Below are 144,179 nucleotides of genomic sequence, written 5' to 3'. Positions count from 1 at the left end.
TCCTCCCCCCCCGCAACGACGGTCCCAAGTCCATCTTTTTCCTTTAGAGCGGGACCTCTTTTCCCACGGACACAGTAGAAGTCCTATCTTTTTGAGATAATAGGATTGAAATTGCCTCTGTACTAATGACTAAAACAGAGCAGTGCTTTGTCTGCTCAGGGGACTCTCCTGCTTTGTTCCGGCTGAAGCTTGTACAATCCTCGGGATGACTGGGACCTGGCGAGGCCACGGGTTTTGTACCTGCAGGGATTTTCTCTATAAACGTAGTGAAGGAGCAAAGCGTGTTAAATCTGCCGGCCGGCCTGTAACTCTGAGCGCCTGGTGCTGCTCCCCTTAGGGATTTCATGGCTCTGTAAAGCCTTCAGTTATCCTGCAGATAGCCTCAGTTTAGTTCCAATTCATCCCTTGCTATGAATCATCCTAACAAAGATAGAAAACAAAAGCTACAGGAGCAAAAGAGGCAAAGGAGAGCGCGCTTCTCCTCAAAAAGAAGTTCAAGACGTATCTTAAATTAATGGAGGAGTTCAAACAAGGATTGGGCATCTCATCTGATCACCCAGCCTGCACTGGTACCAGTTACGTGCCTCAGTGTAAGTCCACTTTCTGCCGGGAGAGTAATTTTATCAGTGCGGTCACTAAAACCCCTTACATGAAACAATAACTGCTTTCCTATTTCTGATGCACTTATATCTGTAGCAGAAGTCTTCACTCTACAGAAAAAATTGTAGCGTGCAACAATCATATCTTCATCTTTACCTGGTGACTGAAGTTTTCAAGTTTGGCTCCCTCACTTGCTATTTATTTCCGCGTCCTCCTGGAGGGGCTGTTTTATCTGTAAAGGGGAAAATATTCAACATGTTTCAAATAACCTCCATTACATTAGAAGCTGAGTGGGAAATGTTCCCACAAATGTTCCTTGGAATTCATAAAAGCTGGACATCAAAAATTATGAAATTTTTAAAGGTTTTATTTTCTGCAGCTAGAACAACACAAGATAAATCAGAGAAACGACATAATGTCTTCCAAGTGTCTGGATCCAAAGCTTTTGCGATTTTGTGTGCATCTGTATACCAGAGACCGTATCTATTTCCCTTTCATTCATATGCAGATTTCTCTTGCAATACGCTGGGAAACTAACACATCTGATATTTAGCGGGTAAACATTTACAGAACAAAGTATTATAGTTCCCAAAATAATTTAAAAATTGGCCTAGCTGCAAATTACATTGAACGATGATCATCTGTGGGCCCGATAGGATGCAATTAGCATACGCCAAAGTCAGCAGAGCTGCAGGCGCGGAGGCTGGGGGGGACGCCTGGCCCCGCAGAAGGGGGAAGAGGAGATTTGGCATCAGCTTCCATCTGAAAGCCCTCTTCGTCTGTCCCAGCGGCCGTCGGGCTTGGGGGGACCTCCCCCCCCGAGCCCCTTGCAAGCTTGTTGCCGGTGTGCCTGCTAATGACCACTAATTGCTTCAGTAGATCCCGCTCATCGACCGAACCAGAGGGGAATGGGCACTGCTCAGCCTCTCCCCCAGTGACTCTGGTCGGTGGTTTTCAAGCGGCTTTAAAGCCAATTTGACAAAAGGGTAATGTTTCTTCTCTCCCGTGTGTGTGCTGGAGTAGTGGTTTACCAAGGATTACCGAGTACCCCGGTCCGGTGACGTGGGGTAGCGGGTAGATTTGCCGCTCAGGTAAGGGTTGTTTGACAACCTGGACATGACAAAATAGGTAAGAAACAACGCATTTGTCAGTGGAAGGGACAATAATACGTCTGTTTACCACAAGCCGAGGTAACTAGTTTTATTCAGGGAACAATTTACCCATCTCCTGTAATGTTTATGTGCCCAGCAGCTACGCTGCATGGATGCGAGGGTCTTCTACTATTACCTTTAAATAGCAATGGTCGGCTCTTATGTGTCACAAGATACCTTTGCTCCTCCTCAAGAGTTAAAGTTTTTTAGTCGTTGATTTGCTGGAACATAGTTTAGTTATGGTCAGACCTTCCTAACATTTCCCCTGCTGAAGTGTTACTATGAAATGTATACGGTACTTTCCTGTGGTTGGATCTGTTGGTGGAGACTTCAGGGGAAAAAAAGGCAGCTCTGAATAATTTAAATCAGGGTTATGAAATCCCCCAAACTAAGGAAACCCAGTTAGAAATTCAGAAACCTCTTTTTTAAGGAAGTGTTTTATGAGGTGGCAGAATACTGATGAATATAGCTGATGCTAAGCCATTCTCCCAAGCGTTGGCAAAGGCGGATGGTGTTGGGATCAGCATCGAAAAAGGGAGCCCCGGGGCTGTGTGGACGGTTCTGTTTCAGCTATAAATCTCTCAGTGCTTGTCTTCGTGCTATCGCTCTAATAATTCACATGTACTGCTAAACTGTTAGCACATTTCTTCCTGTTAATAAGAAGTCTAAAATGGGTTTTATTTTTCATTTCTGAGAGTGGGAGATTTCAGATGATGCTAAAAAACCAGGTCATGACTTTCTTCTCAGAGGAGGACGCCAGACACTGTAATTTTATATTACAAAGATATATAAAGGAAGAGAGAGAATTAATTACAAGGAAAATAAATGTGCAAAACCCAATTCTTTTTCAGAAGATATCTGTATTTTCCGTAAGAGATCATGATTCAGGTAGACATTTAACCATCGGCCTAAAATTTAAGGTCAGGAATATTCCACTGTCACATATTCTCTTGCTTTAAGCTAAGCATGTCCTTAAAAACCTAAGTGCCTTGCTTTGGAAAATGGAGATAAAACTTATATGGCTGACTGCATAGAAAAAAAGGTCAGTTTGAAAATGTATGACCAAAGTCAAACTGCTCAGGTTGAAGACCCAGCGACCCTCAAGAGAAAACGTGCCCGTTGAAAACTTTGCTCCCCACGAAGCGTTGAGGAGGGGAAGCTCCGATGGGGTCTCGTGGGCAGAAGACCATCGGCTCACAGCAGCCGTGGCCACAGCAGGGGACGAGGGGCTGGGGCATCTCCCCAGCACCCCTGTGTTTGCTCTGTAGGCACCATTGCTGCAGAGGAGAATTAATACGGGATGTTGTAAGGGATGTGAAACTAATAATTCGACCGCAGAGGAAAGGGGCGGGGGGAAAAGGAACAATAAGAGTTCTTTGCTCATGGCAGTTTTGTTGACCGCTTATTAAATTACATCCATTGTATGATTTGAAAGAGCTCCTCCTTTTATCTCGACAGCCATCGGGATCAAAACGGTAATAAAACTCTGTTGACAAATACCACAAAGGTGACTTTGTTTTCGGAGCCCCTCTTAAATTTCTGCTGGATCAGACAGCAAATAAACCCAATGAAGTTCTCACTGGGCAATTTTAGGAAGAGGAGTGTCGTAAATGCTCGTTTTAGTTTTGGCTAACTCTACTGGAAGACAAGAGGTGCTTTAATAGAAGATTATGTGTGTGTTCTAAGCCTGCAAAAGCCAGAAGTTGAGGCGGAGAGGGTGATGTACTGATGACAGCTTCATAGAGATGACTCAGAGACTTAGTCTGTTTAACCAGCACTGCTGAAAGCCCCTGTTATTTACGCTTCTTCGGACAAACTCCTTCCCAGGGCAAGATGCGGGGCTGCGGCGGGGGTCTTCCCTGCTGACTCCTCCGCTCCGGGTGCGTAAGGGCTGTCCGAGGCTCGCAGGGGGAGATGCGGGGGCAACCAGCTCGCAGTAAAGAGAAATGGCACCGACCGATCTCTCCCTAGCGCTCTTGACGAAAGGCATTGCAGTATCACTAAAAAAATGCAATCTTCGTGCATATTTGGGGGTAAGCGTTAGCAGGATTTCAGGGGGCCGTGTATGGGGGTCCTCTTTTCCTCCCGCCTTGCTCCGCCGATCTCGGGCGACCTGCCCTCCCTGGGGAGGGAAGGGGCAATGGGCTCACCCCCAAAGCCCGGGGGGGGCTCGCCCCGCTGCAACAGCCTGCGGCGCAGGAAAACCACGGGTAGGACCCAGCAGGGATTTCTCTCCAACCCGCCGTCCTGGCATCATCGATGCCGCGTGGGCAAGAGCTGAGCTCTGCTCGGGAAGAGGCTGGGGAGAGGTGCTGCTGGTGCGTCCTTGTCCTTCCCCACCGCTGGAGGAGAGAAGCCTGCTCTTTTAGGGTTAGGGGTTAGGGTTAGGGTTGCAGGAATACAGCAAACCAAAGCAGGCGGCGTGGCACAGGTACTGCAGAGATTGGAAATGGCATCTGCTAATTTTGGGATTGCTGAGGATGGTATGCGTTCAAAATCACAATATCATCATACTGATAAACTGGTGATCGCTGCCTGTCACGGAGGTGAGTAAAGAGAGCAGAACGAGGATCACCACATCCTGACACTGTCTATATAAACACTCTCTATAGACCTGTATGCAGTCACTGGATAGTTTATCACATTTTTTGACTCAGTACAAGTCATTTTATAATGAGACTAGCAGGTGGCCCTACAAGAGCAAAGCCTCCTACCTGGCAGCACGTAATTAATACCTAAAAAATATAAAGTCAGGGTCTCTCTTTGGCAGCTTATAAGCGTTCCAGGCATTGCAATGTCATACACTTTATGACAGCTTTGAGCTTAAGGAATTAAAAAAAAAAAAAAAATCTATATTCAGGAATTTAATTCTAAGCTTTTAACCATGATAAACTCCGAGGGTGAGATTTTCTGCTGCCTTGCACCTTGTGCGGTGTCTGTGGAAAGTAGGTCTTAATCTCTGCCCGTCCGGCGCAATGGTGTTTGCTACCTGCGGAGGGAAATGCCGACCCCCAAAACGGGGCCTGATTCTGATTTCAAATGAATCAGCGTAAGTGCAAAGTAGCTTCTACAAAATTGATGGAGACGGGTCAGGGGAAGGCCAGAAGGACCCACTTCTGCGGTTTTATGCGACACGATGGGATGCCGCCGGCGGGAAGAGCCTGCCATCAGGCTCTGGGAGCCGCTCATCAGTATTCTGCTCCTGGCAATGATCTAAACACCAGCAGATTTCCTAGCTCAGTGACTTCCCGAACCGCTGCTGGAAAGCTCCCAGGAGAAGCCCTGGCGTGACCTTCTGCAATCTCTTTTTGCCAGGGAAAATGGTCTGTCAGTCGCCTGTTCTTACCGCGCATCGGTGACAGGCCAGGGATCAAGGCTCGTGCACACGGGAGTCTGTTGTGAGTCAGCAGATAAGAACAGCTTAAATTTAACTTTCATTTACGCCTTAAACATTGAACGACCGTTTTGGTTTTCTTTTTTTCTCCTTACGTTCTCAGAGCAGCGCTTCGGCGTGGAGCGGAGAGTCCCGTCTCTTCCCTGCTCTTGGCTATGTACTAGGGAGCCAGCCTCTCGCCCCTGCGGACCCTCGCTTTTGGTGGTGTGTTCTTGTGCCGGTCGTTTAGGATACGTGCACCTAAAAGTCTCTTGCACACACACAGAGGGGAGAGGGAGGCTGCGGTCAGCTCCTCGCCGCACTTCTTCCCTTTGCTACAGATCCTCCCTAGAAGTACTAGTGAAGAGTGGCTGTTTTCCCCATTTTTTTCCTGAAATGGTCACTATCCGTGGCACTGTAAGCTGTGTGGGGAGAGGAGAGTCCATGCTGCGTATTATCCAAGACTCTTCTTTGCATTGCAGCTCATATCCACAATAATCCTCTGAACTTCTTCTAGAATTTTTTTTCCAAGTACTTTGAAGCCGTATATCCATTTTATAGGCAGGAAAGCTGCGGCCCAGGAAGCACTGCTCAGCGCTGGAGGTAAGAAAGAAGACGCCAGCGTCTGCTGCCCATTTCCTCTGTATTTGCATGGGAAAGGGCAAAACCTAAATGAATGAGCCCAATGCAAAGAGTATGTTAATAGCTGCGGTTTGTTACGGCTGGATGTGATCCTCCAAATTAAACCAAGCCCAAGCTTGTGGTAAGTCGGTACTAAACTCGAGGAGATGCTCTATTCTACTAATTGGGATTGCTTGAACTGATCAGGAATTTTCAGATGCAACGCTTTAGGAGATGAGTGCATTGAACTCATGATATGTGATTCCCTGTGCAAATGTTTTGCCATAAGAGCTAGCTCTTACCCTCATAAGCACTCTGAGTTATATATTTATTTATTAACCACAAACCACCAGTGAAACAAGGCAAGATTTTGCTGCTTTATTTGTGGGTAGATAATAAGTACATAGATACATTTGTAGTCCTCAGGATATATATTAACATTCATTAACTATCCTGAAGTTCCCCAATTTAATGCCATATCATCCGGGAATAGCCTTTCGTTAAATAAGTTTCAAGATTTTACAGCCTTCCTACTCGTGGAATTTTTTTAAAGGGCATAAAAAAGATAGCTATCTTCCCTAGCATCACCCTGGAGAATTGACCTTCCTACTAAGAGAGCAATCTTGCAGCAGGAAATGTTTGGGCACATTTTTCCTGCCCTTCAAGTTGATTTTGCTGAGCACATCCACACAGTCTCAAAGCAAGAACAGATTGTTGCTATTAACCTTATGATGAAACTTGATATTAACATATGTATAAGTAATATATAAATGATTAACAGATGTTGTAAGTCTGTAGCGGCTATGCAGCCTGGAGTATATGAGTATTCTAGGTGGGTAGACGCTTTTGAATGGTGGGTAGCATGAAGTGCCAGCAACCCTCCAGTCACCTTTTTGACCTTATTTGACTCTCCAGGCTATTAGTCATTTAACACTTGTTGATTATATGCTGAATCTTTCTATACCGTACTGTATAGATAGCATAGTGGGAAAAACGCTTCTCTGTTTGTACTGGTTTTGATGGAGAAGAAATTAAAGGGAGTGAGAGCCGCAAAAGTGCGGATGCAGAGTCACCTCCTGCATTTCTAAAGGACTCGTTTCTGAGCCGTTCCTCCCTCCGTGCCCGGGATGCTTCTCCCAGCACCGGGGATTCAGTTTGGCCCTTCAGCTTGCTATAACAGACCAAACACTGCATCATGCCCGTTTTGTTATCAGCACCCAGTCCTGCTACCGGGAACGTGGCGCACTGCTGAGAGCATTTACCGGCAGGGAGAGCGGCAGGAGGTGGGAGGAAGGCGTAAGACAGAAAAAGACCATTTTGATGTACGAGATAATGACCCCTGCTGAGAATCCAGAAAGTCTGGAGACCTCCTTCAAGGGGGAAGGTTTAAAGCAGTGTGGAGATATTAAGGAAAGTTTAGTTGGGATGAAAACACCCATTGCTTTGTGTTCTGTGTGGGTGAAAACTGCAAGTCTGGCTGGACTTAGAGGAATAAATGCATTAAAGTTAGCTTATTTGCTTCTTTCATGTTTGTGCGGACTCTTTCCCAGCACTAGTTTCTCATTGTTTTGGACATGTGTTTGTACCATGGTGATTTCTGGGAAATGAATTTTCTCTGCTGGAAGTGAAGTTCCTTGTTCCTGTACTATTTCCCCGCTGAAGCAGCAATACCTCTTCCCGTGGAAAGCGCTCGAGGAGCACAAACTGTGTGTTCAGGTATCAAGGCAGTTGGCATACTGAATTAAGACCGCAGGACACTGATTTTCTTGACCTCTGGTGTGCCTTTTCCCCTCGTACTGTCCATTTCCCCGTCCGCAAAATGGAAATACGGTACTTTTGGGCTCTGCCTGTACTCAGTGGCGATGGAAGTCCTCCAGGGTCTTGGGGTTGGGTCTCCTGGCCTGGGGGTGCAGCCGGGTGGTGATGGGTGCCGCTCGCCCTTGCACACACTCCTGTGCTGTTCCCTGGGGGTTGTTTTGCCCTGAGCTTTGCAGGGGCAGCTCAAATAAGTACCTGAGTATGCTTTTATGTAGTCTCAAGGACTACGGTATTGCCAGCTGCCTTAGAAATGCCAGGTTTAAACAGATTATTATTATTACCTGATGTTCTTTCCTCTGTGTTTAGGATGGAATTGCTGCCCTGGATAGTCACGGGGACCCTGGTCCTGGTATTTATTTTGAAACTATCCTCAGTGGTTTTTTCTGAGTTTATAACTCGGCAGATATTGCCTGGCCCAGAGGAACTGGATTTATCAAGGCCTTTGCTTCATCATCCAGTACGTGCTAGTTGGTTGGTTTGCACCTGCTTGCAATTTATCAAATTCCCTTTTAAATGAAGGGGAAGGTGTGAAAGGCAGAAGCTGTTTGGCACCTTTGGGATAATCGGAGGCGTGTCAGATGCCTAACGGTAATGTATGCTTCCCATTGCTCAGTGCAATTTTCAATGCAAACTAACAGCGCGAGGACAATTTTCCAGAATGTGTTGAAAATGTATGAATTCGCTCAGTGCTTTTTTTCAGTCAGAGCAGCAAGTGCAATGGCTGGACACGAATCGGGTAGGAGGACTAAGAGCGTTGCTGCCCCACGTTCTTGTATTTCCCCAAATCCAGGTCAGTAAAGTTTCTGCTTGCCCACTCCTAGGTCTGTGCTTCCACCTGGGAGCTTCTTGCTGGAGGTGGCTGGGCCAGCGCGGTGGCTGGGAGCGTGGCCTGAAGATCACGGCCGGGCTACAGAATGCTGTACCATTTATAGTGAGAGGAAAGGGTGGAAATCCAGCAGTCTTCCATAATCGGAAATCTTGTAAAACCAGAAATGCACTTCTGAAGTTACAGAAATTTTTGGTTATTACTGTGCTAAACATTTAATTTATATATTTGTTTATTCTGCGTATATGTGCTGTACATTAAAAAAATCATGGAAGCTACCAAGTCCAACATGAGAAGTGAAGAAATTCAGCATTAAGATTGATTGAGCAAGTACAGTTTGGTTTCCTTACTTGTATATACTAGGTTGCAATTATGTAATTAAAGATTTCATTGTGCGCGTTGTGTCCTGCCTTACTCGGTGCTCAGAAGGAACAGAGACCCGTAAGCGAGTGTGAAGTTGCTAGAATTTGTGGCGTATGTACTCAAATACACGACGCTACGCCGCAGTGACTGAAGCATCACAACAGTACGTGAACTCCCTCGCAAGCGATACTTGCTGTATACACTGACTGCGTTTGTTTGACAATGACTGTTATTATTCATGACGAATTGATAAGAAATCAAGAGTCGAAATGAGTCGATCCCTTCTGAGTATCAAATAGGGATTTCATTTTTCAGAGAACTTTGCTTCATGTAGCACACAGCCCAAAACGCAGCCGCGGGTTGTGTGAGCAGGGACATCTACCCTTTTATCTGAATGAAGAATTGCAAAAGCAATGCATAGCTTTGGTAGGGGGATGACTATGGCGTTTTAGTTCAAACATCCCTCTTTCTCCACTGCAAAAGTGTTTTGGACAAATATCTTTTGTGGAAAGTTTCTGTTCCTAATGTTAAAGCCTGGCAAGATTGCAAGCAATTTTCTAAAGAGAAGTGCTGGGTAACCTCCACCATGTGTCACAGCACGGGCCCCAGCTGTAATAAAGAATATAGCGGATACTATTGCCGATCTGACAGGGTAAGGAAGGATATCCTCACAGTAATAGTAACTAAGGCGACGGGCATTTCTGTTTGGGTTATACCCACCCTGTAAAGCTGGTATTCACACTGTTGTCGGTGACATTTTGCAAAAATGTTGTATATATGAAGGATTGTAAGACCGCAGTCTTCTCATTAATAGTTTTCTACCTTGGGCGATGGAATCTGTGACCCTGTTACTTAGGCCCTGTAAAACTCATATCGGAGAAAGCTCCTGTCCCCAGAAATCCTAGGCAGACGTGCAACGAGGAGCAAAATATGAAGTGACTTGGAAATCAGTGCTGGGGCTGGTTTTCTCGTCTTCTTCACAGCACCTATTCACTAGACCAAACTACTTCTACAGGGTATCATGCTCTGCTTAACCTAATGGCCAGCGATAAATCCTTTCCAGCTTTAATTCAATGTCTTGGCTGCCTGTCGGCACTAAATTACCTTAAGAACGGCCACGAACAACATTGCTGCCGAGGGATGTGGCAGCGATATCTGTAAAAAAAAAAACCCAAGTCAGGGGTGCCTGGACCGGTGATCGCATACGTGTGCAGCCTATAGCATGAAGATCGCTCTCTTGAAAAGCGAAGCCTGAGTCTGGTATTCACTGAGGACAAACCGATGGGACAACCAATGTGGGGTGCCTGGGAAATCAAGTTTAGAAATGACTGTGAAGGAAAGCTTGAAGAAAAGCAGTTGATTTTTACCAGGGAAGGAGCAAAGGGCAGGGAGAGAGAGGAAAGCTGGAAGGGGTAACTTTACATAAAAGGCTGTAATAAAATGGGCAAAAATCAGCCGTTTTCCACGGATGCTGGAGAACAGGGAGGAGTCATGAGCTTAATTTACTGAGAAACTGGAGAGGGTGGAGTGGAGGGCTAGCAGCCACTCAATCCCCCCTCGGAGGTCCTCAGGACACGGGTGGGCGAAGTGGCAGCTGCCCCCGGGCTCCCCTGCAGCCCACCCTCCCGTCACCCCTCCGATTTCCCAGTGGGATCTTAGGGAGAACTTGCTGAAGAGGTGGGGGGGTGTAGTAAGACAGGGAAGAGGCTGCCTGGGGATGCTGCTGAACATCCTTTGCGGAGGGCTTACAAAAGCGGGGTTGGGCTGACACCTGCTAGCGAAAACCACCGCGTCGGTGGTCCCGCTGCCGTAGCCGACGGGTGCCTGGCGAGCTGCCGAGGCCCCTTTCGGTGCCGGGTTTCTGATTCCTTGGTTGCACGTGAAGAGGCTCGGTGACATTTTAAGTTTTTTCTGTTCTGCGCTGGGTATCGGTTCCACGTTAAGCTATTTGTTATATCGGTATTATTGTTTTCTTTCGCGCCGCTCTACGTGTGAGTGGCATTGTCTTTCACACCCCTGTAGCGTCGAAAACCCATGCAAGGCAATTCTGGATATGTTAATATGTAAGGGCTGGAATTAAATTGTTACTAGGAGTCCCATATAAACCCAGGAAATCAATGAATGCCGCACTCAATAAATCCAGTAAGCTCCGTTGTGCTATTTCGAACCATAAATGCCATACTGAATATGTACCGGGAGCTCTGTTGAATTATACATCGCTGGTTAGCCACGCTGCACGGAGCCCTTCTCCGGTGCGTCCCCTCGTAGGCACGGCTTTGCGCTTCTGCACAGGCTGGACCTAAATCCTGTCTCCCTCTTGTGCAACGCACTGGAAATTTTTTTTTTTTTTCCTGTATTCTTTACGGGAAAGAGTAATACAGCCTGACCTGTAATGACTTCACTGCCTTTGTTACTTCACTGGGTTTTAACGTTAAACTAGTCTATGCTTTCAGCTTCCCAGATTTGCATACTGATGATCAATCTATAGCTGCGTGGCAATGGCTTTCAGGGAGGATGGCAGAGGAGGTTTTGGAGGCTGGAGGTGGGTGAACCCTGTCGTGAAAGTCCATAAACCACCACATTTCACACCTGGAGAATACACGGAGCCTGCCCATAACAAGATTTTAGGTCATAAACTGTGCACATGGCTGCTCTCCCCTGCTCCTTTGTAATGTGTGTATATATATATATAAAGTATATAAATGCCATACTTAGTAGCTCTCTGATAGTCCCCGGGGTACTTTTTGCCCCCTCCTCTCACAGGTCAACATAGCTGAAAAGACACATGTGCTTATAACAGGGGAAAGCTAGCTGATAGCAGCACCTGAAAGCTTTTATAATCCTGGGAACGCTACCCAGGTAATTAATTCCCTGGGCTGAAAGGGGAAAGTTTGTTATCTGCACCAGAGCTGGTTGGTGGAAAGGTAAGAGCTTTTTTTTTGGGGGGGGGGGAGAGACAGATGGGACATGATGGATGGACTGACATATTTGTTTTTTGGTTTTGGGCTTTTTTTTATTTGTTTATTTATATGTATAGTATGGGGAGTGGAGTGTGTGTGTAATATATAGCTCTTATTTGAAAGAGGGCTGTTTCTGAAGGAGATGGTGGCTAGTTTAGGAAGTGCAAATCTCTTTTGGAAGTTAGGAGCCTGGATCTGCATACCCAGGGTTCTTGTGGGGAAACTGAGGCAGGTCACGCAGCAAAAGGCATAGCAGGGATTTAACAAGAATAACGTTAAGGGGCTCATTAAAGAGCGGGTAGGTTCATGTAAGTCTAGGTGCTTTACTGGTAGGAGTGAGGCTGCTGCATGTGTGAACGTGGCTCCTGGTGTGCTTGGGGGCCTTCAGAGTTACTACTGATGGCTTTCCTTTGGTATAATCTGCTGCTGGAGGAAGAAGAAACCATTAGCATCTCTAAGCAGGAATGAGAGAAGTAAAATGCATATGTGAATCTAGAACATGTGGATTAATTAATATCTGAATACTGGTTTTAGGTTAAGCTATCACTGCCAACAATTTTCCCCTCCTTTTGGTGAAGAGCTGTGCGTACCCAGAAGTTATAACAGCGCTAAGCTCTAGTCCCAGGGACGTGCCTGCTGTCTGAGGGGAGGAAGGCTTCGTGTTTGTGCCTCGGTTGCGACACCACGATGCTTGGTGAGACTGGGGGAAAATGGTTCGATTCTCTGGTGCCTCTTGCAGCTGCTTTTGCTGCTGCAAAATAAATGGGCAAGGTGGCACCGTGGAGCTTCTTACCCTGGATGCGTGATAGAGTTAGTGAGAGTGGAAGTTGTACGTGGCTTTTTAGCTCTGCTTTTCTGCCTTCCTTACTGCTACCTCGCTTACCTTACGTGAAATATAGCTAAAATACTCGGTTCATATAAAAAAAGGAGGGGGGAAGGAAATGCACTTGAACCCGAGTACATTCAGTTAGGAAAGAAGGCACAGTTCTTTGCTACTGAGAGTATTTAAGCTCTTAAAGGTGGAGACAGAAGAGTTAAGACCCTTCTGTATAAGAAGATGGCCACCTTGCTAGCAAGCTAAACTAGCTTTATAAAGATGTAAGCCCAGGAAAGGGGGGTGGAGGACAAGTCCTCTTTTGAGGGCATTTTTGCCCTTTGTATTTCCTGATAGTCGTGGGTGAATTCCTGCTGGTTTCTCATTTCTAAGGGGAAAGGGTTGTGGCCAGCCCTGTGCAAGAAGCAGCTTTAAATACCTGAGTTCATGGGGCGGTCCCTCCCTTTCTGCCCACTCCTGCGTGTCCGTGCAGCCCTGGGGTTGTCTCCCCATTTATTTTAATGGGGCTGCAGCAGGAGAGACTTCCACCCCCCCTGTTACTCCATGGCTTTTCTGACGTATTGCTTTAAAGCTGTAGCTTCTACGGTTTGCTGCAGGCATCCTCCCAAACGATGAGAGTTTAACTAACTGAATTGCCATCCTCTAGTTTTGAAAAGGAGCAAAGCTTTTCGATCGGCGTTACGTTCAGAGTTGAATCGCTTGTGCCACGTGGGTGGGTATTTATCATTAGAATAATGATATTGCTCAGTAGAAGCAATACTCGGTGATGCATGTAGCCACGTGGATTTTCTTGGACCAGTCCATGCTGCACTGGGGTTTTGGCTGTGTCTTCTGGGGCACAGGAGATGTGTGTGTCCATTTCCAAGTGTTCTGGTGTGAGCATAGTCTTATATATTTTGAAGGAGGAAAAAAAACCCAACATCCAGTGCACATCTATAGTCACAGATCAGCCAAGTACTTCAGTGCAAACCTGTCAGTATTATTTTGTGGGGAGAAGAGATTTTCCACAATTGGAGACAGACTATATCTCACGCTCCAAACAAAGCTTGCAGAAGAAAAATTTGTTCGATATTCAGTCAGCTAAAATGAGCCATAGTATTTATTCATAGAGCTCTGTCTTCCCTAAATATCAGATCGCTGTAAGTATCAAAGGTGCTTCCAACCAAAGTACCGTGCCTTCGACATCAATAAAAGACAGGCACCTACGGATAACTCTTCCAAAATGGTTTTATAGCTAGTTAATCAATATATCACAACAGACATATTGCCTTTTATTTTCTGTTTATACACCACCCAGGATCCTTGTATATAGTGTTGACGCCAGCACAAGGATACAAGAGCTTAGAGATCAATATGAAACCCTTCTTCGGGTATATTGATTACCAGCTGCTAAGAAAGGGATGACGATAAATTTTTGTGTATTACCGTTCTGTCTGTGAGCCTGTTAAAAGGAAAGAAATGCCCTGTTTTTCTTTTCTATTTCTCTCTTCTGAGACGATGAAAAAAGCTGGCAAGAGCTTGGGGATGTTGGGTCTTCTATTTTTTTTTTAGAGAGTGGGAGAATCTAATATATTTTTGTCCTCTTTTTCTGTCTTGGGAGGAGAGAAAGCTAGGATGACAGCTAAAAGGGAAAGAATGCCAAAAGAGAAAAAATCAAACCCCAGACCTGAAAAGACAACTCCTGAAATTCTTCTATTAATCTAATCAATATTTGGTTTAGTATTGAATTATTGAAAAAATGAATTGAATTACTTGTCATTACTATGGAAAGTGGGAGCTGTGTACCGCCGACTTCTGTAGCGCCAGGATCTAACCTTATTTCTCCAAACACTCGAGACCTTTATTTGGCACAATTTTTCCCACTCAAAATGCAGAGGCTCTCGAAGCGGGGGCTCGCCGGGTGTGCTCAGCATATTGCAGAATTAGGCGAGCAGGAAGGCCACCCGCTCAAGGGCACTCGTCTCTGGTTTATCTCCTGAATTACGCTGCAGAAGCTTGAATTGTTTCCATCAGCAAGCACCTCTCGAGTTTCGGAGAAGCTCTGTGATAAGTGAAGGACATAAATGAAAGAAGTGGAATATTCCGAGCTTGATATCTTTAATAGAACTTGGTTATTATAGTTAATTTTGCGGGGGGGTGGGGATAGGGTTGGCACAGAAGCGTTGCATTGCTCTATGCCAACACAGCATCCCGAAGTCTCGGTGCTGCTCCCATTTGAGTCGGGCACCAGCCGCTTCTCCTTGCTCTTGGGTGAGACGTTCGTAGGGGAAAGCAGCGATGGGAGCAGCGTGTGAGTGCGGCATCAGGTCCTTAATGTCTGCTCTTTTTCAGAGAAGGGAAAGAAAACGAGCGAGCTTACTAAAGGACATCTATAAAACAAAGCTTGTTCTTCAGATATGCCCCTTGCTTGTCAGCAAATAATTACCATATGATCTTTCACGATTCAGAGCATGCTGTAGCCTCTTTATATAAAACCAGCTACAGTTAATGTTACCTCCTTTTTCTGCTGTTCTAGTGCCTGTGCTGGAAACAGAAAATGATCCAATAATGCATATGTATACGGAGGTCATAACTTGATTATTTTGTTAATGTTTTCTCAGCTGTTTTGTTAAATAGAGCATTTTTGTTTGTTTTTCTTTTAAATAACTGCTTTGGGAGAAGAAAGGAAACCTTGACCTTGACCCTGTCTTATCCTTTGAATTACCTGTACTGCCCGGGGTGCACAAGCAGTCCGCTCCACGCATCCCCAAATTAACAAGCCAAGTTCTGAAACCAGGCGCTCTTTGGAAAAGAGGCCATCTCTCTCGGATGCCAGTTTGGTCTTTACCTGTCAAAAAGGAGTTCGTGTCTGGGGATCGTAGCTTTGCAGCAATACAAACAGTAAATCAGGTTAGAGAGGAGATGAAGCTCGGAGCAGCGAGTGACTTGCCTAGCGAGGTCTTGGGAAAAAAAGACCCAAAGCTTTGTGCACTGGTTCCTAGTTCCCCATGAAATATTGCCTGTCACTGAGAAGTTCCTAATGGAAACACGTAAGGCTGTGTGGCCGTTCACCGAGTTACATCTCCTAAAGCTTTTGCCCCTATGGAGAAAATTATGCTCAGAAAAAATAACTGTGTCTGTGACAAGTCAGTGAGCTTCATGGCATCATCCCCTGGCAACGGGAGATCTCTGACCAGCGTGTGTTTCCATCCGGAGCGAGCCGCATTCATCACCTAAGGAAGCAGCGGTACATACGATAGGTTTCAGGGGTGTTGTGGCAATGTCCTTAAATTTCACTTGAGAGTCCTGCGCTTCTGGCCGGACCTGCCACCGGTGCGCAGCCAGAGCATCCCTGCATCCCTGCCCTCGCACCTTAGCCTTGCGCTGGGCTCCACCAACACGCCGGATGCTGTGGCCGTGCTGCGTGGCGTCGGACGAGGCTTTTGGGCAAGGCAAGTCGCCTGCACCCCGGTATGGGGAAGGGGAGCTGCAGCCAGGTCTTGCCCGGCCACCGCACCTCCTGGCCACCCCATTTATAACATAATTGATATTGCTCCCGTAAGTGTTCCCTGATGGTTAGGGTTGGGTATGAAAAAAAATGAGCCTCGCCAAGCTGTGAATTCCTGCCAGGAGGGTGGCACGTGGCTGGGGGGTGCGAGTGGAAAGGCATTGGTAAAAGAAAAATCGTGTCTGCTGGGGAAAAAAAGAGGTTTCTACACTTCCATAGGTTGCAAGTAGGGGCTGCCAGCTGTGTTTTCTGTGAGCCTTTAATAACAAACCTGTCTATCACGTGCGTGGCTTTCTAATAGCTGGTGAAATCACCTCATTTTGGTTTTTACATGCGTACACTGAAAACGGTGAAGTGTTAGGAGGAATTCGGAAATCTGGGTGAATGAGTGGCTGCCAATGAAGCTGAATGAATCACTTCGTTTGACTCAGTTGAACTTTGGGATTAAAAGCAAAAGCTGGAACCAGCCAGGGGTGAGGAAGTGCACTCCATCTGTCAAAATCATCAACCTTGCGGAGTATAGTCTGCAATCAACTAAAACCTAAAAAGCCTTCCCCAAATCGGTTTTAACCTTCAAAATGGAGGTCCTGGCGAATCTGTTGTGTGGCATTTGTGAGCATGGGTATGTCTGTGGGTTACCACCAGGGTAAAACCCCTTTCAGCACGTGCTCTGTGCTGCCTGCCTGGAGATCGTGTGGTTTTCTGGTATTCGTTTTTAAAATCTGCCTTGTTCTCTCCTCTCATAAATATCCCGTGCCGTAATCTTACTTTGAGTGATGCCAGTGAGCGCCTCCGAAGCGAGCGGTTGTGTGTGCGGCGAGGGAGGCAGAGGGGATGAGGTGTCGGGGTACAGGGAGCTCAGCTGGCTCGGGGACCCCTTCTTCTGCAGATCCCGGAGAGGTCTGGTTGTGGCAAGAGGTGCGTGTTGGGGATAGGGCTTGGGAAAAATCACAGTGCTCTTTTTGGATCCTGTGGAAATTTCCGGAGAGGTTTCACGCCCCCGAGATATACCCATCCTCTGCTGGGGTCGCAAATAAGTTCTGTATAATGCTCCGTGTTCATTATAATCCCCCCCCGCTTGCTTTTTTTCACGCTTTAAATACAAAATAGAAAGGGTGGCTGCTTTTTCACACCGTAGGTGAGGTAGGATGAATCAGCACAGCCCTCCAGGCTGTTTAGCCGGGGACGGCGAGCTCTGTGCCGTGTCCCGGGCACTTGGCAATCGGCATACCCTGACTCCGCGGGCAGGCATCCAATTCATCATAGTCTAATCACACCAGCACAAGGGTCTCGCTGCTCAAATAACAGTGAGGCAATGCTGTGCTGGTGGTGTAAATTATGCAGTCCAATCTCAGGAAGGCTGTGGGAAAGACAGTCTATCAAAATGCCATTACACGGCGTGCACAGCTTGCTGCTGCTGGTGACTGGGCAGGCAGGTAGCTGCAGACTCTGTTTAATGACAAATTTAATGATAGACTCCTGAAGAATTACTGTTGATTACTCTTCTCATATTCGTTTCAACCTTTCTCCCCGCGGACACAGACGGGCACACAGCAACCCTGTTTTAAATCACCCTCCATCCCTGTATGAAACAACTCTGAGCGCCAGCTGGAAACGGTCAGGTGTGGCTTTAAAGAGGGAGGGAAAAAAAAAAAAAAGAGGAAAAGTATGTACGTTGAAGAGCCAGATCAGCTTTCAGGAGAAAGGGATGCATGTGGGGAGTGAGAGGGGGCTAGGGATGCCTGACGGGTGCAGAGGCGATCACCTCTTCGGGGTCTCGGGGGAAGAAGAGCCGGTGCTCGCCCGCCTTGCCTTGCGGCATCATCGGGAAACTCCTGCTCTCCCGGGATGACAGCCTCGGCGTGGGAGAGAGGCATCACAAAGGAGCCAAATAAGTGATTTAAGACCATTCTGCCAAAAAACCCCCCAAGAAAAACCAACAAAAGTTGGAGCTCAGACCCAAAATGTATCTGCAAATTCCTGAGTGTAGAGTTTCCTACTACTTTATGTCCCAAATTCTCCGCTTCCCAGGCAGTCCCTCGAATCTCTTTGCAGAAACAAAACTCTTGGTTGCACCACCCCTGCCTAGGACTTCACCCGAGGCAGGGGAAGTGAAGGAGGGTGGGATCACTGGCTCGGGGGACTCTGGACCACTTCATGCGGTTTTGGAAATGCACAATGGAAAAAGCAAGTATACACACGTATGCATGATAATGAAGTCCGTAGCATCATGTCTGTGAAGGAAAGGGGAATTTAAGCCATTGCAATTTAAGTGACAACACGGCTATTAAAAATTAAAGCTTTCTTTAGTCCCGTAGAATGACAAACATTTTTTCCCTCATGGGAGAATCCTCCTCGCGCATCTGAACGAAGTAACTCTCGTCTGCTTTGCATTCTGTGCGAGGGACAGCTTTTGGTGGGACAGGAACAGCAATCCAGCTTAAGCCTTAACCACCCCTACTCCCCCCCCCAAAAAGGATAAGAAATATATATAATTTCGTTAAGATGGTTTGAGCCCAACAGGTCTGCAGAGAAGCCTACTTGAAATTACATCATCTCCCATCATAGAGTCCCCTTGAAACTTTATCGTTGCCGTTCCCAGTGCAAAGTGTTGCTCTTTCACAGCCCCTTTGTATTCCCCAATCTGACTGCTTCAGCTGCTAAAAATAAATTGTTTGTGTTATCAGGGAATAAAAGCAGCTGAAGTATCCCGGGAGCTTTTTCTACCCAGAAGAACATAAAGTTAGAAACTACCTTTTTCAAGACATTCACATTTTTGTTACGATCCATTTTGGCCCACGTATTCATTAATTTCAACGCCGACCACAAATCCTAAAATCATGTGCAGGAAGCGAAGGCAGGGTAGGATGGGAGGCTCGAGGCGTGCGGGGCTGTAAGTGTTTTCGCGGGGACGTCCGACCGGGTCTGCGGGAGGGTAGAGTTGGGCCAGAAGTGGTGTGGGGGTGGGTCTGATCCCGTCTCGGGAAGACCCTACTGGCTCAAAGCAAATTTCGGATGAGGTCCGGGAGCCTGTATTTCACAAAGTCCACCAGGCCAGTCGCTCAGGGTGACTGGTAACTAGAGATGGATGCATTTAGGCAAATTTATGCTACTTTCCTTCTGGTATCTCGTACTGATACATTGAGATTATTATTATGACACAATTAGGAACATAGATTTCAAAATAATGTCATCATCGGTGCTGCCAGGGGTTGTTTTTTGGTTTGCTTTTTTTTGAGGAACAGGCTACTGCTGTAATGTTGTTTTATGGATTTTTAGCTTTTTTTTCTAAATGATTTATAAACGTCTCTGTCATCGTTTCATTCCTTCTGAAAAAGCTTTGTTTTTTGAAGAAGCTGCAGCATGTCAGATTAAAGTGCAAATACCCACTTCAAGGCTCTAACAAGTTCTGTGCCACTAAGAGCCTTTGATTTCTGCATTTAATTACGTCTCATTGGATTATAATAATCCTATTCCTCCTTGTTTCTTGAACTCAGTCTTCCATACTTGTCTTGCACTTAATTAAAAGTGCCTCCTTCGCTGCTAGGCTGGTAGTGAAATTAAGGCTGACACACAGGGGAACTTTGCATCTGGAGGGATCTTATTTTTAACCTCTAAAACTCGGCACCTATGGGGCTCCTGGTGGGTGAACTTTTAGTCTAATATTGTAAAATCTGACAAGAAAACGGTCCCATCCGCATCGCCGAAAGGTTGGATAAGGTTCCCCGGAGACCTGTCCCAGATGGCGCCCGTCTTCCAAAGTGATTCAAAGTCCACAGTGCTGCCCATAATTCGACTGGGTTTGGCTCTTTAGACTTCTAAGTGCAGGTGCACCTCAGGGCTCAGAAATTAAGGGGGAATTGACACGGACCAGGGAGACCTGGAGGCTGGCAGAGCCGGGACCACCTGGTTACCCCTGCCGAGGAAGCCGGTGGTGATATGGCAGTCTTTGTGGTCACGGTCCCCGTTGCGGGGTGGGTGGCTGAGCCCTGGCCAGACCCTGGGACGGTAGTCACCTCTGCAGGGCTCCGTGCCAGCTGGGGACTCAAGTTTTCCTCTGGCAGATCCTTTTGACATATAGCATATTGCCATTGTACTGATCTTAATCAAGTCCCGTTTCCTCGTTTTCTTTCTGTAAATGTAAATCCCATCTATTTCATGTTGCTTAGTGAGACGATATCAGAAGGTAATGCTATACAATAATATGGAGGCAATCAAAACTTCTTGCAAGTTGTCTCCTCACAACATGTCAGGAGGCATAGACGATCTTCAGTTTTCTTTTTTTTTTCTCTTTTTTTTTTTTTTTTTTTTTCCCCCTCTAGTCTTTGGTCTGCTTTAGGCATGCCTCTCTCAAATGATAATGGCTGAAATTCTCAGATTTGACTAGTAGGTTTTTAGGTACCTCAAGGGAAACCAGCTTTTCAAAAGTTTGGCATGCCTGCAACTATTGACACACACGCGCGCGCACACACACACACACACACAAAGGGCTGTCTTTGTTCTTGGCTCCCTATTTTTGTTTTCTGGGAGCAAAACTACATATATTTATCCCAGTTTCCATTCTTCCCTTGTGTAAAGAAATATTCATCACAAGTCTAAAAAAAGTCAAATCTGGAAATCTGCTGTTAAACATTTGCAAGATATTTAGAGGTGCAAAGAAAGAAAAAGTTGAATACCGTGCTAATTTCTAGCTAAATTTGGCTAAATTCTAGCTGATGTCTTGGCAAAGCTTTCCCCACCTCCCCTTTTTCTTTTAATAGTAGCTTTTTATGATTAGTGATGAGTTTGGTTTTGACCTTTTTTTTCACTGTGAAAGCAGCTTTGCTAGCAGAGATGGAAGAAGCGGCAGCACTTGACCCTTTTCTGAGAGCCGGGTGCCCGGGAGAGGAGGGCAGATCCGCTGGACTCTGCGTAAAGCATAAAAATTGGTGTGGGGATAAGAAAAAAAATCTTTGGACAAGTGAAAGAACTGCTGTGTCCAAATCAGCAGTGTATTATGGAGAAGTCTCTGTGCCGGCGTGGGAGAAACAGAAAGCGTTTGGTATTTCTGCTGAATGTGGGATGCCTCAGTGGACAAGAAAATTACAGTTTCAGAAGTACCCGGCCAAATTCGTGTATTGTGCGGCTCCATTACGGTCAGAGTTACAGCAAGGAAAAATTTTGCCTGGTGCCTAAATTCAGTGCTTTATGGAAAATATTGATTATGACCCATGCTACGTAATGCCCATGTGATGCTATAAAATCCAAGGCATTAAATGCAGACGAAGTTGGTAAAAAGTTATCCAATTTGTGTGTCTCGTAAATGCACCATTTACAGTGTTTTCTGTCCAGCCACTATTCAATGTACATGAATGTATGGGAAAAAGCCGGCAGATTTAAGTGAGAGATTTTTACTGAGTTATTTCACAAACTCATGCTAAAGTGTTTAGAATGCTGTCTTCAGAAAAATAATAGCTAATGCAGCATAATAAGTAGTTCAGGTCAAGTACTTTCGAACGATTTTTGTCAGAGCTATATGCTAGATAGTGTTCTAGTACGTTAAGTTAATTATGTGATTAAAACGTGGTTCTTGCACTACCCACCGACACAAAATGCTGCGAGGAGACAAAGCAAAGAAAATGTACTTTTGGCATTATAGATATTGTTACGTTTTGAGTCAGCAGCTGCTTCCAGGCACAATATCCGACTTTGAGGTCTGTGTTATTCGTGTCTAACGTATCTAATAACTTTCAGCTGAGGCAGTAGAGAAAACTAAAGTTTTCCAAGTACATGCAGTTATTTTCAGTTCTAATCACCTTATTTCAGTTTTATTCCGTGCAACTCTATTCAGCAGAGTGGATTTTCCTACGCGGTCTATGACTCAAGACCCTTGAGTCATCCTGGCTTCTTGGGATCAGCCACAGGATTTTAGGGCGTTACGCTTCTTATTCCTGGAGCGGTGATTTGGGATTTTTGAGATTAATGCAGCTTTTCCCTTTGATCCTTATTTTCTCCTTCCCGTGGTGCTAGAAGTGCAGATCTGGATGTGGTCCTCCTCTGCCCCAGCTGTACCCACAGCCACGCAGCTGGGTTTTCAGGAGGCTCCTCCAAGTTTTTGGGAGGCTCCTCAAAAGCATTTCCAGCCCGGTCCGACCGCTGTGCTGCAGGAATCCATCCGATCGTTGCACTGGCTGTCATCTTTGCTCTGGCGGCTAAGGGAAAGCGTTTAAACTCTGCCACTGTAATAGGATTACGCTTTTATACCCTGAATGATTCCAGCTTCAGAGAAGTATTTCTGAAATCAGATTTGGATTCCCACGGGCTTTGATTATTTTGGGAAGCTGGTGAGTGATGGTGCAATTCATCGAGCTAATTACAGCGAGGCATACATAGCGTAGGCTTCACATTGGAAGGAGTAGAGCTTGCAGGTGAAAACCAGCTTTGGCTTTCCTAGGAAGTCTACAACCAAAAAAACCCTCTTGCAAGCTGTCAGATGGGTCAGGACCTCCAGGGTTGTCACCTGCGGCTCCGTGGGTGATGCACGTGGTGGACCCCGGGAGGTCCCACAGCAATGGAAATCCCCGGTGAAACTCTGCCCAGCTGGTTTTGCTTCCAGCAGGCTGGCTCGTGTCTGAAACCAGCTCCCTCCTCCAACACTGCTAAAGCATTTAATAATATGGAGTGTTTAAACATGGCAATTGCTCCTCTGATCTAGTCCCTGTAAAAGTACCTCTTAAGGTATGACGGCTAATTTGTCTGCCACTAAATTCCCTTTGTTGAGGACTCGTACTTCATGCTGCCACCAATTTTCTCCTACTCTCGCTTGCTAAAATAATACATTGCACTTGCCTCTTAAATTAGACACAAGCTTAACCCTCTAACAAAGATCATGAAGCTTGTTTGCTGTGAGGATAGATTTGAATATGGTTTTTTTTATTTGGGAAATGCCACACGTACCAGGTCTGTCAGCTGGCTTTAACATGGCAGTTGCGGGCCTTGGTTTTCCTGCGACGGTTTGCTAGGTCTCAAGACTTTTTTCTTTACCACAGACAAAATCGTCTCTCCAAGAAGCGCTTTCTGTTTCAGTGTGTGTTAGTCATTTCCTATTCATTACGGTTTTCAAAAACGTCTTGCTGGCATTACGGTTTCCTCTTCATTAACACATCTCTAACTACGGTGACGATCATTAGCAAAGCAGCAAAGGATGTGCCTAGTCCAAACTGGAGCTCCTAGCTTTCCTACTCAGGTGTGAGAAGATATTCTCCTGCAGTGCTCAGCCTCTGCAGGTAGGACAGCGTCGTGGGAAAGATTCCTGTAATCCAGACACACGAAACTGTAGCGTTTTCCTTTGCCCCTTTATTACGCAGAAGAAGGATGGCTATCTGCCCCAGAATTCAACTTGTCTTGGAAAAACAACAAAGCTATGAAGGAATAAATTATTAAGATAATTAATCAACAGGTGGCAAATGAAAAAGGCAGCCAAAATGAAATGGAATTATCTGTGGACAAACGAGTCATTTTATATTGGCTCTGAGCTTTGTAATTGAAGGTGCAAGAGTGCAAAACTTACCACTGGAAGAAAACCAGAAAATGGATGTACTTAAGGTTGGGCATTTATGAAAGTAGTTTTATTGCACGTTACCAAATTTTATAATGTCTTTATGGTGTCACTGTTAAGTGTCCAGATTTCTTCTTGTTTAATGAGTAAAATAAAAATGTGTTTAATGTGCCAGTATTAAATAGGTCCATGGGAAAGACAAGGCTGCAAAGGATATTTCTACTTTAGTACTCAGTATTTTGTCAAATGATGTCTTATTGGAAGACATGGAAATAGAGAGCAAAGAGTGGGTCGTTGGTAAATGCTTCACTTCATTCTCCCCTGAGCTGAATTCTCTGGGGTGGTCTTTCTGGAGGAGGACAAAAATTAATTTCTCTTTTACAAAGGAGCAGCGTAATGACTGGCACAAAAATAGCACCGACAGGCCCACGTGCAGGTGTATCAGCGATTGACTGCAGAGAGACGGGTGATAAATTTCACAGCATGTAGTTTTCTGACAATTTCTAATAGCTCTAGTTTTCAGACGAGTCAGAGCTGTAAAGCCAGTGAGGTCTCTGTGTAAATTTTATAAACACAAGAGCATACACAATTATCTTCTTTGAGGATTTCCCTTTAAAATAAGCTTTTTTTTTTTTTTTCCTGATTTACAAAATCACCTTCAGAGCATTTTTCTGATTTCTCCTTCTGTTCTAAGCCCATTTATTGACTCAACCTGTGAAAATCACTAGTGACGCTGGAGCGGAGGACCAGCTACAGCATCTCTGGGCTTGGGGGGTCCTCTGTGCCAGCCCGGGGTGTGAACACGTCCGTTTTGGGGTTTAAAGAGTGTGCATGGCTTTCTCTCACCGGTTGCAGCAGGAGGGTGGGTTCAGCCCTGATCCTCTTTTTCCGGTGGGATCACTGCTTGGCTGCCATGCACATCTCTCCTGCGGGGCCGGAGTGGATGTGGTTATTAGTGTGTGATTCTGTGATTTTTGGACGCTTTCTCTTTGCACAATTCACCTTGTTGCCTGATTAGTGGTTGGCTCTGTTGCATGAACGTGCTAAGACTTCAGTAACAGTGCTTGGGGTTTACGAAAATATAGAGCTATTCTGGAAAAAAAGTCTGCAGCACTACAGAAACGGTGATTTAGGATCCGCACTAAAACCTTCAGCTGCCAAGCAGGCTCCTGTGGTCGTAAAAATGCTCCGTTATACAGATGTTTCCCACGCCAGACCAAAAACACTGTTGCAAGATGTTACCGATATAAAACACGTCTGTCAAAATTTTGCGTCTCAGCTTGTCCCACATGAGGGAAAAAAACCCCTTGCTTCTCATGAAATGGGCTTTAGAAAGACCACAACAACGTGGTCTGTGTTATAGCACTTACACTGTAGTTTCCTACAGTCATCCAGGCAAGCCTTGAAATATTTCTTCTTCAGCCAGATCTTCTAACATGGAGGGAAAGAAAAGAAGTGGCTTCCTGGCTGTGCCTCTGACCTTTGGAAAAATGAGTTTTACTGTTGCGCTAAGGTGCTTGTCCATTCTGATTGTGCCGGCTGCTTTGGATTGCCTCCCTGTATCTTCCTAAGCTGGCAATGTTTTTATCTTGAAGTATTGGATCATATCTTTTAAGAAGATTGAAGGGAATTAAGTCTCCAGGCTCAAGTCTCTCCCCTTCCGAGCAGCTGACAAATTTTATTTTGTTCTGTGTGGCAGTTACTGGAAATAGCTGAAGTCTGCAGAGGATGGACCAGGATCCATAAAATTGTTCTTCCTGCTTAAGAAGACAATTGATAATTTAACTGCAGCTCCCAACTTAATGATGGCATATTTACGCACGGTGCCATCCAACTCTGCCTTGCTTCAAAACTGAGTAGCTTCCCTGAATTGATACTGGGCATCTGAACAATCGGAAAAGCGTGGAAATAATTCAGAAAAGCTAGCCGCATCAAAGAAAACCTCAGCACGCTCCTAGGACACGTTGTCCTAATTAACTAGGATATTTAAAAGTAATTAAAGCGAGTATGGTTCAGAAAATGAAAGATGATGCTTACTTGGGAGATTTGCGTTTTTTCCTCTGTGAAAGCTAGGAGCAGAAGAAATTAGTACAGAAAGAAATTCAGCTGGTATTGAAATTTACAGGTAAAGTAATAGATCTTGATGATGAGAAGTAGCCCCAAGGAGGGTGGGTAGGTGGGAAGAAATGGAGAGGAATCGGGGTACAGTATAGCAAGGACAAAGGCCTTTTAGGAGGAGAGAAAACAACAAATATCTAAGACTGGAAACTTTCTCCTTAAATAAAAAATTCATGAGCCCTGTATAGCCACATAATAAACAAATGTAAGTGAAGACTATTTCAATACATATTTTTATTTTCCTGTGTAAAAAGCCCTTGCTTCAGTTCATATTGTTTTTTATTGCCAGGTGCAGCATAGAAATCTCATGCAATAGTAGATGTGATAACTCTCAGAGACTTGGTAGGCTCTTAATCTCCTTCCCAGCCCTGCGGAGCAGATCAGAGGTCCCCTCGCAGAAGGGGATCCACCTTCAGTCCGTGGATTTAGACATGACCATTAAGCAACCGCTCCGGTGACTTTTACATCTGGGTATTGTAAGGGGGGGGGAAATCACTCGATAACGAAGACACAGATTGCCAAATACAGCCAGGGCACTAAATGTAGGACCTCTTAAACCACATTTGTGGTGTGCCGTCTTAGATGTGCCTCGGGCTGCTGGAAGGCACGGATTCCCTGGCCAGAAATGAACCTGAGCAATAGCAAGTTTGGCTTTGGATCTCGATCTGAACGTCTCTCCAGCTACATAGTGCATGAGGAATTTCACAGCAATAAAATCACTGGGGTTATTCCAGTCCCTAGCCATGATGTGGTACCCGAAAAGTGACTTTTGCCTTTTTTTTTTTTTTTTTTTTAACCAGATCGCTTATGAAATTTTAAATGCTTCACGTTGCAGAACAATTTTTCTTTGCTTACTTGGTGTGATTACACAAAGCTCTGCAGGAAGATGTGCTGTAACTACAATGTCATTAAATAACATTTTCTGTTGGTGGGTTTATTCTCTCCTTCATGAGAATATTTAATTGTCATTGGTGCTAATGGGAATTGTGTGTCTTTTGAGGGCATGCAAATTAATACTGAGATGATTCCCTGGCCAAGGCAAATGCAGTGAAACAAAAGAGTATTAAAGAAAAAAAAATCTGTAAATAAATATCTGCCTCACAGTAAGTTCTGTGAAAACTCATCCCCTCATATATCCGGCTTTTTCTTGTAGTTCAAATCATACTATGAAGGGAAGTTAAATTACCCACCAGGGAATGTGTCTTACAGATAAGTTCTGCAAGACAGCAGAGCATACACCAGAGTTAGAAAAGTAGCAAGTACAAAGTCAGTTGAATGGCATGCAATTATCTCCCAAATTATAAAGCGCATTTTTCAACCCCCATAGATTTTATGGAATTGCAAGTTAGATTAAGGAATCCCACTCCACCCACTGCTGACCTTCCTCTGGCTGAAAATAACTTCTGGGAAAAAAAAAAAAAAAAAAAAAAGGGATGATTCTAACTACCAGCTCATAAAGCTAGTTGACCTTCTGTGATGAAAACAGGTTTGTGTATTAACATGTCACATTCCTATTCCCAAAGAAATAGGAGTGCTATAAAAGTAGCCCATGTTTGGTTAGAGTTAGCTGTATCAGGACAAATGGCTTTGTAAATCCGAAGTGGCAGATATGGGTTTATTTAGATATTTTAAATGTTTTTCTCCCCACCCAACAGCTGCAGCTGACCGAAATGCAAATATCAATCTGGTTTCCCTAGGAAGTCTTTAATTCTTCATGAATGGAAATATGAGTATAAATTACATGTAGAATTGATTTCTGTAATTCTATAAATCAATTTCTAACTGGAATTTGGATATTTACATGCATGAAAAAGCAGTCTTCCTCTCCTCTCACAAACTGAGTATAGAAAAAGCCCACTTCACAAACAGATCAGCTCAGAAGTTTATTTACTGCTTCTAGGTTTCTGGTAGTCTGGGAGGGAACAGTCTGATTCCAGAAGCAAGAAGGGAAAATGCAAACCTTAATGAACTTAATAGAAGTGGTAAATCTTTGGAAGAACTCCGCTATCCTTTTACTAAATAAGATTCAGGCAGGAAACTCGACTGAGCATGGAAAGATTTCTGTTTCAGGCAAAACCCATTCAGGTTCATTGGCGGGTTTCAGCCGCGATTTCCACATGGCTTCCTTTCCTACCCAGGGAGCATGAAGGAAATACAAGAGGTGGCCAAGAAGGGCCAGGGATCTGAGAGTGACGGGAAAAAACTGGCTGTATTGTATTTTTTTTTTTTTTTTTCCCCCCCCAGTAATCTCTTCATTTAGCTGTATAAAGGCATTTGGGACCCAAAGCAGCACACAGGCGAATGTCTGTGAGGGCTTTTAAGGGTGCCTAACTGACTCAGTTGATAACAAATAATTGTGATAGAAAGCCGATTGCTTTTTAGTTTTTAAGGGCTTACAAGTAATATTTTTTGAAAAGAGACTTAAAGTCCTAAATTATTTTGAAAATTTTACCTACCCCGTCCCCCTCGTCTGAAAGCATCAAGCGGATCCGGAAAGAAGGCAAAACCGGTATTAAGATGTCTGTAATGTCATTTCTGATTTGTTTAATGATAAAAGCTCTAGTGAGGCGTAATTTGCTACTGTGTAAGGTTTATACTAAGAATCCTTGACTCTGATACGATTTAACCTCCTTCTGACACAGATCTGTAAAACAAATGAATATTTTGAAATAAAAAGTGAAAGCAGTATGATATCTTAGGGGGAAGAAAATATTAGTATCTCGTAATTCTGAGCACAGGGTTTAAGCCACCTTCAAGGCAATTTGCATCAGCTGACATCAGGTCCTTTTAAGACTCCTCAAACAGGGCAGAGAAAAAGTCTGGTGTGATAATTAGAGAAAGAGCTTACATAGGGCTGTCCGAATATCCACACCTCTCGTTGAGTGCAGGCGGGTAATACTTTCAAAAGGCAGGCCCATAAATGCACGTTACGCAGCGTAACAAACATAGAAGCGTCAGACTTGCCTGAATTAATGTTCCCTGCCTGGGAGGCGGAGGAGGAGGAGGGAGGCAGAGGAGGAGGTCGATGGCACTTCCAGCGCCGGTGCGGCCGGCGCAGTAAATCCCACGGCGTCGCGGCCGCTGTGTCGAGGACGGGGGAAAGCCTTGAGGAGTTGCTGAAGCAGAAGAAGCTGAGTCAGTGCACGACTTGAAATATATGGCAGAGGTTATTGAAGAGCAGATTTTGGCTCAGAAAATGGGAGAGGGGATTTAAGGAAAGAAGAAAAGCGCTCTCTATAATACACCATCAGAAGTGTTTATTCTGCGGCAGTGAGAAGAACCAATAATAAGGTGTGTGCACATCAATTTTTTAAAACAATTCCAGCAAATACAGACTTTGACCTCCCTCACCACCCCCCACAACAAAAATACTTTGAGTGATCAAAATTTATTTTGATTCCTTTGTCTTCAACACCAAGTATTTGTTCAACTGGATTTGCTGTCGTCACGTAGGAAGGGAAAGAAAAAAAAAAAAAAGAGCTTGGGCAAGACAGTGAAGCTTTTCCTCAGCTCTGTCAAGAGGATGTCTTTTGTTTCGAAATACTACAGAAATGATAATAAGTCTTATAAAAGTTATCCAGTCACTGGAGCACTGAACACTTCAGAATCTGTGTCGCTTGCAAATCCTTATTTATTTTTGGTAGCTTTTCTGGATAGGATAGTGATGGAGGAATCGAATCCATAGACAGGTCCACGCCTTTGCAGTCACGCTAAAAGGATGAACTGGAAGGAAAAAAGAGAAGATAAAGACAATGTAAGAAATGTTGTCTGACAGGGAAATTCCTATCCTAAGAACATACACTTAAATAAAAAAAAGTCTCCGAAGCAGCAATTCCTGGCAGATGTAAGCAGAGATGTATGAACTAATATAACGATGGACAGACTGACTGTTAAAGCTAGATTTCGTGATCCGATATCGATGAGGATAAATATAGTGAGGTGATCACATGAGCTTTCAGCTCTTTCTCAAGGAGAGTATCTACTGGTAAGAGAGAGATGGCACTGCAATCCAAGAGCTAAAATGGCAAAGCGAAATTGCATGTGCAAAGAGAGCTCCTCCTGACACCAGTGGCAAACTTAATCTTACTTAACTACAATAAAATTAGACACTTAGTCTCTGCTGATTTATATACCTGTGTTGTACCTGTTCTACACAGCTGTCACATGCTCACACACCTATTATAAACATCGATTTTGAACCCATTATAAACATAATTTGCTACTGATGGAAACTAAATGACTAGTTTGGACTTGATGTCTAATTTTAAGGTGGCCCAGCTTAGGGGAAATGAGCACCCTGCACCCAATTTATTCTCGGCCAATCATTCCGGAGATGAATAATGTTCCCCCCATCTGACAAGCTCTGCCCGTCGCGTGCTTTTCAGATGCACTACGCTGGCTCAGAATTTAACACGAATGGGAAGGAAAAGGAGGAGGGGGAAGAAAGAGGAGAAGATATTCAGCTTCTGCTTTTGTATTCAGGGCACGTCCCCACTGCTTTATTATCACATCAGAGAGTCTGGACCCATCAGCGCTTTCATTACGCAACATTTTCCTCCCGCAAGAATTTATAATTCCGCCATCTTAATTTGTTTTGGGGACACTCAGCAGTCTGATTCCCTATCAGAGAGAAAATTTGTTTTATTAGAAAACATCTATGAGCAGTTAATCCAGCAACTTTATTTTAGACCTTGAGAGGTCAATGCATAATTTAGAAGGTTTTGGATTCCGTTCTGATTGCTTCTCGCTCGAAGACAACCTCGGTTATACAAGCTTGGTTTTCTGAGGGCCAAAGTCCTGCTTTAATCATCAAATATGCTGCCATAGACCCTGATGCCTGTGTCTGGCCCGTAGGGTTTTCGATTTCTCGTAGCCAGCGAGGCAGGAGGATGGAGCGGAGAGGGACCTGCGTGGCAGGGTGAGACCAGAAGTGCCGCAGCCCCGCGGGGTGCTGGAGGTGGGGGACAACTTGAAGCTCCAACCATGGCAGAGCACTGACCAAGAGAGGTGTGTGTGGGGGGAAATCGCCGCTCAGTGATCGAAATCAAATTAGCGATGGATTTCCAGCAGTGATAGGGCGACGTGATGCTTGAACCACACAGAGTGTGCCTTATGAAACCGGCTCTTGGGGGCCAACTGGGGTCTGCTGGAATTAATAGGAAGACTCCCACCGGTCTCCACGGGCAGTAGGTCAGGTCTTCAGTGCAGCAAGGCTCCTTCAAACCTCTGCAGGAATCCATATTTCCAGGGGAATGGGAGCAAACTGCAGCTGCAGCCCTCCAGCATGTAAAACTCCTATTGATTTACAGCCTGCACCACATGGAGGTATTGTGGAGATGATTCCTGTAGCTTATGAATAGGAAAGAAGGGCCAGCATTATCTTTCCCAGCTACAGCCCCCTTGCCATGAATAAATGTTTCATTTTTATTGCATTTGTTTTGCTGGTCTTTAAGAATCCCAACAATTACGTGGTCAGCGATATGAAAGGCATAAAAGAAATCAAGATCATTTACAGCTGGTTCACAAAGGCTCCTCTATAATACGGTGGTCCAGAGATATTCTGTGTTGATGGGTCCTATTACAAGTGGAAGGAATGAAACTTTGAAATACTGTTATTTCATCTTTATATGACACATAATGAAGTCAATTCAAATGTCAGTTTTCAATGGAACACGAGATCTCTTGCAAATGTGATGCCCATTCAAACTTAAAAAATAACAATGAAGTATAAAAATATCCAGTGTGTTTTAAGGACATGATGCTATTACAGAGCTGAGAGTTGGAAAGATTTTTTTTTTTTTTTTTTTTCCTAACTGAAAAGGTAAGAACAAGAAATACTTTTCCAGAATTTACGGTATTTGTCTCATTTCCTTGAAAACCTCCCGAAGCCAATTTCACGTTTACTTAGCTTTTAATCAAGAAGTTATGAAGTCATCTTTTAATTAATGATGAGCCAATTCTAATGTATATTAACAGCTAAAATTTTATCAAATGGTTGATTTAGGTATTCTTCTCTGACCAAGCCTTACTTATCCAAAACTCTCATCAGACTAGTCATCTTTGGTATTATTGATGTTAAAAGAGTGTGAATTTGCAACAAAGTATGTAACTGATTTCCCCCTCACGCCCTGCAAAAAAAAAAAAAAAAAGCCCAAAACCCCCACATAAAGTTCGTTTTATTTGGCATTTAGTTTGCCCTAGCTGATTTTCAAGAGTCCTCCTGGTCGAAATATGAGAACTAGAAAAATTACTTCAGGAAACCAAAACAAAATCAAAACCTTCCCTCAGCCCCTCCCAGCTCCCTCTCGTCTTCAACAGCTACAGCTGTGAGATAAAACACCATCTCCTTTTCAGCTCACCTAATTTTAGACCTATACAGCCAAGCTCTTCCTCTGAACGAGTTGTCTATTGTCCTTTAACAATCAATAGAGAGGAAGAGGCAAGATTAATCTCACTCATTTAAGAAGTCTGCTTTGTGATGAGATGAATGGTGTCCTAGAAGCGCTATTTCCCTTCATCACCTATAAAATAAAGTAGATGTCTCACTTATGTGAAATGAATCCCATTTCAATATTTAAAAGCAAACACGAGACTGGGCTTTCGGGCTTTCCCGTACGTTCGTGTACATCCTTCTGTGCGTAGGCTAGTGCAGCGCTGGTGGGGCTGGGCATGGTCGCTCTTGCGGCAACGGGCAGCCGTTGGGCAGGGGGTACCCGTCCTTGTCCTATTCCCACCCCTCCTGTGGGTCCTCCTGCGGAAGGAACGAGGTTCCGAGGTGGAGAGCAGGACCACAAGGGGCCGTGCGGGGACTTGGTGCTGGTTGCACCTCAGCCTCTCCTCTGTGCGACCCCGTGGGCTGTACGTGGCGGGACCAAGGAGGGCAGTGCCGGCTCCTCACACGGATGAGGGACCTCCACCAGGGCAGCGCTGGGACTGAGAAAAGCTGCGGAGGGAAGAAGCAGCCAGGCACGTTCAGATGGGCAGTGGTGGAGGAAAAGTGATGGAGGCCAGGTGAGAGGAAACAGTGTGGCGGGCGGGTGGTGCCGCTGCCGAGCTGGGAGCAGAACGGGTGGCACCAGGATAGCTCTGGGAAGCACTGGACTTGTCAATCCAAAATAAGCTAGTGTCATGATCTTGGCGGACAGTCTCAGGATTTAGGAGTTTGGAAATGCTAAGATAGCTATCTACATGTATCAACTGGTTTGAAGCCTAAATTAATTCGTTTAAGTGCTCTTGAATACCGTAGTCCATGATGTGCACTGATTTGTGCTCCCTCAGGCTAGCTCTCGCTAATCTGAATTCATGGTGCAACCCCAACGTCCAGTTCTGTCTCCTGAGCTAGGAGGTAAGGATCAAATTCGTGGGGAGGGGAAAGCACAAAGCCTCTGCAGCACCTGAAATAGCTTGTGCCTGGGAACTAAGACGGGGAAGTTTGAAAACTAAAACCTACTCCGTTTTGTGCTGCATAAAGAACATGTAGCAAAGCTTTTGCCAGCTTTTGTTTTCTTGAGAAAAAGCGTTACGAGGCTAAAATGCCTAAATGGTATTTGTTCCCTCAGCTTAAATTTCCCAGCGAGTTTCTGCCCAGTCTTGTCGACCTTGCCCACACAGATCTAAGAAGAAAGCACAGTTCATAACAATATCATGTTTTTGGTAAACCACCCTTTCATTTACTTATGGGCACAAAAAGCAGACATTTAAAACTAAGTGTATGTCTGATCTAGATATACAATAGATAGATATGCAGGCATAAAAACACATCCATAATATACGTATATGTGATATTTAGTGGGTATGCTTGTCCTTTCAACTTCATTAAAAGAAAGAGTTTATTCGACAGACTGTAGTTTGTTTTCAAACCTTAACAAATACCTTTGGTCATTAAAGTTTCTTTTCTGTAATAGCTTGCAGAATGACACCCTAAATGACTAACCCAATTTCTTTCTTTGAAGGCTTCAGAGCAAAAATATTGCTTTCCATATAGAAACAAAGTTGTTGATATTGGGTTATTGTCAGTAGAATGCTTGCACAGCCTGCTTAGATTTTAAAAGGCTTTGACAGTGTTTTAAGGAGTCCTATGGCATTATGACAAAATATTTGATATGATTTCACATCTCAGAGCTCTGTCACAGCTGCTGTAGGAACCCAACAGATGCGATGAAAAACCTTATCAGGGTGGCAAAGTAGCCACGTCCAAAAGACAGGTAATGGATTTCACCGGGACCTGCGAGGAGGGCCACCTCGCTGCCTTGCACCTCAACAACCCACATGATGCCAGTAAATCAGGTTATATCTTGTTGTGAAGGGAAAAAAACCCCAACCCAACAGAAGAAAGAACACAGACTGTCATCAGTTATTACGGGAACCCCAGGGAAGCAAGTTAGGCGAGAATTTAGCCCACCTCTTTCTAGGGAGAAAGCAATGATGGTGCATTAATACTACACATATCATAACCATTAGGGACCCCGACTGCAAAGTGTCGAATATCCCCCTATAAAACGATAGGAAAACTTGCAGGGTTGGGGGAAAAAACAGCGAAACCGAATGTGGAAAACCCCAGCAGATGACCAACCTCACAGTCCAGCGAGAGATGTTCCCATCCTTTGCTCGTGTCCTGACAGACTGCAATTTGTCATGTACACTGAAGTCAATCCGTCCTACACACAGTTTCTGGTACTTCCTGATGAACAGAGGAACTAGGCTATGCACGAATCCCGGTCTGGATAAAGAGTAATGCCACGTAGCTCTGTATTATTTCCTGGAAGCTGACAAAAGGGGTCGATGCTAGTAACTGTCAGCGCGTGCATACAAACAGTTGTCGGGTTTGGTGTTTTTTTATTGTTTTGTGTTTTGGGGGTTTTTTTTTTGTTGGTTTTTTTTTTTTTTTTTTTGATAGAAAGAGCGTTATTCATGAGGTCCTCTACTGATGATCACAAGTGAGTCGGAGAAGCAAGGGGTCTGACGGTGAAGGAAATCGTCCTTATTTGGGTCCTCCACCCTTGCGTGCTACCTGACCTTCTGCAGCTCCTGTCTCAGCCAGGAGGGCAGGGGCTGCCCCAGCCTGTGCAGCAGCTTGGACAACTCCACGTTGTGGTCTCTGTAGTAGCTTGACAGAAACGCTCGAGACTGAGAAGAATGAAAAAAAAAAAACAACAGTCAAAGAAGGAAACCCACCCAACAGCAGATTTCGGCAGGTGTTCCTGCCCAGGAGCTATGCACTGCTCCCAGAGAAGGGCTCTTAAGAGGGGGCAATTAATATCCTGTCATTCAAAGCTCATGAAAAGTTTCTGATTTTTAAAAATAGCAAGCCCATTAAAAAAAAAAAAAAAGGATAAATCAGTGTGTTTATTTTAGGAGTCAAACACAAGGTCAATATAAAAAAATGTTAACTTAAATCTCTGGAAAGGCCTTACCTCTTGGTCCATTGGTGGATATTTTCGACCTTTGCTTTTACCCAGGCACTTTGTTTTCCCTCCTTCCAATAACTGGCACCAGAAGCCTTTCTGAGGGTCAAACCTATAGAAGATTATATTTTTTGAAAGACCTCACTACAGAAGAATCTCCCAGCTACTAAGACATCAGTGTTAGCCAAAAATTATTGCTGCACATATCTCTCTAGATGACTGAAATACGGAGGACAGAGTGGGAAACAGCTTTCCCCTCTTGTGAAAGCTCTGGGAATTTATTTTTTCCACAAATTTGCCTTGGGAGTGGCTCAAGGCAAAAAGTTTTTCACATTTTGCTCTGCCTACACTAGCTAATTTTTATTCTACTTGTCCAGCATATAGGGTACAAATTTTAAGCATTGATCTATAGGATGCCAGTCAAGGTCCTGAGCCTCAGTCTCAAGGATTTTACACAGCCCCACTCCAGACTGTGACTCATATTTTATTGTCTGGTTTTGGTCAGAGATTTTATTCATGTCAAACTGCTCCTTGTATCCTTGTGGGATGCTAATGTTTTGATCAATTGACACTTGAACAAAGAACGTTTTGTTGAAAAAATGACTAATCAGCTCTTTTCCTGGAATTAGATGCGCTATAGTCTCAAGGACATTATCACCCGTGCGGAAGGAAAGCTCTCCATACGGCCAGCTGGAGCTGATGCTATTGTAGGTCAGCACTGTCAAGGTGAGAGGGGTTAAAAAGGGCAAGCGGATTTATTTGCTGACTTCAACAGGTATAGACTCAATCCCTAAGTCTATTTATACAGAAGAGCGTGTGAGTGTTGCAGGACTACAAAACAATGAGAAATACAATATTGAAATGTTTTATGTTCATTTTTGAGTGAAATAAGCAGCGTTCAGGTCTACCGAAAGAACTGCTGGTTGGTTGTTGATAATTTAACTGCACCTGAGAAGTTGGTTGTTCCATATCATTAGATCTAAATATCACTTTCATTCCAAAGATGGCATTATAGCATAAACACTGTCTTAGCAGTCTTATCTGAAATATGCAATTTGATTTTGATGTCTAAAATTCAAAGGTATAGGAATTTTAGATTAAGGCTTTAAAACACGTACTCACTAAGGAATGAACAACACGCAGTGTTAAGTTTTGAATTTATTGCTATGGGACTTGCAGCATGCATAAAACATCGAAAAGGTTCGCGTTTCTGCTATTCAGCAGATGTTTGAAAAGGATGAAGTATAATTGGCTGGAACACGGAGTTAATTAGTTACAGACTACCTTTTTGCCCTGGGTCTATCCGTACGACACAGGTGTACCTGCAATTTGCTGCTGTACATAAGTGAACTAATTTCTGGAGAAGGGTGAACCTTCTTCATATTTTTTTTCTTGCCCAGCCTATTATTGCAGGCCTGACCCTTGTTCCCTAAATTGTCTCAGTAGCTGTATCAATTAAAAATAAATAAATCATTGATTAAATGGATATATCGATGATGGATTCATTTCTACTTTGGCCTTTTCCATCTGCTCATTGCATGGTGAAGTACTTTAGCTGGCTTGCACTAATTTCCCAAGAGAAGCAGCAATATAGTGTGCTGGCTAAAAGGAAAACTGCAAAACTGTGCCCCAAACAATATTTCTGCCTCAGAAGGAGCATATTGAACATTATTAAGAGAATGTGCAAATTTGGGTAGGGGAAAAGAGGGTAAGACAGCTCCGGCTGAATTCAGCCCATTGTGTTCAGGTATTATGAAGCTCTCAGGACTCCTGAAAAAGTAATTGGGCACAATGGAGGTATTTATTTAAAAACAGTGGTAGCCTTAAGGCTAAAGTTAAAAGTGAGCTTTTAAAAGCACTCAGCAGAACCCTTTCCTCCACGCCCAGTTACCTTTTCCTCCCTTGCAGAGTAAGCCTGTGGGAGATGCAGGGTTGAAGCTGGACACCCGTACGCCCACCCCACCTCTCAGTGAAGTCGGTACGCGATGCTAGAGAAGAGGAAGGTGGCTGCGAGGGCAGGGCTAAGCAACACCACCGTGAGGATCTTCCTCATATTCCCTGACGGAACGTAGCAGCGCTCCAAGAGAAAAACGTTTACTTAAGCATGCTCCCCTAATCCTGTGTTTTCCTTTCCGTCCTGTTGTTCACATGAGGGAAAATGAGGGAAATCTCCCCTGCGAGGCTGGATGTGGAGCTGCCTCTGTGGGCAGAGCGTGGCGTGATGCGCCAGGCTGGAGGCAGCGGCATTTTGGCAGCCCTTTGCCAGAGCCGTGCTCCGTCCTGCCTCCCTCCTTTGCTGCCTGCGGAGAAAAACGAAGGAAAAAGGGAACCACTGGCCCATGCTACCCCGGACTGTGAGTCATCTGAGGGTGTTGGGCATGAAATACATCTTCCCAGCAGTCAGCGGAGCTTCGGTAGGGCCATGCTGTGATTAAAAGGAAAGGTCTTTTGTGACTTTAGTCCCATGTGTCTCAGGTTTCTGTTCATTAAGTTCAGATACTTAAAAAATTTAAGCCCTTGGTTACTGCCTGTGAAAACGAATGGGCGGGGGAAGATGTAGGAAACTTCTCTTCAGTGCCGTAGTGGGAACTTCATGAAGACCACTGACTAGTTTCCCTCTCCTAGCACTTTGTGCAGGGATCCCAAAGCCTTTCTGTGGATGGCATTATGTGTAAAAGCCTTGCAACATTAGTTGATTTTCCCGCTTTGTTTTCACTACTCTCATAAAAAGTGCAGGTCATAGAGTCATAGAACGGTTTGGGTCGGAAAGGACCGTTAAAGGTCACCTAGTCCAACTCCCCTGCAGTGAGCAGGGACACCTTCCACTAGATCTGGTTGCCCCCTCCAACCCGACCCTGAATGTTTCCAGGGATGGGGCAGCTACCACCTCTCTGGGCAACCTGTGCCAGTGTTTCACCACCCTCATTGTAAAAAATGGCTTCCTTATGTCTAGTCTGGATCTAGGTCGTCTTCAGCATTGTGTGTAAGAAGCAACAACCTAGTTGCCCGTCTCAGCTGCGGCTCTTACTAACCCGGCGGGATGTGCACTTCTCTCCAGATGCCCGAGCCCTGCCTCTGTCTCCCCTCTGCTCCCTTTCCATGGCTCTGATTAGTACCTTCCTTCTGCCTGGCTTGATTTTACTCTCCTATAAGACATCCACATAATTACTCAGGGTGATGAACTTGTTGCTCACTAGTGTTTGCAGGACTGGGTCCTTAGGCTGCTTTGTGACAACTTTAAAAATGTGTGGTATACAGTTATTAGGCAGTAATGACTAGGAACGATTCCATGCAATCTTTTTTACTTTGACAGTCCTACCATAAAGCAACTACATTGTTTAATGCATTTTTCTCTTCCATCCTAAATCTGTACAGAAGTGTGTGCTTCCACAGCACATTTGCATTCTTGATGCCTCTAAACAGTGATTGCATAATTTTATAGATCTGTTTACAATCCCTTTTTCCTGTCCAAACAAATATGAGAGGCCAAATTTTTTCCTGGTGTGTGACTCCACTGACTTTAATTTAGTTACAGAAAGGAAGATAGATGTGTGTGGGTGTGTGTTTTTGAAAAGCTAGCAGAAGGCGCTGCAGATGTGCGGCAGCAGTTGTTCAAACATCAGTAGTTCAGCTGTGTATTCAAACTCCTCCTCTATTCCATCCGCTTCGGAAACCGATGACTTAAAAAATTACATTCTGAAATCCAAAATTTTTCCTCTAGAAAAAGATTTTGGCAGAGGAACATTCTTAAGACCTAAAGAACAACAAGCACTCGACTCTCACTTTATGTTATATGAATAACCATAACCGTCCCAGCAGAGGAAACATTAAACAATAATCATAGGCAGAGAGAGGGCGGTGTAGGGTAGGTGGAAAGTCCATGGTCTCATTTTCCCCCAGTTTTTGTGGTACCAGCCCGCAGGGAAGTTGAGGTACAGGCTTTTCTACTTCCCACCCCACGCGCAGGCTTGTGCTCTCTGCTTGCACACTGACTCGGAAAAACCTCCACCGCAGCCCATGGCTATCCCAGGGCTCTCCCAGCCCAGCGCTTCTGGCTGGAATGAGATGATGCTCCTCATACGGAGAGGCTCAGTGCAAAAGCCTCTTACAATTTTCTGCCGGACTAAGAGGGGAGAGAGAAGTTCAGCCCACTCCCGCCCCTGCAGAGACTGCTTTCCTGTGGGGAATTGAGAAATGTCGAAGAGAGAGTGCCACACAGGCCATTAATCCCCTTTCATGGGGAAAGCCTCACCCTCCGGGTAGCGAGGATGAGAAATGTGATCCAGGCTCATCACAGCTGCCTTTGCTGGAGCCGAACCCAAGGCTGTGGGCAGTCAATCAAAGGGCTTTCCCTAAGATCAGGGGACCTTGATTTGGGCTCCCGCAGAGCACCTGCAGTTTGGGCACCAAGACGCCAGGCCGTGAACAGCCAGGCTGCTCAGTCTGAGGGTTTTGTGCTTCGTAGGCAAACACGAGCTTCTCCCCGTGCCCCAGGTGCTGCGCTTAAGCCCGGCACTTCCAGGTTAGGGATCTACTATTAGTAACTTATAGTTTTACCAAGCGTACAGACTAAATTCTGCTGTGCCATGTGCCTGGCTACCACCAGGTAAAAGGTCAGTAGAATCGGCTCAACCATATACGAAAATGGGATTAGGGAATGATATATTTGGTCCACGTTAAAAGCAAACAATCAAAGAAACCATGCAACCAGGTGAATTTTGTCATACTGAGTGCTTCTAATCCAATCTCTGTCATTAGACTCCTATCTGAATGTGATAAGAACATTTAAGCCAAACTTTTCACAGCTGACACTAAGTGGTCTTCAGCTTCTGGAGACTGTCATAAGGTTCAACAGTCTGACGCGCAAACGCGTGCTGAACTCTTACATGCACAACTCACATCAAACAAACGTACATTTTAAACCATGCAGTGATGAAAGCAAAAGTAGGTACCCCGAGAAAACAAGTCCTGGACATCTCCGATCGAACACTCAAACTTAGCAGACATTTTTTACGTGAATCTGGGCCTTTGTTCTTCATCTAATACAAGATACTGAGAAGTCACTTGTTCTGTATGTTGTGCAAAGTAGAGTTTGCATGTGGAAATGCATGCAATCATGCAGTTAAATTCTGTAATGTATTATATGTATGCAAGTTAAGGGAAAACAGGAGGGGTGTTAAACTGACTTTAAGAAAACCCCAGACTCTGCAAAATTATCATTGTTGTAATGGGGTTTTTCTTTGTTTGTAATTAATGATCAAGTGATCTTGGTAGGAGGGGATGTACACCGTGATCCCATAGGGCAAATAGATAATAAAGGAACAGACTCACGTTAGAGCTTCAGAGTAATTATAGTGAGGAGAGACTCCAAGAAACTTCTGCACTTCATCCATCACAGTAGCTGGGTCACTTCTTAGCTGCTGTCCATCAATAATAAGCAACTGTAGGGGTAAATATGCTAGCTATTTAGAAACAGGACTAAGGTTAATGAAAGGATGACATTATTTCCCTTCTGTGACAACATGGATTTAAATTAGCATGTGACTTTGTACAGTGCTAATAATCATATGGATGAACTTCTTTTTAGATTTGCCTTTTACTTTATTATGTTGAATTTGTATAGGCGGGCACCTTGTAACTCTGTGTGTGCACATTGTTCAAATGCAAGTGTTAAATCTCACAAGCCAAACCTGAGTGTCAGAGAATTCTGACAAAAAGACATAAGGAAGGAATGTAAAAATATTGTTGAGGTTTACAACGTGTCCATAGAAAATCTGGCATGGAATACGAAAAAGAACAAAAAGCTCATATATATATATCTCCTAGAATTAAATGTACAGAAACTATACAATTACATGTTCAAAAGTGATGTCGTGGCAATTTATTTGGAACTCACCACCAGCCTATCAACCATATAGGCTTGCAAAATTGTTAGCAAAGGGGTTTTTTTGTTTTGTTTTTAATTAAAGATTGATGTCATGTAAAGGTACGTTGACCTCTGGCAAATGTTAAGACAATGTATCAAAAGTCTATGGGAGTACCAAGCAGTATTACTAATAACTATTCTGGGCAGATGTGTTTTATATTTATTGTGAGGACTTATTATGAATTATTAAGTTTTTGAGTGCACAGGCCGAGTGAATGCATATTACTGAGTGCCCATTAGTAAGCACTGTGAGTGCACTCTCTGTGTGCACCTTATTAAGAATGAGTGCATTTTGTTGTGTATCTTGTAAAATTAATCACTGTAACTATGAAACATGAGTGGTTACCGGTTTTACAAGAAATATGTCAATGTGTCCCTGAATGTTTAATAAGAGGGCTGCACTTTCTCTTCGCTACGGCAGGAGGAGAGAAATATTTATGAGAGGGGGCAGCAGCCCCAGGTGAGGGCGGAGAAGGGGCACAGGTAACAGGGCACGGGATGTTCGGCACCCTTTGTGTGCTCCGAATTTGCCGGGACAGCCCCTTGTCCTTTGGAGGGATAAGTTGGGATGTGGCGGCCGATGAGGAGACGTGCCCTGTTTGCTCCTAGGACAATACTGCCTGGGGACGGCCCTTGCTGCAAGCTCAGCTGCTTTAGGCAGTACTCCTTCCCCATTTATGAAAGAGTAGAAAGGCCAGAGATGAAAGAAGAAAGTAAATGACTAACTGAGACTTTCTCCTTTCTCCTGGAAATAGGATTGACCTGCTTCTCCTCTTTGTAGTACAGCTGAGACTGTATAAAAAGAAAAACGAGGACTGCAAAAAGACAGAGCTTCTATTTCTTTTTGGTTTTTTTCCAGGTCCCTGACTAAATAGGCAACACTCACTTCTACCTCCTTTCAGCAAAATTCTGTCCCACATAGAGCAATCTCTGGAGATACTTGTTCATTATGCTTACTCATTAAATACTCTTTTACAACTTTTTGTTACCGTAGGTAGACATATGAACTGTGCTATGGACCATGTCCACAGGTGAAGAGTGCCCAGGCGTATATTTTGTAGTACTAAAATGCTTGCTTTAGGTTCATCTCTGTAAACAATTATTTTAGCAATGGGAATTTTCTTCAGGTCTATGTGTTTATGTAAATTTTTCATGGGAAAGATTATAAAAGACAATTCAGTAAAACATCTGAAGGAAGCTGGGGCAAAAGAAGGAATTTTTGCTCTAACACTGAGGAAGGCTAATTCCATATCAGGATCAAACAAATGTGAAATTTTCTATGAAAGGGAGTGAGTGGGAAGCGGAATGAAATTTCTTTTTAGAAAAAGCCCTGGCATTTTCTTAATGAATTTGTCAAACTTTCCCACAACGTCTCATGCTGCAGCTGCTTGTTTCTTGGGACCCAGAAGCCTTGACAACCTTGGCTGATCCTGGAAGGAAACCCCGAAGTCACCCATCAAGCCCATGTGGCCACAGTTCATGGCATTTTCCTGTTGCATCTTTTCCATCAGAAGACAGAAAAATCAACGCACTTCTGCCAAATATCCTGATTTTGTCAAATCTGCATTTCCTAACAGCTAAGAGTTCCAGTGGGAAATATCCCATCACCTCTAATCATGAGGCCATACTAGTTTGGGGACTTTCTGAGTCGATGAGCTCGGTGAAACAACAGGTTGGAAATTACCTGTGAAGCAGGGTAATGAGTTAACCATCTTTCAATATGGACAGCATACCATCCGGGTGTCAGGCATCTCTTCTGGAGAGTCCTTATCTCCGAGGGTGCCCAATGGCTGGATGTAATGACTTCATAAAAATTGAATTTCAGGGCAGCGGGGTCCTCATGGGATCGCTGATGCTAAAGGGAGATATTTAGACACATATCACAAGGATGCTGAAGATTAAGCTGTAAGCCTCCCGAGAGCTGTCGGGAGGGCTGTGCTGGCATGGCCAGCCCAGCTGCAGCCCACAGCAGCCCCTTGGCTCCCCACCAGTCCCACTTCTGCTGGGTAGAGTGGGGGACGGGCAAGGAAGCAGGATGGGGCCACCATACAGTCAAGGGCCCTCCCGCGACAGGTGGGAGGGGAGCTGAGGAGCCAAATTCTGCCAAAGTAGGCACAATTTTTTTTACTGCTTTGCATCTCGCATCAGCAGTTGTAAAGGTGCAAATGAGATATCAAAAAGGGTGCAAATTGCAGCCCTAGGCCATGTTTTGTTCCTTGCAGAACTCTTAATAACAGTATCAGAAATGGTGTATTTTACGCTTATTGCGACATTATAAATTTGTGTCTGTTTTAACACTGCTTTTAGTATTTCCTTTATCTGTATGACTGCACCATGTTTTACATGCATGCTTAAATGTCTTTTTAAAAATAGTTTTTTTAAACGGTGCAGACTTTGTTATGGAAAGTTGTGGGCTCAGTAAAAGGCAAGAAAGAGCATCCTAGAGTTTCCCCGGAAAAACAACAGGCTTTCTTTTGTTTCCAAGGAGAGAAAAAACCAAAAAAACCAGCTCTCCAGACACAGCTTTCTAACTCATTGGAAACTTTAGAAGACACTGCATACATTTATACACCACCGCATATTGCTCAGCTTACATGCTGGAGGATGGGATGAGGTACCAGATTCTCAGCATCAAGAGCTGTGATTTTCTAGTTAGGCCATGCTCATTTTCCCCCGTGTATCTCCCTGGGCGAGGAGCACTGCTTTTCCTCTATGCAGTGTCAGCTGTAATTGAGATTAAACTGTTTGTTTACAGCTGGTGGCAGCTCTGTGCTGAGAAGTTTCATCGTTTATGACACTGGTGTCACAGGTGCCAACTGCAAAAGCTGGCATTCGGCATCCTTCCACTTCTACACAGCGCAAAAGCTTTGCAATAAATCCCATTCTTGCTCAAGGACACAAATTCCCACTGATGTTGGCCATCATCCCCTGCCATTGAATTCACTGTCCTTTTCTCAAAGGCAAGGTCCGTACCTGGTACCAGGAATAGGCCCGATCAGATGGGTCGATGAGGATGGTGATGATCTTGGCCTTGGGGATGAGGGAAGCAGCTCGTTTAGGGGCTTCCTCGGAATGGAAATAGTTGGCACTTTTCTCAAAGAGGAGGTCGGTGGTGACATTAGAAGGAGTGGGGAAGAAATCCATGTACCTGGGAGGTGAAGAAAGTCGTTAGAATTAGCAGTTTCACAAATGGGTCATACCCCTGTGCTTCCCATTTCATGGTAGGTGAAAAGGTGAATTTTCAGACATAATTCTCAAGAAGCAAAATTGAATTTCTTGGCTCACTCTGGAACTGGAAGAGGTGGAACACATCTTGGCTCTTACGTGGCGCTGGTAATAGCTAAAGCCTCCATGAAGTCAGGTAATCAGCTTTTTCCTTTGATGGATGGGATTTTTGCTAACAAGTTCAATGTCAAAGGGATATCTTTCACTAGTTTGGAGTGAGTTCAGTTTTAGCTGCAGAAAAAAATGGGAAAAGCTTCAAAATGTCAACTATTTAATTTTAATATTGTTGAAATATTTCATTTTGGAACCAACAAATCTTTTCTTTTAGACGTTTTCAGAATGCAAGATTTGCATTTTGGCTTTGAATGGTGTTTTCCACTTAAAACTGATTGGAAGTAAAAGTAAGTAAAACAGAAGGTTCAACTGAAAGGGTGAAGAATTCAAATGAAGCAAAAGATGAAATTGTTTTGGAGGCATTTTTCGGTCCCTTTAGTTTTGCTGAGCACTCCAGGAACTTCCAGTTTTGGTGGGACTAACTTTTTCATGTCCTTTCTATAGAAAGGAAGTACGTGGGGCTTCACCGTGCACACAGAACCCTACTGACTTTTGAACCTGCAGACCAATTTTGGTGAAGCGTGGCAGATGAGGTCTCCGAGAGGGCAGCCTCTTCCTCTACATGTTGTGCAAAGGGCTGCAGAGGAGAGACACTCCCCATCTCCGCTCCTTCTTCTCCGAGTGTGTTACACCATTTACTCTATGATAGCCACAGGTGATCTCTTCCTGTATGCAGTATGGAAAAACAAATGCCAAACATTTCTTTCCCTTTATTTTTCGTGACACCTTGAACTGAGAAGCTGTTCTCGCAGCTGCGGGGACAGCCTGCTTTTATCGGTCGGCCTCGTTTGCTCCGCACGCTCTCCATGCCGTACGTGGGCAAGGGAAACCGCTCAAGATTAATCTGTTTCTGTGTAGTGTGGTGTTTGTCTTATATTTCGGTTTTCACACAAGGATGAGAACAGCTGTTCCCTGTGGAGATGAAAGCCTAACAAAAATGCCTTTCTTAAGCAAAAATAGTAAAAGCAATATTTAAAATTGTGATAGGAATACCAGCTGAAATGCTTTACGGTGGGTTTTTTTTCTCATGAAGAGAAGAATCGAATCTTACTTCATGAAAAGCCGCTTTTGAAGAAAAAGAGTGTAATTCAATATAGATACAGTTATGAAAAGACAGATGCTATTCAGCGTGAAGACAGACATCATAACTAAGTTGGCTATTGTATTCATTTGTGAAAAAAATAAGAAAATTGTTATTGTAATATCTAAAAAAAATTAAGGACTTGATTAAATGTCCCATCATTACAAATTAGTTTCTTTTTCTGTCTGATAACGCCAAGCATAACGAATTCATCGAGTAATTACGTCGATGTCATACATGCTTCTATAACTGTTCCGTTGTGATTTACCATGTATTAATAATGAATACTTCTTTTTTTATTCTTCTTACCAGTCAATTCCCTTGTGATAGTTGTTTCCATTGAAGAACTGAACTTCTTCAAAAGTTTTTGGACTAGGGAGATTGCTGATAATGGAAGGATGCATCAGAAGAAATAAATAAAGAGCTGTTGTTCCTACAACAACAAGAAGAGATGCCATTAGGAAACAGAGAAAAACCCCTTTGACTTTATTCATTAAAGAAAGTACTTTAAATCAATGCACGCTGAGATATACAGGAAAATTAGATTACCTTTTATAAGAAAGTTGCCTGTTGATGAAAGGCCTATGTAAGCACAAGGGGCTTTCAGAGGGAGGGGGGAATACGTGCAGACTTCTCTGCTCATCGAACTTTTCCCATTTCCAAACTGAATTCTGCTCTCCGATGCAAGCGTTATATTGCTGTTGATGACATTGCTTGCTTGACTGTGTATTTAACCAGTGAGGGAATTTGGCCTGAACACGTTTGTTTTCAAACTATTTATGTTGCACAAAACTTTTCAAAAGCCCTAACTGTGGGATTATGCTTTTGTTGCTCCCAGAACCGCACTTTCATCCTCTGTGTATTTTTCCTGGGGCTCTGCTATTGAGGAATAAATCATCTATTTCAATGCTAACAAATTTGTATGTCATAAGTAGGCTTTAAAATCCCAGTAAGAGTACTTTTTTGTTATTTGTTTGACAAAAACAACTGGAAATTATGTATGGTGGTAAACAAAATTTTGGAGAATGTATCTTTAAACTTGCTCTTCAATGATTTCATGCTATGCGAGCTATCATTGGACTATGAATCAAGACCTGCTGTCTCTGTCACTGTCACAGAATTTCTATATGATCTTGGATTAGTCATTTATTTCCCTGCCTCAGCATCCACTTTCTGTAATATGTCCACAACAGTAATAGCTATCTGGGGAGTGGGAATATGTGGCTTAATTAAAAAAATGCCCCGAGACCCTCAGAGGCCTGCAAGGTGGTAAATACCTTTATTGTCCATTAGGTCCTCAAACGATGTTGAAATAACTTGTCAAAGAACTTAATAACAGTCTTAACATAGGGCTGCCTGACAGCATGGGTCTTTTTATTGTGAATGAATGCAATTTTGCTATACAGACAGTTACCCCTTTCTGTTGGCAGTGAAGGAGTTACTATCCGAATCCCGTAAGGATCGGGAGTGTACCATCCCTATAGCAGGGAGTTGGCTTCAGTTTACAGGGCACAACTATGCAGATACAAAACTGGGGGGCTAGCTTTGGTTACAAATTCATTACTTCTTACCTGTTTTCTGGGGTCCTATCACAAGAAATTTGGGTAGGTGGTCACAAGTTTTGTCTCTGGACCAAATATCCCTGTGTCGCTTATCATCACACGGATTCTGAAGAAGAAAAGGTGGTTGTGTACATCACGCTGAGGCTACCCTAAATGTTTGCATGCACGCGAGTCTTTGCAGGATCTAAATGTTATGTGCTAATGCCAGAGCCTTACACTAAGTAGTAAAATCCCACATTTCCTCATAAGAGTTTACTCTTGACAGATATTGAGCACTCCGGTATGGATCCATGGAAGCATTCAGGTACACGGGGACCAAACTCCTGGGTATCCTTCAGGACCAATCCTTCCAGGGGTCCCAGTGAAGTCAGTAATGCTACACAGTTGTGCAAATCCTGGAAGGATTGGTGTCAAAATCCACACCTTGTGAGATGACTGCATTTCCTTCTCTCTGTTAGTCAGGCTCATTTAAGAAACTCAGAGTCCATAGGCACGTAGGTAGGCACGTATGTGGTCCCTCTGACTAAAATTCAATGTCTATATAATGGTTTTGCATGACTGAGGATTAAGTTCAGTCATTAGGAAAAAAAGAAAAGAAAAAGAAGAAAAAAAAGATTAAAACATTGATTTAATCAAGTTTTCATTTGAGGTTAAAATGGAAACCTCTGTTTGAATAGCTTCAAGGCATTACTTTCTTAGGCGACAAAATGGTTTCAGATGCATAGGACTTAGTGCCAATTTTAATTTACATAAGAACCCAGAAGGAAGGACAAAATAGAAATGTGGGATATTATTCATCTCCTTATCTTTCTACTACCTATGAATGCAAAATAAAAATGTGTGAACAAAAGACCCCGCAGAAAAGGTTAGGATTGACTGCTCTTTAAAGCAGTTATCATATAGATACTGCTTTTGCATAGTATTGGCTGGTAATAGAAGATACAGCTTGCTAGTGAATAAAGTTAACAAAATATAATGGAAAAAAATCATTAACTGATGTGAATCACTGCAGCTCCACTAAACTCAATGGAAATATTATAGATTTATACTTCTTTTGCATCTGGGCCAAAAATAATAGGGAAATATTTTGCTCCTTTTTGCCAGTGTAAGCCCGAAATAAGTCCACAGATCTCCGTGGTGTCACTCGGGATTTATAGCTAAAAGCACAGCGTGGCACATCATATTCTGAATAAGATATGTGTAACAATGATTAGGAAATTACAGTGTAGAGATTACAAGCGGCACTATTGTGCATTTGGAACAGAGGCAGAAAATAGTCAGTCTGTGCAGAAACCTTTTTCCATTCTTAAAAGAGCTGCCCATTCTGTATTTGCTGCGCTGACCCTTCCTGCCCTCCCTTTTCCTCGCTGTGTCATTGGAGGGGGCTCAGATGGTGGGAAATCCTCCTTGTAGCTGCAGTGATCCAACATCAGTGATTCCTCGTCAAGGGGTGCAATGAATCTGCATCGTTTGCCTTGAGATAGCTCTCGCTATCATCTGGCTGCGGGCATCTTACCGATAGTGCGACACTACTAGTTAACACAACGCGGTGCGTCAGGAGAACTACAAGGCAGGAGGGATGGGAAGGGAAGCTTTCTCTCACATAAATGGCAATTAGGTGCTTTTACCATGCCTGATTTGGGGTGAATGGAAGCTAAGCCATTTCTAGTCGAAAGCAGTGGTCTCTCAAGAAAATTTAAATCATCTAAGGCGGCATCCAGGAAGAAATAATCTAGCTGAATGTGAAGTGGGATTTTTATTTTTATTGTTTTTTACAGGAAAAGATCCTTATTTCCACAAGCGGATTGTAACTGGAGGAGGAAGAGGATGTGACGTTACCTGCCAAAGAGGGTCCGTCTGCTCCGGGAAGAGCTCAAAGTACTTCTGAGCCAGCTGAACTGGGGGCAGCGTCTGCAGTTTCAGGTTAGTCGAGCTCTTTACAAAGTTGGCCAGGTTCGCGAAGGTGTATAAGCCCAGGCGGTCGTTCCCATAATTAGACAAATGGGTCATGAAGATGCTGATCTGGGAGGCAAGAGAAACCTTTCAGTTGCAGGACAACAGGAGATGGCAACGTCTGGCTGGCAGGGCAGGCACGGGGGCTCCCGGGAGCTTTGCCGAACCCTCTGTCCCCCACCCAACCCCAAAAGACAACGATGAAAATGTTAAACTAGTTGCACCTCCTAGCCCCTCCATGAGGGTCAAATCTCCAAACTTGTCACGTATGCGCCATTTCTTTAAATTCCCCCTGCTTATCTGAAGGGATGTATCACTCACGGGCTCCCCAGGGACTGACATTCAGGAGATGCTTTCTGAGATTTGTTTTTATTCTTCTGTTTTGACTTCTTTTTACAAACAACATAAAAATTTACGCGTGCCTCCTGTTTACTTCACTGTTCCTTATCCCTGGACAGGCGTCTGGGAGGTGCTGGCATACGTGACCCCTCGGCTAGGATCCCCGGCACCTCCGAGGGAGCCAGCTCTCCGCTCCTCAGACGTGTAGGCAAAGCTTAATTTCAGGGCTGCTCTTTACGGAATTAACTTGCAAATCTGACTAATATGCTGCCTCCTCGGAATGCAGGGTTGGCTAGTTTGTTTAAAATGGCATGGCTGTAAGTAGGTGAATAAGTTCTGAAACAGAAAAAATTCAAGCTTTGCTGAATGATGATATCTCAGCTAAATATCACCATCATTGTTTTCTCCTTAAAGCCAATATAACTTCTGCCTTTTTATCACCCTTACTGCGGCTCCCCTTTACATGGCCACTGCTTTGTAGATCTCATAATTTCTTTCAGAGGGATAAAGACAATTTATAAGAATAATGTGAAGAATATATTTCCCAGTATTTTTTTTACACGAGGTGATTAAACTCAGCTCTGCGGCTGCAAAGGCCTGGTTTATCTGTAGATTGTCATTATTTAGTTTTATGAAGATTTTATCAAACTGAGTGTTGGTACTTGACTGTTTTACTCAGTACATCGGCCTAAGATAGGATGCGCAATGACCGTGGAATTTAATTACACTGTTATCAAGATATAACATACTAGTGGTAACTGAACAGCGTATATTTTTCTTCTTTTTCAGCACCATCTCCAAAGTTGACAATCGATAACACGCGGCAGGTTGCAAAAAGTACGAATTAACTAACGTGACCACAGCAATTAAAGAGGACGGCATGTCAGGCGGTGCACTTAATGATATCATGCTTCAAGGGGGCCTTGACATGAAGTAAAAAATTAGAGCCATAATGTTGGTTACAGCGAACTCCGGGATATGGTGGTGGGAAGTTTAGCAGTTTGCTGTCCTGCCATAATGCAGGAAATTTCCAGAAAAGGAAAATAAAGCGTCGGCTTTGTGAAGACCACGGGCAGCGATCCATTCACCTTCAGGTCGGGCTGGGTTCAGGAGACGGACACAGGCTCAGCGCTCTATCTCCTAGCCTTTTTGTGCCTGATTTCAGTTAGGTAGCTGGTTCGTAAAGTCTTGGGAAGGTTTGGTGCCTGAAGACTGCCATGAGCAATAGCCAGTCTGCTCAGCCACTTGTATTACCTGCGTTACCCAGCTAGGATGCAGGTCTGCAGGCAGGGGTTGGGGTATAAGCGACGCATATTTTGGGGTGTGAAGCACCTGACTCTGAAGAGAGTAGTCATCAGCAGTGAGGACACCTGAATCCCAGGTAAATTGCTTGCTTTGCAGATAGAGCTCTATGTCCAGGTGAGTCTCTTTTTGGATGATAAGGAATGGGAACTGACAGCACAGCTGGGAGCTGGGTGTGAGCTTATAAAGGCAGCAGAGAAGGGACTCCGGGAGAAGCAGCATGTGCACCTTCCTTCTTGGAGAGCTGTAGCAAGAGATCTGGGTCTCCAGCACCCTGAGTGGGTGCTCAGGTCAGTGAGCTTTTTTTTTTTTTTTTTTTTTTCCCCCCCCTCCCTGTGTCTCAAGGGAAGCTGGATGCAGTTTGAGTGATGCCTGGCACAACCCAGACGGGGGGGACAATGTTTAGGCTGCAGTCTTTCGAAGCCTGAAGTGTACGTTAGATACGCTGGAGATGTCAAGGTATACTCTGTCCTTGCCGGGGGTAGGTTATGGCTGGGAAACCAGGTAGGCTGTCCTGGCACCCTGGGCCCTGAGTTAGAGCCCTGAAAAAAATTGTGTCTCAGCTGGGTGGCGAGAAGGTTCTCCAGCAGCTAAAGTGGTGGGAAGCGCTGAGTCTCAAAACTTAGGACCTTCACGCCTCAAACAGCTGCGAAATGCCGTGGTGTCTCAGGAAGGTTGTTATCACTGATCTACATGGCTCAGTCCTGCTGACTGTGCAGATCTTTCCAAAACAAACCACTGCTACCACCTGAAGATGAAGTTTGCCCTTCAGGACGTTGCTGCTTTGTGGTCTCAGGCTTGAGCTCTAGCAGAAGAAAGTGCTGCTGACAAAAATACTGTGTCTGTAGCACACCATGCTGTCCTGACTTTCAACATAACTGCAGAATAAAAAGCCACAAGCTTTCCACTTTCACCATCTTGCTCTGCCAACGTGGTGCTTCTTTAAGCATCAGCCCACAATGTTTAAAAACATGTCCATTAGTTTGTTAAATTATTGATAAGGCTTTTAGTACTTCTATAAGGTGAAGATGGATGGAGCTTTGGAGAAAGCGTCCCTTATGGCCCATCTGCAGTGTGTTTGCACTGTGCCCACTTTATTCCACAAAAGGTAATTTATTCTTCACTTTTATTCTGTTCTGAGCCTCTGTTGAGCAAAGATTGGCAACTGTACAAGATCTTTATTCTGTCAGCTTGACTTTGGGGGTTCCAGTACCTATGTATTTTATGACTGAAAGTGTTTGATGTAACTGGAGTTAACACTAAAATTGCCCTGAACTTTGTCCATATATAGTACCCTAGAAACTTATAAGCGAGGTAATGAATCATCTTTTTTGGGTTTCCAGTCTCCTGACCTTCTCCCCGACCCCCAAATACCCCAAGACAAACATATCCTTTTTAGTTTAGAGTTCAACTCCTCAAAATGTGACAAGAGCTTCCTGCGAACTATTTTAAAATGATGAAAAGGAAAACACTTATAGGAAATATTGATAGAGAATATCATCTTGTCTCTGAAGTGTTTTTTTGATAAGTGCTAAAGGGTCTGTCAATGACATTTAATATTATTGCAGCAAATAAAGTATGCAAGTAAATCTACTTGCTTTTTTTTTGCTTTTTTTTACACTTGAATTTGAATGAGGTTTGGTTTTATGCAAAAAGGTACTTACAGGAGATGGATATTAGCTTACTTTAAGAGTTTTATTAGGCTGCAGTCCAATCCCAAAGATCCAATTGATCACTCTCTATGGAGTCAAAAGATCTTGGATGTCTCTCTTGACTTCTTTTGCTCCATTGATCTTTTTTGAAGTGGAAAAAACCCCAAATATGATGCATTGTACATGGCATAAAGCCATATCTAATTCTTTGCCATCTATCTCCAAATCAGTTGAGACAAAAGGAGATGGCTATTAACTGTTCATGTTTACGGCGTGGATGGACACAAAAGTTTGTTTTTGTGCCGATGCGTAAATCCATAGAAAACGCAATAGTCTAGAAATGTGCTGAGCTAGCATAACGCTGCTGCATGTCTTGAGGCTGGTGCTGGGATACACAACGCTGTCGCACTGCTTTGCCGTGCTGCTTTGGTGGACCCAAAAAGGCTTTAGAACCAGCCTCGAGGGCAAGAGTAAGGGAATCAGTGAAAACCAAGGAGTGTCCCCTCCTGTAGTGCTCTGAGCAAAATTGGTGAATAGAAGGAGCTTTTTTTCATACTTTCTATGACAAAAAGTAAGCTACAGCACACAGACTGAGGCTAACCAGCAGGCAGCACTTCATCAAGGTAGGGATAATGCTTTTATGAGGGAGGCGAGATGCCGCTCTGCCCAACGGTGCGGTACAAAGGCAATAAATTGTTTCAAATTCCTGAGGCTGGGGAAAGGGCTCTGGCTGCATTGCATTACTTCTAAGGTTAAACTAGCATAAGCAATGTGTGTTACACAAATGTGCGGAGAGGCACTGCGTGAAATCCCTTGCTGTCAGAATCCAAACTATAGCCAACATGCTACGGGAAACGAGGTCGGTTGTGTGTTACTTTGGCACTGGTCGTGTTCCCCCGTTGGTGCCAGAACACAGACGCTCTGCAGGACAGCAGTGTTCAAACGATGCTGTAGTTTGTATTGATGCAGTATCTTATTAGCTTTGGCAATTTATCTCTCCCTCTGCCTCCGTCACTGTGATCGCTCGTATTTTGAGAGGTGCGAAGGGGAAAGAATGCTGAAGGTGTGGGTAGGAAAACTTTCTTTTTTCTTTCTTCTCTTTCCGCCATCCACCCTCTGATCCAGATCTCAGTCGCTGCCTCCCTCTCATACCCTGTAATAAGTTTTTCTCAAAACCACTTTCCTTTTTCTGCAGTCGGGGTCCTTTTGTTACAGAAACACTATTTTTAATTATTTTTTAACCCCTGATTTTATTGTAAGAAACATCCACAGATTTTAGCTGCGGCTTTCAAAGACTTGCACAAAAAAGAGAATTCTGAGATTTACATTTTGCTGGCGACAAAACTGCGGCACAGAGGGATGGTGTGATTTGCAAAGAATTAATCTCCCGCAGGGGAGCCTGCTGCTGGTCTGGTCTGCCCTCCCTAGGGTGACCCACACAGCATTTCCAGGAGCATCTTATTTATATCTATATTAAGTGGGAATGAATGGAGAGCTGTGGCCCACAGACTGTGGAAATTCTGATTTTACTATTGTAATGGGCTTTTTTCTCCTTGTTTCTGTTGTCTGCTCTGTATTAACATTTCAGAGGTGTCCACAATGGTCTGCAATTTCTCTGCTCAAAAGAAACAGGTGGGAGAACAGTGGTCCTAAATTTCTCAGACCACCTGTGCAGTTAATATGCCATTTCGGTTGATAAATCACATTATTTCCATTAGGCTGTGTGGGCAGCGGGGAAGAAAGGGTATTTTACACTTCCTCCACCTGGCAGAATCCAACAGAAGCTATATCCTACATCTGGCTATTTACCAGCTCCTCTGCTCCTAAACCATAATATTTGGTTAGTGACATATTAAAAAACCTGAACTAGTTACGCCTATGATATGAGATTGTTTGTAAACTAGTAACGGGACCACCACACCATTTTACTATCTGGTTCTTGTTTCCAGGGCTTTTTAAAATCAGTTATGTCCAGAAATTATAGATAGACAGCATATTCTTTATATGTAAAGTTTGTATATGCATGCTTGTGTTGTATACATAAAATGAAATCTAGATTAGCTAGTAGAGGAAAAAAAAGGGCCTGTTTCAAAATTACTGGCATATAAACCATGCTAGATCTGCTTGAAGTGCCCCAAAACTGCATTCTCTACTCAGAGTTAGTGCACTTTCTCCAGATGCGCAGCCCTATTTACCTATTAATGCAGAATATAGAGGTTTATTTCCTCCTGTAAGTGCCAAACTCAGTACGGTCTCAGCTAAAAGCACTTGTTTTTGGACGAAGGTTAGCTACCTGTCTCTGGAGCGCACTAGGAGGCTAGTGTGCTCTAAGACTAGAAATCATATTTGTCTTTTTTTTGGGGAGGATCATCCCTGAGAACTGCAAACCACTGTAGATCCTGCAGTAGATCATAGCTTTAAAGAGAAGTTTGCAAAAAGTCTTGAACTATGGTAGGATGTTCAGACTGGCTGGGTGACCCGCATCATGCTAGCAGTGGCCGGGTAGCTATGAAGATCCCATTAGCCACTTAGCTATACTTTCAGAGGCTTGAATTCCTTACTGTATGTGACTGCCAGGAATGCAAATATCCTGAAGGTCAAAGGGTAAAAGTGACTTCCAAACCCAGGACATATTTGCTTTTAAAACTCTATCCTTTGTGTGTGTGCATTTGTTTACTGCAGGATTTAGTTTATTCTATACATGCAGCTTTGAGTGCAGGAGTGTTTGATGTTTCACTTCAAAGCTGTGCCTTGGATGACTGAGGGTAAGTCCTACCCTCAGCTGGTGTGAATCCCTCCAGCCTGTGTGAAATCTGCAGTTGTGTTGATTAGTACAGGAGCCGATATTAAATAAGGCTGCTTCCTCTGTGCTCCCCAGAGGCCCGTGCTCCATAGCCACCAATGTCCTTGCCGTCTATCCTAGTGAATTAGAACAATTATGAAATTAGCACAAAGCTGCTGGTTTCTCCTTGAGAATAAAATATGCCTACATGCTAGAACAGAAATTCCTGGAAAACGGACTGTAGAATGCTCCAGCTGAAGCGTAACCCCACCAATCTCACTGGTGTACCTGGCCAGTCTCGAGGATGGCTATCCAATACTGGGAATCAAATATTGGCTGATGCCTTTATGTTGATATTTCAAACTATGCCTATCCATCGATCTAGCACTTGCAATGAAAAAAACAGTTACAAAAGTTATGTATAAATGTGCTCCACCTCACCCTCTCAGCCTTTTAATAATTAAATGGGACCAATGTTGCCTTTTAGGTCCTTTCCTCCTGCTCGTCCTTTGGCCCTGCCCCGTTGCTGGAAAGCCCAGCAACAAAGATAGGTCTCAAGTGCGAATCCTGCGCCTCTAAGAGGAACTTGTTGTTCACTGTCTTTAACAGCTTTTTTCCTTGCCTCTGCACCTCTTAAATACAATTTGCAAGAAGGGAGGAATTAATGCATGCAAAAGAAACCAGAGGTATAGCTCAACCTTGTGCAGAACAAAGACATGTTGTGAAATATATGGTGCAGGCATCCTGTTCTTGTAGAAATGTGGTAGCATATTTACTGCTCTTCTCTGCTCTTCTCTTGCATGAGTGTTTCCCAGAAAAAATGAATTTTGCTATTCCATCTTTTTCCATTGTGCTCAGAAAATGCTGTACAGTTGCTCCAAGAGCAAACTCTCATAATTGGATCTAGATGGCAGTATGTTGTATTTCTGAATGTGTAAATGGGATGTCATGGCTGAGAAATGCAAAACTGTCAAGTGTCCATTTACTAATACCAAGTAGCTCTATGCTAGGCTGACCACAGAAATACCTCTTTCAGTTTCAAGTGTTTAATATATTTCACATCCTGACAGCCTCCTATTATGGATTACAGACTTTTCTTGTACCTTATGAGCCAGAGCCCCATTCACTGATAATGAATCCCAGAACACTCGGGCCCTTAATGCAGCTGTTTGTGCAGTAGCACAAAAAGGAAGCTGGGAGTGAGATTTTTGTGTTGACAAAGCACTAATTTTAATAATGACAAATTGTTTCTCTAGAATTCAGCACTATTCATATTCATGACCCTTCTGCTACTGAAGCAAAATCATTTATATGCCTGAAAATCGCTTTTTTTACTTTTACTCTATTTCCACTCTGCACATCTTTTTATATTTTAGCATTCTTGACAGGATAATCAAATATTTTCCAAACATGATATCTCTAAAGAAAGCAACAAAGGCAGTGTTTGGAAAGAAATGTTTTTGTCTTTGATTGAAGGGGAAACAAAAATGTCGAATGGCATTTTATTTCCCATGCCCATATTCATTACAGTGTCTGTATTCCACCCAAAGTGCTCCCAGCGATGGGAGGGGAAGCTGCTGTCGATCAATGGTGGTACGTGGCCTTGGGACAGCTATACAAATGCTGTAGTGTATCTATGTTGTTTTAACATGCCCTATTCGAAGAGCAAAATGGTTTCTCATTTACCCGGGAACACTTTCTACTTTTCCATTATTTAGTTGGTATGATTAAATGAATTCTTTATTATTGACAGAAAAATCCTGTGCGTTGTTCCTTTCCCTATGAGAATAAAGTTGCTATGTTTTTTTTAATTTTTATTTTCTAATATCCACCCAAGACTCACTTCTAAAATAAAGGCTAAATCATGACCACATTCCAACGCAGCAACTGTTTCCCATGTTGTATACATCTTTGGTACCCCTGACACGTGGGGTCCTAGATGAAGAAAGCTACTTAGGAGGTTCCACTCCATTAGTTTCTTGTTGTTTTTTTTTTTTTTTTTTAAAAGCCTGCAATTAAAAAAAAAAAAAAAGCGGTGGTTTTTTCTTTTTTTTAACTATTAGGGCATGCTTTCAGAGCCTGTGAAAAAATAACTGCTGCTGTTGATGACTTTATGCAATCAGTGCATAACTGCATTAGAGTGGAAAAACTAAATGGATTTTTTTATGTCTGTTCATTTGTCACACTTGTATAAGTGATCAGCAGTACATCTAATTGTGGCCAGAGTTTAATGAATTTTGTGCAAATGCAGTGCTACCGGTTACATCTGTGGGCCCCATGAAGTCTTTGCAGAAGTCTAGAGCAGTTCAATCCTCCTGTAATAAGCAAATATTTTCATTTTTAAGCCAAATTCATGATATAGGAATTTGTTTCATTGCCATCTGTGTTTTCTCATTGAAAAGATGTCTTTAGACTATAAACTTCCTCTAAAAAAAAAAAAAAAAAATCTATTCAGTTCAGACTCAAGAATAAACCCAACTTCAAATTACACAAATGAACAAGATGAAAACGGATTTGTGTACTATTGTCTTAAGCCAGATTTGTACACCAACCATTTCTGACAGAATAATAAATGTATCATCAAAGAAACAGCTCTGAGAAGTCTCAGATGGTTTTGGTCTTCAGTTTTCAAAGATGATCAAAGGAGTTTGTATACGGAGATAGCTATCAATAACCCATTTCCTTGATGATATATGTTGCATGCTCCTTGTTAACTTCTATCAAGCAACTACAAAATACTGGTCGAGGCTGTCAACCTCTTTAGTCATAATCCTCTGCAGATAAAAATCAGTTCAGCTTCAATAATTTTCTGCCAGTGAATAATGTGAGTATTCCTTGGCATCGGTTTATGATACCAAATTACATCCCGCTCTGGCTGCATCTATAGAAAATTGTGAAGCTTTCTCTGTTACTGCACTGAAATAATGATAGTCCTCCCTTAGTGTTCTTAATGTCGCAAATATTGTTCTGCCAGTACTGCCGTCGTAGCAGGAGGGCTGGCCTGAGCTGATGGGTGAATGACCACCATGGGCCAGCATTAGTCCAAGATCCTCTGCAGCACCTTTGAGCGGTACGCTGTAGGCAGCGCCGTCTTACAAGCCTTGTATTTATCACAGCATGGGAAAATGCAAAAATGATTCTAAATAATATGCTGTGCTTCCCATGTATATGTAGGTAAAGTAAAATTTTTGCTTTTGGGTCTGTGGGAGTGAAATAATGACAGCACTGATCATTTGGACCCCTTACCAGAAGAAAGACATTGAGGTGCTGGAGCGTGTCTGAAGAAGAGCAACGAAGCTGGTGAAGGGTCTAGAGCACAAGTCTTGTGAGAAGCGGCTGAGGGAAACTGGGGTTGTTTAGCCTGGAGAAAAGGAGGCTGGGGGGAGACCTTATTGCTCTCTGCAACTACCTGAAAGGGGGGTGTAGTGAGGTGGGGGTCGGTCTCTTCTCCCAAGTAAGAAGCGATAGGATGAGAGGAAACGGCCTCAAGTTGCGCCAGGGGAGGTTTAGATTGGATATTAGGAAATATTTCTTCATGGGAAGGGTTGCCAAGCATTGGACCAGGCTGCCCAGGGAAGTGGTTGAGTCACCATCCCTGGACGTATTTAGAAGATGTGCAGATGTGGCACTTAGGGACACGGTTTAGTGGTGGACTTGGCAGCGTTAGGTTTATGGTTGGACTCAATGCTTTTAAGGGTCATTTCCAACCTAAATGGTTCTATGGAAATATGTTACCCTAAAATATAGTTTCTAAGCTCCAAGAAGGAACAGATACACCAACTGGAAGAGGGGGGGATACTGGGCACTTAAAAGAAATCTTATGCTGTTTCCTCTTTAGGACCAGTACGTCCTGTGCAGCAGACTGCCTGATCCTTGGCACTGCATCATTTTGCTGAATCGCAGCTCCAGGCAAATGCTGGATCTAAAGCTCTCCATGGGGATCACGGGGCTGGTGCTAATTAGTGCTGCCCAGCAGCCGCGAGGAGGCGGGGTAAGAGCTGTGGGTCAGTGCTGTTCTTCATGCAGGAGAGTGGGCTGGCATGGGCTGGGAACAGAGGAAAGCCCCACATTTAAGAGTTGAATGTTGCAGCTTAAGAAAGCAACTACCATCAGCTTATGTACCTTCATTTGTCTTCAGCAGCCTCCGCAGACGGCTGTTTGGGCAGGAGCTGTTTTATTTCTTAGCTGACATTGCCCAGGTGAGAGGGACTGTGCACAGCCAGATATGTCCCAAACTCTGCTTTGCAACACGGAGCAGGGCTATAGATGACAAGGGGCATCCAGGTGAGAGTTGTGAGTGACGTGAAAACCCACTGGTTAAATGAAGCGCTGCGTTGGATGTGGATGAAAATATTTTGCTCCCCGTTGCACACCTGGATGGGGAGACGACAGGTGATAGCTGGGTGCTCAGGCTGGAGCCATGACCATCAACCAGCCTGCAGGCTTTGCTGCTTCTCCGTTCACTAAGTTTTCCCACTGCTTGGCCTTATTTCTAGGGAAGGGTCAGCTTTGCTCTCTTATTTGTGCACGCTACTTCATAAATGCCTGATGTCTAATTAAATAATGACGAGTTTTAGTAGCATGTAGATATTGCAGATAATCCAGGAGGGATCACTTTTTAGCATAGATTAAATATCTTTGCAGCAAAACTAATTACTTTTCCAGAATTTCCAAAATATCTTATGGGGCCTCTTACTTGTGTGAGTGGAAAACAGTCAGAAAATTTCTTCCAGTTTGACTTTTATTTTAATGGAAATTAACAGCGCTCTCATTACTTTGAAGAAATCTAAATATGATGCTTATGTTTGAAGAAATATTAAACCTTAGGTAGGTAGACCGCAGAGGATATGAGGCGATACAACTGAGAGAGTTTGCTCTACTCATGTAGTACCTGCACGCCTGCGATTCCTGGAGAAGAGGAGGAGACTCTGCCACTCAGGAATCTGTGTAAACAGCTAGACAGCATTCAACCAGGGGAGCCAGCAGTGGCCAGGCTGCCAAATAGCTAATAACAGTGGTAATGAATATTTATGAATGCTGCATTTGAGCCAAGCTGTGTGCTTGACTCGAGTTTCTCTGCGTACACGCTGCGGGTCACCTGGGAATGCTCCGTCAAATTTCTCTCACCTGCAATGACCTGGGATTAAATTTTGTCATCTCACAGCTTGGAGATGTCCCCTGGCTACTCTGGCAGGTTCTAGAGAAGGCAATATTTCTAGGCAGGATGAAACTAGTCCTGAAGTAAACGTGGACTTTAAGGTTGGCAGACTGGGCACCTTAAGAAACAAAGCATTTGCTTTAGCACTGCAGGTGCATAACATATCTCTTGGGGGCCCGTTGATGTTAATACCCATAGAGGAAGCATGATATTTCACAGATCACAGTTCAATACAGCAGCCAAAGATGCAAGCTGCCCTATTCGCTTCAATAGGACTTCAGTAAATTCAATAGTAGCCTGACCCTGTGGCAGTGCTGGTTTTGTGGTTTTTTTTTGTTTTTTTTTTTTAACTGGATCTTCAGTCATTTTTCTCTCTATTGACCCTTCCAATTAATGAGTTAAAACATAATCCTCTGAGCTGGCTGAACTTTGGGAGAAATGTGCTCACATATCTGTTAATGGCAAATAATGGTCAAAATGGTTATTAGTTTGGATGAGAGTCCATAAATGACTGTTTCTTTGACATTTCACTTTATAGATATGCTTAAATAAGATCTGGTTCTAACTGTGTTTCAAACGATGGAATGAATTATGTCTATTATCATTAATGTGGCACTTCATAGTCTCCAGGTAGAGGAAGGTAAAGTCTCTCAGAGCAATATTGACATTCCCTCTGGAAATTACTGCCCAGGACCCTGCAGAGCACAGAGTTGTAGAACAACCGTAAATCATCCTGTTTAAACTGACCCCCCCTTATAAACACTGAATAAGAGTTTTCATCAGGATACTTTCTTTCAAACTGCAAAGAAAGAAATGTCAGGCAAGTTGATATAGATTGGAGATGCAGGAAATTTATCATTTGTTTTTATAACTGTGCTACTGTCATGTTGCTATTCTAGCAGTTTTATGAAGAGCTGACTGCTCTATGTTATAGAATATTCATAAATGATGATTAATTAATCCATTTTGGTGGCCTACTCCGAGCAAACAAACCTCAGAGTTAATTTAATTCTCCACTCTTGGTTTCAGAGGAAAAAAATACAGCGTTTTCAGTTCACTAGAGGATATAATATTCTCAAATCAGCCACTTTCCAATTAATTTTGAATGGCGAACACAGCAAGGAAATTTTGTTCTTGTCCATTTACTTCTATTAAGGATTCATTTTCGAAAATCAGAGAATTCTGCGTCAGCTCGTTTTTACCTTAAAGGCTTGCTCCTGACACTTTAATAAATTATCGTATGGTGTGTGCTTGAAGGTAACGGATTCTTTTTCTCTTTACCCAATAACCCTCTTGTTGACACACAGTCATTTGTTACTGTTTCTGCCATCACCTAACTTGCTGGGAAGTAATTCTGATAAAGTACCAAAACGCATGGTGTGGAGTATCAGCTCAGTATAAGAAAGAAAGAAAGGAGATGTGTTATCCTTGAAATACTTTCTCCACGCTCTGAGTTTCAAGCTAATTATTTTCTAAATATGCTGCTGAAGGCTTGAGTTTCCATGGGATAATATTTTCCTATACCAGCTCTTTGCAGCTGGGGTAGCCATGTGGGAGGAACGAAAAAAGAATGATTTACAAAGGGGAAAAAGGATTCAGAAGCCTGAGCAAGGTTGGAGTGGATTTAATCACACACCTGGAGTTGGAAGATAAAAGCGGCTTCAACTTTTATGTTTGTGTTATAATATCATGTTATCAGTGCTTACAGGATTTCTAGTTGCAAAAGGAAATATCTTTAGGGGAAGGGGCGATTGTGCTGTAGATCCAGGCACTTTTGTAGCGTGCTATCTTTCAAAACAAACGTACGTCGGTTGTATTGAACCTTAATGTGTGCCGTGGCAGGAAGAAAACAGAAGTGTTTACGATGCCGGACGTGCGTGGGATGTAAATATTTTTCTAAATAAAGAAGAGGTACTACCATCTCCTCGGGCAAAAGCTAATGACTGTGTCCTGCAGTTACGCTGCCTGCCCAGGCAGCTCTGGCCGGGATGCCCCTGGGATGGCAACCCCATGGTCCTCCCTACAGGGACGAGTGTCCGGCCACTCGCTTGTGCTTCACTCTAACGTTCACTTAATGCAGTAAAATGGTTCTTCACGTTGTCCTGGCAGGTTAATGCGCTCCTGTACAAAGAATCACAAGGCCCAGCTCTCCCCCTTTTTTTCGTTTGATTTGGTATGGTTTTGACCATGAAGACAAATTCTGACGTACCTGGTTAATAACAGAATTCCCTTTTTAATTTGGTAGAATGATCATATCCCTCTCGTCGTGTTGGAGAAGGACACGCCTGTCCCTGTAGGCAGTAGCCTGCTAATTATGGCTCAAAGGGTATTGACATTTTTGTAGTGGGGAGGTCGCTTGCTTTCTTCTCCCCGTTCCTGAAATATGCTGAGATGCTTTGTTTCACAGGCCCCTTAGTAGAACTGCATTATGAATTATTTTTGGATTGCAGCGTATTTCTTACAATGCCCAAGGTTATTTTTTATTCTTTCTACAGCTATGCTCAGAGAAACAAAGCAAATAAAAAGAAAAATATTATTAACACTCCAGATGTTTCATAATAACACTCCCAAATCTCTTGTGGAAGGTATAAATTAACCCCTCTCTGCATTTACTTTTAATATTCTACAGCAATAACGTGTGATTCTCATCTGTTCTTGTGATGAGTGAGAGCAGGAAACAAGGACAAAATGTTCGAAGTATGGCACTTGCGGGACATGCAGAATCTAGATCTAACAGACTGGAAATGAACAATAACCCTTTAGTTACGGTGAGAATTTAAAAATGTAAATGCATTTAAGTGGCCTTCAAAATTAAAAGCATCCCATGACACTTACAAAGAATTTGCCTATTTCTGCAACGTGTGATCACGCCTTGTTCAAAGTTAGAATAATAATAATGTACCTTATTATGGACTGACTGCAGCTTCTCCTGAGTTGAGTTCAAAGTTACCTTTCAATCAGAAGTCTGATTTCACTCTTGACAACCAAATTCCCGCAAAAGAAGCTAATCTTCCTGAAATTCATATGCCACATTTCATCTCAGGTTAAAGCTGCTTAGGGATGTTTGACTGAAGTAGGAAGAGGAGTTTAAAAAAGTGTTTATCTTTTCCCTTTTTCTGCTATGTTTCTTTATTTTAACTTCAAAAATGGCTTGATCAGTCAGTTGCAAATATATCTTATTTTGTTGCCTTTGCAGACAACAAACGTTTTGTGCACAGTATGCATGTGTGTCTAGATACTATGTTGTGATGCAGGTATAAATCTAGAGTAAAGAGATTTTTAAGAAAAAAAAAAATAATGCAGGAATGGTATGTGCAAGTTCTTTATGGTGGAACTATGAAAAGAAAACAGTGGGAGACTGAATTAAAACACCCCGCAAGAAGAAGGGGAAAGGAAGAGTTAGCCCAGCCAAGTTCATGCGTGTAACAAGGAGGTAAAGGAAGAAAGAATAGGAAATGAGAAGCATCTTGTGAATTAAGACACTGGATATAAGTAACAAGCTGATCCTTGGTAGAGATCTTCAATTTAACCACCTCTCTAGGGATACCTGACCTTCTCGGTTCAGGCTACAGAAAAATCTTAACTCACTGTGTTCAGCTGTGACCAGAACAGACATGGGAATATCTTGAGATGGTGGGGGCCTCATATTAGGTTTCATTTTCTGCAAGCTTTTCCACTGTTTGAATGTGGCCAAAATGTGGGTCATAGTTCACAAGAAACTTTGCCATTGCGTGCACAGGAAGGTCTACAACTACTTTGGTTTCAGCGTTAACTTGACATTGTGTCTTGGAAGGGGTTGGTGGCTGCAGAGCTGCAATGGGGCTAGAGCAGAGCAGAAAATAGGAAGGGCACTGCAGGAAAGGGGGTGGCAGTGTTAAGGGTTATCCATTAGCTGTTCGAGGTGAGCAGATAATGAGAAAAACATGCACCGGACTGGCAAGTAAATCCAATTAACTGACTACTCAGCTGAGCAAGTGGGTCTTGCTGGTTCTTCTCAAAGCCCGATGCGCTGATTTTTGCTTTAGTGTTCGACTGAGGTGCCTTTTGTGCTGTCACTTGCTGGCTTAATAAAAAGCTCTCTGGTTTAAAGAGTTGGGGTTTTTTTGTGGGTGGTTTTTTTTTTTTTTTTTGGAGAAATTACTCTCTCGCTCTTGTTTGTAGGGGCGATAATATTTAGGGCTGTATTTATTAGCTTATCTTGGCTGTTAAACGTTTATGACTGTTCTTTATCGTCTGTGAAGCAGGGGAGTAAAGGAGACGAACTAGAAAACAGATACTGGAAGACCTTGCGGATGCTGAAGATGTGATATATAGAACAATTTGTAAAAGCATGCTTTAAATATGTCAGAGCATTTCTCAGGAGACTGAATGAAGGGCAACGGTCAGAGAACACGGACTGAACCCACTTAGTTTTGAGCCTGACATTTGGAGGTGGAAAATCCTCCTTAAATTTAAACTCCAACTGAGTTCCCGAACTTTTCCTATGAGAAACCTGCTTTTTGCTGCTGAAGAGTATATCAGTTTGGGAACTATATGTTATGAATGTGAGGTTTTTTAAATTATAAATTTTCATGGTTTACATTTTGAAGCAAAGCAAGGGATTTTCTCTTTTCATCCCATTTGCTTGCTCCACCTCATGCTCCATGTTTGCTCATGATAGCAGGTGATGTGACCGTGAGTGTGCCTTAGAAAAATACATTGGCACGTGACTGGCACGTCACAGCTTTCATACCAAAGCCCTGTTTCAAAAGAAAGAAGGTCACTTAATGCAGGTTGATTTTAATGCCAGTTAACTTGTCTTTCTCTACCGAGTATGTCAAAGACAGGAGTGCATGTGAAGTTGGTTAATGTTTGATGGGAAGGTATTAAAAAAAAAAAAAGGGACTGGGGCAAAGAAAAGGAATATGGCGCATCATTGGTGAAGTGAACAAAGAGGAAGGGGGATTTTACAGCTATGTTCTGGGAATGGATAAAGTTATTCTAAAGCACAATTAAGCTAAGTAAATAATGAGAAGTAGAATAAAAAAAATGCTGAAAATGACTGAAATGTTGAACTCCTTGAAATGCCATCGATTTTTTTTATAGTTATGTAACTCAATGAAGCAAACATTTAAAAAAAACCAAACCAACTTTGAAAGCACCTCAAAGCACTGCAAAAAGGTTGTAAAGAATTGGGGATGTTTAGGAAGAGAGAAAAGGAAATGATGCTGTTTGAAATGGTTTAAGAACTAAATAAATTAAAGAAAAGCCTTAGGTTGACTTTGTTTTTTCTGCTGAAGCAGTGGAATGCTGTTCACCTGCAGAAAACCTAAATAGTTTTTCCACAAGGGATGGGGTTGCTACAATGCTGGTCAGAACCAGAGAATTTTCTATCGCATTTATGTAGCTGGATAGTGTTATATTCAGATTAAGGACATGGTATTCTTCTTGTCTGATGCTCTCTGGTATTAAATTCCTGGCTTTGAAGATATGCCTTGAGTAGCAACGTACTTTCTTGAGTAGTAATGTACTTTCTTGTTTTAAGATCTAACTACAGTTAATAGAGACATACGTGCTGTCACAGCAGAGTGGTAAGAATCTTAGTCTTGTGAAAAGTCTTATTTTACTATCAAAATTAGATTAGGCACAAAAACAGTTTTGTAAAACTTTTTTATGTTTTTGATTGTTTGAAGTTTTAGATTTCTTTTTATTTATTTTCTCTTCCCTTGCTTTTTTCTACTGATTGTGGTGGTTTTGCTGTTTTATTTTCACCAGTGACATGGAATTGCTGATGCTATGACTTTTAGGAGTTCTGCCCTAATTGGGATTTCGTAAATAACTGTTTTTTTATCTTGTTTGTCAAACCACAAAGTAAATAACGTTGATGATGATGATAACATAACACTGCTTGAACATCTAGCTTTGGTCTGGCAAGGGAGAAAAAAATCTTTTGGTTGAATGTTTCATTGCTTTTCTTGTACCAAATAGTAAAGGAAAACTCCAAGAGCACAGTAATGTCTCATCTTCTGTCCCCAACTGTAGGTGTATTTCTTATTTGTAAATACATCTGAAGCTCCTTGTTATTGTTCTAAGTCTCCAAATGAATGAAACCCTTCAGAGAAGAGCTAGATTGATACCTTTCAAAAGAGTTGCACTATTTAGGTTTATTTCAAATCCTGTTTGCTGAGACTTTTTCAGATAACTTTAATGAGCTTTGCCTTGGAGCGTTTATGCAAAGAATAAGTACCCCAAACTCTGGACTTGAGCAGCCTTCTGCATTAGCTGGATCCTGGAAAGATCTGGCTGGGATTCTTGTAACACTCATTAAAACTCAAAAGAAAGTTGGTTTGATTTCTGTCTGTCTTGGTGGAATTTATCCCTCCTCTGCATCCTACTAAATCATCTCTGCCAGACATGACTCATCTTTAGGTTTCATAAATTAGAAAGTGAAAATATCTCTCTGAGCCACAGAGTATTCAGTAGAAGCCATTAAAAAAAAAAAAAAAATCCATTCGAAGATTCCCTTGACAATCTCTCTGCAAACTCTTTATCCTAATGCAATGTCACTTGGGCATTTTCTAATTTAACCATGTATGTTGTATTGCTTCATGGAAGTGCAAACATTTTTGGTATATGAGCTTACTATTTATTTGTAATACATTTGCTGAAATTGCTAACTCCAACCTGAGTAATGGATGGGGTTTCTGTAAACCACTTGCTTGTCAGGGCTCAGGAGGGGAAAAAAGAGAATTTGCCAGTTGCCTTCACTGGTGGCATGTGTTAAAGGTAGGAAAGGCTAGCAGATATTCAGTTCTGGCCTTTTTCAAGATTTAGTTGCAGGTTCCTTACCTCATGCAAAAACTTCATTATCTCGCACCTGCTCCCTGCTGAGGCCACTTTGTAAGCTTCTCACATGTGAAGTACATGGAATATATACTCACAGAAGAAATAGTGCTGCAGTCAATGTACTGCAATGTCAATGTTACTGCTCGCCATTATCATTGAGAATTGCAGTCTGACCCTAAATTAGTTGTAAATAAATTCTTCCTATCTGATACATTATTGCTATTTAGTAAATTTGCTTCCCCACATTTAATTATTCTTGAAATGTGCTTCAGTAATCAAGCTAATTGAAAAAAAAATTTAATCAAAACTTGATTATTTAAGTTGTGTTCCTACTTCCACTTGTTTGGGGGGATGGGATAAAAGATTATAAATGAATGTCATAACAGCCTAAGGAAACATGAACTTCTCTGTGCTATCTTTTACAACCCATCTTCACTGCTGAAATCCTGTTAAAAACACAACTACAAATCCAGTCACCGTTTTGTGCCTGGAAACCCTGGTCTACATCATCCAGGGGAGGCATTTTCCGGAACAAAGCAGAACCGTAGTGCAGATGCCGTGCCCGCGCAATGAAAAGAACCGTGATCTACTACTTGTTTTTTAACTCTGCTGGGGGCTGTTTCAGTTAGATGTGATTGATCTGTTCAATGTATGGATGCCACTGCAGAAAGAGCATTAGTCGGTGGTTATAGGGTTGAAAAGCAGGCAGTAGTCCTCCTGGAAGCTGGCATTGATGTTGACTTTGGTTCTGTTGTGCTTGGGCTGCTATTCATGCTAAAGTTTATTCATCTACTTATCGTGCATCTGTGTCTCTTCACCACTTATTCACAGACTTTCAGGTTTCTGTTTCTTTGCCCCTGACATCTTAAGCTAGAAGGCCAGAAATAGCTGACATTTAGTTTGTTTTTAGACAGCTAAAGAGCTGTAATCCACGGCAAAAGGTGGTGTTTTTGCTGATTTTAATCAAAGCACTGTGATTATTTCTGAAATTTGAAACAGTCTAAAAAAGACTGTCTTGAAGTGTGTGTGTGTGGGAAACCTGTAGTAATTCTATTTACCGGAGGGTAAAATATGGCTTTTCACTTCTGGAAGCCCTGCCTTTAACTGTGGACATGAACTGAACTATTCCTAGCTGCACTCTTGTTCTCCCTAAGTAGTGAATATATATGTTAGTGTAAAGGGGCAACTGTTGGACTAGTAAGATGAAGCAAGCAAGCTGGTAAATCCAGCAAGAAAAATCCAGCAAGAAGGCTGGTGTTGGGTAGTGAAGGGAAAGAGGGGCCAAACTGCGCAGTACATCTTTGTACTTTTTTAGCTAGTGTTGTTAGTCTACTTCTTAATAAGCAGTAGATTCACCTACATGTCTCTTCAACAAGGCAAACTAAAAGTGAGTGAAGTTGTTTGGTTTTAGTGCTCCAACAGCTTTGGTCATTTCCGTGCGGCGGTAGAAGATGCCTTACAGCAGTGATGCTTTGTGTGTAGGTGGGGGCATGAGACGTGGAGCGTGCTGCTCCTCTGTATCCGCTCATGGAGTAACCTCATGTCTGCATCGCTCCCACCACATCGCTTTTCTGCACATACGGCTCAAAAATAGAAGACTTATTTTGTACGTCTGTTTTTTAAGTGTCTGAAATAGTGCAAGAACTATGTTGTTGCTTTAGATGGATGCGTGACACCGGTAATGTGTGTTGCACACTGAAGGACATAGAGCAAAAGAGTGGGAAGATATGAGGACTGAAAGTCTGCTGGGAATGGTGTTGGAGGTTGACAGAGAGCCAAAGCCAATGCATCCTTGTCTGGACTGGTTTTTGAGACCGCTCCCTGAAGTAAACCATCCTCAAAACCCAGGTCCAGGGTTTTGATTTGGAGGAAACTAGGTGGCTGCCTCCAAAAGAGAAGCCAGGAGCAAACAGGCACTTGTGCAATGTGTGGGAGACCAGCCCTTAGCATAGCTGCTTTGGGTAGATGTCATTGAACTGCACAGCTCATTTTATTTTTGGTTGAAAAAGTATATTAGCAACTATTTATGGGTTGGTTTGTTTTTATGGGGAAAGCATCTAGATTTTCAATCATCTAAAGCTAAAATGTTGTTATAGATCACATCTAACTTGGAATTGTTGCCCAACTGTTGTTAGGCTCATCTACAGAAACATACCAATGTAAATACTGGCAAAGGGAACAAAAAAACCCCACAGAAATGAGACAGGCAACAACCACAAACTCGCTCAGAAACCCTCTCCTAACTTTTAGCCTACTTGATGATCAAGAAGGCACCTCATAAAATGATAACAAAATGATCGTCTGCTGTAGTTGTAGAAAGGGCTCTGTGAAACCAGATATTCCTTTTTTTGGTGGCGCTTTTTGTTTTGTTTTGTTTTTGCCCCTGTGCTTTTCTAACCAGGTGGGGGTAGTGAATGACATTGCGCACCACAAGGCAGATAACTAGCTGCATAAGGAGATTTCTAACCCAGTCTTGGACTCTGGAATATGATCTTTTATGGTAATAACACACATAATTTGTATGTAACTTCAGTTGTCATGGTAGCCTGGCAGGGCTGTGAGAGTGCACATGCATACGTTCTCTTTCTGCAGGCAGAAATGGTTTTATACCATCTTCACCCTCCAGAAGAGCACACTGCCCTTGCGGAGGGCTTTCCCTTTCCCCTTGCTGTATGCACATAACTCACGCTAACGCTGGTGGCAATTGCGCACACCCGCTTGAGACCAGAGCCCGGCGAGCAGACTTGTGCAACCACGTGGCAGTAGAATTTATAGGAGCTACTCTATTTCTGTGAATCTCCTCCACACCAGGGAAGAGTCTGGCCAGCGTTTTTAAAGAGTAAAAGAAAAATATTTTTAAACAATGTCAATAATGCAAAAATAAACAATGGTACAGGCAATCTCTTTCCTGCAAAACTTGAAGTAGGATAGCTGGAATGATGCGTAAAGCAGCCTACGTGCTGGGGGGGATGGTGCGTTCTGGTTAGGATTTTATTGTATGGATATGGCTTCTGTCCACGGACTACATTAGGCATCTCATTCAACATGACTCAATAACAACTACAAAATTTTAAATTATGATTTTGAAAAAGCCTTTACATTCCAAACAGTTGTTCTTTTCCATAATCCATTTGGAGAGCACACCCTGGTTTACACTGGACTGCGTGCGGTAAACCCCTGAATTGTGCTCATGGTAAAGCCCTGAACCGCACAGGTTGATATTCAAATACTAAGGAAGCTTATAAGTTAGTGGATGTGTTTGAAAATCCTCTAGGATATAAGACGGGAAGTCCCTTGTTGCTATTCCAGTTTGCACTGCTGCCAGATTGGAGAACACACATTCAAAGCTTGGTTTTTTATTCAACTGAATTTGCGATTGGCCAGTGGAATAGGCTCTCTATTGATCCCTTTCAGAAGCTACCATAGGTTTTTGGTTATTAATCTATAAACTTTTTCAAATTAACCACCAAAACACTACATCTTCTCTTACACTGAATAAAAGAAAGGTCTTCCCATTTGTTCATTTGTGTGCTGTCCAAACTTGGTATTTAAAAAAAGAAAAAGGGTGTATGAATATAGATGACTTTGTTTCCTACTCAAACCAGTTTCCTTCTGAGATAAGGCTAGATTTTGCTTTTACTGTTGTCAGTGCGTATTTCATAGGGTAGTGTACCAACCTGACTTGAATGATGGTGGGGTTTTGTGGTATATCTTACTTCAGCTCACAGATGATTAAATTATATTTCTTCCTGTCTGAATAAGCACTTACATTGGAACAGACTCATACTTAACTCGGAGTTAGGGAAGTGCGTGTCAGTATTTCACTTGTGTTGCTTAGCTCAGTAAAATATCAGTTTTGATGAGGTAAAGATAGAAAATCATAAAAGCGGGAGGGGGGAATAAAACACTAACAGTATAGAAAAGCTGTTCTTTTCAAATACCACCCAATAATATATATTGCACTCTCAAGTTAACGGAACATAGCTTGGTCAAAACAATGACTTAATGTACAGAAGAAAATCAAAGAAAATCTTCACTCCCCCCCCCTTTTTGTTGGAAGACGGTCTTCTCAGTCATGAACATGACAGATGCATGATTAAATCTGGGATGCTTTGCCTGCCGTTACATATTGCCTTCCTAGGAAAGGTCCTGTCTCTGCTGCATCACTCCTGAAACCTAAAAGACAGACGGTGGCACATTTTCTCTCAAGAATTCTTTGTGTCACGCTCAGCAAGGCACCAAGAGCACCCGTCTGTGCTGCAGGACCTGTCTAGGGAGACATTTGGCCGTTTCTTGGGGAAGCAATTGGAGCCGGCTTGGGGAAACCTCCTGCAGGGCTGGTGCAAGCAGCTGGGGGTGTTAGAACTCCCAGAAGGAAGATGCTCTGGCACCTCTGAGGTTGGTCCTGCTTGGGAGCTGCCTGGAAAGTCCAGGCTAATGAATTATGGAGAGTGTAATAAATGGTGGCATAGGCCTATCTGATTCCATTCGAAGTTCAATAATAGCCTTTAAAATAATTTTTAGACTAATTGAAGAGCTACTCTTCCCCATAGCCTCAGCCTGTCTTTGGAAAGAATGTTTGGACGCGATCGTTTAAAAGAGCCAAAGGCTGAAATTTCTAATAAGCACCTGTGAGATTGTTCCTTCTTGCTTATTTGCTGTCAGTAAGAAAGAAAAACCTGCAACTAGGGAAGAAGTGAGTTGTAGGCGAGGAAGTCAGGGTGGCCCGAGCATGCTCACAGGCTTGGACACGGTGATCGACTGAGGAATTTGTGCTATTCTAAGCATCTCTCCTGGAGTAAGAACATTGCTACAGACTGCTGCACTGCCTAAATCTGAGGAAATCTTCAGATAAGTGAAAGATGCACAGGTTATTGATCAAAGTACGATAAAGCTAAGGATAAATTCCAATAGCATCCCAAGACAGTGATGAGCCAAGTTATGCTTAAGGAAACCATGGGAAGAAAAGCCAGCCTGAGAGAACTGCAGGTAATGGAGAGACAGGGTAAAGAACAGGGATATTTTTTATTCTCAAATTAGGTGTCAGATGTATGGTACAGAAAAATTCCTAATAGAAATGTCCCATTTCTTTAAACCCACTGAATCGTTGACTCGGACACCAACTTAGCTCCCCAGCCAAAATTTTCACCTACAAGCATCTAATTATATAATACTAAAATCTATATTTAGGTCTTTAAATAATTAAAGTGACCTGGATTTGAGACTTAGCTCCACCTGAAGTTTCTTTACCTCTGCAGAGAAGTCAATGAGTACTGCAATTTAAAACCACTGGAAATTAGGCCACCTGACAAGACATGAGACATTTATCTTGTGAGTAGTATAGCTTGTTTGGGTGGAACAGGAAGAAGGGAGGACAATGGCAAAAAAATAATTGATTATTTTTCTTTTTTCTTGTCGTCCTTCCTTCTACCTCTAGGCTGCTGTCTTAAATGGCACCAGATTGTTGTTCACAGGCAAGAAAACTGTGACTTCAAAATATAGCATTTGCAGTCAGGTAGCTTTCCTCTTTGATCCTTGGTAAACCCAATCACTCCTATGCACCCACCTACATTGTCTTGTCATACGTGTGTGTGTATATGTGTATATTAGCGTAGTTCACACTGCTTTATTGGTTGAGAGACAAAATTGTGCAATAGCTCTGCAAATCCTTTAAGTCTGTGGCACTTTTGACTAAACCTTATATATATATGTGTGTTTATACATATGTAGGTTGTTTACATGTGCACACATACATACGTATATATAGTTTAAGATTCATGTAATGCTGACAGGGAAAAAGAAATGCAGCACTAAGCAAAGGAAAAACGTTCATTAGAAGGCTGTGTACTGCTTAGGGTAATTTTTAGCTGCACAAAACCTGTTTTCAAGAGCCAGTGGTGGGGGAATGACATCAGGTCTGAGCCCTGGGGTTTCCATTGAGCTATATCAGCAGTGCCTGAGGAGCCAAGCTTATGGAAAAAAGGAAAAGTGGAATAAGATCACACAGTTTTCTCTACCCTCACTGGTTTCTTTCCGTTTCAGTTAGACAAGTCAGCACACTCTTCTCTCATGAGGACCAGGCTTCAGGTTGGGAAACAGTATGGAGCTCAAATGAATGCATTTTCCAGTAACTTGTTGCATACAGTTGTAGTTAGAAATTAGCAGAAGATGTTTTGCTCCTTTCCTGTTAAACTGCTTGTTACCTCTGAGCAAGTGGTCTTGATTTTTATTTCTCAAACAAGATCGAAGAAAACTGATCTCCTTCCCTCCCTCCCTCCCTCCTCCCCATTAGTCAGAGTGTCCAAAAAATAGCAAAAGAAGGTACCTACGGGATTCAGGAGAATGGTGAGGAAGAGTTCACCTCCTCGGATACTTTTGTCCAGCTCCTGAGGGCCCCCAGGATATTCCTTGTAAAAAATAGTATGAGTGAAAAGGCCACAGGTCTGTCGAGGGAGCACCTGAGAACAAAATAACAACACTGTTGTGACATTAACTTCTTTCTGCAAACTTACCCTGGCGCAGCCACCCGAATCCCTCCAGTAACTCAAAGACACAAAACTGTAACCCTTTCTGCCTCTGCGCTCTGGTGTTTTTATTTACGGGCTCCTTTGTGCCTTCTGTAGTCTTGTGGTAAGCAAGCACGGTCCTGCAGACGTGGAGATTTCCAGATGCCAGCTCTGAAAAGCTGCTACGCACGTGCGCTGAGCTTTCGTGCAGACCGTTTTATTCGGCTCATACACTCATAGTAAGTGTTCGTTTCCTGGCATTTGGAAGAGGAAGAAAACAAAAAGCCAAACCTCTCTTCCCTTAGCAAGGTTGGTTTATTAGCAGATAAATAGTGCTTCCTGGCCGTCTCCTCTACCTCAGGCAATTAATCTTACTGTCCTTGAGACGCTGAACTGAATTTGTATTCAAGGCTGCGGACCACAAAAGACCTGTTGCTTCCTACTTTTCTCAGTCCTGAAAACCCTACCGAGCCCCTCATGCCTGTTTGTGAAATGTTTACGGACTGGTGGGATGCTCACACGAGACCAGCCTGAGGTCAGTTCCCTATCCCACCATAAATCAAGAGGCTGTATGTCAGAAACAAGCCAGCTAGCAGGTGAGGGAAAACAAACTCATCTTGGACAACTAGATAGTTTAGTTACATTATTAGCTAAGTACAATCAAAGGGCTCTGGTGAAGTGAGGACAACAGCTGTCAGGGCTTATGGGTACTGCCTAATCCATGCAGAGATATAATTCACCTGGGGAAAGCCTTTTGTTTCCCTCCAGTCGTGTTTTCACTTTTACTTAGTTAAAACAACAAATAAAACCTACATTCAGCAGAGGGTTTTAATACATGTGTCAATGCACTGTTGATTTTGAGTCTATTTCAATAGTAATTGGACTCTGTGCGGTAACTTCGTGGTTCTGATTAAGATGTTCCTTTTGTCTTGTTTAGGGGATCACAGTTTTGACTTCATACGCTTAGGCAATATTCAAGTCAGCTGGGACTTCAAAGCATCTTGGGACCTGCCCTTAAAATATTTCTAACTTCACTTATGCATATTCAATTTTGGTGTTTCACCTATTTATAGGGTTGCAGCTGGCTGGTTAGACAGGCCAAATAATTTTATATGTTATCCCTCCCTTCATGCGGTTCAAGTGTGTATGTGAGGAACCTTGTCTCTCCTCGCACAAACGCATGGTCTGGAAGAGTCGAGCACGTGTCCGGTCCTTGGCTCTGAGAGTTTCAGAAGCAAAGCTCGGAACGAAACCTTGGCCTCAGAGAAGAGTCCTCCTTGCTGGTAGAGATTACTTACACCTGCTCACCTTCCCAGGTGGTGGATTTCTAATCCTTTCATGCATAAAGATGAACCAGAGCTTGAAACAGGTCTTAGGCAGTTTAATGAATTTCAAAGTACGCATTTATAACTCGGTTGATAGTTGATGGGGCTACAAGTACGTTTAGTTTCTGAGGATTACATCTGCAGTTGCCTGAGTTTGTGTGACTTTTTTTTTTTTTTTTTTTTTAAACTGGCTGCATAACAAATGCACTATTTTGGCACCCTTACAAAGCCTCGATCACAGAGAATTTTAATGATTGCTGTAAAACTTGAAGCATTTGGTAAAAATAGCATACTTTTGAGTCACTTAAAGTACTATCGCTATGAAGCATGGAAATGCAGTGTACCATGATGCCATTGTGGATGAAGCCCCGTCTGTACCGTGCAGGCTTCAGGTGTGGGTATTCTTCTGTGCTGGTCACTCGGATGTGCCAGACCTTCTTCCAGGCCTCATACAGCTGGATGTGAACTGGGTAGACTCCGGAGTGGTGCGGAGCCACTGCGTACCCCATGCCAGTCGGTATGCCGTGCTCCTGCGACACAGCAGAGGGAGGAATATATTTAGGAACAGGAAAAGCACATGTAATTATTCAAAGCTTATTTTTCCTGCAGACAGCAGCATCGGAGAAGCTGTTGTCCTTGGACCGACTTGTATCTATTTGTATGTAGCACAAGCTAAAAATGGGGAAGAGATGAGGGGAACTGGAATTACAGTTTGATAACTGCAGAGTGATAAATAATCCTCTTGGATTATGTTGCGTTACTGTTACATGGAATAGATTTGCCTGCCTGTTCGTTACAGATTGTGTGTATTTTAATATGCATCCTACCTGTTTGGTTCTTTTTAAAGGTAATCCGGTAAGCTGATGCTGCTTATTTACTAAGCTATCAAACAGCATTAGAGCAGTAAACAGATGGAAAAAATTGTTGTAGTGACATATGTGGGATTTTTATTTCCTATTTCTGGAATAAGAGCAAGATTCCTTCCCGATTTAGGAAAAAAAAATATCCCCCATAGCTTCTGAATCTGCTTATATTTTCCATGGTATTAAGGTAGTAGCAGAAAAAGCTGGGCTTCGACGGACATCTTTTTCATTTCGTAAATATTTATTCAGCTCAGTTTCTATGAGGAAATATGTGCATTTACATAAATATAATCTATAGGTTATCTTGAAAATATCTTCTGGTGGCCCAGTGAGGTAGTTAATGTGCAGGCAGAAGGAATTAAGGAAGAAGCTTAACTGCAAGTGTGCCGGGCATGTTCCCTTCACTCCTGACGCTCTCCTGCCTTTGTTCTGCTCCTCATCCCTCCCGCTTCCAGCTGAGCACGGGCTGTCTGTAAACCCCATCTGATGACGAGGCCTGATGACCACATCCATAGAGCGGGATATATTTAAAAAAGAGCAAGTCGTACGAAGTGTAAGCTGTACGTGTGAAAATGAGGTAATCGGTTTCATTGGTCTGAGTGACCGTTCAGAAACGCATCCAGCGTTTATCATCAGCTACTGGCAGAAAGAAAAGCTGCGCTCTGCCTCTTCTCCTGCTGAGCCTCATTTCCAGCAGGTCCAGTAAAAGCCCCGTTCAGCTCTTCCATGGCATCTCCACGTTGCAAGGGTGTCCCACCGCTGTGGCTCTCGCCGGATCCCTTCCCACGCTCTGGGTGTTTACTGAATTAATTTTGCTCCCAGTACTACAGGATACATCAGCTGTTTTCTGTTCATATAAAATTGATGTTCAGAGGGAAATGGCTAAAATGAGAGACAATTTTTTTTATGCCTTTTTGTCCTTTCTCTCGCCCACATTATCCAAGAACTGTTGATTACTTTAATTCCAGGAACAGCAGGTTCTGCTGGGCATCTTCAAGTACTTTGCAAAGAAAGGTTTTTGGTTCATTGACAAAAATTAGGTTAAATCTGTAGGGAACACTTGTTCATACACCATATAATGCAACCACTTAAAATTATCCATTCGTTACCAGTAGAGATCTTAGGTTACTGGCTGATCTTGAAAAAAAGAAACCCAAACTCACTACTTTTGTAATTTACTAGAGCAAAATGTAATTTCTGCTTATTAATATTGTTAGCTGCCTGAAAGGCTTGAGTCAGTTTAAGGGTGAAATGAGGAGCAGTTCTATAATGAGAAATGTTAAATCGCTCTTTTCTCTATTTTTTTTTGCCATGAACACGTATAAAGGAAAAAGCTATGTCTAAAGGTTTGTGAAAAATCTGACCATTTATTACTCTGCCTGAGTAGTTTACGATGCTCACGCTGTCAAATACGCTGTGTTAACTTAAATATACTGTATTAACTTGAATCTACAAACCTTCACCAAACCTGTGTTAGGGAGCATACAGACACATATATGTAAGGCAAATGTGTCCTGAGCTAGATAATGAATACTGCTCCGAATGATATGTCCAAAAGTAGGTATCTGGATGAGTACATGCAAAATCCTGTTTATCTACTTACTAGTTGCTGCTGGTATTGCCATAGCAACAGAATGGTGAAATGGTAATCTGCCATTCACAAATAAAATAAGGCAGCTTTTCATGAGTTCTCAATATAAAAAGCTACTACTATATAGTTCATCACACAAATACATGTCAGTCACTCAGATACCCAATATGACTTTAAGAAACAACTAACAAATAACCAGATTTTCTTTGGTCAGTTCTATGTTCAGTTTACTTGGGCAAATTAAATATTGTATGTCCTCTTGTAGTTGCTCTGTTTCCTTTTTTCCTCTCATTTCGTTATTAAATCTTGTCTGGGATTGAGAACTAATGTCTTAAAGAAGGAGTATACATTTGAATCTAAGCTATTGGGCAAAATGGGAGATGTCTGTAGTGAAGATATTTCCTTCTACACTCAAAGGAACATTATCCTACAAGATTTTATTAGGTTATCTTTACATTCAAGACTTCAATTGATTTTTTTTTTCATTTCAAAATTTGTTCGCAAATTTTGTGCATGTGTTTGTCTAGTTTGGAAATTTTCTGGACCTTTTTGGCACTGAGAACAGCAACATTACGTGCCATTGCACGCTTAAGCTGGGACCCCAGAGCCATTAATTTGAATAGGTTAAATTTGTATTCTTATTTTACTTGTGCGGTAAGACACTTTGAATTCTAATTTAAATGACAGTGTAAGCTGAAGCTGCAGCAGTGGATGAGTTCAGTATTAAAGGAGAATCACTGTTATAACCTGTGAGATGGGGGAAGATGATTAAAACAGTCATTGCATTTTTGGCAGAAAATTCCCTGAGTTGGTGATACTTCCCATGCACTGGTTTGCATCATGGAGCGGTCTGGGAGCACGCACCCTGCCTTGTTTTAAGGGCTAGACCAGACTAAAAGATGTTCTCCAGAAGCACACCTGATGTCCTCCGGGCACCCGTGAGCAGGTTGGTATGCGGATCAGTCTACCACCAGCTCAAAATAACCCTCTCTGATGCCTGCACGCGGCCAGCACATCTGGCCAGCGGCAGCCGCTTCGTGTGGCAGAGCGCGGGGAACCTCTGTCTCCCGCTCGTGGCGATGCACCCGCGCCAAAGCGACGGGAATTGGGAACTCGTAGTCCTGCCGATGCAGCCCGGCTTGTCTGCGCACCCTCCGAGGTTACCTTGCCCAGAGCCCGTGCGTAGGACGGGTACTTCTACGGGTGATCTGAAAGGCTGAAGCAATCTGCCAAGGCTGCTTATCTCGCTCAATTATCAGCTGCGTTCAAGCAAGAGAAGATTTGCTTGGAACTCCTCACCTCTTTTGACCTTCCTATTTGTACAGAAATGAGCTGTGTTTGCCATGAGTCAGCATGTGCTGTGTGTACTTATTCTGCATTCGCAAAAAACCCCTCAGCTAAAGGAAGGGCAGGTAATGCAGAATGACCACCGCTCTCCAGAAGGAGGTATATTCTCAACAAGTAACGTGGCATTCCTATAGCAGTTTTTCTGTGAGCAGACGTTGGAAACTTGAATAAAAAACGTCGTATGGAAGATTGACTATTTATAGTAGCAGGATCTTGTCCAACAGAAAACCCCCAGTTTTTGATGCACCAAATATTACATGTCCTTGTTAAAATGCAGTAAGAAATAAAATGAAACAAAACCTAAAACTGTTATAACACAACTGGCATTCTGGTTTTTAAAGATCGCTGGTGTTTTGTTTTACAGAAACATCTAGTATTGGCTATTGTCAGAGAAAGAATAAAAAAGCAACCTTTTATTTTAATTTATTAAATCTAATGTCTACTGTAGATCTCATCACACTGTCAGTTGAACTGCAGGATTCCCTTTGGTGTAAAGACTTTTCTAGATGAAAAAGTTAACAATACAACCTCAGATAAGTTTGCTAAACCTTTTGACTTTGTCCAACAGTAGGTGATAGAGTAAACTTAGTACTTTTTAAGGTGTTACCTTCCGAAGTTAAAAGATTTATATAAGCTTTGCATATTTTTAGTACTGCGATACATTTCTAACATTGCTGCACATGGGTGAGATTTCCTGTAAGATTATAGGTTACTATGACAGTTTAAAATACTTAGGTTTCTCTTACTCGGTAAACTAATTTGCTACTTTCTTGCTTGTCTGCAGTCACAAAAATGTTGTGTTGCATTTTATCCTTTATGGACGCGTGATTTTTGTTCTCAAGGGTTATATTTCTAGATAATTTTTATTGAATAAATATTTCAGCCTTCAATTACTTTCAGTTCAATTCTAACCTTCGAAAATCTGTTTAAAAGCTCTCTAGCTAGACAAGACTGTTCAGCGAACGAGAGGTGATTGTTACTGAGAAAAAGGGCTCTGCGTGTTGGTATTTGCTCTCACCGTTGTTTTTTCATCTTTGTGGCATGCTTCCTTGCCTCATGGCTATACGTTGCGCCAAGCAGAGAGTACGAGGGGTCTTAAAGCGGGTTTTCTGGTGTCGGCATCAGATCCAGGATTGATAGGGGCATGGGAAAAGCCAGCTTTTCACCAGTCGTACATAGGAGTCTCCCAGGTATCACCATGACTCCTGTTCTAAGCATGCTTCTCACTGTAGTGGACTACCAAGAGGCGGAGATGAGGTTGGGATTTAAGATCTTAAGCTTCTGAGGATGTGAAATGAAGAAAGGCAGTCCAGCACTGAGGAAGCTATACCTGACTAGGAAATGCATAGACTCTGCACGTGTGTGGTACTAAATAAAGCTGAGAAATTAGAGGCAGTCTTAGAGATGCGCTGTCAAAGCACACTCCTGATACGGACAAAAGCGCTAATGAAGACGGACTATTTTGGAAGGACCTTAAAGTTAGGCAGAATAAATCTCATCCTGTCTGCACAAGACAATGTTATCGTATGTATGCAGACCATTGACAGAACAGTTTTAGAGGCAATGTCTAGTAGGCAACTCTCCTTCCCAACGTTAACTACAGATATTAATAATGGGACAAATTAGACTCTCTTTTCATCACATGTAGATACTTTGCCTTTGATATGTGGTCACTGGTCTTCATGTTCTTGGTATTTAATTGGTATATTAAAAGCTCATGGTTTCTTTGTGGTTTGGGCAGCTCAAAAGTTTTAGGCAGAGGAAGTGCTAATGTGCAGCTGTAGTTGGTTTATAAACAGGAGATTGAAGCTAAGGAGCGTTAGGCAGGCTCTGAATTGATTTGTTTGCTTTGTATATGTGTATCTCTGAATTGATTTGTTTGCTTTGTATATGTGTGTCTCTCACTTCTTCATATCAGATCACAGCTACCTTTTTACAGTTGATGGTAGTTTTTGCCCTATCTCTACCGTGCTTTTGGCACATGTGCTCACAAATGAGCACTGAAGATAATCACTGAGCAAACAAATCAAGGGACAAAATAGAGCTACAGGCTTTGACTTAAATATATTTTTCTTGTTTTTGTCAGATAAGGATGTACAAAAGGCGGGGGGGAGGAACGGTATCTTGTGATTAGAGGATGGCAGTGAAAACTTGGTTCGTTTTATTTTTGGAATACGTATTATCAGAGACTTCTGTTTGTGCAATTTGTTTACCTCTTTGTGTATCAATTGCATTGCCTATAAAGAAGGAGAATAATACTTGAGATATTATCAGTTTGTAAAATTTAATCCAAGGCTTAATCCATTAGGGTCTTTAATGGATTTTGGGATCCTCTGATAGAGGAAAAAAAAAAACAAACCCACAAAATATGATTAAGTCAAACCCAACTGATAATCAAAATAAATGTCATTTGCCATTTCCTTAGCCAGGCTCTGAAGCATACCATCCATATTTACGTAAATAAGACAACACTGGGGTAGCAAAGTTCTGGGTAGTCTGCAATTTATTTTACCAGAGTTAAATCTCTGGCTCTTGTTCCTCTGAGGTGGAGGATATCGGGAGTGCTTGAGAAGAGATTTGGCAGGGAGGGCTGTGGGAATGGGGCTATGGATGGAGGCAGCTGTGGGGCCCAAGGCTCAGGCACGTGTGGACAAGGATTTTGCCAGGCAAAGGTTCCCGTGCTGCCTGCCAGATCCAGAGCAGTGGGGCAATAACATTTACGAAAGATGTGAGAAATTCTCTTCCTCTCACCGACTAGGCATGCAACAGTAGAAATGATAAATATCTCAGTGACACATAAAATATAATAATTTGGAGGGCTGTTGTTAAAGGCAGTCTCCTGATTCACAAGCAATTCACATGTAAGGGAATCCTTCAAATACTGTTGATTTTACTAAGCCCCAGGTAGAGAGGTATACATATCTGCACTGAAATCAAGGCAGTTAGATACCTAATTAGCAATTAGTTGTATGTATACAAAACTGTTTACATATCCTATTTCTGCATCTATTTTGTGATACAGCCGTTTGAGGCAGGCTGCAATTGTAAGCCCCCACTTTATAGAGCATCATATGAGGTATGGATATATCAGAATAAAACAGAACGAGCTCTTATTTAGTTGCCAGCTGTAACACCTGTATTTCTTGCCTGTGTTCAGTAGACTGTATGTGTACGTGAGCTCCTGCAAACCAAAGATTATGCATACAGTGTAAGTACAAGAGCCAATAAAAATTATGCTTGTGTACATTTATGACTCCATGCAATAATATCCATGAAATACTGTTTCAGGTGCACTGCCTTGTGTTTATTAAGCTTGACTTTAATCCACAATACTCAAGAGAAGGACATCCCTTTCATGAAACCTTTTCCCTAGTGAAAACATCAATCCCAAGCCTGATAGTCACTTCATGGAGAAACAGCTGACTGGGATGGGATTTGTGTGCAGGTTTCCAGACAGTGTGATCTGATTTAGCTTTCTTCTAAAATGATAAAACCAGGAGGAGCCAACAGGTCTTAATGAACAGAATTTTTGTGGTGGTATTTGGGATCTTAAAGCAACTTTGACTGTTCTTCTCAGGCATAATGATGGGCTCTCCCATGTTGAAGACCCCATTGCCTTCCTACCCATGTTTAAAAAATGAATGAAGAAATACCACAGTAGGTGAAGAATGAATGTGATCATACTTCCAAATAATTACTGCAGCTTTCTTTACAGAAACTGACACAAAGTGTCATCTCTACTTGCAGCTTAAAATGGGAAATGCGAGAGAAAATGGCATCAGCATCAAGCTGTGTTCCCCTGAGTATAATACTAAAGACAGACATTAAAGCACAAATAAAACATGTATAACATCGAGCAGATTTTCTATGTGTTGTTCTAGATCTCTAATTTAAATTTGGATCCACACTGTGAAGTCAAAGAATAATGAAAAGGGGTTTGCTTTAACTTTGGAGGACTTATAGAAATGCAGCTGTAGAACAGGGAGATTCTTTCCAAAAATAAGACATGATGCTGAGGATGAGAAAGCAGGAGAGGATACAAAACTACTCTGAAGTCATGGCTGGGACCTCTCTGATAGCTATCAGGAAGGTTGTCATATCAGGAAGATAAATTTCTCCCACAGAGAGGATTTCACAGGAAGCCTTTTGAAAAGAAATGTTCTCATAAGTAAATTGTACAGCTCATATAGATTCAAGGTTAAGAGGTTGGTACAACCCCTGTCCAAATGTTAGCAGGAAATAAAACTGTAATAACAGCAGCCTTTCACTGACATCAGCTCTTTATTTATAGGCACCCTAAGGAGTCGCTACACTTCAGTAACGATAGGGACATGGGCTTTATCTTTCTGTAGTTGAAGTTGAAAACAGATTCTATTACAAGCCCTGTTTTCAGGCTATGCTATAGATTTTACTCCTAAAGGTTGTTTGACCTAGAGGACTTCATGTTTCCTGAAAATACTAGGAGAATTTCCCCATAGGTTTAAAGATGAACGGACCATGTATTTTTGAGATACAGATTATTTAAAAAAAATTACTCTTGCATTTAAAATCTCAATTATATTTGGGTCTCTGGGCCAGGCTACACAAAAGGCACACACAGGCCATGCCAGGAATGAAGGCTGACAGTAAAGCAGAACTGTAGAAAGGAAAAGAAGTCATTCAACATGCTTCTGTACTAACACCCTGCCAAGCTGGAGATGGGAAGGGGGGAAGTCTGGCAAGAAGAGTTAACAGTTAAGCCATTTTTAATGAATTTTCTTTAAAGGTTGTTAGGAAAATATTTTTGTAAACAAGGGAATAAATCGCTTCCAACTGCTTGTTCAGGCATCTGCCTCTGCCCATCCTCTGATGCACTTTGGCTCATGTGAGGGCTGGGAGGAAAGGGGAGCTGCTGGCTGGCCTTTCGGAGCTGTGAAGGGCTGAGATTTGCGTTCCCTGAGCAGCAGAGAAAGCCCCGCTGTGTCACTCTGCTCTTTTGAGTGGCTTTGGTTGCTGGGCATTTCTATACCTTCTCAAAGACCACACGGTGTCTTTTCCAAAGTGAAAAGAACAGATTTCAGGTTGTCTTTGTCATGCTCAATAAGCAAGTAGAATTACCCTGAAAGGACTCTAAATGGTTTCCACCTGACCTTGGAGAACAAGTACTCCGAGCTCTGGACAATGCTAGGAGGATAGCTCTTGTAAGTTAACGACAAAAATGAGCAAAAATGAAACATCATTATCTATAAATATTAGCAACAGGTCAGCTGTGTAAAAAGCATATTTTCAAGCAGGTCATCTAAAAAAAAACACAGTGAAATCCAGCAGCTTCACTTATTTGCTTCATTAACTTCAAGATTTCTCACACGCCATATACAACATTTAGGGTTCACTGCAACTTTCTCCCTCCCCTATTGAGGATGTTCGCACCAGACTTCAGGAAGCTGATAACCTGTGTATAAACCCCTTCCTAAAGCTTAAAAGGCCAGCTGATATCTGCTGAGATTTCACTGCTTCTGGTCCCTGTGGTCTCACAAGGTTGCTTGGGTGAAGGGCTACTACCTCTCCAGAAGGCCCGTGTCAGAGAAAAAGGCGAAGACAAAATTCAGCCCAAATTTGAGTCACAGAAAGGCTTTTTTGGGGCTGAGTTTCCAATCTTGCTGCTTTATTTGCATTTCTGTGTAAATATATATATGTATAAAATAGATAAACATAAAAACAGCTTGGAAAGCATAGCTATAATATGCAAAGCTATCCTAGTGAACCTTTTGGTAACTTTTACTCACTATTGCAAATTCTTTGTTGAGGATCATCTGCTCCACCAGTGACGACTCATTGTGGAAGAGGTGAGGCTGCATGTGACTCCACATATGGGGAAACCACCAAAACTCATCCACAGATCTCAACAGCAGGTCATCACCTTCATCTTCCTCTTCAGTCCCTTCGAAAGAAAGAAAGAAAGAAAAAAAAAAGGTAATAGAAAACCAACAGTAGAAAATGCCTATAATTGTTTTTTCAAACATAGAAGAGGTTGCCATAAAACCTGATGTCCTTGGCCTGGATGTCACACTGTGCTGCAGACAGGCTCTACCATATCGCAAGAAGAGTGAGGTGAATTACCATGGGTGGTAGCTATCCCTTTCTATTCCTGGCACAGTGTTAACTGACAGTAATTCAAACAAGAATTAGTTTTCATGGGCTGATTGTTGTGCTATGTAATGCACTAGGAGGATTTAGAAGTTCAGGCTCCCCATAAGGGTGGAGACTGGATGGACTTGTACCCACCAGCTTTGGTCCTGCCAGGCACTGCACTGTTGTAGGTGGTCAAAGTGGCATCACGGAGAGCTGTGTGCCAGTCCTGCCGACACCACCCCCCCATTGTAACTACCTCATTATTAGCCTCGGTAAATTGAAATCTGATAATCTCTGGTAAAGTGTGAAACAAGTTTGCAATAGTCTCGAAATATAATTAGGTGGAAAACATGAAGCTCTAATGGCTAAGGGGTTCCAAATGTTGTTTCCTATGGTTCGGTATTTAATTTCTGCCAGGTTCAATCCTGAAGTAAAAACAATAAAAACTCCTGTGTTAGTGAAGAGTATCTGCTTCAGGCAGAAGCAAGCATGTGTGGTTATAACAAAGAAAACCTTCCATTTGAGAAATGGTACAATGCTGCTTCCACCATCTGCAGACATATGTCTGCAGTGCTTTTGCAAATTGGAAAGACAAAGTTACATTTCAGTAACTTCACTTTCAAATTACTCAACAATATTCGGTTTATTAGCAGCCTTCCTTCTTGTTCCTTTACCGTTTAAGTGCTTTTTTTTAGCTTCAGTCAAAGAAATAATTGTCAAAATCAGTCTCCTGATGCAAACATAGATATCTTATCTTCTTACAAGCTTTTCAATGTTTTGCAAAACTCATTGGAAGAAAATGCTCCACGGATGTCACTGTTTACTTTTGTGGCATGACGCAGGAATGTACGGAGATGGCTGTTCAGTGCGTGCACTTCAGCTCTTTATTTTTATTTTTCACTCCTGCGGTGTTTTTTGAAGAATGCTACTACACAAGGAGAGCATTACTTTGAAACTTTTTCCTGGTGTCACTGAATCGCTTTACTCCCCTCTTTGCAGCACTCTGCAAGTTCTAAGAAAGTTGCTCCCGCTGATGGGAGTGCTGCTGGAAGAAGAAAACAACCTTGTTTTCTAGGTAATTCCTTGTTGAAAAGAAAGGACCGATGGCTGCTCCTTCGTGCAAAACTTCTGTATACTGCATCTGTTGAACGACCGCTCTCTTGTTTTTTGGGGCGTGTGGTTCACTTGCAGTCACCCAGGCACATGCAAGGGAAATGTGATTGGGAGAAGAAACTTAACATAGGCTTTCAAAACAGGACAGAATAGAAAGGGATAGGAGTTTGTGAAACCATTGAAGATCGCTTTGGTAACCCAGAGGTAGAAAACTGAAGGTGGGGATGAAAAGGAAAAAAAATGGATATTTGAAATATATAAAGAACTACAATCATTTGACATAAGATTTAGGTCAAAGTATAATTTAGTGCCTTATTAACATTTGAAGTAGAGTATGGTTCTTGAAATAATTTCATTATAAAAAACTATATTTTAAAGTTCTATTTTTTCCTACTAACAACTTTGTAAATTTAGATACAACTAATCAAACTTTGCACTTTTTTTACCCTAACAAAAATCAAACAAGATAAAGCAGTTTAAACAAAAGCAACCCCACCCTGTAATGGCAGAGCTGAAACAGAAAGGTTGGAAGTTTAACATTTGGTGGTGGTGTTGCTTTTGAGGATAATTTTCTTTACAAGCCTTTAAAAAGAGTGTTGCTTGATTTTATAAATTCTTAAGTAGCATTTTTTCCCCAAAAATCTTACGCAAAGGTTTAATGGAGTGTTTGGTGAGTGTTTATATTGTTTAAATATTTTTGCCCAATCCTTTATTCAGAGTATTGGAGGCAAAACAAGGGATTCTGAGGTTTTAATTTCTCGTACAATCAACATTCTTTATGTAACTTTCTCTCTTTAAAATTAATGTGAAATCTGAAAAATGCAGTAGACCTACAATCAAGGAGGTGAACATATATCTGTTTTGAGATGCAGTATGCACTTTACACAGGTAAGTCATAATTCAAAGTTTGTTTGTGCATAATAAATAATCCCATATTTTAAAACTACAACCATAACTTAGAGGTCTCTTGAGCTCAAAACTCAAACTAGGTTTGAAGTCGCTCTCAATAATCTTATAAATCTTAAATGCAAATCCTGAGAACATCTTAATTTCTATTGCCACAGCATGAACAAAGTGGAAGCGTTTGCTAAAACTGCATAACTAATAGGGTCTAGTAATTTTTTTTGCTAATAACGTTATGTCTACAGTGCATAGTTTACCAGTGCCACAGAAGGGAATGGTGGTGGTGGTGAGATGATGAGCAGCGAGGCTGATGTGTCAGCTATTGTACTTGTGTGCAGTCATACCAACTATAATTGGTATTCGTAGTACAGATGTCAGCAACATCTTTTGATGAAAATGTATAACTGTTTAATCTGCCAACACATTCCCACGCTCATCTCCCTCCTGTAGTTTTAAAATGATCCAAGTTTTGGAAAGGAGAGCAAAATCACACATTAAGGAAGTCAATAAGGCACAGCAGTTGCAGTGTGCTAATAAAACATGTTGAATATCTGACACTAAAAGCCTTTCTGGGTAAACAAGCCGCATTTACAGTAATTAAAGAATACCTTTCCATGTTTTATTTATAATGAGTCAGTAAAGTGTATATTGCATGGAGAATGCTTTGAGACCTTTCCACTAAGCTGATATGACAAAACGCTACCACCAACCTGTAAATGAAGTGTTCACTTAAAAACTCAGACGCATCGCTGAGTGCAGGCAGCGGCAAGTCCCTTAATGGAGGCAATGACATGCTTCAACTCATTAAGTAGTTCTGTGCTATTTTTGTAAGCCTTGAGAGCCTTAGGAGGACAGGCACACATGCGCATTCTCCTATTTTCTCTCTCTACAGCAGCAGCAAACCTGAAATTGGTCAGCATTATATCAGCTGGGCAAGAAAACCTGTGACAACAATATGGAGGCCATTGGGATGAATGATATAAAAATGTATTGGCAGGTAAGGGGTTTGATTTTTGTAGAAAGGCTGCATGTTTTGTGCCAGCCACTGTTCGGTACGTAAGAGTATTTATAATAAATTATCTCTTTCTCCACCTCCTCCCCTCCTCGAATTACCTTTCTCTGCAGTGGACACTAAAATGACTGATATCAGCTTTACTCTGTAGATGGCCACAACCAGCAGCATCCTACTTTAGAGTGGCTCAGAGCCTTGGGCTATTTTTCTTTATTTTGCTGTATTGCGTGTGTGTCCAATTAATCTCCAGAAGGAATAACTACACAGGCAGGTCAAGATGAAGTGAGGAGAATACTGAAGTTCTGTCTCCGAAGTTGCTCTCTAATCACAGGTCTGCCACTGGCTTGTTATATGACTCCAGGCAAGTAATTCCATCTCTCTCTCCCTCTCATTTTTCTCCGGCTCTCCACCCTATATCTTTAGCCTGTAAGGTTTCCTGGGCAGCAGTTGCTTAGCATTATGTGCTTGCATGAGGGGAAACCGGCCCGGACTTTGAAAGTGGCAGTGATACTAATACATAATTTTGATTTCCTTCCCTCTACTCATCCCTCAAATGCTTCCTCGTTTCCCCTTCTCCCAGGGACCCCTGTACTCTCCTAATGGGTGGTGAGATGGTCACGTAGGATCTGGGTAAGCCCATCTGTCTGGTGTTCAAATACCAGCGACGAAAAGGGGAGTACTGCTACGCCTACGCTGCGAGGGGTGACCTGCCTTACTCCACAGCTACCTCATGGCCCGTGACAGCCGGGACTGCATCGTTCCTAGCTTTTAAACTTACCCTTCCATCCTCTTGCTGCTGTAGTGCCTCCTCTGCTCCAGATAAGCTTCTCGGCTTCCCTAGCATCACTCGGTGAGTGTCACTAAATGTGCCCGAATGGGTTGACAGCTGAGGATGTTGGAGCTGGTCTTCAAAGGTGGGAAGGGTATGGGCTTTGGAAAGGAGAAGGACAGGAGGTGTCTCCTTTGAAGTGAGTTGCTGAATATGTTTTGTTTTTTTTTTTTTTTTAGCCTTAGCAGTACTAGGGAGCAGCATGGCTCAGTGGCAGCAGAGGGAAGCCTGAGTGGAGGTGCAGCAAAGCGTTAAGGAAAAGGCAAAGGAGGAGGGGGAAAAAAAAACCCAACTAAAAAAAAGGGGCATTGTGCTGTGGAGAAATGGAGCAAAAGAGAGAAAGAGTCAGGAGGAGGAGGAGGAGCAGATGTAAAAGTGCCTAATCTTCCACAGAAACACAGTGCAAGTGTGCAACTCGTTACTGCACAGAGTGTGAAAGCAGTAGGGTTTCAATACAAATTTCTTTTCATCTTGTTTTCCTTTTATCATCCCTCCTGATTTGCAGACCACTAAGATAGATTACTTTTACAGTCATAACAAAATCTTGTGCATGCCGTTCAAACACTTCTGCCACTTCAGAGGTTGTAAGCCATGATTTTTCCAATCTTTTATATTTCATCATACCTATCATACTGGAAAAACCTTACTATGTCTTCTGTGAAATTATAGATAACTTAGCAGCTACTTTGCCTCCTTTATAACCTTAAGATTTACTACCACACATCTTTCAGAAAAGCACCAAGGGCATCTACATGTTCCTGAGAAGCTCATCCGTAGCGTACCTTTGCCCCTTTGGACGCTGAATTAGACACTGGATGCTAAAATGGTGGAGCATGTATTTCCCACTGCTCCACTGAGTCAACGTGTTACTTAAAAAGGGCATGTTTAAAGCTAGGTTTAAAATCCTGTCACCTATTTAGCTGCAGCTACCTGAGAGCATGAAGTTCCTTCTTACCTGTGTGGTAAAATTTTCCTGAAAATCCAAGGTTGAAGGTAAAATTTGCAACCTGAGTGCGCAGTAAATTTTGAGTCTCTAGTAAAGCCTGAAATAAATAAGAAATTAACATGCATTTAGAAAAATGAATATTAATTTTTGGAATGCCTCATTTTAAAAGTTGTGTCCATCTGAGGAGATACAAAAAAGAAGATCCTGTTAAATATTTCACGTTTTATTTCGGGCTCACTCTTTTTTATAAGGCTATTACAGTGAACTTAATTTGTTCCATCAGATTTTGATGGTCTAGCAATGGTAGTAATAGTACCTAAGTAGGTGATGGTTCTGTAATTTGGTATACTTTGTTGGCAGTGATGTGTGTCAGGGCTCGAATCCAGCCATTCAGAGGCAGCAATATACTAAATCACTAAGTCACCCACGCTTTGGGTTATTAATGGAGCTTGATGAGATGTGCTTAAAACCCAAAGTAAAATTAGGAATACTACTTGCCATCCAGATGTGGAGGCGTTGGGATTTACTTACCTGCAGGAACATTTTTGATTGTGTCTGAATACCAAATTCAGGCTTAAGTGTGAATGAGCGAAACTCCAGTTTTGACCTATGGTAGAAGTAGTGTCCATGTCAGAAATTAAACCCCTGTTTATTTTCATTCTCTCCTCCAAGCAAAAGATAAGACCAATCTAAATGAAATGGAGGAAAAGTGTAATGCTTATAGAAGAAATAGGTGTAGTCTTGGTCACCTCTCCGTTTTTTCTTGGACGTATTTCCAGCCACTAGAGAAAGAAAAAAGATGGTTCAGCCTGCATGAGCTATCTACATCTACTGTTAGTTGTTAACTCTGCCCTGCTTCTAAAGATGGTCCTCGCTGCACAGATACCTGTCCACTTTCAATCACCAGCCCATGTAATTTGGACGTGCTACATATGTGAAATGGGTAGTGCATTTATCTCCCTATTGGTCTTGCCAATGTTGAATGGGTTACAAGCTCTATTTTCATCAATTTTCTGTGTCTCCATTATGTGGCTCTTGAGAACTTTTCCCATTATCTATTAATAACATTTCTATTGATTGAATGTTCATGTTCTTGCACAGTTCAAAGACAAAATGAATGCAGTGTTTTACATGCAGTCCAAGTCCAGCTAATGTTTCCTTTCATTTGAAAAAAATTACGTTTTTTATGGTCATTAGTAATTTCACTTAACATTACAGGAAAATAGTTTCACGTTTTTGCTCAACCCACTGGTCTCATTTAAAAAACAACAACAACAAGCAGCTCTACTTGTGACCATAAACCAAAAGTATCGCCAGTCCAGCGTAAATGACGAAACCAGGTTTTAAGCAGCTGAGATGCAGACCGATGGGCTGAGGAATCCTAGTCCAGAGCAAAGCTGAACTAAGCAGGTCAGGTTTCTGTGGTCTCGCGATGTCATATTTCCTTTGCGCTGCAATGGGTTGGGAGGTGCTGTCAGCTACTGTCAGCATTTGCTGTAGGACATTAACTTCTTAAAGTTACTGACTCCATCCTAATTACGCCGATGTTTGGGCACCGTGCACGTTGGAGCGCAAGCCTCTTTGGAAGCATCGTTTGCTAACAGCCGTCTTCTAAAGAGGCATCATTCGGATGCCAGGCAGCTCGGGAGTGTAATACAGAAGATTGTCAGACAGTGTGCATCTGCCTTCATTTTTGAAATAGAAACATTTATTGGGTGTTAAGGAAGATGTAAAACAAAGATAGTGGTTATCGGCTACAACAGTTACCAAGCAAATTCCTTTCCTCGCTAAAGGAAATAAAGCAGTCTAATGACAGTAAATCTTGTGCTTTAGCATTAAATATTAAGATAGCAGTATGGTTTCCAGCCTACCTTGCCAGACATTTAATAAGTTGGTTATTTCGATCCTGTGACAATTTCACATGTGGAACTATATTTACATAATATATAACAACTAAACGTTCCCTAAAATGTAAAACCTTAGAGATCAACACCAGTGTTAGCTAAGACATTGAGGAAAATCCCCAGTTGGTAAAAACTGACACTAAATTGACACCATTAAAGTCACAAGCATAGAATCTGAGTCATTATATTTTAGAACATAATTTTCCAAGCTATCTAGAGCATTTTATATATGTTGAGAAAGACTGATGGGCTGAGCAAAATCAATTCAATTTTCCTTTGAGGAAAGAACATCTTGAGAAATGATTATCACTTAACATATAGCGTAAGAAGGTACAGGAAACAAACATCATTATATCACTTCAGTTTTTCCCTCTGATTTCCCCTCACACTCATGTCTCAATAAGATGACAGCACTGCAGGATAGGCAGAAGCCTTCCAGCCCAGTGAGGTCTCATTAAAAACACAGAGCGAGGATTAAGATGTAAATCCTGTAACCTGCAGTGTGTCAAGCATTTTTCTCTGTCTAAAGGGCAAATCTGTCACTCAAACTGGATTTGGCTTGGTCCTAAAGACTTTTTAAAAGTGCAATTTCCATATATGCATATTAATTTACATAATATGCAGCTAAACTTCATTTTCGTGACCCCGCCTAATTTTAACACTAAGAAGATATTGTCGGCGAAGTCTGTCCCAACTTATTTTGTCGCTACTTGCCTGTTTGTAGAGGTGGGGTTAACGTTTTCCACATCATTAATATTGGGTGATTAGGGCCTGCCTGCCTTATTTTTAATAAATATATATTCAAACAAAATTGCCGGTGACTCGTACTGCCTTCACTCGTAATTTTGCGCGGTAAATAAAGAGAACTTTTGTCTCCTGCAGGCAGCATAGAGCAGCGCCGTGGCAGAAGGGCAGACAACTTTCTTCCGTCACCCTTCTGGCGCTCTCCTGGGTGGGTGAACCCCCGCGTGTTCGCCCGTTTGCGAGGATAGCTGCAAACACTGCTGCTCGGCGAGGATAGCTGCAAACACTGCTGCTCGCGCAGTCCTCCGGCTCTCCAGCTCCCGCACGGTGCAGGGTGGAGGAGCTGCGCATCCCTGGCATCCAGTGCCAGAAAGATTTCTGGGACTTGCGCAGCCTTCGCGCGAGGCGGGAGGTATCTGCTTTGTTCCGAAGGGTTTTGCAGGATGGAGAAGGGCTATTGGATTTTAACAGCTGGAAATCCTACCCGAGACCAGGTGCAAACGCAGCTATTCACGCTCTGCCTGGTTCTGCCGTGGTGTCCCCAGCTTCTCTTGGCATCCCTTCTTCCCTGCGGGCTTACCCGTCCCTGTCCCATCCCCGTCCCCGTTGCGTGCCGACCTCGGGACTTTGCTGCCTTCGCTGAGGGAGGAACGGTAGGCACTGCCCACGGCTTCGGCAGAAGGCAAATTCATATAGAGGAATGTGGATTAAAAAAAAAAAAAAAAAGCGTGACAAATCTTGTTTTGTAGAGAAGATTTTTCTCCTGGGTATTTCATCTGACCACAGTATTTAAGTTCTATCTGCCAGCGTGTGTCTTTTCCTCAGAGTCAGTGGGATTACCTTTTTTTTTTTCCTCTGAGTACTGGGGCTTAAAAGAGCTGTAAGTGGAGGAAATCTACTTGCATGTGAAAATACAATTAGCATTCCCCATTGAACTCATAGGGGTGTGGTAAAGCAACAGCTGCAACTCAGTGTTGTTTTATTTTTGGACAGTTAAATAGATGATGCTAAATAACTATCGTTCTCCAAGGAAAGAACCACGGAGCACACCTGCACATGGACAAACAGGCACGCCTCATTGCCAGGCTAAGCAAGTGTGCTGGTTTTTTGTTTGTTTGTTTGTTTATTTTAAGGTAATCCAAGCTGGTCTTTCAAATACAAATTTCAAATTTCAAATATTTGCCTGGAATCTCTCAAAACTCCCAGGTTTCATTTTATTGATTCTTTGCTTTGTCGGTGAGGCTTCTCTCTGTGACATCCACAAGATACAGTTTCTTCTTTACATTGCATTTACATTCAGCAGTCTTTTACATTAATCCATATAATTACCTTTTGTAGATTTGAAGCTGCTGTGTCTTTATTCTTCGTAATTGGTGCATCTATTAAGGAGAAGCGATATTTTCCTGCTATGTCCTTGTTAATTATAACTCTATCCTCCATTTACATAATAAACTTTTTGGGGCAATTTCTGCAGTAACATTTCATGCCTAATAGGAAGTAATTTGCTTTCCTTTATTAAGTACATTAAAACTTCATGCCCCAGACATCATTGACTGTAAACATTTGATTCTGCTCAAATTTAATGCACCAAGGCATTTTGCTCTGCCATATTAGGTTTATTTATGTGCTATGTTCTGGATTGTTAGCTGCTAATGAGACTTCGGCTCTTACTGCTCTAAGGCCTGAACACTAACCTCATTTTAATGAGTTCATTATTTGCTGCCTTCTGAATGGAAGACAACAAATTTTCCTTTTAATTAAAGGTCAAAACACCTCTGGCTAAGGAAAGTGTAGAGGTTATCAAATCCTTAGAGAAGGTAAAAGAATGACTTTTTCTGATTTTGATGCCAAGCATGGGCAGGCCAGGCTGAGGTAGAAGGTGTTTCTCTGGGGACCGAAACTCCAAATCTAAGCTAAGTGATAACAACGTTAAAACGTGGTACTAGTCTTCCCAAGACATTGGAAAAAAAAAACCCCAAACCTGAAAGTCAGCCAAAGTAATTAAAGAGGCTTTACTCCTAACCCAAAGGTCTGTGTGGATCAATAAAACTGCTAAAGCATGAGCCCTTCTTTGCATGTGCAATGATTTATAGGGTGCAGAGGACAGATGCCAGATTAATTGAGCCAACAAAAACTAATATTTCTTATCGGGGAAAGTGAGGCAAATGTGATCAAGCTGTTTGTAGTGAGACAGAGGTACATGCAACCGTGTGTTTGTGTCTGTGCAAATGCACGTAAAGGGAATTGGTGATACCTTTCTTTGAAAATACAGAGCGGAAACGTTAGTCAAACTAAAAAAGGATTAATTACAGGAATTAATACACAGATCCTTGTCCTTCATCTAGCATTTTATACCTGGTCACCATCTTAAAGGCAGGCTAACAAACAGTGGTTCGTGTGCCTCTTTCGAGAAGCTGCTCACATCGCAGGTAATAGTGTTAAAGACAGGAGGGGTATTTGGGAAAGAAGAGACCGGTGTCTATGAGAACAGCTGGTGAAAACTTAAACTCTGGTTTTGGAGGAAAATCCTAACAGTTTGTGAAACATAGACATTGTTTAGCATGAAAACAAATTGTCAGAATGTCCTTGTAACGGCTCTAAACATTATTTCTGCAAAACTGAACCAAATTCCTGACTTTTGCAGGTGTTTCAGGGACCTTCCCAGAAGTCACTGAACATGTCTGAGAGCATCAGGAGAAGCCTAGGAGGGACCCAAGATTTGCAGGACTCAACATCACGCCGACGTGGGACAGGAAGCCCAACGTTTTATTTGGGCTCCTGGTCATACGTGAGGCCTTCCAGAGGCAATATTGCAAATGTGAATTTTGGGAACCATCAAAAACTCAAGATCTTGGAGGTTCCTGTCTCTGTGGCAGGGATCTCTGTGGTCACGGTGCCCAGGGTCCCTAGCCTCCACTCCTCCTCCTCCTCCTCCTCCTCCTCCACTAGGTAGAGCTGCCCAAGGAAACACAATCCCAAGTTACTACGTAGCCTGTCCATGAGGACTGCACAATGTGGAGGGCGGATGAGAAAGGATATAGTTCTTCACGCAGTTTGGAAGGAGATCAAGGGAAGAAGGCAAAGTTAGATATTTCTCCTTTTCCGTGTATCTATAATTTGCTGTTACCATGAATTATTTTATTTCCACAGACTCATTTTAGGAAGCGCTTCTGGTGCGGGAGGATGTGCCAGTGTCTGGCATCCCAGGGTTACATGGCCAAGGTTACGTTGCCCCATCACCATCTGAGGGATATGACTGAGAATCTTGTCAAAAATGGGCTAACTTGCCATTACTCAAAGTCATACATTTGGGAGTGGATCCTAGTGCTGGGTAGTGATTCCACTGCTGCAGGTGGGTTTTTTTCTTTCGTGTGTGTGTGTGCATAAAATATATATATGCTCACTATATGCATATTACTATTTTTTATATGTACTGTAGATCTAAAATCTGTGCAAATATATAAATGTAGACATTCTTTACATCAAAGCTTTCTATACATGATTTTTATATACACTGCCTAGTAAACAGGATTTTTGCGTGGGACAGGTTGCCCAGAGAGGCTGGGGAATCTCTGCCTTTTGAGATATGGTCTGATCTAACTTTGAAGTTACCTTTGCTTTGAGCAGGGGCTTAGACTTAGATCACCTCCAGAAATTCTTTCCAACCAAAATTATTTTAAGATTTGATGAAAATTTCCCCTGTATTTTCCAATTCAAGACGGTTTTCTCAGGCTTCTATGGTACATACTTATTATTAATAGCAAGAAGTCTTTTAATGCATTTATTCATTTTTGTCCCTAACATCTGTCCTTAATGCTTTTGCAGTTATATAGCCCTGAGGTTCATTCCCAAGCTGTTCTGTACAGCAATTTCCTGGTGGTCTGTGGAAAGTTGGAGGACTACAAAGTATTAGTTTTGCTCTTGGTTTCCAGCTGAAAATTTGTAGAGAAAAAAAGCAAAGAATACTTTCTGCAATGTTTCTTTCCACTGCAAGCAGCTGCTGTCAGGATGTGATTTTTGATTGCCTCTTCCCACTCTTGCTCCTTCCCTGAAATCTATGCTAGGAAAAAAATCTGACAATGCCTGATGTGGTCTTGGCAATCTTCAAAGCCAATGCAATCTTCATAGGACTACCATGAAATCGTAATAATCACAGTAACCATCATAAGGACGGTGTGAAATGGCTAGTCACTGTTTTTCTGATAGGAAAACTGAATTTAAAAAAAAGCGATGCCTAGCCTGACATCACTGACAGGGTCACTGCAAGACCAGGACTCCACGTTCCTTCGTTTCAGCTTTTGGTTTGGAGCACAGATTTCTGCTGTAAGGGGGACAATCAAACCGGCTGTAGCTGCCCTTCTTGAAACACAGTTCAGCGAAAAATTTATAAATCCAGTGAAGCTGAGTCATTGATTTCTGTGTGGTGAGGATTTTGGCCCACTTCACATGCTTATAACAGAACTTTAACAGAAAATTCTTTGATACTATAGTGTAGGAATTATAAAGAATTCACATTATTGACTTACTGGCTAGATTTTGAAAGGAGTTTAGCCGCTAAAGTTAGTCAAATCCTTAATGGGATTTTGAAATCACTCATACTATTTACCCTATGCCAAAACTGATTTGAATAGCTGTTAACCAGGTCCCGGATCAATGGGCAACTGTCAACCCTCGCGGATTTACATTCCCTCTTAAGCCACTTTTCAGCCAGTGCGTTGTACAAACGGAGTAATACCCAGTGCTGGCTGCAGACCGCTCGCCACACCCAGCGAGGCAAGCAGGGCTTTGGCCATTGCCCTGCCTTCCTGAGATATGGGACTTCACTTCTTTTTGTATTTATTTCGGTGAAGTACTATGCTAATCTACAGTGCCATATAAATAATTAATAGGAAGGTCTCTGATGGTGCTGAACACAGCCAGCTCTGTCTGCAGATCTATTTTTTATTATAGAGCTATTACTTGAGTCTGTTCAGCATTTCCCTTGAGTAGCTGTCTTAGTGTGAGGTCTGAGAGGATATGTGGGTTTATTTGAAGCGAGAAAAAAGTCATGTTTTGCACTCATATGTAATATGTTTATTGCAAACAGAAGAATTTTTTTTTCCTTTATGAGTGGAATACCCAATTTATCAGATCTACTTCTGCTGCTATTTTGTAACTCTGTCCTAAAGTCAGAAAACTGTCAGGAGTCTAACTGCATTTAATTCAGCACAGAGGAATGCATCTGTTCCAGTAAAAGTTCAGCCAGATTTAGCTGAATGAGATGAATGGGGGGATATTGCACCAAATTTACTAGCTACTCATGACTAACTGGCTAATACTATCACTTGAGAACTCAGAGGGTGGTTTTTGGTTAAGTATTGTAGGGGAGATGATGCTACGATAGTGACACAGATATCCCGGCAGCGAGAGAGCACCTTGGCCAACTGCACATGTGCGGGTTCAGGCAAATAAATAGCCGTGGCAATTGTTCAGTCTCATTTCTTGGAAGAAGGAATCGTAGCTATCCATCTGGTCCTTGTTAGAAGATCTAGCAACAAAAAGCTCAAATGAAGAGCAAGGGGACAGTCTATCAGGGCAAAAAGTATAAATAAAAAATAAAGAGCATTAATCAAAAGCAGGGTCTATTTTAACCAGGACCACATAGGTAAGTAAATGCAATTGCTTCCGATTCTCCAGCATTACCTGGCTGGGGAAGGTCGAAGGCGTTAGGCAGGGCAGTGAGCAGCCACAGAACCTGCTCCCGGTACCGTTGGAGCAGGGTATCGCTGCAGCGGTTACCCGCTAGCCGTGATCGCTCTTCCGTGTCGGTGTTAACCGCTGAAAAGATTTACAGCCTGTTTGGGAAATCACTGAGGGTCTTCAATATAAATCACTACTGATTCTGAAGGGTTTTTTAGGAATACTAACCAAATCTGCTGACAAATCCTGGAAAGGGAAAAAAACCAGCACATGTCCAAGGTGAGAACGGGCGGTGATTCCCTGTGGCAGCGGGAATCTAGCCCTGCTGCTGGCCAAGCTCCCTCCCTGCAGGTTGCATGCAGCAGGGACAGAAGCCGGTGGCTCTTTCAGCAGGGCGGTGAAAGGGCTTAGAGCTTATTTCTTATCAACTCTGATTTTTCAAAAGCTTAAGCATTTTCAGCAAAAGAAGTCTCTCGAAGAAAGGCTGTTCAGGCTTCGGAATCGGGAGGAGGTAATCTGCCAGCTGTAGGTGAAGGATTTTTGGTCCAGTTTTTAAAACAAACAACATGATCAGGAATGCTTAGTCTAATTTATATAGCTCTCGCATCTTCTCCCAGGACACCTGCCCACTCAACGGAAAACTGTGGTAAGTATTTTGCTCTCCGAATGAGATGACAAGTCAGGTACGGTGTCCTTGCAAGGGCACGGCCCCTTCTTCCTTGTTCGTAATGTGACAGCAATATCAGCATTTGAGCCAGAATTTAGCAGCTATAGTAATAGCTCAGCTTTCTGGGAAGGAACTGAAGAATCTACGTAATGTCCATCAACCTTTCCCCCTCCTGTTGTTGCAGACCACGCTGGAAAATATGCTGAAATGTGAGATTTTCCCCTCTATCTTTCTCTTCTAATCTGTTCAGCTGCAATGGTTTTGTTGCCTCCAAGCAGAGTCAGTAAAGGCGGCCCCTCATTAAGAGATGCTCGTCTGAGAAACAGGTTGAGTCTGCAACTTTCTCTGCTGGTTCCTTCCCCGCCTTGGACATAATGGTTTATTTGTCTTTTGTCTGGATCTGCCTTTGAACTGGGGTCCCATACTTTCCCACCTCAGGCTTTTGAGTTCATGGCAGATCTCAGCTGCAGGATGCTGCCCCATTGCTAAGCTGGTTTCTCCTGGTTTCTCACCCATTGCAGGCTTGGAATGACAGTTTGGAGAAGGAGCTGGTCCCTGTTTCTCCCAGCACGGAGGCAGCCAGCCTCACTGCGTGGCGTGCCGTGAGAGCCTTTCCCCTGCCAAGGCAAATGCCCCAACCCTTCACGGAGATGAAGGCTTTTCTCTTTGCAGTCTGATAATTTTGCTGGCTGCTGCCTGGGGAGCACCAAGTACAGCCTTACGCTGTTTTCTGCTGTTTTCTACTCCTGTCAGAGGCTGTGTGGTCTCTAAAGAGCAAAAAGCCCCAGCTCCTTTGCTCCCTACGGCTGCAGTTCTGCTTGGCCAGAACAAGGAAAGAAGAGATGCTTTTTGCATCTTGCCCTGTATCCACATCTATGTGAAGCAGGTGGGGTTTGTCTGTCTGTAATTCTGTTGGAATGCTCGTATGAGAGAGGCCAGAAAGGCAGAGGCAGAACCATCATCCAGCTCTGTTCAATCACCAAAAAACCCCTAAAATGAGTAATGAACGGGAAAAGCATCTCGAGGCTTTAAAGGGACAACGTCAAGATTTAAAATAGTAAGTTAATGAAAAATTCATGTTTAGCGATCGTGATCCTGTTGCAGCAAACTGTATTGGTGTCAGTCATTGTGCTGCATATCACTAATAGTAAAATACAGAGACTGGTATTTAAAATTCCTCTCGAGTAATGTTTGGGCCATGCCAAAAAAAGATCAAAGTCTCCCCTTCTTTGGTACAATACAAATATATAGTAAAGGACAAGTGACATTAACAACTGCATTTTCTTTTAGTTGTATATGCTATCTTTCTTCCTTTTGTTTCTTGTTTGTTCAGAATTGCTTCTTTAAGCAAAAAAATCCCCAACTACACAACCCCCCCAACCTGTTATAGGTGGGCACTCGGTTGTTATAAATTATTTAACGGCTGGACTAATGGAGGCTACCTTCTTTATCTTCTTTAATTTATGGATTTGGATGTACTAAGGTTTAATCAGAGTGGTTTTCTGCTCCTTTACTGCCCTTGGAAATCATTTACTTGGGTAACCTTGTCATAAAAATAAAAATTCCTTAAAATTCTCATCATGGACATTTATCTCAAAATTCTGAACTCCTACCAGCAATCTCAAATTTCTACTTCAAATTTATTGCTTAAAAACTAACTGATGTATACGTTTTGTGGTGCAATTAAGCTTTTTTTTAAACACACATTCAATCATAAAGGAGAGATTGGAACAGAGGTGATATATTAAAAATTCAGGTCTGTCCTTCGGTTTTCAGAATGGGCGTGTTTGCGTGATGATGGATATAACTAGTGGCTTTAAGAGGGTACCTCCATATGTTTAAATGAAGAGCTTCTAAAGCTTTTGGCCTGGGAGGGGGAACAAGGAAACCACAGCAGTTACTAATTCCTCTGTTCCTGCTGTCAGTGGTAAAAAATGGGAAGGTCCAAAATATCCAAATGCAGGAGGACAGAGCAGAAGCATGGCTCTCCTCAGCATTTTCTTGTCTGTAAACAGATATTTTTAAACTCATATACTCAGTGTGCAGACTTTTCCAATTTTGTTGTCTGTCTTAGCGTTAATTGCTATTTTTCTTTATAACCCCTTCTAAAGTACGTAATGGGAATCTCAAATCATTCATTCAGATGATTTCTACATACCTTTCACATCACTTCTAGCACCTATACACTAGCTGTGTCTGTGGTTTGTTATTTTTTTCCCATTTGCAAGTCTGTCCGTTGCCCACCCTCCCTGTAAAAATCAGAAACCAGGGAGTCTAAGTTAATGGCATACTGAGAAGCATCGTAGAATCATTTAGGTTGGAAAAGGCCCTTAAGATCATCGAGCCCAACCATTAACCTAATGCTGCCAAGTCCACCTCTAAACCATGTCCCTAAATGCCACGTCTACACATCTTTCAAATACCTCCGGGGACGGTGATTCAACCACTTCCCTGGGCAGCACAGAGTGGCTGCCGGGGCAGGCACAGCACTTCTGCCTTCTGCCAGCAACTACAAAACCCCCAGTCCCTGTGGACTCCGTAAACACCGATGGTTGTGCTGAGGTGCCCCCAGAAGCTTTGGAGATAGGTGGAAGCAAGAAGACAGATGGCAGTCGTCCTTTCCCTCACTAGCCTTGCCCATCTATTTCACTGTGCAGGGGGGAGAGGAAGGTAGATCCTGAACAGGTAGAAAAAGTCACACTTAGTTGTAGTGTAAGTGAGAGCGTACCTTGCAGCAAAGTGATAAAACCTTTTTCTGGCATTCTTTTTGGGCAAAGGAAAAAATGCCTTAAGATTGAGAAAGGGTTGTCTTTTAAATTATTGTGGAATATTTCTCAACCGAGTTACAGGTAACGTACCCATACCACACAGTCTCCTTTGCGTTTACTTCCAATGATCGAGGAATGCTTCTGTTTTACAGAAAGCCCAAACTGTATTTAATTGATCTGTCTACTTTTATAGGTTCCTTTTTATCCTCAGTGGATTGCATTTAGACATCTGGCTGCAGTCTGTAAAAAGTGTAACTGCTAGAACTTGAGTCCCTAAAATTAAGTAGGCCCACAGAAGTCTACGCCAGCGCAACATTTTTCTTTGTTCTTGAATAAAAGGATGGCTTGCTAGGAAACTCCTACCTGGTGGAGCTGTGGAGACTTCCATGTTTTCATCAGTTAGTCTGAAAACTGGAGTCTGCAAAATCTTGACAGGTAAGGATGTGCTTTAAAAATCACTAGGATTAATGTTGACTTTTAATATTTTTGAGATGTTTGATACTTGTCTAGCAGAACTTAACTTTTTTGACCCTTTTTCCTTCTTCGTGATGCTGTCTTGCATTATCTAGGGAGCTCACTTCAGTGTTTTGATCGTGTTTGTTAACTGGAATTGGAAGTTTCTGCAAAATGAAAAGGGAATTGCAAGGCAAATGTTCGTGTTTTACACCACACTCATCTCTTTTACCAGAGGTCAGACTGCTTCTGCCACCCCTATGTCCTTCAAGTTTAAAGTAGAGGGAGATAAAGCCTGTCTTGTCCTCGAGGACATGTTCAAAATCCCTCCATCCAAGAAAATCCTCCTGCTTACCACTGCTTTATTATGCTTCCCAGCTTGAAGACAGCGTAGTAAGTTGTCCAGAGAAGGAAGCTGGAAGATGCAAAGCAAAACAGCAATGCCCATGGTAAGTTTCTACTCAGTTCTCTTGAATAGAAACATCACAGGCCAGTATGTTCTCCAATAAAGTCAAGCCAGATCACCAAATGAGGCTGACAAATTTGAAATCAACCATTTCAGAGGTTCTGGTAGGTTAGTTTTTCGTAAATCTAAGTAATTTTAGGTAAAATTGAGAACAAATCTCTCTAAGAGCCAGAGGAAATGCTTCGGGTCATAGATGTATGGTTAAAAAGTATCACCACACCTTTCTAAAAAGCGGGAAAATTATACTCGGAACAAAACTGAAGTACTGCCCTTCAGATCGCTCTGGATTAGACACCTGAAAAAAACTCAAACCTGCACCCTTGAGAAATTGAAGTGGTACGATGTATTTGTCGAAATGTATGGAGTCTTTCAGCCCTTCCCGTGACTTCCTAGGAAGGAAACTTCTGATAACATGGAGCTCTTCTACCTGGCACCGCAACCCGAGGCAGATCCAGGGGCGGCAGATAAGTCCAGGCTTCTGCTGGTTGTGACAGATGAAGCTGGATGCCCAGATTGCTGGATGAGTTTCTATGCCCTGTGTTATTTAGGTTGTCACGCCAAATTATCCCGATGGTCCCCTCTGACCTTCCCAGCTTAAACTTGTGTAGGAGCTCGCGGCAAGCCAGCCTGTCCCAAGCCCCCTCAGAAGGGAAGAGGGCCGGCTGGCTCGCCAGGCTCTGGAAAAGACCCTAAGCAAGGACAGTAGCTGCTCCCTCGCCCCATCAGCGGGAGGTCCGGCAGGGAATTTCAGCCACGCGAGAGAAGAAGAGGTTTTCAGTGAATTTCCTACTGTCTGATGGAGCTCATCCCTTTCTAGATACTGCTAAATCATTCGTGACAGGGACGACTTATCCCCAGGGCTTCTAAAACTGCTTCTGACAAACAACCCTTTTTGGTATCGGAATGCATTGAATTTCCCCAAGCATCGTGCATCTGTGAAGTATTTCCTGTTAGAAAGGTATGCTTGTGCTCTCTTCAAGCTCCTCATCCCTGATTTTGTAAATTACACAGGACGAATGCTGTGCTGTGCCATAAGTACACAAAGTGAATTATTTGGAAGGGAGAGTAAACATTTCTAGCAAGCATTTTTTAATCAGAGAGTGTTTACTGATGTGTTTTACGACATGTTTTCTTGGCTGCTTGGAAGAGAATGGGAACATAATTTTGAAATTTCTTATACTTTTCCACAACTTATCATTTGTATGGAACACGTTCCCGTGGTATACAGAGCCTTCCACAGGGAATAATTTTTGGTGAAAGATTCAGCCCACACCCTAGAAGACAGGTATGTCTTCCAAGCGTAATAATGTCTGATGACAATAATAATACAGTAAAAATCAGTGTTTCTAATATTTGTGATCCTTTCATAAGTCTCACAATAGTTGAAATTTTTGGTTTTTTCTCTGTTCGCACATATATGAGAACACCAGCTGTCAATCTTTATGGTGAATAAAGTTTCTAGCACTTAGGAACAGTGAAGAAAGCTAAGCTCACCAGCATCTTACATGCTTGCATAGTATTATCTCAGAAAACAAAAGATGCACAGAAAGGTTGGGGGGATGTTTGTTTTGGTTTTTGCTTAAAAAATATTCCTTCTTCAAAGCCATTCACATACATTTTGGTGGCAGGTAGAAAGTGGATTACTGAGCCAGGTAACTTTTAAATCTAATTGCTTTTGATCTTAGTCATTATAGGTAGTACTTTTCTCTCTAAATATTCCCATTGAAAACTGTGTAGCTACTTGCAGTGTAAAGTATGAATCCATGTAACTTAGGATCATTAAACTGAGAAAAACATGTTCAGCAAAGTATCAACCTTTTAATTATAGGTGTTACACTAAATTTCCACTCATTTCTGAAGTGAGAGGTTCTATTACTGTCCTAGCTGTAGGGGAGTGCCATAGTTTGATTTTATATGGGAATAGCTGTTTAAAAATCATAAATACTGGATTGTTCTGATAGGTTTTACTTGGCTAATGCTCTGCTACCCAAATGAGATTGTTTGACAAGGTGTACATTCAAATCCTGAAAAGAATTTGCCACTGTAAGATGAGAAATAGCTAGAAGATAGGCGTATTTTTCCACTGTGGGAAATCTTCCTTATTCCTCAAGGAATGGGCTCTGCATTCCCCCTTCTTCGCCCTCTCTCTCCTCTGCTGGCATTTAGCACACCTCAAAACTTTGCCGTCTGAGGCTGTAGCACCAGCAACCAGCCACTGAAATTATTAAACCCAGGATATTTCTATATGACGAATATCAGCTGGATTTGATCAGTTTAATGGCAGAAGAATATTAGAAGACTGGTTTTAACTGTCCTGCAATGACCTCTTTCCAGCCTTTTGCATACATGTAGATCTACAGGCACATACCTGTGTCTATATATACTGTGATGAGCTGTAGCTTTTCACATTTACAAGCTCGTCCTCTTATACTGGCATAGCACAGAATATCGTCCAACATAGCAACGCAGGAAAGCGAGGACAAGTACTTACGAAAGTACATGATTCAGCCAGAATTTTTCCCCCAACGTATTTAGTCAGTTAAACAGTTTCAAGTGATTTTACTCTAGCCTGGCGAGCACTCAAACGGCGTTCAGCCAGCACCGCACTGCCCTGTTGTACCCTCATGTCAATGGACAGACTTTGTATTGTCTTCGGAGAATGCCCAGTGCAACATACAGGGGCTCGTTGGCCATGCCCCCAGTGTAAACCGTATCAATAACCGTAAAAGAGTAATAAACGCCCTTTTCTAAAGACGGTTTCTTTTCCCCTATGGCTTAGTCCACTGTAGTATCAACTATCAACGCAGGAGGGAAGAGAAGGGAGTTTCCTCTTAGCCCAGCCCTCACGAAATCTTAAGGAGAGACAAAGAGTAAGTTGAGCATCGGTAATTTTACATCCAAGTCCCAACCGAGATCCTGAAAATGTCTAAACCTCCCTTCGGTGTCATCCTAAACTCCCGAAATCAATGTGCGTATCGTCGACTCAAAATGTTTCCTTATATTAAGCAAACAAATGACAAGGTGTCACTAGTGTGAGGCTTTGCCTTTTGCTGCTGAGCTTTGAAATGTACCTGCTGCCTGAAGGCTGAGAGTAAATCCCCTCTGGTCTTTAATACAGAGCTGCTCTGTAACACCCACCTTGCAATATTTACAGCAGTGATGGGTAGCTTTTATTTCCTGATAACGTACTGGCAGCATGTTCCCAGTTACAAGAGAAATAATAGTGAAAGCATATGGGAAACCTTATTCCCTTTCCTAATAACAAATACAGTGGAATTACACTTTATAATACCACAGACATATTTGTTTATGATGCACATAAATCTTGGAATATGTTACTAGGAAGACACACGCAGAGCTTTTTTATTAAAGAATTCACATTCTGCAGCTGAACCTATTTTTTAAAAAAGAAATGCATTATTATTATTAACCATGTAGAGCGTAGCCTCAGCAGCTCACACTTACGCCTGGAGCTCCGTTAAAGATTTCCTAAATTAATAAGATTATAGAGTATTTAGTCTCTATTAATTATAGATACATATAGATTAATGCTTATTTATCCATGTATATTCAACTAATTTCCAAACATTTGTGTTAATTTGTTGTAAAATCCACAGTAAATATTATTACAAAGGAGGTCGTCAGTCTTTATAGCCCTTGGGGATTAAATACGACTGGAAAACGGGGAGAGCATAGCCCTGATCCAGGGTCCGCTTTGATCCTCATCCCTTGAGCCTCTCTCCCATGTTCTTCTGTTCTTCACCACGCTGCTTTTGCCCTGGTACGGCCTGCCGCCCGTGGCATCTTACAGCCCCTTTCCCATCGAGGATTCCCGCCTTTCTTTTCTCCTGGCACGTTCACGGCAACAAAGCAGGCAGAGGTAGGGGGTCCGGCCTGTCGTCTTTGCTTCTACCTATTTTATCCGTGCCTATGGCTATAGGGGAGAGGGTGGGGGGAGCACCCCAGAGCTGGCCAGCTATGGCTTTCCCCCTCTCCAGAGCCCTGAGATCACGGTCAGAGCTGCTCTTCCAGAGAATATTTTCGAGGCCAACCCCCCTTGATATTGAACTCAATATCAAAACTCCTATTAACTAAACCGATCCCGATCTTGGCTTTGTGTCTACGCTATCAGCGAGCAGGCTAACGTACGGACCTACAGACTTCTGAGGAGTTTAAAAACCCAGGGAATGGAAATTTATACTGAGATCTACCCTGGTAAAACAATTGGAGCTCAACCAAAAAAGCACTTGTGCTTTCAAGAATCACTGCCAGTTTTAAGAGCCAATATTTCATGAGTTTTGGGGAAGGCGAGCAAATACGGGATGCAGTCAAAAATGTGAATTCAACCGTTCTTTATACAGCCTTTACTTGAAGGTCTGATGTTTTGGGGTGAAAAGCATAGGTCCTTGAATCCCGTGACTTTGATTCAATCTGATTCAATCGAGGCAGTTCAAGAATAATATTGAGACAACTTTTAGAAAATGCTCAAATGTTGCTATTTTGGGTTTAATACGTAACGTAAAAGTTACATTAATAATTCTGGCTTTTACATAAAATGAAGCAGCAGTAAAAACCTGACATACCCATTTCCTGGGATATTCTCATATTAAAAAAGTCTCTCAGCAGAGTGTGAATTATTTGCGTTTTTTAATTTCTGGAAGATCAGCAATTCCAAAGCTACATTTAATTATGATCTTTTGGAAATTTTTTTTTAATATTCTTCAAACTGCCTACTTTTCCTTCAGCCTGCCAGAGCAGATGAGCTGGCAGATAATAATTTTCTTTAAATCACATTCTAGTGGAACATTCTGCATTTAATAAATCAACATTTTGCCATGGGAAACTGTTTCACTGGAGCAGTCCAAGTCGATCGAGTAACAAGAATATAAACTTCATTTTCCCCTGCCTTGCTGCTTTGCCATTTTGGAAGGATTTTTCACCCATTTAGTCCAAGGATAAATGGCTAAACAGGTTGGAAGGAAAGAAAACTTAAAATCCTACTCTCTAAATCTTTGCATTTCACCATACCTTGGTCAGAAAGTATTGGGAAATATATTTAATTTGTGATTTTTGAAAAAAAAAATGCAAAAATGCCAATTAAATGACTACATCAATCAAAAAAAGAAAACTCTCTCAGGTAACTAATTCAGCCTTCTCCAATCAGAAGTGTTAAAATTAGTGTGGATGTCATGTGCTAGAAGCTGAGTGTATACCATAGATCCCACTTCTGTTTGGGGGCTGTCTGGATGAGAATGTGAACAGCAGATTAAAGGAGCGCTGGTAATATGAAGAAAGAACAAAAACGTAGAAAAGAGTAAGGTTCACAGAAATTTAGAGAAACTGTCATGGCTTGGTAAATGGTATTTATAATTTGTGCTCTTGAAGGGGAAAAGAAAATCATCTGTGGCTTTATTTCCTCAAGAAAACATCTTATCAAAGATTAACAGTGAGGTGGTGTTTTGCTAATAGAGTATGTTTGGGGATGGGGAGGCATTAATTTCTTTCAGGTGAAAGTTAAAACAGTCGGTCACTGGTTCTGGTTTTCTAAAATGAGCCAGAGGTGGGATAACGGCTTTACCGCTCAAACTTAACGGCCTCAGAAAGGAACAGGCTATTCTAACCTTTGCAAGCTTGTTATAAATCTTACTGCTAATTAAACAAAAAAGGGGGTTTTCTTTTTTTTTTTTTTTTTTTTTTTTTTTTTAAGGAGTCCAGGATTTAGGAGACCCTGACTCACAAAAACCAAATTAAAAAAAAAAATACATAAGAGTTTCACTCAACTTCAAGAATTTCAATTTGTTGACTACTTTTCTTCCCAAGCTGTATCCAAGTATACTTTAAGCTATCCGCAGAACAACACTTGTGGGCAGTATGGACTGGGGTGACAGACCTGGGTAAGGCAAACGCTGGACTCTAAAGAGGCAAAGTCGCTCTTAAGAAGGACACCACGTTACCTTAGTAGCCTTTCTGTGCCAACCTTAACTGGAAATGCAAAAGCTTTTTATCGTATGCTGTACTAATCAATGGTAAATGCTGGAGTTTTAAATCAGAAAACTTTAACACGTGCAATGTGTTGCAATAAATCAAATCCTAATGAACAAAAACACTGTTCAGAAAGCTCCAGAGTGTTTTTACTAATACACTGGTTTGCAGGAAATTATGAATAACTTATCCTTTCATTTTCTTGTTAATTTTGAAAATGAAATTCTATTAAGGTTAAAAAAAAGTTTTGTTTTGTTTTCATCCTGGCATTGCTTGAGAGAAATTCTTAACTTTTATGAAATATTCTGTATAAAGTATTGTAACTGTTGAAATTATGATTTATCATATTTAATATTTCCATTACAAATTTAGAATTTTGTCCACATGAAATGATGCATTTAAATCACTAGTCTTACATTATACTATTATAATTTCCCATGAGACCAAAAATTTCTTTGGTACTTTTTTTTGAGAAATTAATTAATAGCAATCAAAAATCATTTTTATGTAAGTGTTGTAGAACTAGAGAGGTTTTTTTTACAATGTCGTATTCAATAGTAAAAACAAGAATGTGAAAAAAATATGATTTTAATAAATGAAAAGACACTTATACCGTAAGGTCCTATGCAGGTGAATCTCATAAACAGTTAGAAACCTTGATTTTAGGACCACTGTATATTCTGGCACGGGTAGAAGGCTAATTGTAAGGAGAAGTATTATTTTATTAGGACACTGTTTCCAGAATAAAAGTTTGCCATCAACATAAAAATTTAACGTGTGGCTTCCTCTCTGTGGGTGACGATGCTCTATGGGCAGTAGTCCTCAAATTACTTTTGCTTCTTATCTCTAAGAAAATCTCTGTAGAAACATTGCCTTGTGCATTTGGCCCACAAGGAACAAAGTTTTATTCCTCTCACCTCCTGTATTTATGTAGTAATTGTGTTTGCTGCCTGCAGAAAATTATTACAGTAGGATACAAAGCTATGCTACATCCACGTACATCACTTGGAAAGGGTACCAATGTGCATTCAGAATAGGCGCCGTAAAGGGGACGTGTAGATGGCAGTGCTAATAAATGTATGGATAAAACATTAAAGGCCACAAAACGAAAATGAAAGGTAAGCTAAAACTGACGTTGGCATCCTGCTACTGAACTGAGAATAGGCTGGCGATGAAGAAGCAGGGGGATTTACTGGAGAACCTTGCTGCTGCTAGCATGTGTGCGACAGTAAATAAACAGGAGCTCTCCCGCTCTGGCGAACGAGTAATTTGTACTGGCAGCGAAAACGCATGAAAAGAAGTGAGAGTCGCTCTGTGAGGGGGTTCAAAGGAGCGGGGCAGCAAGCAGTGATCTCTGCAAACGGGGTCGGGGTGCCCTGTATAGCAAAGTGGGGGGTTGCGTTGGAGACACGTTACCATCTAACCCCCAGCAGGTGCTTCCAGGCGTGCATGCGGCACACAGCAAAAAAATAAAGCCATCTCATAAAATTCCTAAGCAAGGGAGCTCTGGGAGTCTATGGAAAGGGAAGATTTTTCAGGAACTTCCCAGCACTACGGTGCCCGCGTTTTCACTGTTTTGTCAGTTCATGTGAGCACGGGTGAAGTTTCACGGGTGCTGCAAACCGCTAGCCCCAAATAACACCAGCACTGTGGTGTGTCTTGGTACAAATACTCCCAATCAACCCCAGTATGGAAACAACTGAAGCAATTGAACAAGAGCTTTATAGTTATGGCTGCAAGCACTGCCCTGCTCGCCGAGCACAGAGAGCAGGCTGCCTCTCCTCCTGGGACGCTGGCAGTGGCATGCACCTGTAGCGTGGGCCATAGCAATGGAGAACCAGGCAATCTCCCACATATTTCTGGTTCAGCCTGCTACATATCTTGGCAATGACAAAAAAATCTCCCCTTAGCATCAGCTGAAAATATAATATGTACTGGAAGCTGACAATACGTAGGTGAATGGATCAGCATCCAGCACTGCTGGTGCAGTGCTAACCTGGTGTACTCAGGTGTTGGCCTTATTCAGGAGGTTGGAATACGGAGAGTCAATCATCTGCAGTTTCTCACCATCATCCTTTGAAAGCCCTAGTGATACTGCATTGCCACAGGGTCTGGAATAAAGCGAGAGACTGATAGACACCATTCGGTGCCCAAAACTCCCAAATGTGTACCTCTTCACAGGAGCCGGCATTACAGCTATGACAGGTGTACCTACCAGACCCTCCCGAGACACCCGTTAAACACTAGCAAATAATGCAGGGTTTACCCATCGCTTGCCTTTGGTGCTCTTGGTTTTAAACTGGAGAGCCTTGATTTGTGTCTCCGCAAAGGGTCGGAGAGTTGCCATGCTAATAGTCACAGGTCAAAAACTGACCATCAGGTCTAACTAGTCGGCGTCTGATGGAAAGCCACAATGCATCATGTAGTGTTTTATTACAGCTCGTGCTTTCACAGCAAAGCCTGAATGCTTTGCACAATTTTATCTTCTTTTGCTTGGCCAGTCACCAGAATATTATCTGGTGACATAAACATAAAAGGCAGGATGATTTTCTCATCAAATTTGATTCTTTGTGTGTGTGCTTATGATCATTGCAAAAAACCCCAAGAAACTCTGATGCACAGACATCCCCTTCAGTGGTGAAATAACTTTATCAAACTGTCACAGTTTCAAATGTTCAATGAAGTCATTCATTTTTTTTTGTTTATTTATTAAAGTAGCTAGACACAGACCATATGAAATTTCCTAAATAAAATAGTTTGTTGCGAAGTGAATTTCTCCAGATGAATCAGTTTGTTTGTATGCAAAGCACTACTCTCGACAAACTCTGCTGAAAGCAATACATGACTCATTCTAACTATTCCAAGCTATGCATGACTCATGTTGAACAACGGAGTCAGAAGGTCATTTGTTCTTATGTCTCTGTAAAAGTATTTGGACTCCGTATACGTCCAGAGCAAAAGGAAACCCTTATGAAAATCGTCCAGCCCTTTGGGGGAAGCCTAAATCTTCCCCCAGATGAATGCACAGCTCACTGGAGGCAATGGTCACATCCTAGATTTTGACCAAAGGCATTTTCTTCTGAAATGAAGCGGGAGGTTTAGCTTGAATGTTATCCTATTATCCGGTATCATAATCTGCTTACGATTTACCAGTTTTGAACTTCCGCATGCTGGCATGTGATGTTTACCTTCAGGAATGATAATTAATAGACAGTGTCCATCTCTGAGAAAGTCATTTTGCACTTTAGAGGGACACCAAGCCCAGTGTTTGAGGTGCAGCTCTTGCTAGACTCTTATTCTGCCCTCTGCGTAAGCTGGAATTTGGTAACTTTTACCTAAAAGCCCTTACATTACTCTGCCTGTATGGCAAGAAGACAGGTGGAGACGTATAACATTAGAAGTAAAAGCATTAACTGAAGGGGTCTATGGCCATATTCATAAAAGAGACAAAGAAGATCATAAGATTTAATTTGTGTGAGCGTATGTGTATGTAGGTATATGTGTGTATATATATATATATATATATATAGATAGATATATCTGTCTAAGAATTTGAAACCAGGCATAGACGAAGATTTGTTTTCATACTACATTATGATACAGAGGTGGGCAGAAAATGCCTAGTTAATTACTGCTAAATATTTTAAGTTTCAAAGTTCTCCTTTTCTCTTTGAGATTTTCTCTCTTATCTCTTCTCTTTGTCCATCTTCCATCTACTCACCCTTTTTCTGAGCATTGCCATTTTCAAATCATTTGAATAATGCCAGTGATATTAAATTGAGCTTTTGCTCTAAGTGTTGTTTCTTCTGCTCACATTTGGATGACAAAGGCATATTTAAAGTTACTTAAGTAACACTGCTACTAAAGTAACTGCATTATATATGGCATTCATGGTAATGTGTTTATTGCTGCATCAAGTGCTTCTAAGGCAATAATTATGACTGCTCTTTAAGTCTGCATTGGCTAGCCTTTCTAGAAAGGTATTTGATCATTTCATAGAGTGTTACTTTGCTGTACAGGAAGCGATTGTTATTGCCCCTTTTTAGCTAATATGCATTGTTTTAAAACTCAGGTTAATGTAGGCCTCTTGAGAGGTTTATATAAAGCAGCTGTGTTTTTTGGCTCCTACGGATTCCCTAAATGTTATGAAAATGATTTAAATTAAATTAAATTAAATTAAGTTAAATTAAATAAAGTACCAAGCATATCCTGGAAATACACTCCAGTATGATACAACCTGTGACTTCAGAATTATTTTGGAGAAGGGATTCGAGAAACCAGTATAAATCCAGGGAATCAGTGGAAGTGTAGACAAAGGAATGTGTCACAAGACAGCAATGCTGAGCACAGGCTGTGAGCACTAGATATTTCTGAACTAGACCAATGACTAAAAAACCCTGGCCTTTCTATATTTTAAAAGGTATCATGCTGTTTTTTAAAATTTCAGAATTGTTAATCTTTTTTTAAATTAAGTTCTATTGAGTTCTTACAGTTAAAAAGCTGGAAGAATGAAGGATGATTTTTCTCTGGTTTTTTTTTTTTTTTTTTTTTTTAATTAATTTGCTTGCTTTGTGAAAGATTAAACTTTTTTTTCTTGGGGAAAAAACCCGTTCAGATTTGTGATAATTCTGTGGTGCTTGTACAAACAACATCAAATTGCACTGCTTGGAGTCTTATAAGCCTACAGACAGAAACCCAGTGTGCTCTCTGGGACAAGAGAACATTCACCGAGTTTTCAAATATTCAGGAAAATCTTGCTTAGACCATGTGATAGAGGTACCCTATTAATGTGTGGGATACATGGAAGAAACATAACTGTCTAAACTAACGAAATGGAAGAGCTAGAAAATTAGAGCCACCAGAATGTGTTTTCTGGCAAGACTGTATAAAACACTGTCAAGACCTACCACATCTTCAGTGGGAAACCTGGCAGATGAGAGAATCCCAAATCTATTATAATTCAGGCAGGGTACTCAGATAGCCAGTCAATCCGTCAGGCCGCCAAGGAGAAAAATAAATGTTTTGCTGATGGCAAAGGAATTGTGGTTTTTAACTACATCAGTACTGAAATTCTGAATGAAAGAACAGGCTTTATTGAAACAAAAAAAGTATGAAATGTTTCGTGTGATGTGTCTTGACAAGGCATTTGAGCAGTATTCAACACTCAAATTATTGCAGAAAGAATTGGGTAATTCAAGAGACCTCAACAAGGGAAATATTGAGGGAACTGTCATCTCTGCTGAAGCAGAATGGAGTAGACACTCCCATTTTTAAAAAGATTGTCTGATTATTAGATTTTTCTTATAATGCCTTCTCAGCTGCTTTTTAAATTCATTTTTAAAGTCTTTAAGACCATCCAAAAGTGGGAACTCCAGAATCTCACTTCATTGTGTTCTTCACTGCCACTCTGAAGTGCTTTAAAAGGTGACATAGGGGCAACACAGCCTATAATGACTAATGCTTGGCTGTCTCCTCTAGCTTCCTACGCTCATACATTATTCCGTTTTTAGTTTCTCCCTGTATTGCCCATTGGTGTGGTTACTTTACTGGCAGGAGTTTATTATTATAAAAAGGCTATAGGGATGACTATTGTATCTCACATTATCAGCAAAGAAGTGATTGCTCTTTTCAGCTTCTGCTGAAGGAAAAAGCCGCAGATGAATGAACAATAAAAAAAGATTTGTTTCTAGTGCCTATTTATAACACCAGGAGTTTTGAATTTTGCTCAGGCCCTGGGATTTTGGGGACTGATATTAAGTACATTTGAAAATTACCAGGTGCAGACTGAGGTATTGGGTTGCTGTAACTTCCATCATAATCTTCCCTACAGTTGGGTGTGAGTGCAGGATGGGTAGAAGAGAGTAGAGCATCCAGAGAAACTCTTCAGAAACCTGAGTTAGAAATCCAAGTATCCATTGTAATCCTCCCTAACTCTTAGTTCTGGTCTTGACCACTGCTGGCCAATTTCTATGGAAGGCTGGGCATATTCTGTGACACTAGATCCCAAATTCTGTGAAGGGGTGCAGAAATGTGTTCTTGTCTGTTAAATAGACCTTCCTTATCCACATGCCTGGCATGGGTCCGTACCACCAACTCCAAACAGCAGGAGAAGTAAGGTATTGCAGCAGAACTGAAGTAGGCATGAGCATTGGACTACACCAGTTCATTAAATTCCTTCTTTCAGAGGGCATTTAGAGTTTGCATGGAGAGGGAGGAGGGTTTGCACACAGCAGCATGGACCCACCCTGTGCCTACCTGCAGTTCTGTACTATCATTCTGCCATGCCTGGTGATGTGGCCCAGACATTTCCAATTATTCCACCTGAAAGCAATTGTCCTTGCAGAAAGATCAGAAAAAGCGTACGCTGGAGAGATTCAGTTATTGAGCTCAGCCTCCTGCTGAGCCAGTACTCTTTAATTTGGAATTATCAGAAAAGATGCAACTCCAACATGAATTCTTGTCTTTAAAATACTAAAGTGAGCAAGAAATCACAGCCTTTAAGTGTTCAAGGCTCTTTAATGATGGTGAAGGTCAAAGACAAAGTGCAGATGTGTGGAATTGAGGAGGTGTCAGAAACTAATGTAATTCTTATTTCCACTGAAGTAAGTGGACTGAAGCTTAGAGTGGAAGAAGTGGGGAGAATGGAGACAGGCTATTCAGTACTGCAAGGAGAAGGAGGGACTGCAATCAACAGTAGCACAAAGGACATTTCCAAGCATCGCTCCATCATTTTACAGTATCTCACAAAGCACAAGGATGCTCCTGCCCTTATGGCAGCAATTAGAGGGAATACAGAAAAGGGAAGTGTAGCTTTTGGAGAAAGGGACTTTGTGATACGATGGTGCTGGGACGAGCAATTTCTCTTTGATTACCAGCTCCAGCTGGGAGAGAGGTGGAAGAGAGGGAAGCAGGTGGGTCCTGAGAGAGTCCACCTGGAGGAGGCTATAGAAAGGAAGCTGTGCTGTAGTACAAGTCCTAGAATTATGGGGAGGGTAGAAAGTGAAAAGTTAATGTGTCTTTGTTTAAGAGCCTTAGCTTGTACTGTGATCTTGCAGGGTTTTTTGAATTAACAATAGAAAGTGTATTTGTGAAAGGTGCTGGTTGCTGCATTGAGCTCTTCCTGGAGTAAACATTGCACTAGCTCACGCTATAGCAAAAAAAAAAAAAAAAAAAAGACTTTAACAAGTTCTTACTACCTGTTTGGGTAATGCAGCTCTGTTTGTGCTCAGTTAAAAGGAAACTTTAAAGGTAGAAATTTTGTATTCTTTATGTATGGCAATCTCAGACACAGCATAACTGGATGTTTCTAGGGTTTTTTTGCTAAATCACTGATGCCAGTGATCCTGGACTTGTTGTGTGGCTAGAAACCAATATAATTTGCAAGTACATGAATTCAGTAATTGTGCAAATTAACTGATGAATTCTTGAGTCTTTTGTCTTCTAAAAATCAAGCAGTGAGATAATATATTGGCAGGAGGGAAAGGGAGAAATTCATTTGCAGAGGCTTGCTATGCTCAAGATAGATCTCCGCAAAGCTTGGGAAAATAGCTTTCTGTGGCTCTGCTGAGTTCCTGTTTAATTACTTAGCTAGATATGACCTTGTACAACTTCTATAATACAAGGCACTAGGAGATCTTTTGTGGTAAACAGAGCCCATAATAACACTATTCTCTAATCTCTGTTTCTCTAGCTGATGCCCCCCTTTAAAAAACTACGTATATCCCTGAAGCACCTAATTGAGAAATGGCTTTGTGGGGGGATAAAAACGTCTGATAATTACACAGGAACAGCGTTACTTGTCTTTTTATTGTTACATACAAATACTGTTATCGGAAGACTCCTTTCTAGTCGTGTGTCCTTTGGGTTGGCAGTTATACGTTTGGTCACTGGAAGGAAACGCCTAAGAGGTTGAACAGAGTGATGTTACTTGGTTGTATTTTTCATACACTTTAGGAGGTGTGTAACTGTTCATTTGCAGTTTTCTTGCGTGCACCTGGGAATCTGCTGCGTATGAAAGTATTGCCAAGGGACGTGGGTGTGCGTGGCACCTTGGGAGAGCCTAACGGAGAGTCTGTATAACTCTGCGAAGTGAACCTACGCTGTTTGCAGCAAGAAATGCTAAGAACTGAGGGAACTGGAGAAGTAGCGATGTGGCATAATGCAGTGGATTGTACTGTGATGAGAAATTGTTTAATTACAAGCACTGCTTTATACGTTTCTCTTGTTTTGGTTTTGAAAGCACTGTATAAATAAATATTTTATTTTATATTGGTGATGCTGATGTTTTAAACTTGCATTGCAGGGGACAGGATGGAATGAGTTTTGAGGTGCATGGGTGCATGACAACATAAATGTGGACTGTGGGGTTTTTTTTTATTTGGGTTTTTTTGCGGGGGGGACGGGTTGTGTAATTTTTGGTGCTAAATATACCTGTAATATGCAGTTCAGGAAAGAAAGGAGATGGCCCAAATTCTGCAAGTTTTTGTCGAACAGCATACAGAGCCTGTGCTAATCCTTCTAGCTATCAGAGCCATTCATACTTCCACCCTTATGGTACTCTTACAGGAGAAGCACAACCTGCCCCTAAATCTCACGGTGCCTCCACGTGTCAGAAACAGCCTCTCACCTGCCGTGAAAATGCAACCCTCTCTGAGCAGCTGGCCACAGCCGCTGCTTAAAAATGCATGGCAATACTTTGACATCACTTAAATATCAGCCTCTTAAATATCGTCTCCCTTTGCTATTTTTGCCTTTCAAGCGAAGAAGCTGCTCTGCCTTGAGGGGTGAAGGCAGGCCCACTGGTTCTTAATTGCCCCCTTCCCCAAGTGACTTGGGAGATCGTTCTCTAACTGGCTGCAATCATCCTTTACTGTAAACTAACCAAAGTACACTCTGATTTCGGTGTTATGTTCATTAGCAAGCATCCTGTTTTGAATGTTAATGTATTCTGGGAATGTCCAGTCTATACGAATGGACCGATTTGTGTAGCAAGTGTTTCTGAAATACCCCGAGGAACAAACCTGTACTGGGTAACTGATTTGAAATGAAACCCCCAATGTTAAGGACAGAATATCAATGGATGGTCGAGTTGCAGAGCGGATTTACGTGTGAACATCATCTAAAAGGCAGATAAACTTTTTATTGTCCCCAAAAGAGCGCTTGATGGGAAGCTTGGTTCTGAGCCTGTGCCTGCAAAAGATTTCTCCATGTGGTCAGTGTTTGTGGCGTGATTTCTTGTTTGAGGTGAAGAGGGGATTTATCCCGTGAGTGGCACGATTGGTGGTTTTGCGATGGAAGTGGGCTGCTAATTTAGCACTGGAGGAATGTGGGAAGAATGAAAGCTTCCCTTCATACCTTAACTCAAACATAATCCATGAAAAGAAGACTCACCACACATTCCTTTAAAAAAAAATTTAAAAAAAAACCATGTCTGAATCCTAGAAGATGCTTTCTGTTGTTATTTTCAAGATATTCAGCAGCATGGACTGCTCGCTTTTCAGATGGGTAAATGTGTGCAGCATATAAAAGTGATGCTGAATGCCTTTAACAGCTACAGTTCTGCTATCCAGGTCCTGCTCAAGCCCCTGGATCTGGAGTTTTCTGCCGTGTCTCCTATAATGAGCAATGAAGCATGGCTGCTCTGCCAAGCACAGGTGGAAAGGTTTGCATAGTAATGTTGTCAATTGCTGGATAATAAAGGAGGTGACTTGGGTTTTTTCTGCCTAGTGAGATTATTCCAGTCAAAAAGTATGATTTGAATTTCCAAGTGACTCTGTGTGGACACTCTTCTTATAGTAATAGGGGCTTTTTAACCAGCGTAGAATAATAGACTTCCTTAGTGGAGCAAACCACATCAGAAAAAGACGCTCTCAAAAATGTGCAGGCAGAAAGCTATTGCTGCAAAACTTGTTCCACAATTGCCTTTTCAGTTAATTTCCTCTTATATACAAGCCCCTTCTCAGAGCATTTTACCATATATTTCCGGAGAGAGAGCTCTTGATCGCTGAGCTTGTGCACAGCGCTCAGATCTCAAGACCCTAGGCACTTGGAGTGCCTGGTGCTAGAAATCAGCCCTGATGAGCATTCATATGCCTGGTTTGGCTAATAGAATTACCCAGACTGTTCTGATGTGCAAAATTGTCTTCATTGTATATGAGACTACTGCTTTTGCTGGGTATTTTGATACCTCTCTTAATGATCTGGATGAGGAGGCAGATGAATACAGAATTGTAGAAATGGAAGTAAGAATTTAGAAACAAAATAGAAATCTGCATTTAAAACCAAAAGGCTTGCTTATTGCTCATGAAAGCACTGGGCTATTGACAGGAAAAAGCCCGCTAGAATAAAGGCTTGAGAATGTGATGTTGCATGCTTAGGAACTTCAATTAATCTCTGAATATGACGATTCCCACATGTGGAAAATTGCAAGGAAATAACTGTCATGCTATTGAGTTCTGTCTATTCTTTCCAAGTTGCACACATCTTTGAAAATTACTCTGAACAAATCTAATGGTGTCCCTGGATACTACAGACTATGAAAATAAGTTTAAAAGAGCCCCTGAAGAATAGTCTGTGGGCTTTTCACCATATCAGGTGGTTATGTCATTTGCTGAAGTGTAGGTTATGCTTCTATCGTGTCACTGGTAACTTTAAAAGCTTATCTGCTAGTCTGCTAATGAAAATTATCCTGCTAATTCTTGTAAATCAAAATATGACTATAACTTTTCCAGGGTTTTCTCCCTTCATCTTTTTCTGTTCTTTTTAAATATAGAGACAGTCATGTGAGATTTAAAAAGGCACCCATCTTCTCTTGTTCTGTCTACTTTTCAGAAACAGTGAAAGAATACAGAAAATGCCTATAAATGGTATTGTATATAGATGTCACATACGTACATGTGTTTGTCTGTATGTGCATAGGGAAAATCAAAGTAATCCAGTGTAAAACGTGTGGTGTTATCTAAAAATTCAGATATCTCAGCAGCAAACTTGTTCCAGACACAGAGATCCTATTATTTAGTTTAAAGAAAGATCTCCATTATGCGTGGTATAAAAAGTCTCCTTTGTTACCCAGGTGCTCTGGGTGAAGCCCTTGAACAGAACCTATAGAAGCAAGAGGCAGCCAGTACATTCACTTTCTGCATTACCGTATGAGGCCATGCCTATGTATCAATGTATATACACATCCGAGAATGTGTTTCTGGATGTATGTGGGTAAACAGACTTTTAAAGTAATCTCAGGTTATGGTTTCTATATCTGCTAGCTATACTTGCGCACCTGCAGCCTTTACTAGGAAAGCTTTTTCAAGCTTTGCCTCTTTTTAAATACCCACTTGCACATACATCTATCTGGGATGGTATCCCCCAGTTCTTGTCTTACCTTCACATCGTTGACGTTCATCCTTGTTCCCTCCTTCCCAACGAAGATGTCATCTATGTCGACCAGAATGTACCTATCCAAGGACAGCGTGAGCTTCTTCCCCGACAGGAAAGAAATGGCATCAATAAAGATCAGTTTGTGCAACCAGAAGGTCAGGTTGTTTCCAAAAAGGACTCTCTGGATCCCGTCATGAAGCCCCAAGTCTTGGATGACGGTGGCATACAAAGCAGCCTTTGGCAATGCCGCGGGGGGCAGTCTGGAGGTCTGCAGTTCGGTTAAAAGCACAGGTTGATAGGTGGAATGGTTAAACTGGAAAACTGTCCAGTCTTCGCCGGGCAGCGGACCTTTCTCAACCCTTGGTGCTTTGGTAATGTGCAGCAGGGGAGACTGAGGGTTTACCACACAGTCTTTGAGGGCTACATTATTGTAAAGATGTAATGGCAGTCCTTTCAGTTTTGTACTTGGGGAGCTGTTCTCATTGGCTTTATGAAAACCAATTATGCTAACACTGTATTCCACACAGTATTTTTCCAGAAGCTCTCTATTCCATGAGTCCATGGATACATACTTTAAAATATTCTCATATATAATAATGGTGTATTTTCCTCTTCCATTGTCTGTGAGGGGGGGAATATCCCCCTTAGCTGGTGCAATGACCATGTGGTACTGAAATCTGCTGGACTCGAGGATGGCTATGATGTCTTGCCCCAGCTGGGAGTACTGGCTTTCCACGAACAGGAGGACAGTGGGATCAGTTTTAGATGGATCAATTGGCTTAGCCGTTTTCAGCTCCGCGGACCTATATGGTAGAAGCTTGAGGTCTTCACACTCAGCTTCTCCGGTGCTTTCCACGAGGGCCATTTCCTGCTTGTAGCCGGTGTAAAGGTAATAGGCAGAAATGACAATACTTGCCAAGCAGAAGGTCGCTAGGAGAATGACCAGCGTTCTGAAACTTCTGCGGAGCTTCACGATTAGATTCATCTTTCGCAGGACTTCCGACTTCCGTTGGACTTGCTGCTTTTTTGGTGTTCTTTCCTAAAGTGCCATCGGAATGAGGAGATGCAGAGGTGCCGATTCCCCTCCCGAGACGTTCATGTGACCATTGCAGTGCATTTATGAAGCTGTCGGGGAGGTTATAAAGCTGTTGGAGCGGGAAGTCAAAGGATTCGGAAAGCTAAACTGAAAGAGGTTTTCTCGGAATGCAGCAGCTGCCAATAATCAATGAAGAGGACTCTTAACATTATCTGCAACAAGAAGTAAAAGAAGAGTAAATAAAATAAAATCCATAAAGCAATTAAAAACACATGTTAATAAAGACAGTGATTGATACTGGTAATTTGAGTTGAGGGAAGTTTAAGAACAGTTCAAGGAGCACTCACTGTCACTTGCTTTCTTGATGGATTAAGATAAGCCGTGTTAAACAGCTCTCCCATGTTCTTAGGGCATAAAAATAAAGTCTAAACATAACTTTTTGAGGACATGTATCTCTTCATTTATGGGCATTTCTTATCTAAAATGATTCATTGCTATTGCAAATGGGAACGACTGAAGATTGCGGGACAAAATTAGGACCAAGTAAATGTTTGTTAAATATCGGGCCATGTTCCCTGTCAAACTCAAACTATGTAACTGTTTTGAAAGGGGTAACAAATTCTGTGCTGGACTGTGAAACCAAAGTGAAAGACATGAGAGGACTTTGAGGAAAGGCTTGTAGGACTTTCCTCTCCGGTTTCCATTCTGGACCTGGAGTGATCAGTACTTTACAGTCCGTTTAAGGACTGTCTGGAATGACAAAGATTGTGCATGGATTTTCCAAGCGACCGAGCACGCTACTAAAAGTGCAGAGTGCAGCTGTGCGTGCCTCTGCCTCCATCAGGGACGAAAGGGAGGTGGTACGTAGCATGAAAAGGAGCACAAGGGAGGTGCTGGGTGGGCACGCAGGTGTGCCTCCTGGGCCATGATGCCTCCAGCTGAAGGACTGGGGCTTTGGTCTGCCCCGGCTGCGCTGTATGGCAGGAGTGCTAGGTGCTTAAACCCGACTGCCTGGCCGGCTCTGAAGCCCTTGTGCAATTCCGGGTAGTTCTACTTAAATTCATGAAAAATTACCATTGATAACACTAAACCGTGTGGCTCGGAGGCAGTTAAAACTAACTGAATAAATAGCCCATGCTGCTCTATGGATTTAAATAGGAATGAATATCTTTCTGAATTATTTATATTGTTTAGCTGTTGGAACAATATGAGACTAAACAACGGATGATTTTTGAACTGCAAGGAAGAAACACTCTTTCCAGGAAGATACTTGTCAGTTGATGTGTCCTCCTCCATTAGCTCAAATTACACTTTTGAGTTTAATTCTGAAAACCATTCATTCATCTTAAGCTTTGCACCTAAAACTGGAAAATGCTTGTAAGAAATGTATTGAAGAAATTTGTCTAGTATATTTTATGACTCTGGTATACAGTTCTAAGGAACCTCTTGATTTTGTCAGTTCAGGATCTTAAAAACGCAAGTGAAGAGTTTTACTTTTGTTTCAGATGCCTTGTATACCACTCTTCTAGTATTAGAGTACTCTACTGCTTTGGGGAGCTTATCAAGCAATGAACAGAATGCTGAAGTAATTGTGAATTAATAGGTCTGCTTGCTTGTGAGAGGCTTGTTGCTGCTCTCGGTTTAGAGAGGGGGAGTTGTTTCTGAGGCCATTTGTGACTTTGCCAGGTTCAGATTTTTCTGTGTTTTACTTTTCTCAGTTGGAAGGTTGCTAGGAGATTTTGTACCCCTGTATTGTGGGCTACTCCATCAGTGACCCTGCTGTGTGTCACGCAGCAGTTGGCCAAAAGGTGAGCAAGGTGGGTAGTTTATCCACGGACAGAAGTGAACAGAAATGAGAAAAGTGTTCTGTATTTAGTAATGTCTTAGAAGAAATAAAAAAAGAAATCACAGCTATCATTAGGAAATTAAAATCAACCTGATAATTGTCAGAGTATTTGCCCCCCCTTTGGTGCTTCCCTTCTTCTGCAGTTCTGTCTGCTTGCCGGGATCTCGCTTCTTATTAAACCTCCAATTAAGATTTTATCAAAAGATAAAACCGGATCAAGCGAAGCATCCTCTGCGAGGCCGCGTTCCAGTTTTGGTGACGTTGATGAGTCACTCAGCCTGACTCTAAGGGTTTATCAGATCAGGAGAATCTGCTCTCCGTGGGAAGGGCAGCCTCGCTGGGTGGGTAATCTGCCTACAAAACAACTAATTGCAACAAGCCTTGGTTTTGTTAGCGTGAGATAGGCAGGTATCTTGGAAACAATAATTAAACCCCCCCCTCTTGGACTCTGCATCCTCTGCTTGCTTTCAGCACTAGAGGGCAATATTTTCTTGCTTTTTAGCAGACAGCACCTGCTCTCACCTCGACTCACAGAGCAGCCAGCCCTGCCTGCAGGCACGCTCTTTCCAGAAGGGTCTCAGAAATCCTCAAGGCGGGTGAAACACCCTCATTAAGACTCTTATGTTTAAAAATAATTAAAAAACAGGACTTCTGCTCTAAGAAACCTGCCACTAAATCACACTCAATGCTTACCAGATATCTCAGCCTACACCTGTAGCACAAGGGAACAGCATGCAAGGAGACCTAAAATTGCACATTTTTTTCCTCACCGTTCTGTCCCGCTGGATGTCCCAGGCAGTGGTACTGCAAGCTGTCAAAATAATACACTTCATGAGCCAGACCTTTGCTGCTACTATTGCGTGTATCACTAAAATATGAGAAGCCCCTGACTTTACACTAGCCAAAACAAAAACATGGTTTTCATCCCAAGTTATTTGATCCAAATAGCATTGGTAAAACCTTTTCCAGTTAAAATATTAGTAATCAGATTTTATGTAAACTAGTATATCTTTTGTATGCGGATGTTATAACAACTGCAAGTATTCACACTTATCTAGATGTCTAAATATTAGAACTGATAAGGAATTTAAACTTGCATGTGGAAACCTGGCATTGGAGCTGATCTTCTTAGTTTGCGCATTGTGTTTGAACCGCTCTGTTGAACTGATTATACCGTTTAGTAAAAAAAAAAATAGTGTGAAGTAATTAAAGTTCATGAAAATAAATCAGCTATATTAGCCATTAGTGGGACATTTTCCAAGGCATAATTGGAAGTTAAGTGCCGTTTGTGCCTTTGAAACTCTCCCCCTTAAAGTTCAACAGCTTTATATTCGCTCAGAAATTCAAATATCTTTGGAGTATTTCTGTGCTATATTAATTTGAAAAACACGGAAATAGGCCGTATTTCATAATTAGCATTACTAAGGTAGTTTCATTTCAGAAACCAGTCTTTGAGGTCCTGTGTTCCTGCGGTCACTGGTCACTATTCATTGACTCTTTAGGGGTAAAGCCGAAAGCTGGGTACATTTGATCAAGGAATCAAGATTACGTTCATCCAGAGTTAGTCCTTCAGTAGATCCTCAATCTCATGTTCAGCTGACTTCCCAGACATGGGGCCTTTCCCCAGATAGAGCAGAACTCTGCAATATAACACTGTTGTGATGCCATAGCTGTCTGCAGGAACTGTAATTTTTCTTTAATTCAGGCAGCCAAAGAAAAACAGAGGCTTAAAAATTGCTGCCTCCTTGCTAAATAATACTTCTTGCTTCCCCATAAAAATGCATTTGATTGATGATTAAGGCATACTGATTTTGAAGATGATTGATTGGGAGATTAGGACCCAACTATTTAAAACCGATAGCACAATAGTGAAGAGAAACAGCCTCTTATTAATACCATGTGTTAACATTGCATCAGGAATTAAAGCTGATTCTCTCATGATCCAGTTCCTATGTGCAGACCTTCCCACAAGGCTTGGTGATTTAACAAGCATCCTGACCAAATTAGGTGTAACTAATCAGTGGGGGGAATACAGATGTTGCAGAAGGCAGTTACATAATGCGAAGGTAGCTGTTAATTGCTAACGAGGGAGAGCTGAAATAATGAAGTTATTGCCTGGGTAAATAGGGAAAACTCCATTAAGAGCGAGAGTTGCTGTCTTCTATTATCTACCAGGAGAAAGAGATGATGAGCGAGCAGTTTGGCTCCGGCAAGAGGCCAGTGGTGAGTACTTGGTGCCGGCCTGACCAAAGGACACGGGAGCACGGCTTGTAAGCGCTTGTCCTTTCCTTACCTCTCCTTGGAAGTAGGCTAAGGATCCGTGATCTAGTTCAGCATTATGGAAAGAGGAGGCATTGATGTTAAGCAAACAGTTGTGTCTATCCACCCTACGGATTGAGCTAATGGGCTTCGCATCTGCAGCAGGTTAAGAGCACGTTGATGAGTAGAGGAGCAGGACGCTTGTATCACGGCAATACAGTTGTTTCTAGTCTCCTGTCTGCGCCGGAGTCCAAGGTTGTGTGGAATAGCACGGGTAATTCATCTGGAGGCAGGCCAGAGGTTTCCTCTCATCTTATTCCAGCATAAATCAGAAGTCAGAATGTCTTTATTTTCTATATATAAAACTTCCCTTTAGGCTAAAAAATTAATGTAAACTCTTTCCTCTTCTCCTTCCTTTCTAAGCTTGTATGACTCCTGCCATTTATTAGCAGCCCAATGATCCATGATACCTACTTGCTACTCCTTACATATGACTGTTCATTCAATACAGAAACAAGCAACCTGATTTGAGTGAAAAATGACTCCTGTTGACCATTAGCAAAAGTTCAGGGTTTCTATTCACTGTAGAGGAAAACACAGCTCTTTTTCTCAGAAAAGTTTCCGAGAGACTTTTTTACTGAGCTCAGGAAACTTAGGTGCTTCTTGACAGTAACTTTTGCCTTTTTCAAGCTTAACAGAGTTGCAATGTGTTTCGTGTTTATAAATGTGGCTTTGCTCGTGAGGGATGCTGATGCCAGCTGCTCATAGCTTACCAAAAAGTTTTAGAGAACTCTTTTACCTAGGATAAGGACAGCTTCTCAGCTGCTAAAAGCTGTCGCCCGTCTTCTAACTTTGTTCTAACTCTCATAATTTGAGCGGAGAGGCTGCTCAGCACTTTCACCTCTTTTGTTTGTTTTCAATGCATAATCATCTGTAAGTTAAAACACCAATTTTTCAGTTTTTTCAGCAATTTGATCAGTCTATAGCGCACGTATAATCTTGTGTGATTCCAGAAAGCTAAATGATGCAGAAGTTGAAGTCGATAATCAATGAATATAAAGCAAAGCGTTTGAAATACCTCAACTTGTGCACTCAATGAAAGCTGGCACAATCTTGTGAATGAAACAATACTTGGAAGCCAGCTATTTGACTCTTTTTATTTCAATCTCTTTGGCTTTAAACTTTTCCAGATGATTTCAGAACTTGGAGCTTTGAAGAAACAAAGAAGGCTCCCTGGTGGAAAGGTGGCAAAAGGCATATTTGGAGATAGGTTTTAAACGTGTACATATTCTCAGACATGTGTTCACATATGTACACCCCCCCACCTCTTACTATGTATATAAGAGAGTTGGGAAACGTGGTGTAAATGTACCTAGGAAGTCTGTAAACTCTTTGCTCTTGATAAACTGATAACATCTGATTGCTGCAGATAGATTTGTGCAAATCTAACAGTTTGTCTCGCTCCAGGACCACCAAAGGGGATCTGTTTTTTATAATGGTTAGTATTGTCAAGTGTGATTTGAAGTATATTAACGGAGTGGTTTTCTTTATTTTCAGTGTTTTACTTGCCTTTTGACTGAGTAGGGGAATTGTGATTAGAGAAAGCCTTGTAACAATTTTTATTCCTTAAAACGCTTCTGAAGGTATGCAAATAGCCACCATTGACTCGCCACAAGTCCCACTTTCTTGAACACGTACAATAGATGTACCGTCGTAACAGCATGTAAGCAGACATATTTTGTTCTCATTAATTCATGTGATCTGAAGTTGCTGACTCACCAAGTGTTTTTTTTTTTCTTATTGATGCGTTTAGGCAGGTAATTATAACCTCTGCTAATGAGACCCCTCCCCCAAGATATTCTACATGAATCAGTGGGACGCTTTTACAAATGTGAACTAATGAGTCTATAAGGAAGGTATTGCTCTTTCTGCGAATCCTCCCTCATGGAATTGTTGCCTCCTTTGATTCTCCAGCACATATGCAAGACTTCACATTGCTTAACTCGTGGTAGGAATTTCTTCTAAGACTTAACCAGACCACACTTCTGGTGAATGTTGCCTGATGTTCAGCTTTAATGGGTCAGATGAAAAAAGAGTTAACTTCTAACAGTCCCACGGTCATTTGGACCACCCAGAAATGCACATAAATGTCCCATCTGTGATGTTTCAGTGACATTTCTTCCAATTGTCACAACTGATCAGTCTCTAACATGTCAGCATTTTTGAATATAAGTAGTTGTAATATTTCCTCAGAAATCACCGACTGCTTATTTTTCTTGAGTGTCAAGTGTATAAGCTCCTAGAAATCAGTGATAATTTAAGTATAGTCTTAGGAGGGCCATGCACAAAGACAGAACCTATATATATATTTCTTGTTTCTTGACACAGTGGCTCTAGTCACCATCGCAACGGGTAGGTGTTAATGACCACATTAACCTTTTGTGCAGCTCCATATGTGGCAAAAATGTTGCGTAGTGATATCAAAATACATCACTTTATCAAACTATACCAAAATATACATAACACTTTGATGTCATCAGACAAAACATCTTAGTTTTGTGGCCAGACTTACTTTTTTGTTTTAAATTTATTTTATCTTCTCAATGCCGTTTCCAATATACGTGTCCATCTTGCCTGAGTGGTGGTACTAAGATCTATCGCTTTTTACCAGTAACTCACCAAAAATTCAAAAAAGCTAAACAGCATTACTCTTGGGTACAGGCCTGACTTTTTCGAGGTCATTTGGTAGACCCATGGCTGAGCTGGAAGCCACTTGCTGTTGCGTAATGCCCTTCAACAGGTATGTGTCTTTACAACCACCATGACACCTGTAGAAAAGTGACTGAACTACCAAGGATGAAAAGAAGGTTTTCGGAGATGATCTGAACGTCAGAAGCTTATTGCTTAAGCCATGATGACAGAGCCAAAATGTCAATGCAGAAAGTTATGGCTGAAAACACAGCAGAGATTCCATGGTACAAAGTTGTGTGTGACCTACAGGATCGAGTCCTTAGGGCTGATGCTTTGCTTTCCCGGTGGGATTAATGGAGAGTGCAGGTGTAATGAACGTCTTATGATTGCCCCTTTTGAATGAAGCTGGTGAATAAAAGCAGGCTTCACATGTTTTCCTGAGGCAGCCTGCAAAACATTCCTCCTGACTTGATGCAACAAATCTTCTGATCTCACTTGGTTAATGGCTCTTCATCACTTTTCAATTCATAGTTTAATGCTTCAATGGAAGCCAATTTGAATTCATTTAACTTTTCAAATAAAACTTTTGTGAGATGCTGTATCAGATGTTTTATTACAGTCCATCTATTCTGGTACTGTTTTCTACTTTTATAAGGCTGTCAATTAGCTATCCAGTTTCAATAGAATGATTTGTGTTGTGAATTCAGTTGAGAGACAATATTTGTGCAATATAATGGCTGCCTAACTATAACTCCTTAAAGTCAATCAATGCAATAGTCGAACTCTGTACATCTTGTTTGATGATATATGAAAGCTAAGGCACAAAAAAAAATTAAATCTTTTTATAGTTCTATTAGCATCTAAATAACTGCAGATTTTCTTTATCTATTTTGAAAATTTACCAAGGATTACAGATTTGCTGGATAGCTATTGAAACTTTACTTTTTGGAGATTTCTCACATACAAAAAAGTGTAAAAGCTCTCTTTTTAATGAAAAGGCCCTTTGCCTACAAGACATAGTCACAGGCTCTGGAATAGCTTATTAGAAGCTAAACTCTTTGGTCTTTATACTTTTTTTTGTAGTAGCTAACGGTTTCCCACACTTTCTGTTTTCCTATTGCTTTTATGGGACCTAAAAATGTTAGCCACCATACGAGATAATTAAAATGTCTCCACCCTTATATCAATGACAAGATATTTCACTGAATAACATGTTTTGTGGTGTCTGTATCCTGTCACAGGGACTAGTTGTGAGAAAGTCTGATGCGGTCACATCTGTGCTAGGACTTAAAAGGAGGCCACTAACTTATTTCAGAGAGACTACTGCTGTCACATAGTCGTGATCTATTACTACTGCAAAGGAAGTCTATTTAAATCCAGATAACAAAGATTTTGTACCTAAATCCTTAGAACAGCACGTTTACCACATGAAATTTAAACAGGGGTTTATTCTGAGTTTACTCAAGCTCGGTTCCAGCCAGCCAGAGACTGTTTCCAAGCTCTGGGTACATTAGCTCTCATTGTAACAGCTTCCCTGTATTTATTCTTTCAGTAAATTCTACTGGAGTCCCCTCTTCCCATCTTCGTCCTCGTTGGCTGAAGGGTTTTGTTGTTATTGAGAGGATTTGGTAGAAAAATGGGTAGAATACACGGTGAGTGAGTTTGGTCCCTGCTGGGACCTCTGATCAGAGTAGGTGTGTGGGCTAGAGCATCATCTAAGCCATCAGCACTGGTGACAACCTGGCAGGTATTAGCCAGCAAATAGTGCTAATGGCATGTAGAAGCTTTCAAGTGAAGTAAGGTGAACAAAGCGAATGAAGACAGGGTGACCCTCCACATGCCTCTTTGTGCGTGTGTGTCTGTGTGTGCTTCTTGGACTTCCAGTCGGCATTGTTCTAGAGAAAAATTCAGTCGCTTCCACCTTGCTCATAAAATACTTGCATTTATCACTGCTTTATTACATGACAGTTTGGGGGCAGGAAGTTAAGTTTAGAATCTCTCTCCTGTCTTTTTCATATATATTTAAATTGCATAAGTTAGAGTCTTAGTCCTAGACCAGGTTCCAGGCAGTCCTTCAGAAAATTCTGGGTCTTATTACCAGTTCTTTAAAACTGGAAAGATCAGCTTTTTGTGGCAACCAGCTATGGCTGCACATGTTGTCAGTAAAACTAATCTAGACGGAGAAACTTCATCGTGTACTAAAAATACTACAATACCCAAGAGATGATATCTCGGTTCGATGTATTTAAGTATTTCAGAAAATGCCAAGCAGACAAGATAGTCCAATGAAGTTTTATGGAAGATATTAATACTAATTCAACTTCTTTTTATCTTGAAATGATTGGTTGTCTATTGTTTGCCTATCAAGAGGAAAAATGCCTAGTGGTGAGAGGATAAGGCAGGGAGCCGAAACTTTGAGTTCTGTCTCTTTCTGCCACCAACATCATGTATTGCCCTCTGGAGGCCACTGATTTTTTTCAGTACTTCAGTTTTCCTGTCTGCGTTGTGGAAATAATACCCTTTTCTACCTTTACACGGGCATTAGCTGTAAAATGTTCTAAGATGATTCATGTTAGGTTCAAATGTATATAGCATGGATACGGCAAACAGTGCATTTAAGAAAGCCAGTGCAAAATTCATACTTTCATGTGCAGTCAAATGTATTTGCAGTGCTTGCTTCCTTTTTCTTCTTATTCTTCATACCCTGGTTAAATTTCTTTCTGTTTATTTCTGCCACTGTTTTATGGGGTTTCTCTGAGAAAAGCCACTTTGTCAGTCAAGTGCAAGATCTCTTTTGAGATTTCTGGTGTGTCATCTGTGACCCATAGGCACTGTTTTCCTTTTGGTTCAAAATAAAAACAAATGTTTCCTCTCAAAAGATCTATTCTTTGTTTTGTCTAGATAAAGTTCAATTTAGAAATGCCACTAGTAGGATAAGGGTTCTACTTGGGAATTCAAGGGATTTTTTTTGTTGAGTCACGGTAAGCTCAGAGACTGGAACTAGAACTAATACCATTAGAGCTATGTGATAGAAGAGCGAGGCTTTGATTAACCTGTTGCTTTCGTGAAAAATCTCTGCTTATTGAACTACTGAGGCATTAACTTATTTTTGGAAATGTGGGGTGGAATAAAAAAAAAACAAAAAACCCAACTTGTTGTCAAAATCTTTTTGAACATACTGCCCCTACACCAGGCTGGAATTAGTTACGTTTCTTTACACTCCTATTCTCTCCTGTGCACTGGGGGCACAACTGTACTAGGTTTTCTAATGTGCATCTCCTGGATGCATCTTGGAAGAGGAAATCCAGCCTGGCTTTCCGGTTTATGGAAAGGGCTTACAAGCCAACAAAATGATGTCTCATTAGTTGACACAATGATACATTGTAATCCATAAAGGTCTGTTTTAGACAGTACATACATAGATATTTAATTTTCTGCCTGAATGGAAATATTTTCCATGGAGGAGAAAGCCTTTTCGGAGGTACTTTTAGTTAAAAAATCTGAAGATGCAGAATGACTGCTGCTGATTCATGCTGGCACGTGGAGCTTGCTCCAAAGCTGATGAAGAGTTCGTCTTATGGGAGTCTGAGAGTGTCAAGTGTTTTGAGGCATGCACTGCTGGCTCCGCTTGTCATGCGGACAGTATGTACCACAGAGATCTCTTGATCTTTAATTGTGATTTTTTTTCAGGTACAAATTATAGTAACATGTGCTCCTGCAGGTAATTTTGAAATAATAAGGTATGGGGAAACAAGACTCAGTTGATGTTGTGTTAGAAGATGTAGTTCCAGAATCACTGCTTTTCAGTTACTAATGAGATAGACCTTAAGAAGGAGGAATGGTCGCTCTATCAATTCAAAACAAACCGCAGTTGCTAACAGTAGTTACTGGCTTGTACAGTGCCCTGTGCAGGAAAGGATTGCACACGATTTGTGCATGCATGGTTCCACCCTTAACAGTGCAATAGTAGGAGGGCAGAATAGCGAAACCATTTAAAATGACACAACAAATACAGTTTATTGACTAGTAATGAATAAAAATGGCCTAGTCCATTATACCAGCTATTTAGGTAGGTAGAGTGCATGTAGTCTGGCAAAAGTATTAAGGGAGATGGCCCTGCTTTTGTTTAAATTTAAAAAAAAAAACAACCCAAACCTATGAGAACTTTAAAATCAGAAGTGACCAGTAAGTGTACTTTCTGTATCTTACCCAGGAGCCTAAATGCTACTGTGCCTTCCTCTCATTCCAAAAATTTCTCTGTGACTCACTGATCACCTGTCCTCCCCTCCGGTGGTTTAGGGGGTGATAAATGTCCCGGTGCCAGAGAATAAATTCAAAGAATACCCTGTGGCTCTGGAACTTGCACTCTGGCCGCCTTCTTGCAAAATATGGTCCCATGCAAAAGGAAAGGTTGTGGGATAAAATGTTCCCTGAAACTAGAACATAGAGGTGGGTGCATATTTCATGACAGACTGTTTTAACTTTCCAAACAGTCGCTTCTTTTATGGCCAGCAGCTACTATTAATTATTTATCAGAACACTTATTTATACACTAAAAGCTAAGTGCAATCCTTTCAGTGGAAGCCTGGCAGAGTGTGGGTTGAAATAAGTAGCTGTGGATAGTCCTTCAGGAGGATAAGTTTCGTGCTCAGTTCTGCTCAGGGAAGAGCCTGTTCACATTATTCTGTCTGCTGTGTGTCTGATCATGATATATACGTATGGGAGATTAAACCCCAGCCATTAGTAGAACTCTATAGCTGTAGATGCATCAGCCCTGAGCATTAGCTGGGCGTGTGTTTCTCAGTGCTCTTGCGGGCCGTGACAGGATGGCAGATGCTCCTCTCGTCCCGCGGCCGCGTAAGGACTAACTCTGAACTTGCAAGGTTGTCCTAGCCGAAATTCTGCAACAGCAGCCTTGGGCGCAAAAGCATGCGCTCTCGAAGTTTAGCCGTACCATGGTTTGGGACAAATGCATCGGCAGCTATACGTGTACAGTTTTGAAATTGCTGTCTGCATTATGCTGTCTGTTTTGGGGCTGTGCTGTGGAATACCTTGTCTTAGCATGTTTTGGGGAAGAACCGAAACTTGCATGGTAGCCTCCATGTGACATGCTGAAGCAGGGAAAACAAAGACTTCCTTAGGTCGTGAAAAGCAAAGCAGAGATTCAGCAGGTTTTCCCTTGGCCGGGCTAAGTAAGACGAGTACAGTTCTTATTTCATCAGCTTCCAAGGAAGAAGAGGGAACTCCTTTCTTTTTGCTTCTTTTCTCATGGAAGAAGCCCACCCAGCCCTGGCTTGTACTTGTGTATTTGCCCTGGCTCTGCAAAACCCATCCTTGCAGCAGAGGAGGGAGGATTAGTTTGCTCCACTTGCCCGCACTTGGGGAAAGCGGTTGTGACCCTTCCTGCAGCTAGAGGGGAGGAAATAGGTTTAAATACTTCTCTGCTCCTTTCAGAATTGTGTTTAAATCATCTCATCACAATACATTACTTCTGCCAATGTGCCAATGTGTTTTCTTCATCAAATACTGACGTGGTTTCTACACTGTTGTGCTGTTGCCATGTGATTCTGGTGGCATTACTATTTAGATAAAATAGTATTAGTTTTCTATAGTAACTATTAATTTCAGAAGAATCTGTGATTTCATTGTAATTATTACTGACAGTCATTGTAATAAATGTTTTGGATTGATGTGCATGGTTTTCATTTTCTTCCAGCACCTGATTTTTTTTTTTAATAGCTCAATTTTTCTAATTTAAATGTTGACATAGATGGAAAATAAATTCTGTATTTGTATCCAGCACTCTTCTGGGTGGCTTGCACTTCTTGAGGGGCATGGCTTTAACATCTCAATAGGAGAAGCAGACTTGTTGCTGTGATATGAGCATTCTTCAGCCTTTCTCAAAATATGAGATAGGACACTTTAACTTAATGCTCCAAGCAATTTCCAGCACTGAGACCCTCCTTCTCCCATAGTCCAGCCCCTCAGCCTGCTTTAATGGTCCTCAACTGCATCCCAGGCCTGAGAATAAGGGATCTGCTAAACTGCCACCTTACACTGTCCTCCTTAATCCTTGCAAATTGTTTCAGACCCAAGCTCCCCTCACCTTGGAAAGCTTGGAGAGCCCTTGGCTCGTTTTAAGCTCAGTACCCTGTTCCTGAAATGATTCCACCGGCTGGGGAAATTGCAGCTTTCTGCACAATTCCGAGTTATCCTTTCCTTCAGCCACCCAGGCCCCAGCTTGAAATGCTTTGCTGCTCTTAGCCCAGGGTTTGCTTTGTTAAGAAAAGCCCATTTTGCAGGTATGGAAAGCAGTTTCTTGATGCACCTAAGAAACAGAGGCATTATGAAAGCTTTACAAAGCAAACACTTGATGGAAGCAAACATCAGTGGATACATACAGCTGAAGCTCAGCCAGCCCTATGGTCACAGAAGCAGTCAAATCAAAATTGATTGTGGGCTAAATCAGAAAGATTTGGAACAGAAATGTCTTTTTTTTTTTTTTTTTTTTTTTTGTAAGAGGTCATGATATTCTTTCCCTTACTGCTTGTAGAAAAATAAAATGAGAAACAAAACTTTTTCTGGTGGCATATAGTTAAATGTAGTTTTTTGTTTATCTAACTGAAAACTCAGTCACAACTACTAGCAACTCATCAGCGTTTTCTTTGATCAGTGTTGCCCTGGGTTTGCAATATGTGGCCATGTTTTCCTTAAAGTATCTCATTATACCTCTGAGAATTCCTGTACTGTAAGCCTTCAAAAAAAAAAATCAAAAAAAAAATCTTTACTGTTAGCATATTTTTCTCCCACTCATACTGAATGATAGTTGAACTTTGGAAAAGCTTATGATTCCCTGCTTGCTGCCACATCAGCTAAGTTTAATCAGTGCCATGACAAAGAGCAATATAGCAGATATCACAACCTCTTAACATCCGTAAAGTTTTAATAGGACTTCCAGAACTTTATAATGCGAGTTAACAGGGTTTTCAGACTGCAATGGAAGTATATGTGGGGGCATATATATATATATGTGTGTGTGTGTGTGTGTGAGTGCAAGTGATCAGTCACTCAAGCATCCTGCTCTGTGCTTAAATCTAACCCTTTGGATTTGATTTACTCCAATAAAATGAAAGTTAGAGGAGCATTTCTCCAGCCTCACAGAAAACAGTGGTGTCCACAGGACATTAAGATACTCCTGCTTTCATTTGAGGCTTTCAGACATTAGGCATTTATTATGAATCAAAAAAAAAAAATGGCCATGTTCTGAGGAAATAGCACAAAACCTAATACATGATCTTAAACTTCTGCACAGAGCGATGCCATTAGGAACATCTAATCTAATTGAGCAGATCATATTATTTGAATTGATAGGATTCAGAAGAAAACTGGAAGCTAAGAATTTCCTTAGTTAAATGCAACTTGGCATTTCCCCCCCTCCTTTAGAGCAGCATTTTAGAAAGCGAGTCACACAGTGCAGCTTGGCTGATGGTAAAATGTGCACGATCAAAGTATGCAGACATGATGGGGCAAGACAGTGAAGCACCTGGCGACATTGCCAACTATTTAAACTTTACGAACAAGGAGATTCTGCTATTCTTACACAAGCTGAAAATCCTATATCGGTAGGTTCATAACTAAAACCTACTGAAGAAACGGGGTGAAAATGACTTGTTTCTGTTTTTATCTTTTGCTCTGGTAACATTCAGGTAGAAAAGGCAGAATAACCTGCTACACGGGGTAGGCCAGATCCTGCAGCATTTATTCACAGGGAGGGAGGGTCCAATCCATGTGATTAAGAGCTGCAGAAGTTAGTAAAAAATTACATGGTACATTCCTTGGGGGAAAAGAGGACTTAATGAGTGTGGCTTTTGTATGTATGTGAGGTTACATTAGTGTAGTGCTTGTAGGAAGAGACTTATTCACCTCTAAACATTTCTCCTTTGAGTGTTTATTCCCAGCAGTAATGACTTGGAGCCAGTATGTCAGCTGTAAGATAAAAACGCTGGGCTGCTGCTGTGCTCCGACTCTGTGGTCGTCTGAAGAGCAAACACTGATTTCTTCAGTTTACCTCTTGCTACCTGAAACAATCCTTGCTTCCACGCTATGAATGATCATACTGTTTTTAAAAAAACCAAATGTTGCCGACTGATGTTTGGCTATCAAACCGCTGGAAGAGAGCAGATCTGCGGGTCTTGGCTTCCTCACAGGACAATTACTCTTACTTTAAATAGTGCCTGTCTACTTTATAGCCACGGAAAGCTTTTGCATTGTCATTTTAATCCACTAGTTTTGCTTAACTTGGCTAGATGGTAGCAAATAAAAGCAAAGTATAGGAAGTAGACCAAAGAAGAATTGCAACCTTATCCCCCTTTTTCCTCACATAACTTCCCATGCTCTAACTTCTGTGGTCTTTCACATATTTAGTCAGACAACTGTTTCCCCTCGGAGGGCGCGCATCCGTTTACATCAAGGGCGCTTGCATGCAAACATGGCAAAGACTGTGTCAAACTTTCAAATAATCCTTTGAATGCCAGGCTTTAGGCAGCTTTCTGAAGTACTTACTATACGTAATTAGGTTCTAGGCAAAGCATTTCACACACCCTGTGGGTATTTATACCTGGCCAGGAACTGTTTTCCTGTCTCTGAGTACAGGCACCGTCTATATAGTCGTATGAATATATAGCCAGAAGTATAGGTTAACGTAGCAATATGCGCAGAAGCTGAACAATAGCTTACCTAGAGAAGAATTTCTCTTCCTAGTGTGCAGGAAAGAGACATCTGCTATTCAAATCTCTTCACATGGCTCCAGGTAAACTAGGGAGAGTTTTCAATTGAAAGCAGCTGTCTGAGCGGCATCCCGGGAAGGTTCCTCTTGCTCCAGCCCCAGTAACTGAACTCTACCGGCACAGTCACATCTCATTTATACACAGACTGTCCTTTTCAAAACAAGCAGCCAGCTGGAATGATTCGAACCTCTGTTCAGCACACCGTTAAAAACGCAGCTTCCTTCTCGGACATGGGGATTACACCGGGGAGCAGGCAGGCTACAGCAAAAAGGCTGCGAGAACTATTTAATCACCCGAATACCAGCTGCTCCCGTTACTAGCGCCGGTGCTGCCGCTGTGCCTCCTGTTTGCTGTAGTCAGCCTCCCTCTCCCTCATATCTACAGGAGTATCGAGGCGGCTTTGCAGGGTGGTGATTGGCAGAAGCGGCCAATTCCTCCAGCTAATCAACCCCCAGACTTTCAAGGACTCGGAGCCGCTCTGATGTCATTCGAACCGAGGGGGGATGCTTCACACGAGGACGCGGCGATGGAGGCTCGTTCGGAGATGAGCTGCATTCCTCTCCCACCGCCGTGATTGATTAGATGCTCCGGGAGGATTTGCATAATCTGTCATTGTGCGGTTGGACCACCTCCCCTCCTGCCTGCCCGCCCGCCCAAAATGCGGGAGGAAAATGCCACTTTCAGCTTCTGGTTTTACACCTGGAGTCTGCAACCGAAAGCCTGGGGAAAAGGAAAAGTTGAAAGAGTCATTTTCCAGCAGGAGAATGCTTGAGCCCCCAGCCCCCCCCACCATCCCCAGATGCCAAAGAAGGCTCAAGAAAATCGCAATACTAGAAGACTTTTTGGTTCCTACTCTTGTTAGGTCACTGATAAGATCACCCGCTACAACAAAAGGTGGGTTTTAATGCATCACCAAAATCAAGCAGAGGTCACCCAGCAAGTTGGTTACAAATGATCTCCCTGACACCACCTCTGGGTGGATGCGAGTAAACATGCGGCGCTCAGAGGTGCAAAGTATTTTCCTACTGTATGCGATATCAATTCCACCTATTTGTTGCATAATTTCATATTAAAATCCTTTATCTCATCCAGCTAGAGATGAAACCTACCTCCATAGCCAAGAAACACGATTGTTATGAGACTTTAAATTGTATTACAGCGGAAAAACTAAACACTTTCTATATTAAAAAAATTAGATTTTATACCAATCTAATTTTCAATTTTTGCCAGCTTGACACCTTTCACTCCAAAACCGTTCTTTGTACGATACACCTTGGAATTGAAATTCAGCCAATTCTATGCAGCAAATGTGAGGAGAAAATAGTTTTGTTCAAGGAGACTGGAACAAACCCATTCTGAGATGATGAATGACGCTGTAAACTCAGATTTGAATCATAGGAGGGTCAGCTCAACCTTTCGTGTTTCCAAAATAGTGTAAATAAATGGTTTCCATGCAGTTTACCATTTACATCCTTCAGCTGGGACCTTCTACATGAAGAGCTATTTGCTCTCTGTGAATATCCGAGTTTCAAAGATGGTAGATATTCCTAACTGGGGACTAATTTATTCTTTCTGGCTAAATTAGAAACTGAGGGAAAATTAAAATTCAAAGTATGTCTGAGTCATTTCCTGCAATTTCTAATTACAAAGCACTCGCTGGGGGTCTTTAACAAATGCCTTACACCTGTGGCTGGCTCTGGATTTGAGATTTGTTTTCCAAAGACTGTTGCGAAGTTTGGGTGTGGGGTCCCCACCACAACTAAGCGGTGAGCGGGTGCCTCCTTGCATCCTGTGCGAACACCAGAACTTAAGTCAGGCTGTAAACTAAAACCTCCAAATCAAGTGAGAGAGTCTCTTCCCAACATAAGGAAGACTTCTGCTGCAATTGGTCAAAACCCCTAGGAGAGCTTCCCATTACTAATCTGATGGTACAAAAAGTCCAGTTGTTTTGCTCCTCTTTCTACTCGTATACTTGACTCCTAGCTGTACTTCGAGCACTGGAGACGTCCCTGTGAGTGGAAGGGTTTGGCCGCGGGGTGCGAGCGTGCTGCAGGATGGCTCTTGGCTGCTGCCAGATGTTCCCAGTGTCTGCCCCTTTGAAGCCACTGCCGCAGATGTTCCCGGGGCGGGCCAGCGGCCAAGTGGTTACGCATACCGTCGAGAGTGTATTTTAATTCAGATGCTGAAGTCACTCTTTGAACTTAAATCCTTGGCTTAAGAGCATGCTACGCTAGATGAATTCAACATGAAGAAGCATGGCTGTTGATTCATGCTGCCTCAATATCTGTTTGCTTTGTTAGCAATTCATTTTAAGTGGAGGATCAGGAGACTTACTATGCCAGGGTCTGCCCTTATTAGAAATGTGTAGAAATCAGTTGGCAGAATTGCTCCAACTCTCTTTATGTAACAAAAAGAGCACACCAACCCTTGGGAAAAAGATAGTACAATTTGATTTTTCACTTCTCTCTCCTTTGGGTAGTAGCGAGAATTGAACGCTTCTTACTCGGACACAAATGCACTTGAGTTACCTAGAATGTCCTTCCAGTCTTGATATTATTGTCATGCTCTGCTTTAGGGGAAAAATATACATGAAAGAAAATAGGACAGCAAGAAACAGAAAAGAAGTATGGGTGGAGAGAAACAGTAAAAAAAGGGAAATTTTAGTAACAAAACACCATACTAAGAGGTGCCGCTTTTATGCTGAAATCCTTGTCACAGGCTGTGTAGTTTTCTGAATCTTACCTGCAGCATAGATTTTGCATTAGCTAGTGGAAATTCTGCATTAGTTAATAGTTGTGTGATTTATTTCCCCCCCTGTATGGGTAGGCGATCACAACTGCCTAGCCCTCCTATCTCAGTAGTTTAAAAGTTATAGATGAAACCTACCAGCACTTTGCCCCAAACTAGTATTGCCTTTCCAAAACGTGGCTTTTTGGGTTTATAACTGTGGGTTTGTTGGGGGGTTTTTTTGTTGATTTTTTTTTTCTGGTGGTTTTTTTTTTTTTTGGTTGGTTGGTTTAGGGTTTTTTTTTACTTCCAACTCCCTAGTGGAAGTGAGCGTTGCTTTGTTCTGGCCAAATTTTCTTGGAGCTTACACACATTACAAGACATACAAATGCTTTACTTTTCTAAACCTAGTGCTTTCACATAGACCTCTGCTTAGCACTGTGTAAATTAACAAGACTTCGAATCAGATTCTTTTTTTAAAGGGGCATCTGCATTTACATGAAAGACAACTGCTGAAAATTCAGCATCTGTCTCCTATTTAGATGCTTAAAACCAGACTCTAGTGCTCATAGTTATCTATTCTAAGTACTACACTATCACGATAATGTCTGCGCACGTATTTTTAATGTATTTATCTTCACAGCACATTAAGAGGTGGAAAAACACAATTCCTGTAGTTCTGTGCTTAGAAACATGATACAGAACAAGCAAACGCTTTCAGAAATTAATATGTATAATATACGGTCTCTCCCCGGTTCACACTTCTAGACTATTTGAAAACTTTCATTGAAACATTTGGATTGATGTTCTGTTGTTATGTCGAGTTTTTGTTTTCTCTGATTGCTCCCAGTTTTCTCACCTGTTATTACAGTGTTCTGATGACACTTTAATAGGTACTCCCTACTTTTCCTTTCAAAAACTACCTCGCAGCACGAAGGCCGTGCTTCAAAATAAAGTTGACTACAATACACGTAACTGTCTCTTCCAGCTAAAGACGCCTTTATGGTCTTTATTGACAGAAAGATGGCTTTTGACACTTAAGTTCATAATGAGTTTAAAAGAACAAAAAATTACTATTGCTGAAAGGATCAGCTTTTCCTTGAGCTGTGGAGACATCTTATGAACTTCCCTGTAATTAAACAACAGTGTGTCTTTTATTAAACACACAGAGCAGTTCATCAGCTGGTGTAAATTGTCAAAACATCCATTGATTTCAGGGGAACTATGACAACTTATAAGAGTTATAGATTAGTCTCTAATTTTCTAGCAGCTCCTCAAGATATGCAGAACTTAATTACACTCACATCAAAAGTGCAAGAAACATAAAGGCATAGCAGAACGTGTTCTTTTTAGAGTATTCAAAAATATATTTCATTAAGAAAAGTCTGTTTGGGTTTTTTTTGATGTCTCAGTAAGTTGTTAGGGTTTTTAATCTGAATATTTTGGCTCTGACTCAAAATGTGTTAGAAGTTTTATATACTCAGAAATGTAGGGATGAAATATAGATACACTTGGAGCCGAGTTTCACGCATCACAACTCAGTTAAGGCATTCATGTCTTCTACTGAAAGTGCCTGCCTTGTCACGGGTTATTCTTATTTCCCAGATGACAGTGGAGAATATGCTGCTAGTAGTCCACTTAAGCATGAAGCACTGATTTGAAACAACATCAACAGCAAAAATGATGCAAAGTCCTACAAGCAAAATGAAAAAATATGAACCAGGTTCCCTGACTGCTGACTTTCTCCAGCTACACAGTTTCTGTTCAGCTGCTATTTTGCTCCCCTGTTTATGGTTGGACACACTTCTGCAAATGATAAAGGCAAATCAGTGCATACCAGTTCTGTAATGACCTTTATCTTAAACTTTTATTCCTTTGTAAAATAACTTTGACATCCTACTGTGTTTTTGTTCCTGTAAGGCTTCGGATGTGTTAGTTTCAGAGAGTGTGTTGATACAAGCTAATGTTGAAATATCTGTTAAACTAACATACATTAATTAACATCTAACTTTAGAGCTGCTCCACATCTCTCTAATTACATTACTATTTTATGTCTTAAGTGCTTACTCAACTATAAAAATATAAACTCTGGTCTTTTAAGTACTGTTATCAAGATACTATCAAAGCAAAAAATGAGTTTGTTCTGCTTAATCCACAGTCTGACCTGTGTCACCACTTCCTGAGTTATCAGCTCACCGTGACACCGAGACAAGGGCTCATGTTGTGTGAGAGAGAAGCATGTCTTTGTGTATCCGTAAAGCCTTCTGGGCTCTTTCCCACAATTTTCCTTACAGAATCCTTCCTGGGTTCAGCTTTGGCCTGAAGTCAGCAGAAAGCTCCTGGGAAGTGAATGGGGCTAGGACTGGAGCTTAGAAAGAGAAGAGCTTTTTACCAGGCCACGCTTTAATGCAGCAGGAGAGACTGAAGCACCGGAGAAGGTTTATGTTCTGCTCAGCCCCGTTGTGATTTGTGTTTGCACCTGTAACACCTTAGCAATGTATGGGAGCCGTTTCTCATTTGGTCTGTTTTCACGAACACTGTTCTTGTGATGTCCGGGCTGATAAGGAAGTCAATCTATATTTGTAAATCCTCACAAAAACTATCCTAAAAGCAGGTCCAATTCATCCAACTGCCTCGCTCAGAAAAGCTTGCTGCTACCTCCACTGCATTGCAAACTGTTGCAAATATAGATGTTTGTTGATCTAGAAACGCCGGTAGCGCTCCCATTTCCCTTTCTGTGGAAGCATGAAGAATCATTTACTGTATTTTTTTTCTCCTGTGTGACTCACGAAGATTATCCTTCACCAGAGATCATCATATAGCTTCTCTCATCCCCAGTACTGCAGACGGCAGAAGTGGTGTCACCCCGTTGTACATCAGCTGTGGTGCTGTTCTCCAGTGCCCACTCACAACATGAGTTCAGGGGAAGCGACTTATTTCAATGAGTAACACATTTTGTACAGCATTGCTTTACAGCAGCTTGAGGAACTCCTTACGAGAAGACTGTGTAGTACTCTTCTCCAACATGAACTTTAGCAGACCTATTTACCAGCTCCAGATGTTCTCTGGACAACCCGCCGTGATTTGTGTTGGTTTATGATTTCCATAACATGGAACGAATCCCCCTTGACTTGCAGAGTATGCGTTGCAATGAGGAATGTGCAAAAAATGCCCAATTCCGCTCTGCCTCCAGCGAGGGTAGAAGCCAACCCAAGAGACGAGGCAATGCTGCTGGTGCAGAGGGACTGGTCCCTGCTGTGTCACTCTTCTGCTGAGGTTCTTTAAGCCTTTTTCCATTTTCCCAGTCCAAACCTAGTGGGGCTATTTTTGGAAAAAATAGAACGAAGGGAGGAAACCAAAATGTGCTGGAAGGAAAGGTCTGTAACTTGGCCGTTGGGGAGTAATATATATCCTTCTCTCCGCTTCCCTTGCATTTTAAGGAGCAATTATCTCACAAATTATGGTATTATTTTGGGAAAGAAAGAGGTAATTCATTCTTGCTGCTCTACCACAACAGTTGGGACCGTGAGAACAATTATCTCTGTGTAATGTCAACTTTCAGTCGTCGTGTGCTAGCTGCATAGCTGAGCTTTGGTGGCTTTCTAAATAAAAAGAGAGTAATGGGGTTGTATCACTGCAGGATGTTGTTTTCCTGATGGATAAATCAGCAAACCAGTACTTCAAATAAATTATTTGATGGTCCAATGGTTAACAGCTCATGCAAGACCACAAACAGAATAAACAGCGAAGTTGTAGTAGGGCTGGTAAGATGCCTACAGGAAGGTGACTTCTAATAAAGAGGAATCCAAACCAGCTGTTGGCAAAGCCATTATCACAAAGAACGTCATCTGTAAAACTAAGTGGTAGCATACAAATCTTAAAACTAAGCATTTCTTCCTTGATTATTAAGAATTAAGAAGCTTGAACTCTTGGTGTAATGTATTAAGTGATTTTTAAAAAAATTTTTTTGAGTTATTCAAACTGTGGAATGATTCATAAAGTAGCTTAATTAGACCATAGCTCCAATGGGAGTCCCCTTTTACATGTCTACAGAGGCTCTTTAAATACTCTAATCCACTTCTGAATAAAAGGTGAAACCAGGAATGGTATTTTCAAAGGAGAAACTACAAAGAGCATTTATCTTTCTCTTTTTACTTTTCTGTCCTTGCAATCTAGATATCAAGCTTCCATTACATTTTAAGGATGACTTTTTTTCTAGGTTAGCTCTCACAAGCATAGCTTTTTATATACCCTAATTTAAAACTTAAAAAAACCCTCAAAGTGAAAAATCCATTACTAAACCACTCTCAAACTGGTATTCTAGCATTACTGTAATAAATGGATCCTGTTCTACAGTGTTGTTTCACCTCTTAGCAAACTTCTTTTATTTTAGATAATCCCATTATCATTTGTTTTCTGCTTCATCTAGTCCTACAGGAGGAGGCCTTGTGCTTATGATGAGCTACTTCAGCTAATGCTCCAGCTAGCATGGGAAATCTTGATGTTGAATGAAGCTTCTGTAAATCAGTTTCTGTTCTCTTCTGTGCCCTTCTTTGCAAATTGCTACTGCTCTGAAGCAGGTCAGTGGTACCTGGAGGGAAGTGGTCTTCCCTCTTTTAAGTAAATTGATTTGCTCCTAGTGGTTATGGGGTATATGAACATTCTGCACTTGAAAGGTCTCCAGAATGTGTTGTACAGCCTTCTGTTTTAAGGAATTGTGTTTGTCTCTAGGCGTGTGAACATGTTTGTCTCCTTAAGATGAGTACCTCCGTTAGCTTCAGTGGGATTAATTGTGTTAAGTAAAATAAGTACCCTGGGTCCAATGTTTCTATGTTACGGTAAGCGCTAGCTGTTCATTACGAGAACGCTTTCAGTATCATAACTTTCAAAACTATGCTGGGATTTTGGCATCCTCTCCAGTCTGGCAGAAGCTCTAGCTTATGCTGGTACACATTTGGAGTGCTCTCCTCATTTCTCTCGTGGGCCGCAACATGCTACGGTGAACTGCACGGCTTTACGAAGGCCACCCCAAACCATGAAACGTGACACACCACACTAAAATGGGAAGATGGAAGTATTCCCTCTGACGTTCTATTTTTAGACTGATGCAACTATGCTGTGTCTCAGTGTTAAAAAAACCCCCACACAAACCTGGGTTCAGCAAAAGGGAGGCTAACATACTTCCAGGAATTGTAGTCTGACAAAGGAAATCAAGATCATGATTTTATATTTACGTTGCA

The 144,179-nt window shown here is 42.0% G+C and overlaps 1 protein-coding gene across 3 annotated transcripts; it reads right to left on the bottom strand.

Moving 5' to 3' along the window:
- Positions 1-28,924: 28,924 nt before the first annotated feature.
- NDST4 (N-deacetylase and N-sulfotransferase 4) lies at positions 28,925-136,920 on the bottom strand. Of its 3 annotated transcripts, none has more exons than XM_030023305.2 (15): positions 136,163-136,918; positions 119,599-120,842; positions 89,568-89,655; positions 84,410-84,564; positions 75,188-75,373; positions 73,342-73,470; positions 48,841-49,023; positions 47,011-47,107; positions 45,749-45,872; positions 43,993-44,167; positions 42,704-42,874; positions 40,425-40,534; positions 35,103-35,205; positions 34,262-34,815; positions 28,925-29,412 (listed from the first exon to the last, which is right to left on the bottom strand). In XM_030023305.2, the coding sequence occupies exons 2-14, from the start codon at positions 120,577-120,579 to the stop codon at positions 34,696-34,698; spliced, it is 2,622 nt and encodes an 873-aa protein (XP_029879165.1). In that variant the 5' UTR covers positions 120,580-120,842; positions 136,163-136,918; the 3' UTR covers positions 28,925-29,412; positions 34,262-34,695. The 3 variants fall into 3 exon arrangements, with proteins under 3 accessions (XP_029879165.1, XP_029879174.1, XP_029879182.1); XM_030023314.2 differs by having other exon boundaries at positions 34,267-34,815; XM_030023322.2 differs by lacking the exons at positions 34,262-34,815; positions 35,103-35,205 and having other exon boundaries at positions 136,163-136,920.
- Between the last annotated feature and the right edge of the window lie 7,259 nt (positions 136,921-144,179).

Source organism: Aquila chrysaetos, chromosome 1, assembly GCF_900496995.4.
Source record: "Aquila chrysaetos chrysaetos chromosome 1, bAquChr1.4, whole genome shotgun sequence".
Taxonomy (NCBI): Eukaryota; Metazoa; Chordata; class Aves; order Accipitriformes; family Accipitridae; genus Aquila; species Aquila chrysaetos.
This window is presented reverse-complemented; position numbering and strand designations above follow the sequence as displayed.

Excerpts from the sequence above, each read along its gene's own strand:
- NDST4 (XM_030023305.2), bottom strand. The coding sequence starts at position 120,579 with ATGAATCTAATCGTGAAGCTCCGCAGAAGTTTCAGAACGCTGGTCATT. Across the intron at positions 89,656-119,598 it reads TGAACGTCAACGATGTGAAG|GCTTTACTAGAGACTCAAAA; the intron begins GTAAGACAAGAA and ends TATTTATTTCAG. Across the intron at positions 44,168-45,748 it reads TATCACAAGGGAATTGACTG|GTACATGGATTTCTTCCCCA; the intron begins GTAAGAAGAATA and ends TTCACCTCCCAG.